Source organism: Homo sapiens, chromosome 9 (assembly GCF_000001405.40).
Source record: "Homo sapiens chromosome 9, GRCh38.p14 Primary Assembly".
In the NCBI taxonomy this organism is placed as follows: Eukaryota; Metazoa; Chordata; class Mammalia; order Primates; family Hominidae; genus Homo; species Homo sapiens.
This window is the reverse complement of record NC_000009.12, coordinates 88,608,200-88,752,378: the sequence shown is the minus strand read 5'-3', so window position 1 is coordinate 88,752,378 and position 144,179 is coordinate 88,608,200. Positions and strand designations below refer to the sequence as shown.

The 144,179-nt window shown below is 42.1% G+C and overlaps 2 long non-coding RNA genes and 1 other non-coding gene across 3 annotated transcripts, besides 5 other annotated features; 2 read left to right on the top strand and 1 right to left on the bottom strand.

Annotated features, from left to right (window-relative positions):
* Positions 4,371-4,665: a silencer, noted in NCBI's record as "tiled region #914; HepG2 Repressive non-DNase unmatched - State 22:ReprW, and K562 Repressive DNase unmatched - State 5:Enh". NCBI's record gives its function as "represses a minimal TATA promoter and a strong SV40 promoter by Sharpr-MPRA in HepG2 and K562 cells {active_cell/tissue: HepG2 | K562}" and the evidence as "EXISTENCE:reporter gene assay evidence [ECO:0000049][PMID:27701403]".
* Positions 4,371-5,250: a biological region, named in NCBI's record as "Sharpr-MPRA regulatory region 914".
* Positions 4,562-5,250: an enhancer, noted in NCBI's record as "OCT4-NANOG-H3K27ac-H3K4me1 hESC enhancer chr9:91362044-91362732 (GRCh37/hg19 assembly coordinates)". NCBI's record gives its function as "activates a minimal SCP1, AML or CMV promoter by ChIP-STARR-seq in primed H9 embryonic stem cells {active_cell/tissue: H9 hESC(primed)}" and the evidence as "EXISTENCE:reporter gene assay evidence [ECO:0000049][PMID:30033119]".
* On the top strand, positions 6,474-6,543 carry MIR4289 (microRNA 4289). Its single transcript, NR_036252.1, has one exon. It is a non-coding gene; the product is annotated as a microRNA 4289 (primary transcript).
* Positions 99,351-100,550: an enhancer, noted in NCBI's record as "BRD4-independent group 4 enhancer chr9:91266744-91267943 (GRCh37/hg19 assembly coordinates)". NCBI's record gives its function as "activates an origin of replication core promoter dependent on BRD2, P300/CBP, MED14 and CDK7 cofactors, and independent of BRD4, by STARR-seq in HCT116 cells {active_cell/tissue: HCT116}" and the evidence as "EXISTENCE:reporter gene assay evidence [ECO:0000049][PMID:35650434]".
* LOC105376135 (uncharacterized) lies at positions 99,506-100,530 on the bottom strand. Its single transcript, XR_930098.2, has 2 exons — positions 100,313-100,530; positions 99,506-100,190 (listed from the first exon to the last, which is right to left on the bottom strand). It is a non-coding gene; the product is annotated as an uncharacterized LOC105376135 (long non-coding RNA).
* On the top strand, positions 100,219-125,190 carry LINC02843 (long intergenic non-protein coding RNA 2843). Its single transcript, NR_144626.1, has 4 exons — positions 100,219-100,418; positions 104,719-105,458; positions 124,033-124,122; positions 124,977-125,190. It is a non-coding gene; the product is annotated as a long intergenic non-protein coding RNA 2843 (long non-coding RNA).
* Positions 126,492-127,144: an enhancer, noted in NCBI's record as "H3K27ac-H3K4me1 hESC enhancer chr9:91240150-91240802 (GRCh37/hg19 assembly coordinates)". NCBI's record gives its function as "activates a minimal SCP1, AML or CMV promoter by ChIP-STARR-seq in naive H9 embryonic stem cells {active_cell/tissue: H9 hESC(naive)}" and the evidence as "EXISTENCE:reporter gene assay evidence [ECO:0000049][PMID:30033119]".

The window sequence follows — 144,179 nt, the reverse complement described above, 5'->3', positions numbered from 1 at the left end:
CACCCACTGGTCTCAGGGGTTGCAGCACAGAGTGGAGGCTGTGGCTGTGCAGGTGGAAGTGGAGGCTCGAGGGGCCAGTCCTCGGCCTGTGAGGTGGGGATTCCAGGCTCAGGTCCAGAAGCCTTTGAGAGTTCCACTAAGGAGTCTAAGTGTCTGTAAATAAATAAACACTGCAGAGTTGGGGCCTTCTTTTTGCTGTCTTTCAACCTCTCTTCTCTTGAGAAGGTTCTGGGACAGGAGTGGGAGTTCCAGCAGGAGGAGGTGGGGACACGCCCCCAGCCTCAGCGAGCCCTTCTTCCCTGCTGGTGAGCCGTTTTGGGCTCCCCGCAGGAGCCTCTGGGCCCTCCCTCCCAGTGTGGTGGTCATGGGGATGCTCCTGCCATGCAGATGCCCTGGCTATGTCAAGTGACCCACCACCTAGGGAGCAGCGTACTGTCTCCAGCCCTGTGCCCGTGCCCACCCTGGGCCCAGCCAGACCTGGGCCTCCCGGCCTTCTACCTGGCTCACCCAACCCATCCCCAGGAAGGAGCACAGAGGATGCATGTTCCAGAAAGCTGACCTCGCTGCTCCTTTGTTCCCCCTAATTGCACTAAAATTAGGCAGTTTTATGACTCACCATGTGTCTATGCTGTTTGAGCCTTCAAAGGCCTTCATCATCATCACACAGGCAGCACCTAATACAGATGCTGCATCACCTGCAGCACAAAACATTTCACATTTGCTCACTGGAGTTACTGGAGAAAGGGAGTTTCTAATGAATGACCCAAGCATGGGAATGTGTCCTTCAGCTGTCTGAAAGTTCAGCCTGGGAGCATGTTTCTGAGTGTTGGGGTGCAGGACTTCTCTCTTCTGAATTCTGAAATTCTTATGCCCTAATTTAACCTCAGACTGAATTCTTCTGGTGCAACCACTTTAGAAAGCAGAATACAGTTGGCACCAACAACCTTTTACACAGAGGGCTTTGGTGAGTGGGCAAGCACTCTGGAGAGACCCATCCTGAGTGGACAGGTGGGCCCGAGCCTTCAGGGGCAGCGAGGGCACCTCAAGGTCCCTGGAGACATCTGTTCTGCCCATAGCAGTTGTGGGAGGTTTTTAAAAGTGATACAAAGAGAATATTTTTAATTTCCCTGCTATTTACAGGGAATGTTTCACTTCTATAGGACAGAAAATACACTGCCAGATGAAGTGTTCTTGCCAAGAGAAGACCAGCTGCAAATAATTTGGCCTGGAAAAAAATATATTTTTTAGAAAACATTCTCCCAGCAAAAAATGGCCCTGTGCTCCCCTGTTCTCTGTTCTTCGTGTTTCTCACCCAGCATATGTTCAGGTTGTCATGGTAACCCTGCAGTATCTTTCAGAGGAGTGAGCAGAAGTTGAGTTCAACATGGAGGATTGGTCCATTTGAGTGCAACCTACTGAAATCAATGTGACCTTGGCCTTTTTCATCAACTTAGGCAAGACACATTTCGTTTTTAAATTTTCAAATAAAATCAGGGGTACCTTGGTGGAAGAATAATAGCTGAGAATGCTCTGGATAGGGATAGTGAATGTTTGCTGCCACATTTCCATCCTGGGATTGCTCTGGTTATCTTCTGCTGCATAACAAGCCACCCCAAAAACTCATAGTTTATGATAATGGCAATATTTTTTTCACCACAAATTTGTAACATTGACCGGGACTTGGCAGGAGCAATTTCCCACTGCTTCACACACTTCTGTCTGGGGAAGCTTGATGACTGCTGATGGGATCACCAGTAGGCTAGCTCAGGTGCCTGGTGGGGGACGCTGACTGTCTGCTGGGACCTCAGCTGGGCTCTTGTTCTGGGCACCCATGTGTTGCCGACTACCTCGTATGCTGTGCGCTTCTTCACACAGTGGTGGCTGGGTTCCAAGTGTGAGTGCTCAAAAGTCACATTCTGTCTGTCAGAAGCAAGCCAAACCATATCTAAAAGTTAGATTTCCCCCTTTCAATGAAAGTAGTGCAAAAGGATTTGTGAACGTGCTTCAAAATGACCATGATGCCCATGTCAGATATTGCTAATTAATGATTGAGCCTGGACTCCACTTCAGAATCCTTCCCAACAGTGTTCCCAGTCATCCACTGGCCATTGCTGGAGCTGGCCCTGAAGTTAACGCCCATCTAACACCCTTGTTCTAGGCTAATGGCCCAAGACAGCACAGGACCAGTGCTCTCAGAAACCAAGTTCCTACAAGTCCATAATAAAACCAGATAAATATAAACAGTGTAATAAATTTTTCATAAAGACAACTTTATCCTATTTAAAGATTGTCCATTGTTCTGAGATTATGTACTTCTTACACTTTTGGAGTGTTCAGCTGCCGTTTCTCTTATGAATTGAGGAGATGATAAGGAGCAGTTGTGTTGTTTGAATCTCCTTTTAAAATATTGGTGATCCATGCAATCCAAAAGTCACAATCCCCTGCCCTGGGCCATTTGTTGGTGGTTGAAACTTCACTGTCATAAGCAGTGGAGTGCCACATGGTGCAGACACAAAACTTTGCACATCTCCTCCATGAGTTCACCTCTGAAGGCCCACATGCCACTCTAGAATCACTGCATCTTTTCCCTGCTTGAGTCTCTGGATTGAGCTCGAGTTTTGCTTTTTTTCTCTCTCTCTTTTCTACTTTCTGCCTGGCCATTCTGTAAGCTGCACACTCTTGCTAAGCAATGTGTGTGTGCTCCTGGTGTCATCAGAAGCCCAGTCCTGTGGCAAACACTATCCAGAACTCAGAGCTACACATACCCCTGGGAAATTCCCATGGGCTTGTCAACTCAACAGTGGGGAAACAGGGCCTCGGGACAACCAAGAATCCTGGCCTTTGAGTCAGAGTTGGTCAACATGACTTGGGGAAGATATTAAATGTGGGAACCAAACCAAAATGACATAAGTGGTCTAGCAGTATCTAGATACAAACAACACTGTCTGGGTTTGAAGGAGCCCCTGTGCCCATTGTCTCCTCCCTTGTTAATCAGAGAAATAATTGCCCACTTTACTCCCAGAGATGGGGTCCAAGTTAATGAGGAACTGTAGCAGCTACTTTTAATGCAAATTCTTGGAAACATTAGTAAAGTTGGAAAATATATGGGTCTTCCAGATTATGGAACATAGAAATAGGAAAAGGGAAAAAGGCAAAAGAAAGGAAGAGGAAGAAGGGAAATGAGAAGGTAGAAGACAGACATCCGTGGGGTTACAAGGTACCTTTTACCTAGGGCTGCAGTTTCACTTTAGGAGAAAACAAAAACTGGGCTTTCCTTTGAATGATGTTAAGGAAGTTACCAGCATGGTCCCTCTGTCTCCTCCAGGGAGCAGGGCCTGGCCGAGTCTCATTATACTGCAGATCACTGGTCTTGAGCCCAAGGCTTTACAAGAGAAGCACAAACCCCAACAATTACAAGGGACATTGCTTTCCCATCCTGGTCCCTCCCTACACAACAAGAAGAAAAACAAAACAAGCCCAGATCCTGTAAGCAGGACCCAAAGAAAACATTGTGATGATGGGCTTTCTTCAAGTAAGTGAGCTGACACAAAAGGAAAGGCAGAAAGCTCTTTCCGGCTCTCAGATTTCAAACCACCAGGGAATGTGTGCTGTTCCAGGGCCTCTGAGAAGCCAAAGGCTGGGTTGCACAATCAGCCCTGCTGCCCCAGGCCAAGCATGCTGGACACTGGTCAGTCAGGTGCCTCTCACCTGGACGGTCCAGCCTCCCTCTTTGCCTTCAGCTTCCTCTGGCCACAGGAAGGGCTCAGTGTCAAGGGCAACTTCTTCCTGCTTCGATTCTCAGGAACAGCCATCTGGTATTTGTCCTTCTTGTCTGGCGTCTTTCACTTAGCACACTGTCCTCTGAATTCACCCCTGTTGTCACAAACGGCAGGATGTCCTTCTTTTTTAAGGCTGAATACTACTCCATAGTACAGACATATGCACCAGACTCTAATGAAGTTGACCTCTTAGAAGCAGAAAGTAGAAGGGCAGTTACCAGGGGCTGGGGAGTAGGAAAAAACTGTGTGGATTTTGGTCAAAGGGTACAAATTTCCAGTGATAAGATACTTAAGTTCTGAGGATCCATGAACTGCATGGTAACTATAGTTAATAATACTGTACTGTATGTTGAAAATGTGCTAAGAGAGTAGAACTGAAGTGTCCTCACACACACAAAAATAATGGTAACCATGTGAGGCAGTGGAAGTGCTGATTAGCTTCATCTTGGCCGTCACTTCATGATATGCACATGCATCAAATCATCACATTGTACAATTAACTGTATACAAGCTTTATTTGTCAATTACATCTCAATAAAGCCAGGGGGTGGAGTCGGGAGGGAGGAACTTCTGTCTTGCTCTAGGTTTATGCAGTATCTTGTAAAGACAGCATGAGTCATCATCACTATCTGGCCCAGCCAAGTACTCTGGGGCCCTTTGTGCTGCAAATCGGTTCACACACACCAACCAGTGTCTTCTCATGATGCACAGCTGGAAGTAATTTCTTTTTAAGCTTTAAAAAAATTCAAGACACAGCTTATCCTTGGTGTCCACCCGCAGGTAGTCAGGCCCTGAGAACATGTCACCTGTGGGCAAACGCTAACTTTCCCAAGACCAGGATTAAGTGTTGAGTGGGAGGTGAGGCCTTTGTCCTGCCCCTCTCTCCCTGTGTGGACCGACTGACCAACCCGCCAAAACACTTTGAGAGCCACTAGACATAGTAGCTTACTTCTTCTCATGCAGATATTCCTTGGAGGAGCCTGGTGTATTTATTTTAAGAGTTGCTTTCAGAAACAGAGGACCTCTCTTCTGTTTCACAAAATACATGTCACAGAGAAGAACAAACCCACCCATGGCCAGCCTCTGGCTGTGTAATTGCTACTCTGCACAATAGGAAATGAGTGGCCACGGCACAGGTAGCCCATTTGGGAGTCGCCTAGAGCCCTGTCCCTACAAAGAAATTATAACGTAGCAAAAAACCAGAGGCTCCCTTCCTTGAATATCCAGGCTTAGGCCTAGAGCACGGAAACAAGACCAGTGTAATTACCTCGCATGCATAATCACTGCTGAGACCTGAGAACAGAGGCCGGGCCCTGCCTGGCCTTCGGCTGTCTGGCCATAAGCAAGCAGCCACTGAAACCAGGCAGCTGGGGTGCAGGGTGTTTGTGTGTGTGAAATGGCTCTGCTGCCCCGAAGCAAGGAGCAGGGAGATGGCTTTTCCCTGTGTGGCTTACCTGGGTCAGAATCAACAAGCAGGAGCATAAAACAGAGATCAGACCCCAGGAGGAAATGACAGCCAGGCCCACTTTGTGTGCACGAGTGAGGGTAGGCATGGGGAAGATTCCTGTTTGCTTGTCCCTTTTAAAAAAGCAAAACCGGCACAAGACTGTGGTCAGGAGCTCAGTATACAGGAAGGGGCCGAAGTCTGACAGCCTTCCTCAGAGCCCCGGGTGGCCTGGGGAGGAAGGCATGCTGCCCTGAGACTGCTGTGCAGGGATCCCTGGAATTCTCCTCCAGCATTAGCTGTGGTAGAAGGGACTTTTCTATTTTGTGATTCAATCTTTTAGTTAGATTGCTTGGGGGACTTGATACTAGGAAAATTTTAATGGTTTTACCTAAACAAGGGATAACCTTGTTTTGGAAGCTTATGATATGGAGGAAAGAGTTAACTGTAAAATCGGCAGGCCTGGGGAAAACAAAACCAACCAAGCAGTAGCCAGGGTGGGTGCAGGGCTGTAGCCAGAGCTCCGGGCTGCCCCACGGCACTCCCACTGCGTCAGGGAAGCCTTTTCTGGCCTCCTAGTTAGGAGGCATCTCCTATTACACACTCTTGGAGCATTTTGTAATTCTTCTGAGAGTTTATTACCCTAGCCAATGAATAATTGTGGAATTACTCAATGTTGTCTCCCCCTCTGGAACATGATACAAATGTCAGCTCCATGCCTGACTTGTTTGTTGCGGGATTCCCTGCGCCTAGACTAGTGCTTTGCACATGCAAGGAGCTCATATTCATTGAATAACTGGATGGGAGGGTGGATGGGTGGGTGCATGGATAAGAATGAATGGTTGGATAGGTGGATGGACAGATTGAACAGACAGGCAGGTGGATGGATAGATGGATAGAAAGATGGATGAATATAGATGGAGATAGATGGGTAGATGGATGAATGGGCATGTGGGTAAATGATTGCAGAAATGCATAAATGAATGAGTAGATAGATGAATGGGTGGGTGAAGTGGATGGGTAGATGAATGGATGAGTGGATGGGTGGATGGGTGGATGGATGGATGGATGGAGCCCACAAGGTCATTAAAGCATTTTGTTCTCTAACTTCTGAACTGAACTCCACTGGTTGTCTATAATAAGAGCTTTTACAGAGGGAGGTTGAACACCCAAGCATGTTGGACATGAGTGACAGCAGCTAGCATGGTATCTCTGCCCTAGATGCACTGATGGCAGCAGAGAGCTCTGTCCCTTGGGAGGGCATTGTGCAGGGCTATCAGGCAGTTTCCTGGGCCCTGTCTGCAGAGCCTAAACAGATCACATCTGGCCAGTCTCAACAGGGCCTCCTTACCCTATAAACCATGCATGTATTTATGTAACACTTCAGGCCTGATGGAGACCAGATGTGACCAAATGGTGCTTTATGCGGCCCAGGAATGCTGAAATACCAACATAGACATCTTTTATGGCTGCTCTTGCTCAGCAATCTCTCTTTAAATCTTAGGTTTGAGCCCTGATATACAACCATTAACTTCATTCTTCTGTGAAACAGAAACATCTGGCAACATCTATTTGATTTGTTATCCTTATAAGAGAAATACAACTATGTACAACTTCTATTCTCAGTTAGTGTAGTACAGTAAAAAGAATGTTGATGGGGAGGCAAGAAACCCAGACCCAGCTCCGCCCTGTACCTCCCTTACTGGCTGGCCTTGGGCCAGTTGGTTCTCACCAGGACTCAGTTTTCCATTGGTAATTTCAAGAGCTATCATTTATTAAACACTTCCTGAGTTCTAGGCACCCTACCTTGTGCTCAGTAAAAGCTACAGATCATTGCCACAACTACACCCCTATTCAAATGTACAAATGGATACATAGGCGTGAGTTTCCAATACCCATCATCCTTAGGAGGCAGATCCCAGTCTCAGTCTTCTGACTCCAAAACCACCTCTTCCCATTAAACCAAATGGCGGCTTTCACCTGCAAATAAGGAAGTGCAGCTGAATTGCTATTTTCTGAATTTGTGTTCCTTGGACACTTCTGTTGGGAGCGACTAATAAGTCTTTTGACCCCTCTCCAAAGAATGTGTGTTTAGGGACACTGAGGAAGTGTCCCTGAACACACATTTGGGATTTTGGATGCCCACAGAACATTACAGATGCTACAAGAATTTAAGCCTGTTTACTGTGGGGTTTCCTCATTGGGCCGCTAGAATGCCTTTGTCCCCTGAAACTCCTATTAATATCTTGAGGATCACTGATGCACATTCATACAAAAATGTTGATTGAATAGGTTTCATGCTCCTGGCAGGACAGGCTGTGTCTCTGCACTCAGGGAGCAGCCACCTTACTGACCCAGGTGCAGCTCAGCCCTGATTGCCCCTTCTATACTTTCCTGTTTATACAGAGCTCCTCCCTTCTCCCTCCATGGATGTATTTACAATGTAGAGATGCTGTTAATACTGTCGGCTGCTGCTACTTGAGAAAGCTCACCACACACTTTCCATGGGGATTGGGAATGGAGTTGAGCAGCCCCATTTAGTTTCACCAAGAGTAGTGGGACCTTGTGTACTTGTTTTAAAGTCTCACTCCCTGAAAGGGCCAGAACTGGATTCTGAGTGACATCTACCCAGTGCAATTTCTCCATTGAATAGAAAGAAATGTGCAAAACATTCTAATTATGCTTTTACAACAAGCTTTTTAAGAAAAATTACATTGCAAAGACCCAATCAGTGCAAAACTTGCCCTGAAGTTCCTTACAGTTTAAAATCACCATATCCCCTCTGCCCCTTCAGCTTCCTTCTGCAATTTAGGGTGCTCGTGACGCAGAAGGGTTAGGGGCTGCAGGAGGTCCACGTGCTTTGGCTCTGATCACAGACTGCAGCTGTAGCTTCATCTCTGTCTCTGCTCTACTTAAGGACAGCTGCCCTCAGAATGCCAGGCTGGAACATCTAAATTCTACTAAAATGATCACTCACTCAGAATCAACAGCTAGGAAGAGGCCACAGAGCAGAGCCCTTGTTAATTTGGAACATGCCAAACTGCAAAGATGGTCCATAATGCCCCAGCAGAGCGTGTGAGAGCCCAGCATCGGATTTGATGCCACCTGCCCAAGGCCCAGGCCAGTGCAGCAGCGCTTCCTCAGATGGGTGTGGGCTTCGGAGCCCTGAAACGCTTCCCAGCCCAGAAGCAATAAAGCCCCAGTATGTCCTTTTCTGCAGGCCAGCACCCTGTCCACAATCCCGAGGGATGAGGGATGGCCGCGTCATCTCCCACTAACAGCGAAGCCCAGGGTGTGCAGTTCCACCCCCTTCCTAAGATAGATGTGAATTTAGAAAACCAAGAAGAGAGCCTCTTGCCTCCATGCAGCACTTCTGAAAACAAGCAAAGCATTTCAGGGGAGGAGCAGCAGGCGGCTCTGGAGCTTTGCACAAACCAGCCGGGAAGGCTTTGACTGGAAGGCAAGCAGGGCTACCTTTTGCCATGATGATCTTTAGAGGCCCACGTTTCTTCTTATCCTTTCTTTAAAAACAAAAACAATACTATTATTTCTTAATTGTCTGAACTCAAACAAATTAGAGTCCAGGGCCAGGTGCAGTGGCTCATGCTTATAATCCCAGCACTCTGGGAGGCCGAGGAGGGCAGATCACAAGGTCAGGAGATCGAGACTATCCTGGCTAACATGGTGAAACCCTGTCTCTACTAAAAATATAAAAAATTAGCCAGTTGTGGTGGCGGGTGCCCGTAGTCCCAGCTATTTGGGAGGCTGAGGCAGGAGAATGGTGTGAACCCGGGAGGCGGAGCTTGCAGTGAGCCAAGATCACGCCACTGCACTCCAGCCTGGGCAACAGAGCGAGACTCCGTCTCAAAAAAATAAAAATAAAAATAAAAAATAAGAGGCCAGTTTGCCCAGATAGGATTTTATAAAATGTTTCCTAGCAGTTAAAGAAGTCTATTTGTCTTTAATTTTGTTACTTTCCTCTCGTGACTTCCTGGGGAAAATGTGCAGAAGCAGAAGTGTGCTGCTTGACGGAATTAAACATAAAATTCCAACTCCATCAGATGGGCTTTGGAATCAACCAAGGATGACTTACGGGAGTCTCAAGTTTATCCAAATCCAGTGTGGTTTTTTGTTTGTTTGAGCTTAATTTTTCTCTTATTATAAAAGTTAACCAGGTTATAAAATAAAACCTGGAGAATATGAAAGGTATCAAATACAAGAATAGAAATCACTTGTGATAACCCCATCGTATCTATTTTTTTCTAAAAGAAATCTTGACTGCTTGAAAGAAAACTCAGAATCTCTGTGAAACGCCCAGTCCGAGTCATCTGCAGCATCCAGAGGGTGGGGCTTTAAGTGTTTTTTGGCATTGAAACTGTGTTTCTGGTCATGAAAGAGGAGAGCTGAACAGCATTTTATATGAATTTGATTCCATGCCCAAATTGCTACACTCACCCTCTGTGTCTCCGGAAAACTGCCAGCTTGGTCTCAGCTGAATCGTTAGCAAAAGTTTCACTTAATCCCAGCACCAGGCATGAAGAGCTGCTTGGCACTCCCACCCTTCAGATGTGGGCAGGGAGGCCGGTGTGAGACATTCAGTTCTGCAAGCAGAGTGACCCAGAGGGCCAGACAGTTTGAGACCGGACACTGACCCATAATCAGCCTGAGCAAGGCTTCCAGGGTCAGGCAGTGGGCTCAAGGTAACAGTGGCTCATCTCTGCTCCTGACCCCTCAGAAATCAGGAGAAGCACAAAACCCCTAACTGCAATAAGAATGGACAGCACCTCATCCCTGAAAGACCTTCAGTGATCACCATATTCAAAACTGCAGACTCCCGCCCGGCAGGTGCTTCCCAGCTCCAGCTTCCCCACTACAATCGCCTCCTTGCCCACACGCCTCTACCTCCTCATGAGGTTCTGGCTACCTTGACCTCCACCGGAATGAACGGATGTACCCAGAGAGGCAGGGGCGTGGGCCTGTTTTATTTATGTCTTTATTCTCAGAATCTAGAATACCACCTGGAAAAATAGGTGTCCAATAAATGAGGAATAAACAAATAAATGAATGAAACGCATTATTCTCTTAGAAAAGGACAAAGACAACAGAAATTTCAGGAACGAGAGCAAAAGATCTGCAGATAGTCACAATCCAGAGTTCACCTTCTGGGAGGATAACAAAAGCAATGCATTTGTTTCTGAAAAGGAAGGTTTGTCTTCTAGCGGCACACAGACTCCCACAGAGAAAAGGATGTGATCTTGGCATACCACTTGGCCTGAATCGTGAATAAGATTGACATAAAAATTATGATGCATCCACACTGCACTAATGTATTTTTGTTGTTGTACACATATTTTATTTATAATTATGATAACAAATTTATGTGTGTCTATGTCTTCCACTAGACTGTCAGTACAAGAGGCAGAGATTTCTTTTATATCTTGTGCAAACTCTAATTGCTGGTATGTAAAAGAGTATATAGATAGACACACAAAATACTTTTGAAAAACTAAACACTCGCCTACAACTCAACCGCAAATATCCAATACAGCATCCCAGGTGTCCCACTTATTTGCTTCCTGGGGCTGCCACAACAAAGAACCACACAAGGGGGCGCTAAAACAACAGAAATCTCTTATCCCACAGTTCTGGAGGCTGGAACCCCATGAGCAAGGTGTCAGCAGGGTTGGTTCTGCTAAGGACTGTGAGGAAAAATGGGCTCAGGCCTCACTCCTTGCCTTGCAGGTGGCAGTCTTCTCCCTGTGCCCTCACATGGTCATCCTTCCATGCATGTGTCCTCATCCCCTCTTCTTGACAAGGACACCAGTCATATTGCGTTAGGGTCCACCCTGACAGTCTCATTTTAATCACCTCTTTATCCTATCTCCAACTCCAGTCATATTCTGAGGTACTGGGGTTAGGTGTCCAACAAATGAATTTGTGGGGAAGTCACAATTCACCCATAACCCCCGGCCCCTGCGTAGAGCATCCCCCTCCAACTCTGAAGCTGATGAGGTGTTCACTCCCAACCCATCACTTGCACAGGACGCTTCTAAGGCCATAGGTGGGACCCCCAACAACGTGTTTGCGTGTTCTTGCTTCTGTGAGATTTGAAAAGAGCAGTGTTGTCATGGCAACTGGTTTCCAATGCTCATTCCCACTGCCCTTCACTCACACTGTCCCTCATGTTGGGGGACATCAGAGTGGCCGCAGGCATTTCGAGATCCAGCTAATGGGAAGGTTCAAGGGACATGCTTAATTGGACTGTTGGGGATATTTTCACAGCTTAGTCACTTCCATGTATAAGTAACTTACTGCTAGCCAATCCAGAGGAACGACTTCGTGGAATGGTACCCTGCAGACTGTGCCAGTCCTCTCGTGTCTCAGTGTGAAGGTACTCTTATTTCCTACAGCTCCATACATGTGGGTGGTGGAAGAGAAACATGCTTCAAAGGGCCAGGAGCTAGTCTATAGAAAATTATCTCAGTCTTTACATTTATAAGGAGTAAGCAGTTCTCACTGATGTCTAGGCAAAAGCTAAGTTTTCTGGTCAGGAAAATGCTTAAAGTGCAGTAAATTTAATTATAAACACAACATATTTTTCTCCATTTTGATGAAAGTCACGTGCAATAAAACTTATCAGAACTCCTCTTTTGTCAGGCAAAGCACCATAGCATTACTTTTAAAAGGCACATCTTACCCACCACAGAGTAGCAATTGGCAAATTAGGAATTCTAATGAATCTTGTCCTCAAGAAGTAGACAGTTCCTGATGAAACACGCAAATCACCACCAATGCAGTACAATTCCTCAAGAAGCAAGTATTTCAGAGGTGTGTCAACTTATAAAAATGTTATTTTTATGATACTGTGAAATCCATGGTATTTGTTCAAAAATACATAATTTACTGTGATTTCTTTTCTCATTCTAAGTAACCTTTCTCAGGTGAGTTTGCCTTTATAATGTTATGTCCTGGATCTGCCCCCACCTGGCACATTACAATTCCACATCCTTAGTAACCATGTATTTCAAGGATGTAATGTCCTCCCTACATTTGGGGATCAACCATGTGACTGGGGTCCAGGGAGTGGCAGGAGCTGAGACGGACTGGGGGCAAGAGACCACAGCACAAGGAAGACTCAGCTAGATGTGGCAAGGCCCCTGAACCGAGTGACTTATGCATCCTGAATACCATTTGCACCTTGTGTCCACAGATGGCTCTACCACATACAAAGGGCACATCCCTGGGCTGATCTCATTGTCCTGGGAGCCTCGTTTCTTTATTTCTGGAAAGCAGGCAGTGACTGTAAGTAGCTTCATTGGGTTTGGGTGAAGATTAAGTGAGAACAAAATATGACTGTGCTTTGGAAGCTCACATGTGCATTTGACATAAAGGGTTGTTTTTCCAACTGTGGGGAGGTGTGCAAAAATGTGCATTTTTAAAATGATTATTAGCAAATTTGTTTCTGGGTAGAGCAACAGTGAGAAATTGGGGAAGAGAGAGGAGAGAAATGTCAAGATAGCCAGGAGGGAGGGCCAGTGCTTCAGAGATCTTGGTCCTAGAGCACCCTGGGGTGTGGCCATCAGAAAGGGGTAAGACAAAGAGATTCCAGAGAGAAGCTATCTCTATCTAGACAGGAGGCTGGGTGGCCCCCTGTGCCCCAGGCAATGATATCTGGACGACCCCTAATATGATTAGCTTCTTAAAAGCCCTTTTAAAAATGTGTTCAGCTGGAAAATAAACTCTCTTCCATGGTTAAAAAAGACAGAAAGTCCGACTTTTAACTGGCAGATGGCTCACTTAGATTCCGACAAGGCCCGTTTGAACTCATGCTACTTAGAGATGCATAAATTGTTGTTTTTGTTTTCTCCCATTAACTGCTCAGGATTGCAAAATGAGGGATAGTTAGCAGAAATCATTTCACCGTTAATGAAGCATACATTAAAACATTCCATAATGTAAAAATATATCAAAACATTACACTGTACCCAAATATATACAATTATTATTTGTCAATTAAGTAAGCTTAAAAATGTGAAATAAAAACAGACATTTGGAATTTGGGGGCAGGGGAATAGGATGGGTTAAGTGAAAAAGTGATGCTTTACGTAAGAATCCTAAGTCTGAACTTTGAGAGACTGCACAATGGAAAATGCTGGAAAGTCCCCAGTGCTCTGGATCATGTAGGATAAAACTGGTTTCTGAAATAATTGGGCCCATGTGTTGTTATCAGAGACCTAGATCTTTTATTGACATTCTTTCTGTTAAAAAAAAAATGTGCAGCCTAATACTTGCAAAGGAAATGTGATTGCTCCATTTGCATTTCTGTCCATACCACATGGAAGTCATTTTAAAGTAAGTGGTTTAGAATTAGGGCGGGAAAGGAGTTCCAGCTTTTACATCAGAGGGGGCAACCTCTCTCTGCTGGTGCCGTCCAGCAGTCAGGCTCCTTCCATTGTAAATAAGCCATGCCCTGCTACAGGAGAGTTCTTGAAGTTGAGCCCAAACCAGCGTCGTCTTCATGTCACTCACTCCTTCGATTGAAAAATTATCTGCTGCTTAATCCCAAAAATATCATCACAGGTGCTAAAAGATGAATGAAGAAACATATAAGAGAAAGTTAAAATCACCTGGACAGACCATCAATGGCAAAACCTTCCAACACAGGATGGTTCCCAACAATTGTGGTTGTTTACATTTTTCTAGGAAAGAAAAGAATCGATTTGAGAACTCTCTGGAGAAATTCTTCTAAAGCAGAATCTTGTGTCCAGAGAAACTTTAATTTCTTCTTTAAATGCCCACATTTCAAAGGATTACTTAGGAAAAAAGGTAAAACAAAAAACAACTACAAAAAGGCTTTTTCTGTTATCAAATTTATGAAATCCTAATACACATTAAAAATATTTCAAAAACTTGTTTCCACCCCTTCACTTAAAATATTGTGTATAGGCTGAAGTAGTTAACAAAGGCTATTTTCAGGAATCAAATCCCATCCTGAGTGCTGTACTGGGCGTTGTGAAATGCACAGGAAGCAGCTGTAGACTCCACGCGGTCGCCTGCCTGGTCTGGGAGCATCCATGGGCCAGGGCAGCATACGTGGCATAGGGGCAGGCTCCAAGCCAGCCCCCCGCCTCTGACCTGCCTGCACATCATCTGTGAAATGAGGACACTGCTTAGGGCTTTCGGAGGGTAAATGGGTCAATCCATGGAAAGTTGTCTGGGCAGTACCTGACACAGTAGCAAGTGCTAGCCGCTGACTGCTTTTACCCGTTTCTGTTCAGTTACAGGGAACTGTAAATTATTCAGGGACCCATTCTTGGATTGTACATTAGTCTGGCGACATTTTCAGCATCCTGTTTTGGGCTTTTTAGGTAAGTTTGCTACTTTTTGAAAATATCATCTGGGACAGAGAAAAAAATGAAACTTAATGGAATCCATTTTTCTTCTTTGTAGAAAAAACAAATGGGCCAGGAATGAAGCCTCTCAAAATAAGCCCAGAGTGGTGAGTGGCGTGGTTGGATGGCCCTGCCAGCCATGCAACAGGGTCTGCACTCCATCTGAAGAGCACGGTGGACCCCCTGGAGGATTTCCAGCAGAGGCGTGCTGGCTTTGTGTAGTCAGGGGATGTGGCAGAAAGCCTCCAGGATGGCCCCTGGTGATCTGCAGATCCTGGAATTCATGCCTTTGTGTGATCCTCTCCCTTTAGTGCAGACTAGACTTAGTGACTTGCTTCTGATGAATACAATACAAGCAAAAGAATGGGATGGCCCTTCTGAGATTAGGTTACAAAAGGCCTGTGGCTTCTGTCTTGGCTTCTCTCTCTCACTCTACCCCTTGCTCACTCCAAAGGAAGGGAGCTGCCATGTGGTGAGCTGCCCTGTGTAGAGATCCATGGGTCAAGAAATTGATGTTTCCAGCCAACAGCCAGCCAAGACCTCAGGGCTGCCAACAGCCACGTCAGTGAGCTTGGAAGTGCATCCTATCCGAGTTGAGCCCGCAGATCACTCAGCCCCAGCCAACCCCTTTGCTGCATCCTTGTGAGAGATCCTGAGTCAGGCACCAGTGAAGCCTTGCTCAGATTCCTGATCCACAGACATGGTAAAATGAACGTTTGTTGTTTTAAGCCACTAAGTTTGGAGCTAGTTTGTTATGCAGCACTAGAAAACTAATACAATTACTCTGGCTAGTGTAGATACTACATTGGAGAGAGGAGGTAAGACTGGAAAGAGCTGCAGTAGCTATAACTCTATGAGAAAATTAGTAGCCATAACAGTAAGAGTGTGGACTGGGTGTAGTGGCTCATGTCTAAAATCCCAGCATTTCGGGAGGCTGAGGCAGGTACATTGCTTGAGCCTAGGAGTTCAAGACCAGCCTGGGCAGCAGGCTGAAACACCATCTCTACAAAAACTACAGAAACTAGCCAGACATGGTGGTTAACACCTGTACTCCCAGCTGCTTGGGAGACTGAGGTGGAAGGATCACTTGAGTCCAGAAAGTCAAGGTTGCAGTGAGCTGAGATCGTGCCACTGCACTCCAGCCTGAGTGACAGAGCAAGACCTTGTCTCAGTTAAAAAACAAAACAAAACAAAAAATTCCCACAAGCAAAATAAGCTTTCTTTTGCCATCTTCCATCATTGCCAATGGCATTCATCCAAAGTGAAATTCAATAAAGATTCTTTGGTTGGTTGCACTATGGTACACTCAGGGTAGTATGTGGTTGATTTAATCCAAGCACAGATGTTGGGTATGTAAGAGGAAAGTTGGGCTACATGCCCATCCTTCACTTAGCTTTTCCCGTGTTGAGCAGCACTAAGTTCAAGGCCATACCCCTTGGCTGGAGCTGGAGGGCACTGCTTGTCTGTGAACATCTAAGTGTCAACCTGGGCAGACAGACTGTTCACCACTGTCACATTAGAAGGGATGTTGGAGTGGAAAGAACATTCTAGAGACAGCAAACAAGTAATTCTGGACTCACTCCAGCTCCCAAAGTTCTATAACATAAGAGGTGATCTGGAGGTTAGCCTCAAAATATCTTTTTCTTTACTTTTTAAAAATTAATCTTTTAAATAGAAACGAGATCTTGCTATGTTGCCCAGTTGGGTCTCAAACTCCTGGGCTCAAACAATCCTCCTGCCTCAGCCTCTTGAGTAGATAGGATTACAAGTATGCACCACCCAGCTACTATTATCGCTTCTAAGTTTTTAAAGCAAGTGTAACAAAAGTCAAGAGTGCAGCTGCTGATGTCGGAATTCCTATATTTTTTCCCAGCAGAGTCCAAGCCTGATCCTCTTTGGGGACCTGACTGGTCAGGTTCTGTTTAAGCAGCTTCACCTTCAGAGGAATACAGGGCAGTCCAGTCTCACTTTGGAAAACTTCTCCATGGAGGACATATTCTAGTAGATTTTTTTGAATCCAAGTGATAAACAGAGAAGAGGAAAAGCAAGTAGATTAGTATTTATGAGGGAGGAAGTAGTGCAGGAGATGGCCATGGAAGCCCACTTCTGGCTCCAAGGGTCTGGTTTGTAGCAGCCTGATCCTGCTGATGCCCGATTGGAAAGTTGGACAAAATGCCAAAGGATCTGTCTGAAGACACCTGGTAGCTAGAACTTGGCCAATGTCTCAAGGAAAGAGGAGCACATTGATATGAACCAGTGGGTACCTGACACAAAAGCAACCCACATTGCAAGTGTTCAATCGCCACCTACAGCTACTCTACTAGACAGCAGAGATAGAGCTTCTACAGTTTCCTATATACAATATCTACTATGCAATGAAAACTTTCCAGGCATACAAGAAAGTAGGACCAAAAGAAAAAAAAAATAGGTAATAGAAACAGATCCCGATATGAGAATGATCAAAAATAGATTTTTAAATAACTAAGATTCATATATTCAAGAAATTAGAAGACAAATGTGAATTCAGCAGAAAACTCAAATCAATAAACCAAATGAAAATTCTAGAACTGAAAAATGCGATAACTGAAATTAAGAGCTGAATAGATAGATTTAACAGCAGATTAGTCACAGTCAAATAAAAGATTAGGAAACTGAAAGATTGGCCAATAGAAAAATCCAGAATAAAGAATAGAGAATTTAAAAGGGTATAAAATACCAAAAAAGTATATAAGAAACAAATGTGACATGATGAAGTAGTTTAATATATATACAATTGAAGTGCTACAAGGGAAGGAGAAAGAGATTATGGTGGAAACAATATTTGAAGATTTCTCAAATATCATGAAACCCATAGAAGCAAGAGGTTCAGTGAACCACAAGCAGGGTAAATACAAAGAAAACCATACCTAGAGAACATCATGGTAAAATGCTGGAAATCAACAACAGTGATAAAAACCTTTAGAGCATCCAGAAAAAATTTAAAGGGCATATTAACTTCAAAGGGGCAACAGTAAGACATATACACAGCTGATTTCCCAGCAGAAACAGTAAAAACAGAAGATAATGGCATGACATCTTCACAGTCCTGAAAGGAAATGTCTGTACAGAATAAGCAAGCAGGAGAAGAGAGATCTGAGGCTGTTTACTTCTACAAAAGAAAAATAAACCCCTGGTTGTCTATCAATTACTTATACTGCTTTAATGGGAGTTTTTATTTTTCTGTTTTCACCTTTTTGGATCTTTACTGCCTATTAATTTTTTGTTCTGCTTACGTAACTGAGATAAAGCATTACATGTATTCTAATTCCAAGGAAATAAGTTAATATGTTTTCCTAATGAAGTCTTCAATCTCATTTTTTAAAACTATATTTTATTAGTGGAACTTTCCTCCCATCAAACGCTTACAAATGAATGAGGTCATTGCCTACATTAACTACACATTCCAGTGACTAATTAGAGTGGTATATAGTTTCTTTCCTCCTGCCACACTAAAGTATTTCATTTGCATGGCTAGTGAAATCATTAAGAGTCCCAGAATTTTAATTAAGGCTGTCTGAGTAGGAATCCTGCCTCCACCGCCTACTCACTGTGTGATCTCAGGCAACTTCATGTCTCCAAACCTTGTCCTTTCACAGAGGACAATCATAGCCATTCCTAGGAATTTGTGAGACATATATGAGATTATGCATGTAAAATTCTTGGCACAGTGGAGATTCTGTTTTCTCCAAAAGACATAGGACCCACATGTTTCCAATAAAACTTGGCAATACTAGCAGAAAAAGCAAGTTCTTTTGGCAAACATACACCATCAGTAACGAGCTGACGACACCCATGACAAGGCATGCCCACTGTTACAAGGCCTGCTCCCCTGGGACAGCCGCGCTTTGAACAGGGTCGATGTGTCCCAGACAGCAACAGATGGTTTGTAAAATTGGGAAAGGAAGGGAAGAAAGGTTGTTAAAGCAACCCCACTTTGTGAAATGTCTTCACCCTCAGGGAACACTGAGTAATCCCGGGCACCCCCTGCTTCCTGGGATCTCTAACACCTCCCCACTTCAACCTCTGCAGAGTGAGCATGTCTGTTTGAAAACTGAGCTTCCCCCTCTTCCTGAGTAATCTGGTGCAGTCACATGAAAGTAAAGCCTAGTTCTGGCTTTGGGTTTCTGGTTCTTTCATCCCTTGCCCCATCCCTAAAGCTCCATTTCTTCCCCCACAATCACGAAAAATGAATTAAAGATGAGAGTGGGGAGCAGTGGTGGTGAATTCTTAAGCAATCCTTTCAAGAACTATTCTTGGGGAGAGGGGGTTAAAGGGTTCTCTAAAGTTCATTTTAATTTCCTTGGAATCACTACAGAATCCAGAGAAACATTATATGATTTTTAAAATAATCTTTTTCAGAAACTGATAGGCAACACATACAAGGATTAGATTCAACTTTGTGATTCTAATTTCTCTAAACAGCATGTCATCTGAAATGTGATATGGAAAATCTAAGTTCTAATTTTATTCAACTAGATAATGCATACTTAGGATCTGGCTCTTTCCTTATTATCTTTTCATTGGTGAAGTATTTCCATCTTTTATGGAAGCATAATGCAGAATACAGAAAATATACATATCAAAACTGTGTATGTGTATACAAGTATACCCTTGATGATTTTCTCAATGAAAATTCCATGTAATTCATTAAAATAGTAACCTACCACATTACTGTATCTTCAGGTCCCAGGGCCTGGAAAGCTGAGGGGCATGGGTTTCATTCTGCTAACCCCCTTCCATCTCACCACTGCTTAGCCTCCACCCAAAAGCCTCTACTTTTATCTGTTTTAAGGATTGGGGTTGGGCACTAGATTTTCTTGTGGGAAAAGGAGAGGTTCTCATGTAAAAAAAAATAGTTTTAAAGTTAACAATCTCATCCTGAGATTCAGGGTTCCTTCCTGTTCATAGCTCAGGACGTGGGACGTGCTGTCCCAAGACAAAGATGCTAAGCCAAGACCAGGTGGCAGGTGGGGCTCCAGGGTGAACATAGGGTCCAACATGGGCAAGAGACCTCAATGTGGAAGCAGGGCATGTCCCAGCACCAGATCTATGGGTGAGCCCCTGGTCAAGAGTCAAAAATGGACAAGATACCAGCATTGGAGCAAAGACTTCATTTGTCTGAGTCATTTCCTTCAAGAGTGGTTTGCGTTATGCTTTTGCAAAATGTCCTGGTCTTCTCCAGAACCTGCAGGTTAAATCCATGGAGTTATTCAAATCCAAAGCTCGCCACTCCATTCCAGGCAACAGCTGTGGGAAGTTTCAGCTCCAGGTCTCCGCATCTGATTCAGCCAAATTCCCAGAAATGGTGCGGGTACTTCCCAGGCAACTGGATCCTGTGCCCAGCTCTCCAGAGTAGATGTCATTCTGTTCTCTGTCGTGGAATGCAACTTTACCCTTGCCCTCAATTTCTCCACACTGAATGTCCTCATCTACTGTTCCCTCCATGAACTTAGGGATGTGTTTCTTGGCTCTGAGCCTGTGAAGCACTTCTGTTGTGATGTTATAACCTCTTGAGTGTGTTGTTTCCTCTGTGACTCTTACATATACCTTCCCCCACAGGCCTCCCCACAATTGCAAGAATATGCACTTAGTTGTACTGCTTTTCTATTTTGCTTTCCCATAGCCTTTCCTCTCCCTTGGAGAGTAGTTTTCTCTAATGACATTTGAAGGCATGCTTTCTTTATTCTGTTTTTCAGAAAATAATTCTGCAATTCCTTTGGAGGCTGCCGTCTGAAATGCATTTGTACTGCCCTGTTTTTATCCTTCTGCCTCCTACAGCACATAGAAAATTAATCATTCGATTCCTCCCAGTTGTTTTTTGAGAGACCACAGTCTCCAAACACTAAAATAGGCCCCGTAAGGATAATATAAAGGACACAGGAGATGAGATGTGGTCCTTGCCCTTGAGTAAATGGTAAGAGAGCTGGAAGAACTCTGTTGATCAATACCGGATACAGCCAGGATGCAGCTCAGTATTAAATCATTCCTTCAGGCTGGGCTCAGTGGCTCATGTCTGTAATCCCAGCACTTTGGGAGGCCAAGGTGGGTGGATCACCTGAGGCCAAGAGTTTGAGACCAGCCTGGCCAACATGGTGAAACCCCATCTCTACTAAAAATACAAAAAAATTAGCCAGGCATAATGGCGAGTGCCTGTAATCCCAGCTACACGGGAGACTGAGGCACGAGAATTGCTTGAACCCAGGAGGCGGAGGTTACAGTGAACTGAGATCACACCACTGCACTCCAGCCTGGGCGACAGAGCGAGACTGTCTTGAAGTAAATAAACAAACAAACAAACAATCATTCCTTCAGTTCCCAGAGCCCTTGAGTAGCATCTATGGAAGAATGCTTTCTGCAGCTCCTACTTTTTAAAAAAGGAGTTTTCACCACTTTTCCAGTAACTTTGAACCATTACCTCAACAGTCTGAACCATAACAGAGTCTCAAGTAAATGTTTTGGACAAACAAATGGGTGGGTGGATAGATAGATGGATGAATGGATACTCATCCATAAATACATGGATAGGTAGACGGATGGATGCATGGATGGGTGGATTGATAGGTGGATGGATGAGTGGATGGATGAATGGGTGGATGGATGAATGGATGGATGGACGGGTGGATGGGTAGGTGGATGGATGGATGGATGGATGGATGGATGGATGGATGGATGAATGGATGGGTGGAAGGATGGGTGGATGATGGGTGGATGGATGAATGGACAGGTGGATGGGTAGATGGATGGGTGGATGGGTGGTTGGATGGATGAGTGGATGGATGAATGGGTGGATGGATGGGTGGACAGATGGATGGATGAATGGATGCATGGATGGGTGGAAGGATGGGTGGATGGCTGAATGGACAGGTTGATGGATAGATGGATGGGTGGATGGATAGGTTGATGGATGAGTGGATTGATGAATGGGTGGATGGATTGGTGGATGGATGCATGAATGGATGCATGAATGGGTGGAAGGATGAGTAAATGGATGGGTGGATGGATGAATGGACAGGTGGATGGGTAGATGGATGGATGGATGAATTGATGCATGGATGGGTGGAAGGATGGGTGGATGGATGGGTGGCTGAATGAGTGGATGGATGAATGGGTAGATGTAGATGGATGCGTGGATGGATGGATGGATGGATGAATAGATGCATGGATAGGTGGAAGGATGGGTGGGTGGATGAGTGGATGGATGAATGAACAGGTGGATGGATGGATAGATGGATGGATGGATGGATGGATGGATGGATGCATGGATAGGTGGAAGGATGGGTGGATGGATGAGTAGATGGATGAATGGACAGGTGGGTGGATGGATGGATGGATGGATGGATGCATGGATGGGTAGATGCATGGGTGGATGGATGGATGGATGGGTTGGTGAGTTGGTGGGTGGATGGATGGACATATGGACAGGTGGATGGATATATGAGCTACTTTACTTGATGTTGGATATCCTACTTAAGAGACAGCTTGGTGCAGTAGCCTAGTGTGGCTGTGTAAATATGAAGAAGTTATTTAACCTTTGTTTCTTTTTTAACTCATTTGTGAAACAGAGACAGAACAGGTCCATGATCTCTTATATGCAATCCTTGTGGATTTGTTAGGGATTCAGACATTGTCAGATTTCAAAGGGGTGATGTAATTTATATATACCTCCAGCTGGGTCTGAGGCAGCACCACAAAACAAGAATACTGACTATTTTTATTGAGTAGTGTAAATAGTAACTTAATGGGCTAAAAAGAGACTGTAACCATCCTAAAGTCTTCTCAGTTTGGTTTTGCCACCAAATGAGATATGACCAACTTTTTAGTTTCCAGAGCATTTTGGATCTTAGCATTGAATGTAAGGAAATGTGAATTTGTCTTCTCTACATTTTAGAGCTTGTTTGGGGATTCCCGTAAGATTATAAGCATATATTGGTTGACTTGTTTATTCTCTACTTTCCCCACAGTATTAACTATAACCATCATAAAAGTGAGGGATGTGTTAGAAAAATTCTATGCCTACACCTGAGCAGGTGTTCAACGAAGGCAAGTGGTATGAAGCGTGGAGTGAGGGATGAAGTATCCTGACCCCTGCACTTCCCTCCCCAGTGCGCTGCTACTGCAGGCCTATGCTCTGAGCTCAGCAGCACATCAGTTTTTATATTCCTGAACCACTGCAGCACGTACCCCCATGGGCCACTTCCTTCTTCTGGAAGCACTCCCATTCCTTCCTTGCTTTCCACAGCATGACATCTTTTTGGTTTTTCTTCTTCATCTCAGTCTTCTCTTAGATTTCCTCTTCCTCCTTCTTGTCCCATAAATGTCAGTACTTTATAGATTTCCTCCCTCAGTCACCTCTCTTTGAGCTTGTGGAGAACTCTCTGCTGGTTACCTTGCCTGCTCTCTGGCTTTATTTATTGTTGCATACACTTAAGATTTTCAACCCAAATCTGTCCTTGAGCGAGGACTCTCATGAGCTTCAGGCTCAAGTGTGCATCACTTCTAGAATGTCTGAAAGCACCCTAATTCTAACATGCCCAAAAGAATTCACCTCATTTTGCCCAAACCTGATTCTCAACCTGTGCTCTCTTATCAATGAATGCACCATCATTCACCCAGGCCAGAACCTGGGAGGCATCTCTTCCTCTTTCCCTAAATGAGATCCATCCTCAATTCTCCAGCAATGCTGTGTTTATCCATCTCTCATTACATCTCTACTGTTCCTTTTACCTCCCTCATTCAGGTTCCTATCATAGCTTCTTTGATTTTCTGAAGCTGTTCTCAAGAGGTGATTCAGGGACCCCTAGGGATCTATCTCCAAGGTCCTTGCAGGCATCTACAACATCATATCATGCATGAATAAAACCCATTCAAAGTTCAAGAGAGATTAATGGTTTTCAATGTACAGAATTTAAGTGTACTGATATCGTTTCAGATTCCCCTTTGCAACTAACATTTAAGAAACTACCATCTGTTGAATATTGGTGTGGTATCAAAGAATAATATGCACAATTATCTGAAAAGACCATTAAAATATTTCTCCATTTTCCAAGTATACATCTGCATAAGTCTGGATTTTCTTTGCGTACTTAAACTAAAAAGCACTCACAGCAGACTGACAGTGAAAGCAAATGAGACTCTATCAGGCTTCCATTAGACTATACTTTAAAGAGATTTGCAAAAATGTAAAGCAATGGTATCCTATTATCCTAGATTTTTGGTTTTTGAAATAGAGTTCTGTTTTATAAAAAAATGTCAAGTTAACATGTAATGGTTTAATTAATGTTATTTTTAATGAGTTAAATACTTTTTAAATTTTCTGTTTCAATTTCTAATTTGGCAAATATTGGTAGGTACAACCACAAAACAAAAACTCTTTAGTATCCTCAATACTTTGTGTGTGTAAAGGAGCCCTAAGACCAAAATGTTTGAGAAACTTTCTTTGATTTACCAGAACAGCCTTGTGACCAGTCTCCTTCACCCCTGTTGAGCCCACCCTGCAGCCAAAGTGACTCTCCTGCAGGGCAATGTCATTAAACAACAACCGCTAATAAAACCCTTGAGAGGGTTCCCACTGCCCTGAGGATAGACAACAGGCAGGGTCCTCTACAACCCTGCAAACTTCCCTCTCTTCCTTCTCAATCCCCAGCCATGGGCCTTTGCACATATGTTCACTACCTCTAGAATGTTCTTTTCATTCTACCATCCCTTCTGTTTTCTGCAGAATAGGATCTATCATAAGGCCAGCTCCCTTAATGATGGTGGGATGCGTGTCAGCAAACCAGGGTATCACTTCCTTCTCATGCCAGATGGTTCAGTCTTTCTTCTCATATATTGCACAAAAGACCAGGGTTTCCCTCAGAAAGGAGTACATCGGTAGACCACCTACCACTGATGATCAATAGCTTTGATCCTCAAAAGTCCACAATAGATGACTCTCTTTTTATTAAATTAAATTTTATTTAAAACATAAAAATTAAATTACATTAAATTTTATTAAATCATCTCTCAAAATGTTTTCAAACATTTTGGTCTATCATCCACTGTACTTCCCTATCATAACACTTATCATATGAATAACCTGAAATTGCTCCTGTAATTATCTTTCTTTCATTTGATGCTAAGGATATGAGGTTGGGAACTGTGTCTGCCCTGTTTAATGCTATATGTCCAATACCTAGTGTAATGAAGGCTTTGCATAGACTAAACCAAAAATAAAATTCTAAGGCCCCCCTAACCATCGGAATCAAGCCCTCCTCTCAGCCAGGGTATTCCAAAGTTAACCTGAAAACTGGTTTAGGCCATGACGGGAAGGCAGGGTCAAACATGCCTCATTATGCCCTCCTTCCTCTTGGAATTCAGGAAAAGCCAACCAGCATTCACATCAACACAGACCTTAAGACTGTTAAGAAACATTTAGAATCTGTTCTCTCTGATAGCTGCTACCTGGAGGTTTCATGTGCATGATAAAACTTTGGTCTCCACAATCCCTTACTGTAACCCAGACACTCCTCTCTATTGATAATAATTCTTTCAACCAATTGCCAATCAGAAATTCTTTATATCATCTACCCAAAACCTGGAAGCCCTCTCCCTCTTAAAGTTGTCCCACCTTTTTGGACCGAACCAATGTATATCTCACATGTATTTGATTGCTGTCTCATGTCTCCCTAAAATGTATAATACTAGGCTGTGTCCCAACCACCTTGGGCACATGCTCTCAGGATCTCTTGAGGTCTGTGTGACAGGCCATTAGTCACTTATATTTGGCTCAGAATAAATGTCTTCAAATATTTTACAGTTTGACTCTTTTTGTCAACAATAGGTAGGTACATAATAAATGTTTATTGGTTAAAGAAAAGTAGATGAGGGAAAGCGAGACAAAATTGGGTCCTAGCAGAAATCAGAAGAATATCTGGAGAGAAAACAAAGGGGCATTTTTCTAATCTTAGAGAGGAGATTGAGGCCCTGCTCTGACTTTTCAGGTAGCGTTGCCGTGATTATTACTGAATATTGAAATACTTTATATCTTACCTGGAAGGTTTTACAGGAGGCACAATTTAAAAGTTAAATTTGATTCAGAAATTTATATTGATCTGGTTAAAACCATTTATTTTAAGAGTTTTTTAAGTTATAAAATTGCCTAGTAGATGTTTTTGAATTATCTTTAAACATTATTATCTGGAGAATTTTGATAAGCACAAGAGTATAATCCTGATTTTTACATATGACCCTTTCTTCATACTATATCCCTATAATTACTTTAGATTTCAGACACCCTTTATTTTATATCACCTGGAGACCATTTGCAGTTGCCTTAAACATGTAGATGAACATTCTACGTGCATATAAGGAAAAAACAGGCTTCTTTTTAAAACTGCAGGTCAATTCCCTGCCAATTTAGAAAGAATCAAGCCTGAATACTTAAAGGTACAGCTCCAGCCATGTGAATTTTAGATGAGGGAGAAAAAAAATCTCTATTTTTCTTGAAGATTTTAAATTATTATTTGGGCTTGTGTTTCTCAAGTTAAAAAACAAAACAGTGTTTACTATTCAGGTCCTGTTATCACTCTTCTACTCAAAAAAGAAAAGGAAGAAAAGAAGAAATCAAAAGGCAGCTCTGGATTAACAAAGTCATGAAAAGGCTTCCAGATAAAAATCTCAGTTTCAAAAAGTGATTTAATATCTTCATAAAATGGACATAGAAATGCCTCTGAAATTGGGTTGTATGTGACATATTTCATAAAGTTTACTGATCCAAGACTCAATTAAATCTAAAAGGTCAGAACTGCCACCAAGCCCTCTCTGTGCTGCTCAGCTGAGCCTCCCTCACCAAAGGGACCCCTAAGATTTGGGCTCCTTGATCAGCCCCACACATAACTACTGAGCCCAACTGCATGTTCCCTAGAAAGCCATGCCTGGGCTGAGCCTTTGATGACCGGGCTTCTTACAAAGCCCCATCTAGACATTGACAAGGCGACTCGTTTCTGTCCAGTGTGAATCTGGGATGGTCTTGCAATAATAATATAAAAATTTGGCCAGTGTATTACCAAGTATTTTATTTTTTGTATTCTGATGCTTTGACATCTTGGGAGCTGCTGGCCCTGGAGGAACTGTTCTCCCCACCCCAGCCCCAAGAACCAGCTAATTCCTAGAGGGAGTAAAGGACCCCTGTGAGTACACCTTTCATATGTAAAACAACCAACCCAGAGCCCACACCCCACTGCCCCCTCTATGGGGCTCTCATACTCTGGGCCACTATCCCCTTACCCCAATCACCCCAGGGCAGGTACCAGACAACCAGGGAGAGTCCCTCCACCCCAGAGCCCACTGAAATGATTCATACTAGCCAATCCCAAGCCTGCTTACCCTGCCTCACCAGTCCCTTCCCACAAAAACAAAACAAAACAAAATAAAGGCTCTTGCCCACAGTACCCTCGATTCCTCTGCCTATGGCCTATCTTGGTATTTCCATATATACCTCGTGGCATGGTGTGGGCTCTCTTCTTGGGAACTGTGAGAAACTATCTTTTCAATGGCAGTCGTATTCTTACCTGTTGGCGTTACTATGCCTCAAATTTTCTCCCACTGCGCTATATTTCAAAACAGCCAGGGAAGGCCAGGCGCGGTGGCTCACGCCTGTAATCCCAGCTCTTTGGGAGGCCGAGGCAGGCGGATCACGAGGTCAGGAGATCGAGACCATCCTGGCTAACACGGTGAAACCCCGTCTCTACTAAAAATACAAAAAATTAGCCAGGCGTGGTGGTGGATGTGTGGCTGTGGTCCCAGCTACTCGGGAGGCTGAGGCAGGAGAATGGCGTGAACCCGGGAGGCGGAGCTTGCAGTGAGCCGAGATCAGCCACTGCACTCCAGCCTGGGCGACAGAGCAAGACTCCGTCTCAAAAAAAAAAAAAAAAAAAAAAACAGCCAGGGAAATAAATTTTCTTTCAACATGTATTAATACATAGAAGGAGTTAAGATGAAGGGAGTTGCCCAATAAGGAAGCTCTGTCCTTTAAGCCCAGGGCAAGAAGGGTCTGGACAGAGCATTTCTGGCTTGATTCCATGGGACCCTCCCCTGGCCGTCTCTGCTGGCTCACACAGCATCCAGTTGCTCAAGGTTCCCTCTGTCTGAACACTTCTCCCTGCAGTCCCAGTGACTGAAGCACTCGGATCTTCTTTTGGGCGGTCTTGAAGTTGATGATAATCTCCATCTGCCTGAGTTAGGAAAACATTTTCTGATGAAGGACTTGGCAGGAACGTGCTTGTGCCTGTCAAAGCTAGTGAGCCCTGAGCTGATGAGGAAAATAAGTGCTGATATGTGACTGAGGACTGTTCTCACATCCCAGACAGTTCGTGTGGACTCCCAGAAATAACTGATTACATTTATTCTTGCTTTAGGACAAAGAACATGGGAAATATTCTTTTTTTAATTTGCCAAGTGGCTGATATATTTTTCCTCACCCCGGCTTTATTGAGGTATAATTAACAAATAGAAATATATTGAAATCAGCATGTTGAAGAGATGTGGGCACTCCAATGTTCATTGCGGCATTATTCACAATCGATAAGATATGGAAGCAGCCCAGGTGTCCACCATCAGATGGATGGATAAGGAATGTGTGATCTATATACTCAAGGGAGTACTGTTTAGCCTTTAAAAAGATGGAAATCTTGTTATTTGAGACAACATGATAAACCTGGAGTACATTATGCAGCATGAAATAAGCCAGGCACAGAAAGGCAAGTATTGCATGATATCACTTATATGTGGAATCTAAAAAAGTTGAACTCATAGAAGTGGAAATAGAATGTGGTTACCAAAAGCTGGGGGAGAGGAGTGTATGAAGAAATGAGAGATGTTGATCAAAAGGTACAAAGTTTCAGTTAAATAAGGAGGAATAAGTGTTAGTGACCTATTGCACAGAATGGTGACTATATTTACAATGCATTATATATTTTAAAATTGCCAAGAGAGTAGATTTAAAATATTTTCACCACAAAAATGAAAAGCATGTGATGAATTTGTTAATGAGCCTGAATTAATCATTCCACATTGTAAACATATATCAAAATATCACTTTGTGCCCCATAAATATATAGAACTATTATGTCAATTAAAAATAAAATTTTAAAAATTAATATTAGAAATTACATATATTTACACGATGTTTTTAATATATGTATATATAATGAAATTATCAAATCAAGAAAATTAACATATACATCACTTTATATACTTTTTTTTGGGGGTGGTGAAAACATTGAAGACCTACTGTCTTAGTCAATTTCAAATATACAATGAAGCATTATTAACCATTGTCACCAAACTGTACAGTAAATCTCCAGAACTTATTTATCCTCCATAACTGAAAGTTGTACCCTTTGACCAAGATCTCCCCATCCCTCACAAAACACCCAGCCTCTGGTAACTACCATTCAACTCTGCTTCTGTAACTGAAATGCAGCTTAGTTGCTTGCTGCATTTAGAGTCCAGTTAAAAAAAGTAAGATCTGATACCTAAAAAAGTGAATTTCTTCCGAAGCTAGCTTGGGGAAGAGGCACAGATGTCCTACTGTACTGCTTCACCTTTGGAGCAGAAAGCGGGCACTTTTATAAGGTGGCGGGGTGGGGAATGAGCAAGGGCAGGGTTCCCCCTGTTAGGTTGGTGCCTTGTCTATCTACAGTTGAGTTGGCACCTTCCTGGGCAGATGTAAGTTGTAAAAGTGGCCAAGCAGGCATGCTTTCCATATGCCCTCTAGTGGATCAAAGTTCTGAGGCAACCCCCTACAAGTGAAAGTTCCATGGGGTATGCTTTGGTCTGCAAATCAACTGTCAACTCTCCAGGAGAGATCCATCTTGGAGTGCATAGTTAGATGAACTTGCCCTGTAAGGAATGTCTGGTGAGGGGGGAGGTGAAAGGTTACATTTGCATTTCTGAAGGGCTAGGTAGGAAATAGGGAGCCAGGGAAGTGAGAAAAAAAGTGATAGAGGGAAAAAAAAATAAACCACCTCTTAAAAAAATGGGGGTACTCCCTTACACTCCTCTGAGTTGGACTTTCTTAGATTCCACAGATGAGTAAGATCATGTGGCATGTATCTTTCTATGCCTGGCTTATTTCATTTTGCGTAATGTCCTCCAGGTTCATCTATATTGTCCCAAATGATAATATTTCATTTTCTTAGGCTGAATAGTATTCCATTGTGTATATGATACTATATTTTCTTTATCCATTAATGAAAAATGTTCTGTGATTATGTCATATTGTACTGTGTTGTGTTGTACTATCCTACTTGCCATGGACCTTCATATCTCCCTACTTTCTGTTTGCAATAAAATTAATCTAGGCTCTCAGGAAGGACCTAAGCGTGTGTGTGTATTGGCTTTGTTTTGCACAACCTTCCACATCTTGTGGAAATAAGGAGTCATAACAGGAAAATCCCTCTTAATGCTGTGCCCTCAATATTTGTCAATGAAGATTCCATTACTCTGTTTAGCATGTGTTAGAAATGGTGTTAGAGCCAGAGCTCCACAGAGTGGGAATGTAGGACTCCTTTATTGTACCTTGTCAATCCTGTGATGTAGGACTTTGTTGTAGGTGGAAATATGAAGTCAGCTAGATGGCCTGGGGCCCAGTCCTGGCTCTATCCTGTCAGAGGCATTTAAACCAGAGCAACTCCATCTTGAATACAGGCTGGGTACAATAAGGCTGAGACCTACTGGGCTGCATTTCCAGGAGGTTAAGGCATTCTTAGTCATAGGATGAGATAGGAGGTCAGCACAAGATACAGGTCACAAAGACCTTGCTGATAAAACAGCTTGCAGTAAAGAAGTCAGACAAAACCCACCAAAACCAAGATGGTGGCCAGAGTGACCTCCGGTCATCCTCACTGCTCATTATACACTAATTATAATGCATTAGCATGTTAAGAAACACTCCCACCAGTGCCATGGCAGTTTACAAATACCATGAAAAAGGGAGGAAGTTACCCTATATGGTCTAAAAGGGGGAGGAACCCTCAGTACTGGGAATTTTCCACTCCTTAATCAGAAAACTCATGAATAGTCCACCCCTTGTTTAGCATATAATCAAGAAGTAATGGTAAGTTAAGCAGCTTGAGTAGCTCATGCCACTGCTCTGCCTATGGGGTAATCATTCTTTATTTCTTTACTTTCTTAATAAACTTGATTTCACTTTACTCTATGGACTCACCCTGAATTCTTTCTTGCATGAGATTCAAGAACCCTCTCTTGGGGTCTGGATAGGGGCCCCTTTTTGGTAACAACCTTGTACTACAAAAAAGGAACAGTGCTGTTAAGTCCCCATTGGAGGCAGGATTTTGGGATGTTATTCCATTTCTGCAAGCATAATAAAATATATGCATTGGCCTTTGTTCCTGGCTCCTGGCACATAGCTCCTAAAACCCACAGAGTCTCCTGAGTGATGAGTGTCTTTTATATGCTGATGTAAGATGACTGGTGGGTGTGGCCCCGGATAGCTTCAGGATAGGGGTCCGGTTGCCAGAAAAAACAACCCTGGAATTAGAGGGTTAGAACTTTCAGTCCCACCCACTCTGGGGGAGGAGAGTGGGGCTGGAAATTGAGTTCAGCCACCAATGGCCAACGACTTAATCAACCATGCCTATGTAACAAAACCTCTACAAAACCCCTTAATGATGGGGCTCAGAGAAATTATGGGTTGGTAAATGCTCAATGTGCTGGGAGATGAGGTGCCTTGGAGAGGGCACGAAAGTACCATGTTCCTTACTCCCCATACCTTGCCCTATGCATCTCTTTCATCTGGCCATTCTTTTTTTTTCTTTTCCTTTTTCTTTTTTTTTTTTTTTTGAGGGAGTCCCACTCTGTTGCCCAGGCTGGACTGCAGCGGTGTGATCTCGGCTCTCGCAACCTCCGCCTCACAGGTTCAAGCGATTCTCCTGTCTCAGCCTCCTGAGTAGCTGAAATTACAGGCACACACCACCATGACCGGCTACTTTTTCTGTATTTTTAGTAGAAATGGGGTTTCATCATGTTGGCCAGGCTGGTCTCGAACTCCTGACCTCAGGTGATCTGCCCACCTCAGCCTCCCAAAGTGCTGGGATTTCAGGCATGAGCCACTGCCCGAGGCCCCATCTGGCCATTCTTAAGTTGTATCCTTTATAATAAGCTGGTAAACATAAGTAAACTGTTTTCCTGAGTTCTGTGAGTTATTCTGCAAATTCTCAAACCAGGTGGTGGGGGGAGGGAGGATATCAAGGGAACCCCTGAATCTGTAGCCAGCTAAGCAGAAGTGTGGATAATCTGAGCACTCCACTGTGGCTGGCATCCAAAGTAGGGGCAGTCTTGTGGGTCTGAGCCCTTTACCTTTGGGTCTGCAATAACTCTAGGAGTTAGTGACAGGATGAGATAAATTGTAGGACACCCAGTTGGTGTCCATAGAGTTGGGGGAGTAATATTGAAAAAGATACAACTACTTGAGGTCAGGGAAAAAACATGAAAATTTCAAACTTAAATCAACCCTTCAGGTTAACTATTATATTACAAATTTGTAGATGAAGAAATTGAAGCAAAGAGACTAAGAAGTTGCCAAAGTTACAAAGCTAATAAGCACCTAAACAAGGATTTGGACTTGGGTATATTTGAATCCAAAGCCTTCCTTGTTCTCCTCACAAACCAGGCAGCCCTCATATTAGCAGGTGATGCTGGGCAATTACCCAAACATTTCCAACAGCTCTACTTTAACAAGCATGGAAGGAGCGTGGGTTTGGTCACTTACCTCCTCTGAAGTCTAAACCTGCTTCCTAAGGAGGTCATGAGTGTCAGGTAAGACTGGGAAATCATTTTGTAAAGTGTAAGTCCGTGTCCACTTGTAAAGTATGTTTATTATAATCGTATTATTTTTGTTATAAAATTTATCAGCATCAGTTTCTCATTATACACCCATGGTAGACTTCCACACTGCTTCTACACCACCAGCAAGGGAGCCCAACAGAGTTCCTTGGTTTCAAGGTTGTAATTTGCAAAGAATCATCTGTCTGTGGCATGCCTCTGGTCAGGTAGAGACCAGTACTGATGTCCTTTAATTACATATGTTAGAAACCACAGCTAATTCAGGACAAGCTAAAACATTTGAAATAAATACCAGATTGGCAGAGCACTAGATGGTATACCAACCAGCGCCACGTTACATAAAACAACCAAATAAAGACAAAATAGAAAACAAAGCAAGATGTTTAATGTCCCCCTTTTCTCAAATACTGGATTCTGACATGACTGTTCTGATTCCATTCAAAGAAAAAGTCAATTCCATATGATGGGAATTCCATATACATTATCAATCAATGTCATTAAAACTTCTGGAAATCATTTGGACATTGTTCATATCCATTGATATTTAAATCCCACAAAGACACAGAGACTGGGGGAAAATGTTGGAAGCGCAGGATAAAAATTTATCTAACACAGGGGTGAATGAATGAACAAGTAAATAGATGCAGACCTTCTCTGACTTAACCGCAGGGAGGTCTGCATGTGGAAACTCAACCAAGAAGGTGATAACAGGAATTTCTCCTTACTTTAATAAGAATATCTCAGTTTAGTGTGTGGCCTGTCTTCCTTTAACTAAATATTGGTGTTTAACTGGTTCTACTTCGTTTGCTGTGCTATTCAATGCATTGAAAAAAGGCACTAATCATGTATCCTTCAAACTACAGTGTTGATTTTTACCAGAATATGTATTGCTATGTTTCAAAATCCCGTATTTGGACAGAAGGTTCTCTGTCACTTACATGCAATGGAGAATATGTTATTGAATGATGTTTTTGCACTGCATTTGTTACAATCCCATCTTCATGACTCTAACTTGTAGAAGGAGAAAACATTACATTTATCAAGAGGCTTCTCTATGCCACAATCTCCATTGACACTCATCAATTAAATAATGTGTGGATCCAATTAGTCAGACAAGCAACATTCTTTACTGAGGACTAGTTAAGTGCTGGGGACACAAAGATGAATAAGACATAGTCCCTGACATCAGATGACTCTGACCAGTAGGAGAAGATAGGCATGTTTTTAAAAGAGAGATACCAAAAAAGGGCCCAAAAATACTACAGAAGATTCTATTATTCTAATCATAAAATTATGTTCACAAGACTAGGAAGTTAAAAAGTAGAACAAGCGGGGTTTATATTAGAAGAATTGAAGAGACTCACAAAGAGGTATCTGCACATTTATTTTCGTCGCAGTATTATTCACGATAGCCAAGGTATGGAGGCAACCTAAATGTCCATTGTCAAATGAATGGATGAAGAAAATGTGGTATAGGAAGTAAATTATGAACCTTGAGGACGTTATGCTAAGTGAAATAAGTGGTTACAAAAAGACAAATACTGTATTACCCCACTTATGCTAGGGATCTAAAATAGTCAAACTCATGGAGATAGAAAGTAGAATGATGGTTGCCAGGGGTTAAGGGAAAATGAAGAGTTGTTTAATGAATATAGAGTTTCATTTTTGCAAGATGAAAAAGTTCTAGTGATCTATTGTACAATGATGTGCTGTAGTTAGCAACACTGTATTATACACTTTAAAATGATTATGAGGTTAAATTTAGGTAATGTGTTTTTTGCCACAAAAAAACAAAGCAGGACAAGATCAGAAATAACTTCACAAAGGTTGGGTCCATCACTGAATGTTCCCAGGAACATCATGAGGAGGATGATACTGTCCCATTTTACAGCTAAGGGAGTTGAAGACTGAATTTCAGGTCCATGTGACATGGAAGAGTGTGATTTTCCATGACCACCCCCTCCATGTCTCTTCTGTACGATACTAAATCCATATAATGCATCTTAAAATTTTTTCACGAGGCAAATCAGAAAGGATAAAATTTCTAATGTGCTCTTTTGCTTCCACAAACCAAAAATGAACCAAATCAATAATCAAAAACTAGGGGGAAAATATACTAAACATTTATTTTTGTTTTCTTGTATTTATTTACTTGCTACTTGCCTGCTAATGGAAATGACTAACTTTTAAAAATAAAACTATGAGCTTTTAAAGCTGTAAAGTGAAAACTGTTTTCTTGCCAAATAATGATTTCAAGCAAATGGAGCTCATTTACTGAATGGAGGCTCCCAGAATATTTTTATTGAATACAACCAAAAATGACAAAGTCACACACACACTGTTTGCCTCCTCAGTAGATAAGAGAGTACAGGATTCTTAAAACACTGAAAAAGGGTCTAAAATATCACTTAATAAAGACATATGTATCTTCTCTTTTAAAGCAGTATTTGGAATATTTGTTCATTATAATTTTGTTTGAAATGTGAACATCAACTTAATATGCCAGAGAAACATACTACCCTTGCCCTCTAAAGTGGAAATATGAATTCTCAAATATCTATAAATAAGACATATAGTAAATAATTTGTAGCTGTATTTGTAGATGAATTTATAGATGTATTATTAGATTATAGCCATTGCTATTATTGATTGTCGAATAAATCAGAGTAGAGGCAGACTATTCATGTGGTGGAATAATGTGAATGGTTCTCAACCCCCAGGGGACATTTTTGGTTGTCATGACCTGAGAGTGCTACTAGCAATGAGTGGGTAAAGGTCAGGGATGCTGGTAAGTATCCTACAGTGCACAGGACAGCCCTTCACAATAAATGACTATTTGGTCCAAAACGCCACAAGTGCTGAGACAGAGAAACCCTATATTATGCCAATTCTTTAATTGCTCTCTGTCCTACCCACTATGTCTCAGATCAATAGAAAAAATAGGCAATGTCATTCCCTTCCAGGGAATATGCTTTCAGGAAGCATACTGCTCATGGCTGGGAAATGCTTGTTTTCAACTGTGGTATTTTTATAGGAATGACACACAATTCATCCAAAAGGAGACAGAATGATAAACTGCAGGCAAAGAGGAGACCAAGTTCTTTTCAGAACTCTACACTGGCATTTAAATCATATCAAAAAGACTGTAACAACTGGGAACTGGACCAAGATGGCACATTTTTCAATTTGCTACCAGATCCAGGAAGAGAATTGGGTCCAAATGAGTCCTCAAAAATGAGTTCCTTATAAGTAAACATTTTATTTAGTTTGATTTATCCCATTAAAGGTTTCACTTCATATACAGCATAACATGATTCAATTAAAATTACAAAAAAAAATCAGCCCACAAAACGATCAGTAGGGAGGGAAATAGCAGGAAGTCAGACAAAGAAGTAAAATATACTGTATAAATTTATGCAACCAGCCAGGTATGGTGACTCATGCCTCTAATCACAGCACTTTTGGAGGCTGAGGCAGGCAGATCATGAGGTCAGGAGTTCGAGACCAGCCTGGCCAGCATGGTGAAACCCTGTCTCTACTAAAAATACAAAAGTTAGGCAGGCATGGTGGCATGTGCCTGTAGTCCCAGCTACTCTTATGGCTGAGGCAGGAGAATTGCTTGAACCCGGGAGGCAGAGGTTGCAGTGAGCCAAGATTGTGCCACTGCACTCCAGCCTGGGTGACAAAGTAAGACTCCATCTCAAAAAAATAAATAAATAAATAATTAAATTTATGCAACCAAGAGTAACCCCCATGAAATCAAACTAGCTAACTAGGGCTCCTTTAACTCATTGGCCCTCACATGTACATGGGACAACTTCTTCATGTGGTTACCCAGTTGTCTCTGAGACATTTCATGACATTCATTGATCATAGATTTGTTTGTCCACTTGTTTTATTACTTTTATGCTATTATATCATGAACATTTGAGACACTTAGTGTGTGCTTTGCTGATCTGTTGCTATGAATCACAGTACCCTGAAGTTTGTCAGTTTAAAATATGCACACATATTATCTCACAGTTTCTTTGGAGGAGAAATCTGGGTATGACTTATTTAGGTCCTCAGCTTCAGTCTCTTGTAAGGCTGCAATCAAGTGGAAACTGGGTCTGCAGTCTCATCAGAAGGCTCAACTGGGAAATGATCTGCATCCAAGATAACTCACATGGCTGTTGGCAAAATAATGCTTCTTGAAGGCTGTTATTCCAAGGTCCTCTGTTTCTCTCTGGCTGCCGACCAGAGGATACCCACAGTTCCTTGACAGGGCCTCTTCATCAGGGTAAATATGCAAAAAAGCCAGAGAGAGAATTCCAGTCACTTGTCAATAAGCTTGAGAAAAGTATTCAATTTCAAAGATTGGCAGAGAGATAATGGGCATTATAGAACTAAAGAACAACTCCCTGTGAAACCAGTGCTTTGTGCAACCATAGCTCTATGAGAGATTCTGCATTAGATGCTGGAGATAAAACAGGATATAAGACTATGGGTTTGGGTCTCAAAGATCTCACACTCTGCTAGGTGGGAAAACATGTAGACCTGGAAGAGAAATACATATAAGAAAATGTATGCTCAAGGCAGATTGTCTTGAAGAGGGGATATTATTAAATAACCAACCAGAGGCAACTGAAAGTATTGAACAAAGCTTGAAGGCCAGCCTCAGATAAATAGAAAGAAAGGAATGTACAAAGAGTGTGAACAAGTGATCACACACACACACACACACACAAAGTGTTTAACATGTTTGGGGACTAATAAGAAAATCAAAGGGCTTCTGTGGGGGACACATGAGATAAAATAAAAGAATCTAGCAACGAAAGTGGTTAAGATAGAGGACTCTGGGGGCCACAGTACCCAGTTTCAAAGTCTAGCTCTTCCTCCTTGATACCAGGCAAGTTATTTCACCATACTGTGCCTTATCGTCCTGCTGTAAGTGGAATGACAATAGTACCTGTCTTTTTTTTTTTTTTTTGAGATAGAGTCTCACTCTATTGTCCAGGATGGAGTGCAGTGATGTGGTTTCAGCTCACTGCAACTCCTGCCTCCTGGGTTCAGGTGATTCCCATGCCTCAGCCTTCTGAGTAGCTGGGATTATAGGTATTCACCACCAGGCCCAGCTAACTTTTGTATTTTTAGTAGAGATGGGGTTTCAACATGTTGGCCAGGCAGGTCTCAAACTCCTGACCTCAAGTGATCCACCCACTTCAGCCTCCCATAGTGCTGGGATTACAGGCATGAGCCACTGTGCCCAGCCAGTACCTGTCTTGGGGTAGGAGCACACACGTACTAGGGACTCTGGACATCAGTTATCTTTCCTACTATGATGATTAATATCATTGCTACTTGTTCTTATTCTGCAGATAATCAGACACTACAGGAGAACACAAGGAGCGGGGATAAAAGGCATGGAGTGACCATTTAGGGCAATTATGTCCTGAGTCTGTGTCCATGGTGACCAGCACAGGGAGAGGGTAGAGGCACTGGTCCAGGCAAGGGTTGATGGGACCAGCCCTTGCAGAGTCACAGTGAGGACACAGGGAGGACCCAGAAATGTAGGCCAGGCCAAAAGAGACCTGGGGGGCTTGGAGGCAAGTCTGGATACCTGGACATGAGGGTTGAGGGCAAGGCAGGACTTAGGGATTGTCTACAACAGCCAATGGTGACATTTTTAAAAGGAGTTTGTAAATCTTTTCAACACCTAGTTCCTTCTCCTGTCTGTAGAGAGTGCTCAGTAAATGCTGACGATTCAAAGTAAACTTAAATGCATTCCAGCCATCCTGTGGCCCCGTCTCAGCAGAAGGTAGCATTTTAAACATCAATTCAGTCCCATCAAAAATTTTTAAAGGTTCAACATTTTACTACAACCTATTAAGATTTCCAAAAAGAAAGTGTTGTCATAGTACACAAAAAAACACCTCTTTAAAATTCCACATCTCTCTCATTTGAAATGTCTCTCTCACACCCGGATTTCCCCAGACATTTCGTCCTTTCTCTTCCAAGCTCCCCAAACACATACAAATCCAGCTTACACAGGCCCCTGTTTCTCCCTCCTCCCTCCTTGGTTTTTTAACTTTTCTGTTTTTGTTTGAGGTTGGCGTTTTGGTTGTTTTGTTTTGTTTTGTTTTGTTTTGTTTTGTGTTATTTGGGGATTTTTCCCCATTGTTCTGTTCCAACATTCCCTGGATTCTATCGGAAAAAAATTAAACAGTAAGGCCAGCCATCTGACCCAGAAATCTTTCTTTTCTCACTCTCCCTATCCCACCACCTGCCTTGCACCCACCCTTGTAGTGGGGATGGTGATAACAGGGGCCACAGACCCCTACAAATTGGTGTCTTTTCTTTTCTCCTCATTACAGAAGTAACCCCTGATTCTTATCTCACCTAAATTGCTGAGCCTAAAACAAAATCCAGTCCAATCCAAATACCTGTATTTACTTAACCTCAAATGGAAACTACCAAGAAAAAAAAAATCTCCAATCACCTTGTGATCATTTTTAACTATAGCCAAATCCATGACAGAAAACTCAGCTTCATGTTTCCTAACTCTCTGATTGCCACTCACATTGGAATTTTCCTAACTGGAAAGGTGAGGTGTAAACAGTAGGGAGACTGGGGTTTATGTCCAAACCACTGGGCAGGGTACAAGAAGGGAAATGACTTCTCAATCTGCACAGTTGCCTGTGGGTGTGCTCACACACATGCACATACCATATGCATCACACACACCCCAAACACACAGGCACATACCACATACCATACCCACATACCAATATACACACATATATATGCATATGCATGCATGCACACACACCCATATACCCACACAAATGCATGTACCTTTCCCTCTTCATCTGTGCCAATTCTGTGTGTTGAGGTTTTGGCAACTAAATAATCAATATGGATTTTTTTTTAGCTACACACAAATTACCAAAAGAGTGCTTGAGCAGACCCCCATTAGCCATATAGAGATTTCCAAATTGCCTTTGCCCCCAACCATGTTCTGTAGACTCCAGTTGTTTGCTATGAATACTGATCAGCTTTCATCTCGTAGAGATTTTACCTCAAAAGTTGGGTACCTGGACCCCATCAAAGCACATCACATGGCTCCCCTTTTCTGTGGACATGGCCAAAACTGAGCATCCAGCCTCAGCAGTTGTGGTCAAAGCTCTATATTCAACTCCTTGTCACTTCCAGCCCATGCAAACTATGCTTGAACAACGTTGGGAGTTACAAAGTTCAGGTTCAAAATTCTTTGGCAAACAGATACTGAACTATCAATTAGGCCTGCCTTCATTTCTCCTAGCTGCTCACCCACTTGTCCTCATTTTACTGCAACAGAATTGAGCTGCAAGTACAGTGATAATGAGATCTTCAAAATTATGAATATGAGATATGGCCTTCTTGAATATATTGAATAAATATAGTGATTTTGCAGACAGGACTTGCTTTTATGTGATCTACTTGTAAATGAGAAAATATTTAAAACACACTGAACTATAATGGACATCCATACACTCACAACCCAAACTTCATAAATTTTGTCATACTTGCTACGTATCTTTCACAGTTGATGTTCCATTTGTGCTCAAACTCATCCATTTGCCTCTGTCTCTTTTCTTCTTCCCACAACGTGCCAGAAGGAGGGCCTTGCCCTCTTCTTCTTCCTAGTTGGAACCTCTCATACATGGATCTTTGTGATCTACTCCACCAAATTTATCTCTTGATATAGTCAGTAAATTTTCAAAATCCTTTTTTTCTCAAAAATAGTTAGCTCTGGACCCATTATCTGGATGTGAAGTCAAAATCATCTTCACCACCATTACTATGATAATCACAACCATCATTCCCATCATCATCATCACCACCATCATCCTTGCCATTATTGCCACCATCATCATCACCACCATCATCCTTGCCATTATTGCCACCATCATCATCACCACCATCATCACCTATCATCATAACTATTATCACCATGATCACCACCATCATCACCATCATTGCCACCACCACCACCACCACCATCATCATCACCATCATCACCACCATCATCACCATCACCATCACTATCATCACCTACAGTCTCAACTGAGCCATGTCTTAGTCTAGCTCATCACTGCCTGTCTCCAGCACACTGAATCCCATTGTTCTGAAGGGTGGGAAATTTCAGAGCAAAAACTTACACAAGATAAGTCCAAAAATCTTCTCTTAAATATTATCTCTGTTACATGCCCAAGTACTCCAGCCCCCACAACAGTTGACATCCCAAACCACACACACACTCAATTAACTACTGTAAGTCATCCAAAAACATCCTGAAACATCCCAAGTCATCCTGAAACATCTTCTTAAACAAGAAATTCAAGAGAAGACATGCTTTATGCACCCCCATCCCATCTTCAATGATGTACTGGAGCCAGCTCATATGAGTTGGTGAGAGCCAATTTTTAATTTGCCAGGAATTTTAGAAGCTGGTTGACATTGAGTTGCTAGCTTGAAATCAGCTATTGTGAGAATAGTTACACCACAGAAATTGGCAGGTACTGCAAATCAGGGCTCCTCCACCTGCCCTCCCAGGGTTGTTAAACATTGACCAGAAAAACCTTTGTCTTCCTCCAAGAAATAAGGTGTAGGGAGAGAGGAACTGCATTTTAATACTTAAATAAAAGCTTAGAAAACTGATTTTAAAAATCAGCCAGGGTCCTGCAATATTTCCTCTCAGTTTTTTGTTCCCAGGCAAATATGTTCTCTATTTAACCATCATAGCATATCCATAATTTTAATTTTTTCATATCATGTTATAGACATTTTTCCTGTTGTTATACAGCTTTTGTTACTATCATTCTAATGCCAGTTCCTCTACTTGTACATTTTCGTTCCCATGAACTTTTTAGAACTTACAGCATTTTTTTTTTTTGAGACAGATTTTCGTTCTTGTTGCCCAGGCTGGAGTGCAGTGGTGCAACCTCAGCTCACTGCAACGTCCGCCTCCCTGGTTCAAGGGATTTTCCTGCCTCAGCCTCCAGAGTAGCTGGGATTAAAGGTGCCCACCACCACGCCCAGCTAATTTTTTGAATTTTTAGTAGAGATGGGATTTCACCATTTTGGTCAGGCTGGTCTCAAACTCCTGACCTCAGCTGATCTTCTTCTTTTTAAATTTTACAAATGATACATTAGCAGATTCTTGTAACATGACTCAAACAATCCAGAAGCCTACAGACTCACAGCTACTCTGTCCTCCACTGCCTACACCACCCCTAGCTGTCTCCACCCTGGTGGTGGCCCTTCCCTCCACACCCTGTACTCCCTTACACACATGCTGACATACCTATATATTTCACCAAAGACATTTTGGGGAAAATTTACATAAATAGAAGAAATACAAAGAATATTGCAAGGCATTTTGCGTAACAATGTGGGAAAAAAAAAAACCTCTGCTTTTTCCTTGTAGTTGAGTTTTTTTTAATACCACTGTATTATATGCCATATAGGAAGGTGTCCAAATCTATTTAAGCTTCTCCTTTACTGGAGACTCTGAAAAGTGGAATTGATGTGTTCAAGGTCAAAACATTTTTTATTTGCAACATACCGCCAAAACAATTCAGAAAAAAAGCTAAGCAGCATATAGATGCCTCTTTCCCCACATAATTTGCAAATGTTTGAATATAATGAAATGTTTTAAAATTTCCCAATCGCATGAGCAAATTACTGAGTATAGTGTGGCTTTAATTTGCATTTTATAATTAGAAATAAAGTAGATCATATTTTCATATTTGTCCTTTATATTATTTTTGTGAATATCTTTGTTTTATTCTTCACCTATTTTTTATTTAATTGTTTTACCTTTTATTATTGGTTTATAGGAGCACTTTTCTTTTACCAATATTTTATCTTTTAAATATGTTGCAGATATTTTCTACCAATCTATTACTTGTCTTTTAACTTCGCTTATCTCCTATTTTGCTATATGTAAGTTCTAACTTTTTTTCCTTTTTTTTTTTCTTTTTTTTTTCAGACATGGGCTCTCTCTGTGGCCCAGGCTAGAGTGCAGTGGTGTAATCTCCGCTCACTGCAACCTCTGCCTCCCTGGCTCAAGTGATTCTCTTGCCTCAGCCTCCCAAGTAGCTGGGACCACAGGTGTGTGCCACCACGCCTGGCTAATTTCTGTATTTTTGGTTTTTTGTTTTTTGGTTTTTGTTTTTTTTTTTTTTTAGAGATGGGGTTTCACCATGTTGCCCAGGCTGGTCTCAAACTCCTGACCTCAAAAGATCTGCCTGCTTTGGCCTCCCAAAGTGCTGGGATTGCAGGTGTGAGCCACCATGCCTGGCCATCTAAATTTTCATGCGACCAAATCCAACAATCTTTCTTTTTATTATTTCTTAGTTCTAGCTGTGGATTTATTTGTAAACTCCATTGTCAGTGACTTCACACATGCACACACACAATGATGGCTAATTTTGGGTGTCAGTTTGGCTGGATTGAGGAGGGCTTGGACGTCTGGTGAAGCATTGTTCGAGGGTGTTTCCTGGAGAGATTGACATGTCAGTCAGTGGACTTGGAGAGGAAAACCCACACAATGTGGGCGAGCACCATCCAGGACATGGCAGCTGGGAGAAGTGGGTATTCAGCTTGCTTTGCTGTCTGTTTGTCTCTGTCTGTCTGTCTGTCTCTCTCTCTCTCTCTCTGTCTCTCCCTCTCTCACCCTTGGGGGCTTTCTGGCTTTCGGCCTCTAACTGATGGCTACAGCACCTGCTTCCCTGGTTCGGAGACTTCCAAGCTGAGCCATGCTACTGTTTTTGCTGCTCCAGTTCTGCAGATTGCAGATGGCCTATTGTGGGACCTCTCCACCTCTGTGATCCTCTGAGCCAATACCCCGAATAATAAATTTCCCCTTGTATCTCCTATTGGTTCTATTTCTCTGGAGAACCCAGATGAATACACACATACACACACACACACACTTTTTTTTTCATTTTAAGTTCTGGGATACATGTGCAGAACGTGCAGGTTTGTTACATAGGAATACATGTGCCATGGTGGTTTGCTGCACCTATCAACCTGTCATCCAGGTTTTAAGCCCTGCATGCATTAGGTATTTGTCCCAGTGCTCTCCCTCCCCTTGCCCCCCACCTCCTAATAAGCCCTAATGTATGATGTTCCCCTCCCTGTGTCCAGGTGTTCTCATTGTTCAACTCACACTTATGAATTAGAACATGTGGTGTTTGGTTTTCTCTTCCTGGGTTAGTTTGCTGAGGATGATGGCTTCCAGCTTCATCCATGTCCCTGCAAAGGGCATGAACTCATTCTTTTTTATGGCTGCATAGTATTCCATGGTGTATATGTGCCACATTTTCTTTATCCAGTCTATCATTGATGGGCATTTGGGTTGGTTCCAAGTCTTTGCTATTGTAAGTAGATGCACACATTATTTTTATCTCTAATGCAGATGTTTCTGTTCCAGCAGCCATTCTTGGCTGCTCTCCTCTAGGCAGTGACTCGGGGATCTGAGCTCTTTCTCTGCCATCCCAGAGGTGTTCCCCCTGGCCATGGGAGACAGACAGAGCAGGCAACACTACTTAGAAGTCAGTGAGAGCTGTGCCAGGCAGGGTACATATCCCTTTCCCCTACTTTCCACCAGGCAGAACTCACTCACATATTCTCACCCAGACACAGGGAAGGGTAGGAGATGCCGTCTTCCTGTGTGCCTGTAGAAATGGGGCATCATTTGATGAAGATGTAGCAGTCTCTGCCACAGCTTCTGGCTTTGTGTCTTGCTTCAGAAATCCTTCCCCAGCTGCAAAGGGTGAAAATGTTTCTCTCTTCTGTATTCCTCTCTGCTGTTTACAGTTGATGTTCTCTAAATCCACCTGGAATTTATTTTTGAGACTATAGTAAGAGTCTCAATGGATAATTATTTATTCCAAAACCTCTTCTTACTATTTTGATACACCTCGTGATCAAACAAAATTGCATACACACATATATAAATGGTTCTGTTTATGAACTCTTCTCTATTTCATTTATCTATCTATCCTTGCTGAATCAATACCACGCTGTTTTAATGTCTGGCTTTGTAGTATGTGCTCATATAACAAACTCCGTTCCTTTATCTTTCTCAGAATTTTCTTGGCTATTCATATACAGTTGCTTTTCTACATCTGCATTGTTATTTAAATATTCCATTGTATGGATATACAATAATTTATTGACCACTAGAATTTACAACCTTTTTATTGCTATGAACTTCTTTGTATCTAAAACTTTGTTCATATCCATATTTATTTCCCCGGAGTAATTTCTGGAAGTGGAACTGCTGGGTCAAAGAATATAAACATATTTAAGGTTTTGGGTATGGGCTACCAAGTTGTGCTTTAAAATGATTATACCAAACATTTTACCACCAGCAATATAGGATATGGCTCTTTTCTCCACGTGGTTCTCAGTTCCGAGTATTATGATCTTTAAGTAATATTTAATAAGCGAAATATTTTATTTTAATATGAATTTATTTGATTTCAAGTAAGGTTAGCTTTATGTTACTGGATGTTTTTCTTTCTGGCATAAATTGCTTATTTATGTCTTTATTGCAAACGATCATTAATTATAAATAATTTGATGTAAAAAAAAATTGTGGCTTTTGTGACTCATCATCCAAGAGCAACAGCTTTGTCCTATGGTCCTATAATGGAAGGCTGCCCATGTCACTAATATGAAAATTTTTGGAGTATCTCAACCTCCTGGGCCACTCTCTTTTAGATAAATTAATTAGGGGAAGATTCTGCTACACAAAACATTGGGCTGGCGCAGTGCCAACCTTCAGGAGCTTCCCCCAACAGGGACCTTTGATTGTTGGTTGTGAACTGTCCCCGGCCCCACACCAACCCTGCAGTGGCCAGCCCATCCTGCCTCCACAGCGCAGCGAGGTGCCATGCCGGCACCGCACACCCTCTGCAGATGTCCTGTCCCCTGCTAGGCCCTCGCAAGCTGACAGTGTTAACGCAGAGGCCTGCTTAGCGCGGAATGTGGCCACTCCCCGCAGACAGTGGCAGGAGGGCCTTGAGAAGCCTTTTGAAGGCTCTACTCCCTTTGCGTTCCAGCCTCAGGTGAGCGTCCACCACACACAAGGCGGAGGCTCTCCGGACCTCCCCGACAACTGATGCGTTAACTTGGTACTAAATGCCACTGAACTGGAAAGTGTCAGAGGCCATGCAGGGAGCCTCCCACACAGCGCCCCTCAGTGCAGGGACTGGAGCTGCACGCCAACGCAGTGAGGGAGGGACACACCCGGCGCCTTTGTCCCTTTGAGTCGGCCGAGTGGGCAGCGGAGGTGGGCAGAATGGAGGTCATGTGAAGGCTGAGTAAACAGATGTGATTCCTCACCCGGAAAACTCTCCAGGGCAGCCACTGACCCACTTAGGACTGCCCTTTGTCCAGTCGTGGTGCACATTCTGAAAAGGCCTGTTGTCGAATTCTTCTGCTATTTTGCAATGTCAACAGACATGAAGCTCTGAAGTGGCAAATGAGGCACGGCTCTGACAAAGCCTCTCTCATCCCCTGAGAGGCCAAGCGAGTCAGACGCACTTGGGGAGGTGAAGGGCCCCAGAGCGCTGGCGCGACCTGCCTGGTGCCAGGCATGAGATGAGCCGGGAGTCAAATGTTCCCACCTCCCTCGCAAACGGACCAGCCGCACCCCAACGGGGAGGCATCATCGCAGCAAAGGGCTAGTCTTTTTCTGCTAGGAAGAACTTAACAAAACCCAGTGAGGCTAGCACTCTGTCCTGCATCCCGTAAGGCTGCCAGACTTAACAAATAAGTAGACACCACACCCAGTTAAATTGTTAAGTTCAAATTTAAACAACAAATCATTTTTTCAGTGTATATCCCTCCTATGCGTATTTTTTTTAGTATAGTGATTATTTGTGCTAAAAACTCACCAGATTGATTAATATATGTGAAGGGCCTGGCAGAAGGGTTGGTGGAGCAAGATGCTTGATAACTTGTAGTTTCAATGATCAGAGATTACAATTTCCAGGAAAAACTCCCCCTTAGTCAGGAGCAAGTCTCAAAGGTCCTCAAGAGGCCATTTGGGGGCCGGACGCGTTGGCTCACGCCAGTAATCCCAGCACTTTGGGAGGCCAAGGCAGGCAGATCACCTGAGGTTGGGAGTTCGAGACCAGCCTGACCAACATGGAGAAACCCCGTCTTTACCAAAAATACAAAAAACTAGCCAGGTGTGGTGGTGCATGCCTGTAATCTCAGCTACTTGGGAGGCTGAGGTAGGAGCATAGCTTGAACCCGGGAGGCGGAGGTTGCGGTGAGCCAAGATCATGCCATTGCACTCCAGCCTGGGCAACAAGAGTGAAACTCCGTCTCAAAAAAAAAAAAAAAAGAGAGACCATCTGGGGCCAACTTCACTGGAAGCTCTGATCTTTGATTTAACAGCGCCTGTCTTTGAGGTCAACATTTTGAGATCCCTAATTCAGTAAGCTGTCATATCATTGCACTTATGTGATGCACAGATTAATAAGAGTGGATACATAAATCCCAAGGCCATAGATACCAGTTTAAAAAGAACTTTTTTGAAACCACTGTAAAGGACATGAAAAAATTTCCAAGTGCAGCTATTAATGACAAATGTCAGCGAATACATTTGAAACAATGATTTTTCATTATGTCACACAATATTACACATGCATATTACTTTTGCCACCATACTGACCACTAAAATGGCCAACCCTGTGGATTTTTCTGTTTATCCATTTTGCACAAGGCCTCAAATGGCTACCAGCATCTATGTGAACTCCCAGCTCCAAGACCCACCACCAGACACCCTGTTACAAATCCTAAGAGAAGGGGTTGGAGTGACTTCACTTGTCCTTCTCAGCACTGCCACATGCATCTTGGGCCTCTGACCAGCTCACCCATGGGCCCCCAGCGTGGTCAAATCCACTACCATATCAGGCAGTGAGGAGGGACAGTTGTTCTGAGAAGACACCCCAAAAAAACCTCCTATAGTCCAATCAATCAATTGCAAAATTACAAAATAAAGACACAACAACTGCAGCTTACACTTCAAGTACTGGCCAGGGCGATTTCATCAACAGTAAACTCAGAGGAGCCATCCACGAGCTGGGCTGATAAAGCTGCACGTTGGGATCATGGGAGGTGCCTGCTCCCAAGACCGGTTACCCCAGAAGCCCCAGGTTGGCCCCCAGGGCTGATTCTGATGGCCGCCATATTGCAATCCACTGATCTGGCCACAAGAGGTGAATGTCCCTCTGCGCTTGATGAAGTTCACACCTCTTGTAGTACCTGTTCAGTTCTAGGAACCCAGAGAGGGACAAGGAGGTCTTGAGCACCATGCCACATGGACACATTTGTAGAAACCGGAGATGTTGGCCTCCAGGGAGGGAAAGGGAGATACAGTTGCTGGGTTCAACTATTTAAATGGCTGCCATGCAGAACCATCATTCTGTTTATAGATTTCCAAGCGGCAGAGCCTCTTGTCACCCAAGGGTGACAGCTACAAAAGAAAAGATTGTATTTTAAATTAAGGACTATTTAAAAAGTAGACTGAATAGTCACCAGACAAGGCCCAGAACAAATAACATTTCAGGGCTCCTTCCCAGATATTCTGAGGTTCTGATTTAATTCCCACCTATTCTTTGAATACAATATTTTTTAAAACACCAACCTATTCCCCACCTCTCTAAACTAATACTACACTTAGCATCCCAGTCACTCATTCTGGCATTTTTCACATCCTATCCTGGATGTTTGCTCACTTGCAGCACATCCAGGCTCTGTGATGGGCACAGGAACACACTGAGGTGCTGCCACTGGCCCTGCCTGGTCCCCAGCCAGGTGCAAACCATTTCTTATTCTTCCTTACCTTACAATGCCACTTGCAGTGCTAATCACTGTTTTTTTGTTTGTTTGTTTTTTGTTTTTGAGACAGAATCCTTCTCTGTCACTCAGGCTGGAGTGCAGCAGAGCAATCTCAGCTCACTTCAACTTCCACCTTCCAGATTCAAGCGATTCTTGTGCCTCAGCCTCCCAAGTGGCTGGATTACAGGCATGCACCACCACATCCAGCTAATTTTTTGTATTTTCAGTAGAGGTCAGGTCTTGCTATGTTGGCCAGGGTGGTCTCAGACTCCTGGCCTCAAGTGATCCTCTTGCCTCAGCCTCCTAAAGTGCTGGGATTACAGGTGTGAACCACCATGCCTGGCCTGCTGATCACTCTTTCTATCATCGGTATTCACTTAACCAAATAAAATTTTCTGCAGAATTAATTTTCTCATGTGAATTCAGTGTTTAATAATAATTAAATGGGAAAATGACTGTGTCAAACTCACCTTCCTGCTTTATTATAATATCTATTAATGAATTACAGTGTGTACACCTAGTTCTGAACCATTCTTTTTTCTTGTATCTGAAAAAGTAAATTTCTTTTTTGGCTTGAGTTTTTCAATTCAAAAATCGAAGCTCCAGTTAAGAGAAAATTTCAGCTTCAAACAAAGTGCTGATGTCCTGGGCAGCTGACCTGGGCCTGGGGGCCTCACCTCCCAGTGGTCTAGTGGACTTCAGGTGATGCTAAATTCTGCCAGCTCTGGCTTTTCTATTTCAGCCATCAAGGCTTCAGCCCTTGCTCTTCCTCACTCAGTGGCTGGGCTGTATTTGTGGCTTAATGACCCACTCCGAAGTCCATTTCTGGGTTATGCCTTTTGTCTACATTCTGGCTTCCAGCCTAGAGGTAAATAAACTCTATTACCTACTTCGCAGTCAAAATGAACATTTTCTGTGGGTTCTGCTCCCCTGGGCTGCTCATTCCACTCACCAGAATTGTGACTTCATATGGGTCTTCTTTTTATTAACATCCTGAGCCAACAGACCTAAATAATGTCAGTGATAAAATACTCCCATAAAAATCTTTTGTCCATTTAACATATTTATTATGCAGCCTTTTACCGAAAGTTGACTTATGGAAGCACTAATGAATACAACAAGTCAGGTTTTCTTCATCATGCCCCCCAAACCCCTTCCTCCATGCTCTAGCAGTGGTCAAGGGCCCAGTGTGTGGTGCCCAGGGAGCATATATCCATTAGACGCCTGTGACACCCTCCAGTTCTGCAGCCAACACGAACAGTGTGTGAGATGGAAAGCTCTCCTTCTAAGCACGCATTACCTTCCCCTTTCATCTTTGATCCTAACGTAGCAGCAATTTCTTTCCATTAAGGGGACATTTCTGGTCCCTTCTGGAAACGCATTTCTGTAATGAATATCACTCAGGTGCTAGTTCACTCCACACTAAGGACATTGCTATTCTTCTGCTTCTGGAGAAATCTCATGCTGTTCTGTATATAAAATATCACCTATTCTTCAGATATAGCCCCACAGAGGGAGAAGAAGCAATGACAGTTCAAGCAGAAAGAAGGAAGAAGCTTCTCTCAAGCAGAAAAAAGACTTTTTCTTTTCCTCACTGCATGATCAGAGCAGGCTGTCTGGGCAAGCTGTACCAGGCCACACAGGGACCTAGATAAGAGAACCGCCTATCCCAGCAGCACTAAATCACACAGTTTCTGCTTTGAGTTGGCCTTCATTTTAGACACAACAACTGGATAGCTTTATGGAGATGTCATTGATCAAATCTGAGAAACCCAATACTTATCCAAGTAAGGAGACATGAGAAAAAGTAAGGAGGGCAGAGGAGCCAGCACTTCTCAGCTGAATTGGGAAGGGTTCTTAGAGGCAGACAGATGCTAACTTCAGCAATGTACTGGAAGACTAGTAGGCAACTCATGGAATTGAGGGGAGATCAGGAGAGCCAGGCTCAGAAGCAGAACAGGAGCAGAAAGGGGTGGGTAGCTGAGGGCACAAGCAGTGAGAGGAGTCTCCTGTCTCCAGGAGGAATCACTGCCACCACCACAGTCTCCCCCCACCCCCAGGCCACCCTCCTGCCTCAGCCACCTCCCCCAGGAACGGTCTCTAAGTTACCCAGCATCTTTGCATCATTAATAAAGAACCCCTGGTGGGGGCTTCCAGCTGCCCTGGCCTAGATTTTTAACCCCACGCCAGCTTTCAGGAGGCAGGTGAGAGAGAATCTGGCTCCCCTTTAGCTTGCAGAGACAGAGAGAGTGAGTGAGAATTGATGCCTTCAGGAAATGGCCAAGCTCCATCCAGTATTTACCAATGCCACCAGGTGACAAGTGCTTGTGCATACTCCCAACTTTAACAAAAAATGAATTAGAGGATGCTGGAATCTCAATCAGCAGCCAAGGCTGTATGGTTAATTAGGATTTGTATTATTTTTATATTACTGCATAACATACTTCTACAAAGTTGGTGGTTTAACACACTCACTTATGGCAAGGCACAGTGGCTCACATCTGTAATCCCAGCATTTTGGGAGGCTGAGGCTGGAAGATAACTTGAGCTCAGGAGTTCAAGATCAGTCTGGTTAACATGGTGAAACCCCATTTCTATTAAAAATACAAAAATTAGCCGGGCATGGTGGCACATGCCTATAGTCCCAGCTACTCAGATGGCTGAGATGGGAAAATCACTTGAACCCAGGAGGTGGAGGTTGCAGCAAGCAGAGATCATGCCACTGCACTCCAACCTGAGCGATAGAGTGAGACCCTGTCTCAAAAAATAAATAAATAAATAAATAAAAAGAAAACACTCATTTACTATGTCACAGTTTCTGTTGGTCAGGGGTCTGGGTAAAGCTTGGCTGGAATCTCTGCATAGGGACTCACAAGATTGCAGTCAAAGGACTAGCCAGGGCTGGGTCCCACACAAGGCTTGGGGTCCTCCTCCAAGCTCTCGTGGTTGTTGGCAGAATTAAGTTCCTTGAAGCAATAGAAACACCTTGAAGCTGCGATGGTTCTGGTGTGCTTCAAATGCCATGGGGCTGCCCTGTGATTCCCTATGGGATGGCCAGAGACTCCACACAGGACCCTAAGCCACGTGGACATGCAATGTCTCCAAGGCCCATGGCAGAGCCATGGCTATGCTTCCCTGTCCAGCTGGAGAGCCTGCTGTGTCTCTGAGCTTCACCCACAGCTGCCAGCCTCCTGGTGAACCCACAGACATACCCAAACTTTGTGCCTGTTGCCGCTGCATTTTTAAACATTTTTTTGTAGAGACAAGATCTCACTATGTGCCCAGGCTGATCTTGAACTCCTCCTGACCTCAAGCCATCCTCCTGCCTCAGCCACCCCAAGCACTGGGATTTCAGGTGTGAGCCATCACACTTGGCCTGCCACTGCATTTTAAAGAAGCCAAACCAGAATCATATTTCCTTCTTAGCAATGGGGGTGCGAGGACAAGTAAAATGTCCTTCCCTTTGGAGAGGATGTGCTGCCATTACCCTCAGCCAAGTTCACACATGTGCCAAGCTTTTTACTGTTTTATCAGTCAAGGTTCTCCAGAGATACAGAACCAGTAGGGTATCTAGATCTACATCTGCATTTGTATCTGTATCTGTGTCTAACCTATATCTAATCTATTTCTACATCTATGTCTGTATCTGTATCTACATCTGTATTTCTAATCTATTTCTATATCTTTGTCTGTATCTGTATCTACATCTGTATATCTATTTCTATATCTGTGTCTGTATCTGTATCTACATCTGTATATCTAATCTATTTCTATATCTATGTCTGTATCTATATCTACATCTGATATCTAATTTATTTCTATATCTCTATCTGTATCTAGAGAGGTTTTAAGGAAATGGCTCGCATGATTGTGGAGGCTGGCAAGCCTGGCAACTCTAAGACAGAGCTGGACACTCAGCTAAGAGTTGATGTTGCAGTCCTGAGTTTGATCAAGGCTGGAAAGTCAGGCAAGATTTCTGTGTTGCAGTCAGCTTCCCACTGATTGGATGAGGCCCACCCACACTATGGGGAGGGTACCCTATTTTAATTAACATCAACTGATTGTAAACGTTAATGCCATCCACAAAGTACCCTCACAACAACATCTAGACTGGTGTTTGACCAAACAACTGGGTACCATAGCCTAGCCAGGTCGACACATAAAATCAGCCATCTCACTGTCTTGTGATATTTCTCCTCCCTCCTCCTTAAGACACTTGCTGATTTCTGAACCCTTAGCACAGGTTTATACACCTATTACCAAGATATCCCCTGTGTAAACCAGCATTGTCACACAGTATATTTGGTAAATGAGTGTTCCAGCTTTCTGAGCCCCAAAGAGTGGCTCAGAACAATACAATCACACACTATTATTACCTCTCCTCATTCTGTGGCTTGACTGAGCTTAGCCGGACAGTTCTCACCAAGGTCTCTCATGTGGTTACAGTCAGACGGTAGCAACGGAGAGACATCTTCAAGAAGCCTTTGAGGTTTCCTCATTCATATGTCTGGCTCCTGGGCTTGAAAGACTCAAACTTCTGGAAGCTGCCACTGGTGAGGCCTCTCACCCATTCATCTATGTATTCCTGTCACCCAGCAGCCCCAGCATAGCTGGACTTCTTACAGGACAGCTGGAGGTCCCTAGAGCAAATGTCCCAAGAGAAACAGGCACAGCTGTGTGGGCTCAGCTCACCAAGCCTCAGAAGTCACAGAGCATCACGAAGGCCCACCCAGGTTCAAGGCGAGACCACATGGAAATGCAGTCGTGTTAAAACTACCACAGAACGCTTTCTCCCGTGTGATTTGACTCTGAAATGCACCCACCCAAGGATTGAGCATAATTGTAGATCTGTCCTCTTTCAGGGTAATTCTCTCCGGCCAGGACATGACAGCATCTTCAAAAAGAAACATAGGGAGTGTATGCGTGCAAGTGGCTGGGTTCAGGTGCTCTGAGGCTTCCCATCCCCCCCATATCTCCCTACTCCAGCATTCAATGCCTCTATCCCCCAGCTCGGCAAGCCACTGGATCCAACTCTACTTCTGATTCTTGGCCACTATCACCCTGTGGGAAGAAGAAGAGATTCTATTAACACACACCTTCGGAAGACCTTGGTTTGGGGACATATGTTGGGATTTGAACTTCTTTTTCTTCCATTTATCCAAGTGCCTGTAAAAGTAATCATTCTACCCTTAAAGACCTAGAAGGCTTCAATGGCTAATATGCTATATTCTGTCTTATAATGGCAGCAAATGAGCTGCAAAAACATTGACTTTACTGAGCACTTCAGTCCAAGTGACCACAAGCAAAAATGTAAGATGTAATTTTCTGTTTAGCCATTGAATTCTATTTTGGTTTTCTATCACTGTGTATAAAACCACCCCAAAACTTAGTGGCTTAAAAACAATCGTGTGTGTTTCTTATAGTGGTTTGACCTCTGTTGGTTTTGCTCAGGGTCACTCATGTGGCTAAATTGAGCTGAGGATGGGCTGGGCTGAAAGGTCTTGGGGCTGGGGGCTGGGGACTGGGGTGGCTGGGGCACCTCAGCTCCCCTTTACAGGACTCTCTCTCCAAACCTTCCTTGAATCCCTAGAATGGTTCCCAAGCCCTGTTTTATGTTTTAATGGCTCTCTGTATTTCTTCTTTGTTGTACTCATTACAGTTGTGATTTAAAGCTTAGAGTTATTTGTCTAACAGCAGTCCTCCCTACTGAAGTGTAAACTCTGCAAGGACAGGAAGTATGTCTTGTTCAGAATTGCATTCTCAGCACTTGGCACAGTGCATCTCACACTCCCACATAGCAGGGCTGCACATGGTATAGACACAGAATGAATGAAGTCATAAATGCAAGGGAGACATTAGACTCAAATCCTGGTTCACGCATTTAGTAGCTGTGCAGCTTAAAAATCAGTTTCCATCTGCAAAACAGGAAATATAGAAACTCTGTCTCTGGGTTGCAGTGATGATGGAAGCAGAAAACACACACAAGTATGGAGCACGTGCCGTTCGTGAGAAGTGCATGGGCAGCCAGTCAGCCTGGGTGTAACCATGTGGTGTGGTGTTTAATTCAGGGCCACCGGGCACGTCATGGCACCTTAAAGGCAACCGAATCCTTCTGAGAAATTTCATCTCTTTCAGGGAAACTCAGAGGAAAGGGGAAGGAAGACGGGGTGACTTTGAAAAGCAGTGGTTGGGAATAAGTGGATTCATCACAGAGTTGATGTTTGATGCAGGGGTAACCAAGAACCCACACAGACAGTGAACATCAACCTATGGCTGTCGCAAGAGGCTGCTCACGGGAACCAGGTCCAAGATCCCCACAGGCCTCGCAAGGGGTGGAGAAAATGGACACGCTCCCGAGCATGCTGGTGGACGTGGAAATTGGTGCAGACTCTTTGGAGGACAACTTAACACTGCCGCTCAGAAACTGTCACATCCCCAACCCGCAGGTGACCTCGAGGAGCTCACTCCTCACCTCGCCGACGAAGCACCGACTTGACAAGTTCTGATCTCATGACGCTGACCCTCTCAGTGGGAAAGGGCAGTGAACAAGTAACTAAAAACGATAACTGCAGATGGTGGTAAGACTGTTCTGAGAGTAAAGCAGGTGTAACGTAGAGAAAGGGGTGGAGGGTACGGGGCCAGCTCTCCACAGCTCTAACGATTGAGGGGACGGGATGTCTCCCACATGGGGACGGCACAGACAATGAGGGGCACAGAGGTAAAGGACAGTGAGAACAACATTCAAAAGAAGGAGGGCACGTCCACCAGGCCAGAGGATTTGGATTTCATACTAAGTGCATGGAGGGGCTTCAGTAGAAAAATGGTCCCTTTTAAATGATGCCCCGCCACTGGGTGGGAGGCAGCCACGGGGCTTTGAAGTAGAAGCAAGGAGACGATGGTGACCTAAGTGGGCCAGAATAGGTATAGCCCATTTTTTTTCCTGGTTCTATTCTTACAATTTTTCCACCATGAACACATATTCATTCTGTAACGAGAAAAAAATAAATGTTATAAAATAACATCACAGCCCTAGGGTTGCCCCCTCTTCCCTGCGGGCCAAGGACCCATCCTGCTCATTTATTGCCCCTCAGAGCCAGAGTTAAGGCAGGCGGAGTCTGTGACCAGCAGGTGGGGGATGCCCAGGGGTGAGGCTGACAGGCAGCAAAGAGGGAACCCAGCAGCCATGACAGCTTGGTCACCCAACAGGCCCCTCTCGCTCCCATCTCCTGAAGTTTGCGATGTGGGCACTGCCGACACCGTGAGGGGAGCCTGGGAAATGCCAAAGAGGCGTGAACCTTGAAACCCTCCCGTGTTTCTGAATGTCCTGTGCAGGCGGACTCCCTTAGCCTCTGCTCTGAGTTGCAGACATGGCCAGGTGGAAAGTGCCAGGTAAACTCTGGTGCTGATCACTGGGGAAGCAGCGTCCTGAGTGGTTTGGTTGGTGGGAAGCACTGCACACCCACATAGCTCTACCCAGCTCCATTCTTAAATTTGGAAGGAGGTTTGATGGGATTCGCCTTCCAGAAGTACCTGCATATCTTGGTTGACAAGTGTGTCCGAGGGAAGCACTAATTCAATATGTTTTAGAGTCTCTTAGAAGCCTACTTGTTCTCCTCCTATTTTTTTCCCCATGAAGACCCTCAAAACTATCCGAAAGAAACCCCAGGTTTGTTCTTGCTGCTTTGTAAGGGTGGTAATGCGTTTGCATCTGGAGGAAGCTGTGTGGGCTTCAAGGCCCACACACACAGGGGTCCATGACTGGACCACCAGCCCAGCTACAGAGAAGGCCATGCCAAAGTGAGACATGCTCAGTCTGGAAGATGACGCCCAGGGACTGAGGCCATCAGTCCAGGGTTCTCCAATTGGCTTTAAGAATAGTTCTGCTCCATAGCCTGCAAAGTAAGCTCCAGGAAACTAAACCCTATTTCTGCATTGATTTCTATGATAAAATCAGACATTTTTTTCCCATGGAAAACAGCTTTAGCTACAAGTTATAATTAAAAATTAGACTTCAAGTGTTGCTATTTTAGAAGAAAAATGATAATTTTCCCAAGAAACTAACCAAAACTAAATCACAAAGCGCACACTCTGCATTAAAAGTTTAGGAACCCTGTCAGAAGTTACATCCCCTTGGGTAAAACTTGTAGGAGGGTAGATATTCTCCATTTCAATACCCTAAACGTCTAGCTATTTCTTTGGAAAGAGTTCATCTTTTAAGTATGAATCTTTTCATTGCTTCACAAAAATATTTTATGGCTTTTGTTTGCTATCCTCAAAGTTTTGTCATGCCAGTGGTCTCTCTTTTTCTATTAAAATAATTATTTCAATGGTTTATTTTTTGTAAGTGTAGGTATTTGCACAAAATCAAGTTTTTAAATCCAGGTTAGAAGAAATGTTAAGGTAATTTAGTTTTATCTTCTACCATTGGAAGGAAGTCCCTTAGCAAAGACCCTGGCGGACAGTGACCAGCCTCCACCTGGACGTGTTCTCAGAAAGGCATGCAAGGGGGTCCTGACCGGCCCCACGTTGTCATGGGGCTGTCCCTCGAGAGAGCTTTTCTCACCTGGACTGGACGATGCCTGCCTCCCAGACAGGAGCCTCCCCACCTGCCATGATGCAGGACAAGAGCAACCTGTGCCTATGACATCTCTCACTCTGCAGAGGCCCTTGAAAGTCTGCACGGCGTGGGTGAGTGAGCCCTTAAGAGCAAAAGGAAGGACAGGCCTGAAATGAGAGCTCTCCTCTCTACAGGACACATCCCCAGCTCCTCCATTAGATCCTCATGACTTCCCAAGCCCTTCCCTCTTCTCATTCAGTATTCTGGATCCATGGGGCTCTATGGTGCCCAGAGCAACCACGATCCTCCAAGGAAGATGGAGCAGGGCAGAGTTCAGGGGGATGTTGCACATTCTACTGGGGACAGAAAAGGCTGATGTTGGTAAAAATCAAGTGGAGGGAAAGGCAAGCAGAGATGCTGCCTGGACGAACCCGTACAGGTTCCCAGGTTCTGGGCAAGTTCCAGGAAGCCTGCGACACGTCTGCTTCCTCACTACACTGTCTTCGTTGGCTGGGAAATGGATGCTGCAGATATTCAAATCAAGGGGAATATTTAGAATACTCTGTCAAGGACAGACAGATGGTACAGAGAAGCCTTCACTCCTGAATAATGACAATTTCCCCTGCTCCGTGCGGGACGTGGTCTGCGCTCTAAAGCCCCTACCGCAGAGTCTGCTGCTTCCTGAAACCAGCTGGGAGAAGCGGCTGTGCTTTGCTATTTCTGGTCACTTCTCATCCCATGGTTATTACTCATCCCCAGGGAATAGGCTGAATCTTCCTGTTACCACTGCTTGCCATGGACAGTGCGAACTTCTCTTGATTTCACTTGTTTTTTTTTTTTTGGTGGGGGGGTGTTTGTTTTTGGTTTTGTTTCCCAGCCTTATTGAGGTATAATTGCCAGATAAAAATTGTATATATTTAAGGCATACAATGTGATGATTTGATATACACATACATTGTGAAATGATCATAATACAATTAATGAACACATCTATCACCTCACACAATTATCATGGTGTGTGCGCACAGGGGGCAGTGAGGATACTTAAGATCTAATCTCTTAGCAAATTTCAAATATACAATATAGTATTGCTAACTATATTACCATGCTGTACATTAGATCCTCAGAACTTATTCATCTTACAACTACAAGTTTGTACAATTTGACCAACATCGCCCCATTTCCCCCAGCCCCCAGCCTCTAGCAACCACCATTCTTCTCTCTGCTTCTATAAATTTAACTTTTTAAGATTTTCCTTGTAAGTGAGATCATATGGTATTTGTCTTTCTGTGTCTGGCTTATTTTACTTAGCATAATGTCCTCCATGTTCATCTGTGTTGTTACAAATTTCAGGATCTCCTTCTATTTTTATGGCTTAAAAATATTTCATTGTACATATATGACACATTTTCTTTATCCATTCATCTGTTGACAGATACTTAGGTTGGTTCCATATCTTGGCTATTGTGAATAATTCTGCAATAAAAGAAAAACAATCCTAACATTCAAATGGAAGCACAAAAGACCCCAAATAGCCAAAGCAATCTTAAGAAAAAAGAACAAAACTAAAGTCATCACCTATCTGATTTCAAACTATATTACAAAGCTATAGTAATCAAATCAGCAAGGTACTGTTAAAACAGACACATAGACCAATGGAACAATAAAAACAGACATATAGACCAATGGAACCAAACTGAATGCCCAGAAACAAACCCACCCATATAAGGTCAACTACTCTTGGACAAAGATGCCAGGAATACAATCGAGAAAAGATAGTCTCTTCAATAAATAGTGCTGGGAAAACTGTTTATTCACATAAAAAAAGAATAAAATTGTACCTTTACCTTACATCATATACAAAAATTAACTCAAAATGGATTGAGTATTTAAATGTAAAACCTGAAACTGTAAAACTCCTAGAAGAAAACAGGGAAAAAGCTCCTTTAGATTGGTCTTGGTAATGATTTTTTGGACATACAACAAAAGCATCAGCAATATAAGCAAAAATAGCTTTTGTTAATTGACGACAAGTTTTCTCTCTAGAAGCAGACTTCTTAACTAGCTTTTGGTCTGTTTTACTAGTCTTCACAGCTGAATTCTCCTCTTTGCAAACCTTTAAGTTTTTTTAAAAAACTATATTTCTGGTTGGCTTGAGTTGGGTATGGAGGGGCTCTGCTGGGAGGCAGCAGGGAGAACTGTTTCCCCTGAGCCACCCACCAGCTGATGTCAGGAGTTTGGACACTCACACAGGGAAAGGATGTATGTTCTGTCCAGCAGAGTCACCATGCCCTGCACAGCCACACACCAGACCAGCAACACGGCATCATCCAGGAACTTGTTACACATGCAGATGATCCAGCCCAGCCTACACCTGCTGTGGCAGAGCCCCTGGCTGTAGCCAAGCAGGGGGGTTCTCCTGTCTCAGGTTTGAGAACCACAGCCCCAGGCAAGTGCTTTCTGGCTGCATAGTTTCACCACCTTTGCTTGAATGAACATGCTTTCAGAGGCCAAATCAGGGTGACAGTCTCAGTTATTTCTGGCAGGCAATCCCCGGCTCTGATATAAAGCAGTCTAGAATTTCTCCTTTTCCTCAGGGGTACTGCTAACCTCACTGCACCTGCCACCCTTCCTGGGTATGTGAGCAGAAGAAATGGGGCTTCGATGGAGAGGGCAGCATTTTCCCCTCCTCTCTGGTCAATATACTCAGAGCCCTCCATGTTTGTTCATGTAGTTTCACTTCTGAACTTTAGGAAATCTTGCTTCCAATCTTTAGATACATCATAACTGACGAGTTGGCCAAATGTTAGTGAAAAACAACAACAACAAAAACATATGAAGTGATTATTTGAAAGGAAGGCTGATCTATAAACCTAATAAAAAATGAAGGCCTCTCAAAAAAGAAATAAAACATTGTCTTCTTTTGCTGTTTTTTTCCTCATGCAAAGCAGCAACAAAATGTTTCTATCACTTGTATTCTTCCTTACTCTAAAAATAAGTGAAGAGGCTTGAGGAAATATATTCATCATAATGGGAGAGACCCAAAGATAGAGAAATCAGGAAGACAGGAAAATGAAAGTCCAAGGCAAGGAGGCAGCAGGGAAGGTGAAGTTCTGAGTGGCCTGGTGGGTGGGTGACCTGGGTGGCCTGCCTTTGGTCACCAAGTAGACACACATGGATTCTGAACTGACTACTGGCCAAGGAAAACCAACTAATTACAAGCATTATAGAGTCCACAAGGCAAACCAACCTGATCTTTAAAAGAAGAGCAACTTTGCCAAAGATGAGAATCAATTACCCCCAGTTGAAGTCAGAACCCCAAGTTCAGGGGCTGCCACCCCAACATTACCTGTGATGGACACTCACATCTGTTCAGCCTGTGCACACTTACTCTCCTATCTGCCACCCCAGTGGTGCTTCCCAACACAACACAGCTGCTCAGCTATGACTCAGAACGTAAGACTGCTTTATGGATGATGACTTATTTTTTGCTATAATGACTTTTTTCACCTTAAAACATATTAAATTAATACATGAAAGGTTTTGACTTCACAGTTTCCAGCAAAGACACAACACATGCACCAATTTTTGCTGACATTAGTGTCCAATCAGAAAATATCACGTGAAACCAGTTTGGGTGGTGGGGCCTTGATGGTTGAACCCAAACATTTTGCTTTGCATGTGAGCACCAGGGGCCAGGGCCAAGGGGCGGAGTTCCCATGACCCCTTCATTTGTTGGGTGCTCCATGCTATCTCCACCTGTTTTTAAGCACTCTGGGTGCACGCTTTATTTTGCCTTGTTTTTCTGTGCTACCATCTTGCTATTTTTTTTTTAAGTAAAAGCAAGTTTATTAAGAAAGTAAAGGAATAAAACAGTGGCTACTCACTCCATAGACGGAGAAGCCCTGAGGTTGCTCATTTTCATGGTTATTTCTTGATTATATGCTAAAAAATAGGTGGGGGGTGGATTATTCATGTCTCCCCTTTTTAGACCACATAGGGTAACTTCCTGATGTGGCCATGGCATTTGTAAACTGTCGTGGTGTTGTTGGGAGCGTAGCAGTGAGGACAACCAGAGGTCACTCTCGTCACCATTTTGATTTTAGTGGACTTTAGCCAGCTTCTTGACTGCAATCTGTTATATCAGCAAGGTCTTTATATCTTTTATCTTGTGCTGACCTAGCTCATCCTGTGATGGAATGCCTAACCATCTGGGAATGTAGCCCAGTAGGCCTTAGCCTTATTTTACCCAGCCCCTATTCAAGATGGAATTGCTCTGGTTCAATGGAAGATTAATAAGTGTTCAATTTAAGAAAATGTTGAGTAAGCTTATTCTGCATTCCTACACAAAGAGTATAACAGCAATATATTCCACAACAAAGAAAAATAAAGTAAAATTATTCCAAGTAAACTAAATTAGAAGGCTTTCCATGAACTGAACAATTGTTGGAACAAAGCAGATACAGGGTTGCTAGCTGATTACGATGTGCCCAGAATTAGAATATTGATCCAGATTTTTACATTACCCAATCCTCTTGTTTCTTCTGAGCTGGAGTTATAGATCACTGGTTGGTTCACAAGAACAAACAGGGTTAGTCTAAATTGCAGGGAAAAAAAAACTTAAAAATAACTGATGAGGGCCAGGCACAGTTGCTCATGCCTATAATCCCAGCAGTTTGGGAGGCCGAGGCAGGTGGATCATCTGAGGTCAGGTGTTCGAGACTAGCCTGGCCAACATGGTGAAACCCTGTCTCTACTAAAAATACAAAAAAAGTTAGCCATGCATAGTGGCACACACCTGTAGTCTCAGCTACTCAGGAGTTGCTGAGGTAGGAGAATTGCTTGAACCTGGGAGGTGGAGCTCGCAATGAGCTGAGATTGTGCCACTGCACTCCAGCCTGGGAGACAGAGGGAGACTCTGTCTCGAAAAAACAAAAACAGAAAAACAAAAACAAAAATAAAATCTGATGAGACTAGAATCTAATAAGAGGTGTACACAGTTTTTGAAACACAATATTTCTCTCTCCATTTTCTCATTTTTACTAAAGACAAATTATGATATGACCGATTTGCTTTATTATACTTGGCCTGATTATTTGCATAAAATACAGCAAGAATAATTTTTCACATAAGCTCTTTCTAAATTGGCTTTGATGGAACTCTGTTCCATAGAAGGAATCTTAGATAAAACTTTTTTTTAAGCTGAGCCCAGCCCTGTTTATACCCTCAAATACCTATAAGTTGGGTAAATTCCTCTCCTCTTGAGGTCCCAAGATAACGTGGAGCTCTTGGACCTGTCAAAAAAATGGCATTCTTTACTTACTACAAGTCAGAAACCCTGTATAGGGACTGTTGTAGACAAAATATGAGGCCAGTTTTCCCAAGGGACTTTTATTGGCTTTACAAGTTAAGTCTGATTCCTTAAAGGAAAGTATACCATTCCAGTAAAAGCCTTGGTAAAATAACGAGTTTCTTCAATTGTGTCCTGTTAGAAAAGAAAGCAGATTCTTACTGCACTTATGCAAATAACTATATCGCCATAAGTTAAGAATATTCACAGTTTCCAAATTCCAGAGAAATCAAGTAGAGAAAAACAAATATTGTCCAGATTTTGTTCACAGAAGTACACTTTACTCAATTGTTCAGCTACAAATAGCTTGAAAGAAAAGTTTCCTTCCTTATCTCTGAAAAACAAAATAGGATCAGAAATGTTTTAGGCAAAAGGTTAACAAAGATTACGTCAGGCTTTTATTAGTTTAGTCCATGCAGTTAACTCCTGTTCTACTTGACATTCGTGAACATTGCAGCACTCCATGAAAGTTCGGAAAGTGTTTTTCCTCTATTCCAATGTCACAATCTCCAAAGTTATCAGAAACCTGCATTTAAGAACACCTGTTAGAGTTTTAGAGTTGATTATAAAACCACCTTTTGAAGAGGACCAAAACAGACAACAAATGCCTGTGAATGACAAAATGTTTTAGGGCAGTCATAATGGAACTATCCAACATTAATGCCTGCTCATAAACCTTCTATAACCCTTGAAAATTTCTTCATTAAAGAGAAGATCAGTTCTTTAAGAAAAACCTGTTGTACTTTCATTCCAATATTCAATTTATGGAAAAACTGAATACCCCTTTAACTTTAGCCAACACATTCACACATAGAATTTCTTTTCACAAGTTTAATTTTTCCTAACTTTCCTACGAATGTTTCATAACTTGCTCAAACTTTCAGCTTTACCCTATTTGACTTAAAACAATCCTTTAACCTTTTACTCTAGGCCAAAATATATTCTACTTTCCTTACATGTCTTACATGTAAAACTGTTTCTTCAGTAGTCTCAACTACATGTTACAATGTTAACTCTTAGCAACTTTTACTTTTGGTGAAAATTTGGTTAGTAAGTGATGGTAATTATGTCCCAGGTGTGAAGCCTAGGACATCAGACAGAAGTACAGATAAGGGCTGACTCTTTCCAGCATAGCTAAGGGGCAAGGCTCTCCACATGTCCCTAGGCCTTATCTAGAATCTAATGCTCCAAAGTCAGCCAATTGAATAATTTTCAAAAGTCAAAGAAGCAGTTTGTGACCTTAAAGTGTTTAGTAAACTTAATATCTGATCTGTCTCATTTCAACCAAATGTTTATATTTTTTAAGATAGCTTTATTTAACCGATAATCTTTAAAACTGCCTCTATTTCCTCAAGATTACTAAAGTCTCATGAACTGAAAGGCATTACACTTTTTACTTTTCTCACAAAAATATTTGATTTTAGCTCTTATTGTTTTTAAACCAATTAATCAAAGCTCTTTCATTTCACACACACAACACATGTAAATACACAGACAGACAGAAAATGAGGGACTCATTCCCTAAGCCAGGAATGGAATCCTGAACCTAGACTGCCATTGTTATGGTGGAGACCAATAGAAAATACTGCCACATGGTTACAAGGTCAAGCTCCCAAGGACATAGAACAAGACAGCAGGAGAAGCTCATCCAGTTTGTTTTCAGGAACCTGCAGCAAAGTTTATAACTGACCAGTTTACTAGACCACCTTTAACACTGGGCTTATAGGTTCCTAGGCCCATGTTCTATCCTCTTTATGACACAACAATACAGAAAGACACACAGAGCACATCAGATTCACTATATGTTAAGACTAGCCTCACAAATCCTTTTTTTTTTCATTAATCAAAACTTACAGAGGGGATAAACAGTAATTTTTATCATTAATTCAACCAGTTTGCACAGAAAGAGAGAGGGAGAGGCCAGAAGTCTGGCTGGTAAGAAATTCTTACCCTTTGGCCACCGTGCCAGGCTTCTGGGATCCCTTTCCCTGAGCAGCCCTGGTGACCCAGCTAGCTGCACCACAGCCCTGGGGGCCAAGCCACAACACAAAGAAAAATGATCGTTTTCCATTCTGGTGAGAACAAAATACATGCAACAAAACAGACACTAGCTGCCCTGCTTAGCACCCAATATCAAACTGCTACTGCTCAAACTTGTACTCCACTGGGCCCCGTCGTCGTTAATCCAAACTCCGACCAGAAATTTCAACATGTGGTCTCTGGGCAAGATGGTCCCCCTGAGTAATAGAAAAGATAAGAAAGGGAATGGAGAGAGAGAAAAGCATTGCCTGTGGCAGAGTGGGAAGGCAAAGCGTTCAGGGAGGCCAGGGAAAAACCCATCCATTGCAGCAACACAGAATCGAAAGTTCAGGTGGCCATTTGTCAGCCTTGAGGGGATCTTTTCTAGTAGTTCCATCAGCTCTCAAGTTTCCCCTTTTGGGGAGAAAAAAGCTCCCCATGTCCCATGATCCTGTAAATGCCTAGTCCCATCACCTACAGCCATCAGCAAAGAGTCTAAGGTAGATTATTCCAAAGAGAATATGTGTTAACATCCCATAGGGCCAAACTCATTCTTAGCTGAGAGGGACTTTACTGAGAGGGACCTCTAACCCCCTAAATCTTAGGAATCATTCTAACCTTCCTAAGGTGGGCCTCAAACCCAAATTCAGTCAAGCATCCTTGCCTTTTATTAAGAGGGGCCTTTCACCCACTCTGTCTTAGGAGAGGCTGTAACTACCCTAAGTTGGGCCTCTAACCCAATCTCATCCTTTACCAGGATAAGTGCACCCCACTTACCCGAAGTTGGCCAATTGAACCCACAAGCCCACACAAACCCACAAGACTGGAGAGAACCGCAGGGCAAATTAAAATTTTAAAAATCTTCTGTTACATCCGTTTACATTCAAAACCTTTTAGAAGGAAGTTAGCTCTTTGAAAATAAAAATTAAAAAACTTAGTCAATAAAGAAACAAACTGGCTGGGTGAGGTGGCTCACGCCTGTAACCCCAGCACCTTGGGAGGCCGAGGCAGGCAGATCACGAGATCAGGAGTTTGAGACCAGCCTGACCAACATGGTGAAACCCCGTCCGTACTAAAAATACAAAAATTAGCCTGGGGTGGTGGCACGCACCTGTAATCCCAGCTACTCAGGAGGCTGAAGCAGGAGAATCACTTGAACCCAGGAGGTAGAGGTTGCAGTGAGCTGAGATCGCGCCACTGCACTCCAGCCTGGGTGACAGAGTGACACTCCATCTCCAAAAAAAAAAAAAAACAAAACAAAACCAAAAAAAAAGAAACAAGCTAAAGATGCAGATGATTTTCCTTTGGGTAAGGGACCTCTTCAGTATTGTCCCTTTGGTGGTGTGCCAAGAAGATGTTACCAGACCCCACCACTTACCCAAAGTTAGCCTTTGGGTGATGGGGGACAGGGGTGTTCCCCAGTATTGTCCCTTCCATGGTCACCAGGAAGATGTTACTGGAAAGGGATCTCAATCCAAACCCCAAGAGAGGATTCTTGGATCTCTTGCAAGACAGAATTCAGGGCAAGTCCATACAGCAAAGTGAAAGCAAGTTTATTAAGAAAGTAAAGGAATAAAAGAATGAAAGAATGGATAAGGAAGTGAGAGGTGACAGCATGCTGGCAGCCCTCGCTGGCTCTTGGTGCCTCCTCGGCCTCAGTGCTCTAGGTGCGCTTGAGGAGCCCTTCAGCCCACGGCTGCACTGTAGGAGCCCTTCTCCGGGCTGGCTGGGGCTGGTGCTGGCTCCCTCTGCTTGCGGGTAGGTGTGGAGGGAGAGGGGTGGGTGGGAACCTGGGCTGCGAAGTGCGGCCCTCACGGGCCAGCGCGAGTTCCAGGTAGGCGTGGGCTGGGTCACCCTGCACTCAGAGCAGCCCGCCGGCGCCACTAGCCCCGGGCAGTGAAGGGCTTAGCACCCGAGCCAGCAGCTGCAGAGGGTGCACTGGGTGCCCTAGCAGTGCTGGCCTGCCAGCGCTGCGCTCAAATTCTCACTGGGCCGCAGCTGCCTCCCCGCGGGGCAGGGCTCCGGACCTGCAGCCTGCCATGCCCGAGCCTCCCCGCTGCTGTGGGCTCACCAGAGCCTCCCCGACAAGTGCTACCCCCTGTTCCGTGGTGTCATGTCCCATCGACTGCCCAAGGGCTGAGGAGTGCAGGCACACTGCACAGGACTGGCAGGCAGCTCCACCTGCGGCCTGGTGAGGGATCCACTAGGTGAAACCAGCTGGGCTCCTGAGTCTGGTGGGGACTTGGAGAACCTTTACGTCTAGCTAAGGAATTGTAAATACACCAATTGGCACTCTGTGTCTACCTCAAGGTTTGTAAACACATCAATCAGCACCCTGTATCTAGCTCAAGGTTTGTAAATGCACCAATCAGTGCTCTGTGTCTAGCTTATCTAGTGGGGACTTGGAGAACTTTTGGGTCTAGCTCAGGGATTGTAAACGCACTAATCAGCAACCTGTCAAAACGGACCAATCAGCTCTCTGTAAAACAGACCAATCATCTCTCTATAAAATGGACCAATCAGCAGGATGTGGGTGGGGCCATATAAGGGAATAAAAGCACGCTGCCCTAAGCCGGCAGTGGCAACGCACTTGGCTCCTTTCCAGACTGTGGAAGTGTTGTTTTTTTGCTGTTTGCAATACATATTGCTGCTGCTCACTTTTTGGGTCCGCACTGCCTTTATGAGCTGTAACATTCACTGCAAAGGTCTGCAGCTTCACTCCTGAGGCCAGCGAGACCACGAACCCACCGGGACGAATGAACAACTCCAGACCCACCACCTTAAGAGCTGTAACACTCACTGCGAAGGTCTGCAGCTTCACTGCTGAAGCCAGCGAGACCACAAACCCACCAGAAGGAAGAAACTCCGAACATGTCCGAACATCAGAAGGAACAAACTCCAGACACACCATCTTTAAGAACTGTAACACTCAGCGCGAGGGTCCGCAGCTTCATTCTTGAAGTCAGTGAGACGAAGAATTCACCAATTCCGGACACAGAAGGACAAACATACCAGGAGATCCTCCCACATCATCCAGCTCCACCCCCACCCCTGCGGGTCTTAGCTTTCTCCTTCATCCAGAACCATGAAGCTTCATTAAGCTGTATATTTTGTACAGACTCTATTATTTGCTTTCAAAGGATTGCCTATTGCTTTTATAAACTTGTTTTCATTGTTCAATTGACCTATTTTTCTATCTGAAAATTGTTCGATCACTTGGGTGGGATGGAACGCTTCAAAAGTCTCCCCATTAACATTCATGGAAATATTTTTCATTGAACAACTTTCCTTTAGTGTTAGCATTTTCAGCAGTGACTTTACGTGGTTCAGCAAGAGCTAGGTGTGCCTGTCTGCCCTGGATTTTTCTCTGGTTTTCCTTTTCCTGGCATAAATTTGCCAAATGTCTGGTCTAGGGGACAAAAAGCCAACCACGCCCATCTACAGGCTATTTTCAAGCAGCCTGGTAGAACTTACACATTTACCACCAAGGTTGCTGACCAAACTATTTGGTTTTCATTTTGAAATTCCATCAATATTGCATATAAAACTAATCTTGCTGTGCTACTCACAGGCACTGTTTATGGGTTATAAAAATGGAAAACTATTAACTAATACATCTTTCACAGCATAATAATAGTGAGACTGATAGAAAGGACTCATCAGTGACAGGCTGAGTGAATACCCCGCAGCCAGCTCAGTGATCTGTGGGTGTCCTGAAATCCAGTTCTCTGCTTTGTGGAGAAGGCAGAACTGGCTCAAGAAAACACATTTGCACAACCGTGGTTGATGTCTCAGTCAGCTCAGGCGGCCAAAGCAAAGCACCACAGGGTGCCTTAGACAACAGAAACGCGTTATCTCACAGCGCTGGAGGCTGGAAGTCTGAGACAGGGTGGCAGCAGGGTTGGCTCCTCTGAGGCCTCTCTCCTTGGCTTGCAGGCAGCTTCTCCCTGCGTCCCCACATGGTCATCCCTCTGTGTGTGTCTGTGACCTTATCTCCTCTCCTTATAGGACGCTAGTCCTGCTGGATTAGGGTCACCCATAAAACCTGTCTCTTTTTTTTTTTTTTTTTTTTTGAGACAGAGTCTCACTCTGTTGCCTAGGCTGGAGTGCAGTGGCACAATGTCTGCTCACCGCAACCTCCACCTCCCAGGTTCAAACAATTCTCCTGCCTCAGCCTCCCAAGTAGCTGGGATTACAGGTGTGTGTCACCACACCTGGCTAATTTTTTGTATTTTTAGTAGAGACAGGATTTCGCCATGTTGGCCAGGCTGGTCTCGTATTCCTGACCTTAGGTGATCCGCCCGCCTCGGCCTCCCAAACTACTGGGATTATAGGCATGAGCCACTGCACCCAGCCACAACCTCATAACCTCATTTTAACTTAATCACCTCCATAAAGACCCCATCTCCATTCTGAGGCACTGGTGCCTAGGGCTTCAATTTATTTTGGGGAGATACAGTTCATCCTATAGTAGATGGCATCTGTCAATCTGGAGAAGCTGGCGCTAAAAGATGTCAAAGAGTGGCAGTTTACAGAGTAATATATTTGAGCCTCAAAGAACAGAGCACCACTGACTCCTGGGGCCCCGGCGCCGCGGGAGGAGAGGCTCTGCGGCCTTTCCCATCTGCAGCTTCTCTGATGGCTCCAGAGACAGTGCAGAGAGCCAGCGACTCTCAGAGAGCAAGGCTGGGGCCGCATGGCCTCAAGCCGTGTGTGTGGCCCCTCGGCCTCAGTCTCAGCCTATAGACTATAGATTGAGGGAGGCAGCACCTTTTTGTAGATGCAGAGAGGAGATAAAAGTGTTTCTCTTCCTCTTCCATGAGTCCACCTTTAACTTGTTTCCTTATTTACTTTTTTATTATTATTTTCAAAGAACTAACCTCCTACCAAAAGGTTTTGAATGAAAACTGATGTAACAGAAGTTTTTTAAATTTAAATTTGCCCTGTGGTTCTCTCCAGTCTTGTGGGTTTGTATTGTTACGTTGTTTTCAAACCTTGTTCCAAATAAGCGTTTGGCCTGGATCGGTTGCTCTTGCAGGACAGCACCTTCTGGGGGAACTGGAAGGGGCAGGAGCAGGCAGCAGGAGGGGAGGTGCTGTACATTTAGGGTTGTGCCTCTTCACGACAGTTTCCCACTCCCCGAAGCCAGCACCCTCATCCACTAGGGCCCCAGACATCACTGACCCCCACCTCATTTGGTGCTGGAGTGGCTTCCCAGATTCTCAGCCAGCCTGTGGACACCCTGGCTTGCCTTTGTCAGTAATGCTGTTCTGTGTCAGGAAACCGTACTGTGATTCCCTTCCCACGCTGTACTGTGGATCATGTGAAATGTTCCCAACCCAGGCTCATAAATCAGCCGGGAGCACAAACACACAACAGTGCCCTGGCTTCGTCTTCACCTCCAGGGGCATTGCTGTGAAGAGGCCTCTACTGGGAAAGCTCCGATGCACGGCACCCACAGCCGTGAGAATCCCCCGATGTCCACTGAGGGGGCAGGAGCGGGGCATTCCCGGCCGCCACACAGTGACCTCCTCAGAAGGGCCACCAAGCCTGGACAGAGGTGAGTAAGAGGCAGGATGACTATCCTAGCTTCCAAGCGCTTGCATTTCAAAATTGATTCAAAGATACCATGCCCAGCCAGGCGCGGTGGCTCATGCCTGTAATCCCAGCACTTTGGGAGGCGGAGGGGGGCTGATCACGAGGTCAGGAGTTTGAAACCAGCCTGGCCAACATAGTGAAACCCCGTCTCTACTAAAAATAAAAAAAATTAGCTGGGCATGGTGGTGGGCACCTGTAATTCCAGCTACGTGGGAGGCTGAGGCAGGAGAATCGCTTGAACCCAGGTGGCGAAGGTTGCAGTGAGCCGAGATCGCGCCACTGCACTCCAGCCTGGGCTACAGTGCGAGAATGTGTCTCAAAAAAAAAAAAAAAAAAGATACCATGCCCAGCCTCCCAGCACTGTAACCAAGTCCGTCCCCATCAACAAGGCACCCCAGCCCTGGCCTCAGTTTCCCCAACTGTAAAATGGAGATTCTAAGCACGTCTACCTTCCCTCTCTTTCTCCTTGATTTATGGTGAAAGTAAAATAAAAATATACATCTTATTTTATTACTGATACCTTCAGTGGCTCTCTGAGAGATGAAAAATTATTTGTCATGCACTCACGCAGGCAGACACCACAGCCAGCAGGCACTGGGCATCCCCATTTGTTTACTCGCCACACTGACCACCTTCTCTCACCCCCACCCCAGGGAGAACTTGTCTCCAAGTTGGGCAGTGATCAGCAACACATCGTTTCTGGTTGGACCCAGGAGGTAAGCAGCATTTTGTTTAACAGGAAGACAAGACCTGTCTCTACAAGGGAATGTGCATTATGAAATCCTCAGAGCAAAGCCGCTTGCTCACCTGTCACAGACACACCAAGACAGGGTTTCTGCTCAAAGTCCAAAGATTACACGCCATATGCAATCGTGAAGAGCAGGAGAGCTGTGTTCAACTCCACCACTCAGAGGACAGGGCTGACAGGAGGCTTGTCCCTGCCATCTGTCGAAATGTCCTGACGCCCTTATGTCTCTCACTACCAACGCCAACGGCAAAGGAAACTCTCAAGACAACATGGAAAGAACCTACCTCTCTTTGCAAACTGGCCTCTCGATTCTGCTGAAAGAGAGAAAGCCATGGTGTTTCACCCTCACCAAGCCTCTTTGGAGGCTGAGAGAAAGAGAAAAGGCCTGCTTTAGGGAAAGGCCACGTGTCAAGACCACATCACTGCATTAATGCAGGTAACTGAGGGGAACTGGCCCTCATGAAACAATGCCCTGTGAAGCAACATTGGTGCCAAGTGATGTCTTTCTGCTGGTCTTTTATAGCAAGCCAACCTCTCCCACTTAGGCTGCAGTTTGGACTTGGCTCACTAAGGACCGATCCTCTTCCCAACTCCATATCTTTTGTCTAATGAAAGATGACCTTTTTTAAAGTGAATCTTCCCATACTTTATCACACCCGCCCACAACTTAAGATTCTAGGTTTATGTGTTAAAAGAAAAATAGCACTACACGGATTGGCATGTTCCCAACTTGTCTCCAGATGGCACATACAGAGTCTGGGCCCACTTGCCGGATGAGGGAAGGGGTGGGAAAGGTGAATGAACCTGCAATCCTGTGTGTGGGAGCCATATCCAGGAGGTGGCTCTGTTTTTTACCCCCCTGGAGTAGATCCAGATCATTTCATGATGTCTAGAATTTGTTTTAAAATATTTCAGAAGAAAGGGAAGGCATAAAGCAAGTGTGGCAAAATCGTGATAACTTCTGAGTCCTGAGTGGGAGTGTGTCGGTTTGGGTTCCCCGAAGCCAGCTCTGACACAGGAATTGGGAGGTGACCCAGAAACACATGAGGGAGACAGGAAGTGAGTCAGGGGAGGAAAGAAAGCAAAATGTAGGGGTTTAAGGAATGGACATCTGAACACTCTAAGAGACTGCAGGACCTCCAAGAGCCATTCCTCGAGGGCAAAGAGGCAGGGGTCTTTGTTAGCCAATTCTGCCCCTCTGGCCAGCTGATGGCAGCCCCTGGGGTGTCTGGCCAGCCTTGCGCTCAGGCTGTTTCACAGCAGGGCAGGACCATCAGCACCCAAGGGAACTGTGCTGGGACCTGCCAAGACCAAGGGCGTGGGCTGGGCACAGTGGCCTCTGCTACAGCAGGAATACCTGCATTCATTGTGTCATCCTTTCTACTTCTGTATATAACTGAAACTTCTCCACACGGATGGGGAACTGAAGCAGGAGCTACAGGAACAACACACATTTCCCCCAGGGAATGAATTAGCAATGGTAGGAGGCAGGGGTTGAATTCAAACCAGCTTGCTGCGCTGAGTCAAGTCCCAAGCTGCTTTTTTCAGATTGTTGCTGCCCTTCCCACATCAGCTGAGGTTTTCTCGCTTATCATATATTCTCTTTTAAACAGAAACAAATGTTTCAGAAGCTTCCCCATCATCCCAGCAGCTGGATTGATCGGAACCCATGCCACCTCCCAATCCAGTAAAGACACACGTGGCGAGCGTCCACTAAGTGCCTCTGTTGGTGGCTGTGGAATGATGTGGGTTTCACGGTGTTGCCCTGAGACAGCAATATTCTAGTTGAGAAAACAAGAAATGCTCCAAGGAAGCCTTAAAGGGACAACAAAATGATCATAGAATTGTTAGAGATCATTTACTTCAACTCATTTTATTTGTGAGAAAACACAGCAAAGATTCTCTCCTGGACCAAACTCTACCCAGGCTCTGCTGAACTCTTTTCCAACTAGGCCTGACTTTTGGACTCTCATGCTTTTCTCTGCATTGTCTGATTTTAGCAAGAATCTTGCTAAATTGGTATTGTCAGAAACCCCACCCTTGATATCTGATCACTCTCAGTATCTGGGTTCCCCATCCCCCGCTACTCCCCCGGTGGTGTCTGGTCACCCTGGCCTGCATTCAGCAAAAGGCCTGTTAGCCAGAATCCCCCACACCTGAGATTTCCTCTTAGTAATTTTCCATCCACTGATTACTCCCCTCCCCACCTCGCCCCTTGGCTGTAGACTCCCACTTTCCCTTGTATTTGGAGTTGGGCCCAATCTCTCTTCCCACTGCAAGACCCCATTGCAGTGGACCTTACACTATTGTGCTGGTTAAAGCCTATCTGTGCTTTAGCAAGTAAGTGAATAATTTTTTTTCTTTGACAACACAGACCCAATTATTTGCCAAGAGTGAAGCTGGGTTGTGGTAGGGCCTGCTCTAGGGCCTGCATTCCATAGGCTTTCTCCAAGCCTGGGTGCAGGCATGAGTAGTGATACAGGGAAAGATGCAAGTTAGCTACAGGTGAGAATAAACCAGGTGCTTTAGGCCACTCTTGAATGTTTTCTTTTGTCTTGGTATAGCAGAATTCTGGAATGGAGGGCATGGGGTGACCTATAAGCCATGGTGAGAAGACCAAACCAGGTGGGGTGACAATTCCAGGCCAAGGGCAGGGCCCCACTGACCTCCCCACCCCACATCAACCCCTATTCCACCTCCTCTTCCCTGATCTTACAGCACAGCTGCCCTGCCATGGGTCCTTTTGGGGTGCCGGTAGTAAACACCCTAGCTGACTTAAAGGGTCCAAAGTATTCATGAGGGACTCCCTGGGAAGCATACGATCCTGTTCTTACAATTTCCCCCGCCTCGTGAGCTCCTCAGGGTCATTCACTCATTCATTCATTCATTCACTCAATCAATCAATCACTTACTCCCTCACTTCCCCCAGTCACTGCAGTGTAGCCAAGACTGAGTCAGAAGGACCCCAGTGAGTCCTGCCTTGCTCTGCCCAGCCACCAAAGACCAAGGCCCCACACAAACCAGGGCTGCCTGGCATGCTTGCTAGCCCCTGCTGCCAGGTTTCCTGGGAAGAAGACGGCTCCACAGCAACCAGGGAGGCCCCGTTCTTGCACTGAGACTGTGCCTGCCCGGTGGAATCAGTTGCCTGAGATACATTTTTAACAATCAAATTATGTTCTGACTGGAGAAAGACTTGGAATTTGAATGAATTCTCTAGGGAGCTGTTATCTACCAAAAACTGTTTAAAATATAAAAGCACCCTTCATTTTCGTATCCTTTGTAAAAGTCCAACTTTGCGAAATATGCTTTGCTTAGAGCAGGGCGCACCACCCAACAGCTCCCATCCATTTTCCTCTGTAGGTGAATTATTTCGAGTCCTTAGAGAAGCAAATCATTTTTACTCCAAGAGCTTGACTTGCATAGATTCTGACTGAAGTCTTGCTTTGAGTAATGCTCACCAGCAAACCTCTTTGTCTTTCCTGAATGCCTGTCACATTTATCTAAGTTAAAATCCTTACTTAATCATAGTTGTCAGTGATGGCAGAATGGCAGAGGCATTAAAGGTTAGACATTAAATTACTCATAAACATCTGATAGCCACCACACAATCCCACTCCCCTGCACCCCACACTTTAAATGGGGTTGCTACTTACCAAGATGGAACCTTAAAATACAGATGGAGGGAAATGCTTACAATAAGGGCAAGAGAAACATGTTCAGTGTTTTTTATGTAAAGATTACATACTAATTCAGAAAAATCTATTCCCCTAATTGTAAAATTGTTCCCAATCATTAGTTCACCTCAAGATATCCCTACATAACCCATTGCTGATGTGTGAAAAAAAAAACCAGACACTCAAAAATCCCAGAACAAAGGGTGTCATTAGTCCCATGGTCCTCATTGACCCCATGATTCTCACTGTCCCCATGGTCCTCACAATCTCCATGGTCCTCACAGTCCCCATGATCATGACCATCCCTATTGTCCTCACTGCCCCCATGTTCCTCACAATCCCCAAGTTCCTCACAATCCCCATGGTCCTCACTGTCCCCATGATCCTCACTGTCCCCATGGTCCTCAATGTCCCCATGATCCTCACTGTCCCCATGGTCCCCAATGTCCCCATGATCCTCACTGTCCCCATGGTCCCCAATGTCCCAATGATCCTCACTGTCCCCATGGTCCTCAATGTCCCCATGATCTTCACTGTCCCCATGGTCCCCAATGTCCCAATGATCCTCACTGTCCCCATGGTCCCCAATGTCCCAATGATCCTCACTGTCCCCATGGTCCTCACAATCCCCATGTTCCTCACAGTCCCCATGATCCTCACTGTCCCCATGGTCCTGTCACCATGGTCCTCACAATCCCCATGTTCCTCACTGTCCCCATGTTCCTCACTGTTCCCATGGTCCTCACAGTCCACATGGTCCTCACTGTCCCTATGGTCCTCACTGTCCCCATGATCCTCACTGGCCCCATGATCCTCACTGTCCCCATGGTCTTCACAGTCCCCTTGGCCCTTACCATGCCTACGGCCCTCACTGGCCCCCTTGCTCTTTTGCTTCACACACAGCTTCAAACCTAGGTTCCACTGCCTTTTTTTGGACGCCACCACTTCTGGGAACCTGGCATGTGTAGGAGGCCTCTCTGGCTCCACATTCACCACTGGAGTGGAGAATTCCACCTTGGCTTCATGCAGACTCTACTCATGATAAAATCTCAGGATGCAATTCTTGACTAGGTCTCCATGATTCCCCATGAAGATGGGGTAGATGATGATTCAGGGTATACAACATATGTTCAAAGAGTGTTACCTTGAAAAAGAGCGCAACGTGATTAGTCATCAGGAAAATGCAACTAAAACCAACATGAAGTATCACTACACACCACCAGAATGTCTAAAAATAAAAGATAGACTGTACCAAGTGTTGGTAAGGATGTAGAGCTCTCAGAATCCTCAAACATCACTAGTGGAAGTGTAAAATAGCTCAATAACTTTGAGAAAAGTTCTGGCGGCTTTATATAAAATCAAACATAATTCCACCCTATGACACAGCAATTTCAATTCTAGATATAAACCCAACATATATGAAAAACATATATCCACCAAAATATTTACACAAGAACATTTATAGCAGCTGTATTTATAATAGACAAAACAACCCAGATATTCATCAATAGGAAAAAAAAAAAGCAAACTATGGTATATTCATACAAGGAAATGTTTGTCAGCTGCAAAATGGAACAAACAAGGGATACACGCAGTAACATGCATGAATCTAAAGACGATTGTGCTGAAGGAAAGAAGCCAGACTCAAAAGAGTGCATTCTTTATCATTCCATATTTATGCATTTCCGGAACAAACAAAAATAATCTGTGGAGGAAAATAAATCAGATTAGCAGTTGGTTGTGTTGGAATGAAACACAGGTTGGAAATGAACATGGGAGACTTTTGGGCGATGTAAATGCCCTATTGATGAAGTTCGGGTTACACGGGTAGATGCATTTGTCAAAACTCATTGGATGGTATACTTTAGATTGGAGCATTTTGTTGAAAGAAATTTTCCTCCAAAAAAGAGCTATAAATAAATATTAAATTCTGATTAATGAGGTATATGCTGAAGTACTTAGTGAGAAGGGTATTAATATCTGCAGAAATTAATTAATTTCTAAGAAATTACTATTTCTGCTCTGAAATGCAGCAAAGAAGAAAATGGATTAATGGATGAGTAGGGGGATCCATGAATGGATAGATAACAGAAGTGAGTGTAATAAATGTTAATAGAATCTGGGTTGTGTGGACATTTACTATATAATTTCCAAAGTTCTTTTTTTTTTTTTTTTGAGATGGAGTCTTGCACTGTTGCCCAGGCTGGAGTGCAGTGGCATGATCTTGGCTCACTGCAAGCTCCGCCTCCCAGATTCACGCCATTCTCCTGCCTCAGCCTCCCGCGTAGCTGGGACTACAGGCGTCTGCCACCACGCCTGGCTAATTTTTTGTATTTTTAGTAGAGAGGGGGTTTCACCATGTTAACCAGGATGGTCTCGATCTCCTGACCTCGTGATCCACTCGCCCCGGCCTCCCAAAGTGCTGGGATTACAGGCGTGAGCCACCACTCCCAGCCTCCAAAGTTTTTATAGTTTGAAACTTTTTATAATGAAATGTTTGATGGTGAAGAAAACAGGTAGAAAGTTGAAAATGCCTCCTGATTTATGGCTCCTGATTAGTTATTGATTTCTCTCTTTATGCTTTGTCTGCTCAGATGGCTCTGGGAAGGTATAAGGAAAGTCCTTTCACAGAGGAATGGGGAGAGAGGTTGGACAGGAAAAGTAGGGAGACAGACAAAAAGACAGGAGGCAGATGGCAATGGTCCTGGGGAGGGTATCAGTCAGGGTCCAACCAGAAAAGCAGAACCAGTCGGAGGCACATACTAAGAGAATTATCACAAGGAACTGACTTACATGATTATGGGGCTGGCTAGGCAAGTTTCAAATCCATCTGGAAGCATTGTGGAAGGCCAAGCTGGAATGGGCATGGGTGGAGGCTGCTGTCCACGGGCAGAATTTCTTCCTCCTCAGGGAAGCCTTCACTCTGCCCTTGAGGCCTTCTGACTGATTGAACCAGGCCCACCCAGATCATCTACGATAATCTCCCTTACTTAAATTAGCCGATGATGAACTTTAATCATATCTGCATAATACTTTCACAGCAACACCTAGGCCAGTGTTCGATTAGGTAATTGGGGGCTGTGGCCAGTTAAGATGACACAGAAATCTGACCATCATGGGAGGTTAAGGGGAAGCTGTGGTCCAAGGGCTTTTGTCTCTATTTCCAATTAAGACTATCAAAGGTGACAGCACACTGAACATCAGAGGAAAACCATGGCCTGGGTTGGTGCCCCGAGTCTCCCTCAGTAGTCCTGCAAGAGGAGAGGCAGCGGAATCTTCCAGGCACCCTCAGAGTAAGGTGGACAGAGCTGATACAGGTATGTGAAATAGGCTCTGCTGGATGCACAATGGCACAGCCCTTTAGAAAGCGATTTGGTGACATAAGGAAAACATTGAGCCTCAGAAGTTCCTGCCTCTGACTGACAGCTTTCTGCACAAAGGTTTTGACTACACCATTATTTCCAGTAGCAAAAAATCAGTGGCATCCTGATGACCTGCCACAGAAGATAGTTTAGGAACTAGGATATACATCTGAAGCATCTTATACATCTATAAGCAAGAAGAAAAACAAGGGTCATGATGTCCATGTTACAACATAAAAAAAAAAAAACTTAAAAGATGGTACACCCCATTTTCTATTGTATGAGTGTTTTCATACTAATATAAATACAAATGTGTGTATATATGTGTGTATGTGTCATATATACACACACACAAATATATACATAACATCCTTTCCATTTTCACAAGAACAATACTGAAAGAATGTCCCATAAAGTGCTAAAAGTTATATTTGGAAGGAGATTTGAGAGACGACTGTCTATTTTCCAAATATTCTGAGAGGTGGTTGTTACTGCTTTTACAATATGGGAAAGAAATTATGAGCCTGCCTGGCTCATTATGGCTGCTTGTGGTTTCAATGCCTATGGGATTGCTGAAACCAAGCTTCAGCTGAGACCCCTGAATCCAAATTGCTTTTTAAATTAAGTGGCAGGAAACTTGGAATGCATATTTTGTCTCAAATTTGGTTAATAGGAACCAGATGCAAAGCTTCACCCAAACTTCGTTGTTTAGTGTTCTGGTACCCATTTACCCATTTGCTTGCTGAGCTAAAATCATTTTATTCATCTGCATCTTTTTGTGTGTTAATGCCTTGGATACATTAGTAAGATATGCCTACGATATGTTCTTTCCATGTAGTGAAAATGAACTTGCAAACATTAACGTGGGAATACAAGAAGTGTCTATTATTTTCCCAAAAAGCAAATGAAATCTGAGTCAGAATCTGCATCCCACTCAGTTGATGAAAATTCAACCTCCAGCATTATAGGAACCTCCTCCCAGCTCTACACGGTCCTGGGGCCCTAATGCCGAGTAGAATATTCTGAAAGCTTTTTCATTTTTCTGTCCACACTCCTGACTGCTGGGATGCTCTCCTTCCCAGCCAGGATAGGCCATGGGGTGAAGCGACATCCTCCCAAGTTGGTGAGGAGCTGGGCCTTCCCCAAGATGGCTTCTCCCACACAACCTGGCTTCTCTGGTCTCAGGAAATGGCGCCTCCTGCAGTGAGAGCTGCCGCTTCTGTCCCTGGAAACCCATCCCTCCGCCTGCAGCCTCCTGGGGTGTTTGCCAGGGAGAGCCTGGTAAACAATCTCCTCAAGTCTGGTGTGGAACATACACGCATACTACGCACCACATATACACATATATACCATACCACACACACACCATATATACCCCCACACACACCCCATACACCACACACAGACCACACACTACACACACTGCACCACACGCACACACCATACACACCCCACACCCCACACACAATAAACACAGACCAAACACTGGACACTTCACACCACACACACATGCCATACACACCCACGCACACACCACACACCACACACAGTACACACAATACACCACACCACACACATACACTATACATACCCCCCACACCCCCCATACACCACACACAATACACACAGATCACACACTACACGCACCACACACTACACACCATACATACCCGCCACACATCCCACACACCACACACACTACACTCACCACACCACACACATACACTATACATATCCCACACACACCCATACACCACACACAATACACAAACCAAACGCTGCACACACCACACCACACACACATCATACACATCCCACACACAATACACACACCACACCACACACATACAATATAAATACCCCACACACCCCATACACCACACACAATATACACAGACCACACACTGCATACACCACACACATACACACCATATGTACCCCACACACCACACACACCAGACGACACACACATACACTATACATAACCCCCACACACCTCATACACCACACACGATAAGCACAGACTACACACTACATACACCACACACATAAACACCATACATACCCCCACACACCCCACACACCACATACAGACCACACAGTACACACACCGCACAAATACACACCATACATACCCCACACACACCAAACAATACACACAGATAATACACTACACACACCACACCACACACACGATACATATCCCCACACACCCCATTCACAATACACACAACCCATATCCACAACACAAACACACTAAACACACCCCACACACCACAGACAGACCACACACTACACACACTGCACACATACACACCATACATACCCCCACACACCACACAATACACACAGATAATACACTACACACACCACACCACACACACCATACATATCCCCACACACCCCATTCACAATACACACAACCCATATCCACAACACAAACACACTAAACACACCCCACACACCACATACAGACCACACACTACACACACTACACCACTCACACACATACACACCATACATACCCACCACACACCCCACACATCACATACAGACCACACACTACACACACACCACACCACAGACACAACATGCATACCCCCACGCATCCCATACAGCACACACAATAAACACAACACATATCCACAACACAAACACACTACACACACGAAACACACCCCCTACACACTCCATACACCACACACAATACAGGGACCACACACTAATACACACCACACATACACACCATAGATATAGCCTACACACCCTATACACCACACACAATAAACACAGCACATATCCACAACACATACAATGCACACACTACACACATACACACACCATGCACACAAACTATAGACACACCACACCACATACACCATACATACATTCCATACATCCTAACACCACACACAATACAAACATGTCCACAACATAAACACACAATCCACAACACACACCCAACACATGATCTCACACAAATATCACACACACTACACACACCACACACGCACCATACACACACACAACACACACATTCATACACACATACACCATACACCCACACACACTACACACACTGTACACACACACACCACATACACCATAAAGACAGAGCAGATTTGCAACTCACTTAAGTCTTGATAAGGGCCCTGCAGCAAGGCCTTGAGGATGGAATAGCATAACTGTGAGCCCAAAGCAAACACCATTTGTTAATCCACTATCCCACCATGCTCAAGAGTCATTTTTTCTCACTGCCAACTTGCTCCATATGCAATGTAGTCACCTTTAGTTAACACTAATAAAGCACGTAGGTAATCCTGCTGGTGATTAGCTGTTGAAGAGTGAGGCGCTCTCTCTAAGTCTCAGTGTCTCACCGTAGTTCACCTCCCAAGAATTATGATGAGAGTTAAATGAGACAAGGCAGGGATGGTGCTGTCTAGTGCCTGGCCCATAGTATGTGCTCAATAAATGTTAACCTCAGAAAACAGCCACACAACTCAGCACTAAACAGTAAGTCCCACTGCATGCCCATGAACAATCTTAAACTAGGAAAGGACATGCTGAGAAAGTCGATATTTTTTGACCAAAATCATTCAAAGAGCTAACAGACAATTCGTAGAAGAAATGCAAAGATATGGTAGTGATCAAATAACATAAATTAAAGCAATAAGATCATTTTTCTTTGACTAGACTGACAAGGATGTAGAAGAGTAGAAGTATCTGGTGTTGATAAGAGTGAGGGGAAGGCCTTGAAAACTGGCACAAGACAAGGATGCCCTCTGTCACCACTTCTATTCAATACAATATTGGAAGTTCTGGCTAGGGCAATCAGGCAAGAGAAAGAAATAAATGATATTCAAATAGGAAGAGAGGAAGTCAATTTATCTTTGCTTGCAGAAGACATGATCCTATGTCTAGAAAACTCCGTTGTCTCAGCCCAAAAGCTTCTTAAGATGATATGCAACTTCAGCAGTCTCAGCATACAAAATTAATATGCAAAAGTTGCTAGCATTCCTATACACCAACAACATGAAAGCAGAGATCCAAATCATGAATGCACTCCCATTCACAAATTGCCACAAAAAGAATAAAATGCACTGGAATACAGCTAACAAGGGAAGTGAGGGACCTCTTCAAGGAGAACTACAAGCCACTGTTTAAAGAAATCAGAGAAGACACAAACAAATGGAAAAACATTCCATGCTCACGAATAGGAAGAATCAGTATTGTGAAAATGGCCACACTGCCCAAAGTAATTTATAGATTCAATGTGATTCCTATTAAACTACCATTGACATTCTTCACAGAATTAGAAAAACTATTTTTAAATGCATATGGAACCAAAAAAGAGCCTGCGTAGCCAAGACAATCCTAAGCAAAAGGAACAAAGCTAGAGGCATCATACTACCCAACTTCAAACTATACTACAAGGCTACCGTAATCAAAACAGCATGGTACTGATACAAGAACAGACACATAGACCAATGGAACAGAATTGAGAACTCAGAATTAAGACTACACACCTGCAAACATCTGCTCTTCAACAAACCTGACAAAAACAAGCAATGGGGAAAGCATTCCCTATTTAATAAACAGTGCTGAGAGAACTGGCTAGCCATATGCAGAAAACTGAAGCTGGACCCCTTCCTTACACCACATACAAAAATTAACTCAAGATGGATTAAAGACCTAAATGTAAAACCCAAAACTATAAAAACCCTAGAAGAAAATCTAGGCAATACCATTCAGAACACAGGCATGGGCAAAGATTTCATAACTAAAATGCCAAAAGCAATTGCAACAAAAGCAAAAATTGACAAATGGGATCTAATTAAACTAAAAAGCTTGTGCACAGCAAAAGAAACTATCATCAGAGTGAACAGACAACCTACAGAATGGGAGAAAAATTTTGCAATCTATCCAGCTGACAATTGTCTAATATCCAGAATCTACAAGGAACTTAAAAAAATTTACAAGCAAAAACAAACAATCCCATTTAAAAAGTGGGCAAAGGGCATGAACAGATACTTCTCAAAAGAAGACATACATGCAGGCAACAAACATATGCAAAAAAGCTCAACATCACTGATCATTAGAGAAATGCAAATCAAAACCACAATGAGATACTGTCTCACACCTGTCCGAATGGCTATTATTAAAAGCAAAGTCTCAGGATACAAAATCAATATACAAAAATCACAAGCATTCTTATACACCAATAACAGACAGAGAGTCAAATCATGAGTGAACTCCCATTCACAATTGCTTCAAAGAGAATAAAATACCTAGGAATCCAACTTACAAGGGATGTGAAGGACCTCTTCAAGGAGAACTACAAACCACTGCTCAATGAAATAAAAGAGTATACAAAGAAATGGAAGAACATTCCATGCTTATGGGTAGGAAGAATCAATATTGTGAAAATGGCCATACTGACCAAGGTAATTTATAGATTCAATGCCATCCCCATCAAGCTATCAATGACTTTCTTCACAGAATTGGAAAAAACTACTTTAAAGTTCATATGGAACCAAAAAAGAGCCCACATTGCCAAGTCAATACTAAGCCAAAAGAACAAAGCTGGAGGCATCACACTACCTGACTTCAAAGTACGCTACAAGGCTACAGTAACCAAAACAGCATGGTACTGCTACCAAAACAGAGATATAGACCAATGGAACAAAACAGAGCCCTCAGAAATAATGCCACATATCTACAACTATCTGATCTTTGACAAACCTGACAAAAACAAGAAATGGGGAAAGGATTCCCTATTTAATAAATGGTGCTGGGAAAACTAGCTAGCCATATCTAGAAAGCTGAAACTGGATCCCTTCCTTACACCTTATACAAAAATTAATTCAACATGGATTAAAGACTTAAATGTTAGACCTAAAACCATAAAAACCCTAGAAGAAAACCTAGGCAATACCATTCAGGACATAGGCATGGGCAAGGACTTCATGTCTAAAACACCAAAAGCAATGGCAACAAAAGCCAAAATTGACAAACGGGATCTAATTAAACTAAAGAGCTTCTACACAGCAGAAGAAACTACCATCAGAGTGAACAGGCAACCTAGAGAATGGGAGAAAATTTTTGCAATCTACTCATCTGGCAAAAGGCTAATATCCAGAATCTGCAATGAACTCAAACAAATTTACAAGAAAAAAACAACCCCATCAACAAGTGGGCGAAGGATATGAACAGACACTTCTCAAAAGGAGACATTTATGCAGCCAAAAGACATGAAAAAATGCTCATCATCACTGGTCATCAGAGAAATGCAAATCAAAACCACAATGAGATACCCCATCTCACACCAGTTAGAATGGCGATCATTAAAAAGTCAGGAAACAACAGGTGCTGGAGAGGATGTGGAGAAATAGGAACACTTTTACACTGTTGGTGGGACTGTAAACTAGTTCAACCATTGTGGAAGTCAGTGTGGCAATTCCTCAGGGATCTAGAACTAGAAATACCATTTGACCCAGCAATCCCATTACTGGGTATATACCCAAAGGATTATAAATCATGCTGCTATAAAGACATGTGCACACATATGTTTATTGCAGCACTATTCACAATAGCAAAGACTTGGAACCAACCCAAATGCCCAACAATGACAGAGTGGATTAAGAAAATTGGCACATATACACCATGGAATACTATGCCGCCATAAAAAATGATGAGTTCATGTCCTTTGTAGGGACATAGATGAAGCTGGAAACCATCATTCTCAGCAAACTATTGCAAGGACAAAAAACCAAACACCGCATGTTCTCACTCATAGGTGGAATTGAACAATGAGAACACATGGACACAGGAAGGGGAACATCACACACCGGGCCTGTTGTGGGGTGGTGGGAGGGTGGAGGGATAGCATTAGGAGATATACCTAATGTAAATGACGAGTTAATGGGTGCAGCACACCAACATGGCACATGTATACATATGTAACAAACCTGCATGTTGTGCACATGTACCCTAAAACTTAAAGTGTAATAAAAAAAAAAGTCAAGAAACAGCAGATGCTAGAGAGGTTGTAGAGAAAAAAGAATCCTTTTACACTGCTGGTGGGATTGTAAATAAGTTCAACCATTGTGAAAGACAGTGTGGCGATTTCTCAAAGACCTAGGAGCAGAAATACCATTTGATCCAACAATCCCATTACTGGGTATATACCCAAAGGAATATAAATTATTCTGTTATAAATATACATGCACACATATATTCATTGTAGCACTATTCATAATAGCAAAGACATGGAATCAACCTAAATGCCTGTAAATGATAGACTGAATAAAGAAAATGTAGTATATATACACCATGGAATGCTATGCAGCCACAAAAAGGAGTGAGATCATGTCCTTTGTAGGGACATGGATGGAGTTGGAAGCCGTTATCCTTAGCAAACTAATGCAGGAACAGAAAACCAAACACTGCATGTTCTCACTTATAAGTGGGAGCTGAATGATGAGAACACAGGGACATATAGGAGGAACAAAACACACTGGAGCCTGTCAGAGGGGGCGTGGGGTAAGGAGAGCATCAGGAAGAATAGCTAAGGGATGCTGGGCTTAATAGCTAGGTGATGAGATGATCTGTGCAGCAAACCACCACGGCACACACTTACCTATGTAACAAACCTACACATCCTGCACTTCCTGCACTTGTACCCCTGAACTTAAAATAAAAATTGAACGAAAAGAGTGAGGGAAAGGATTGGAGCATAAATTGAAACAACCTTTTAGAGAGTAATTAGCAGTGATTTAACTCCGGGAATTTATAGTTCAGAAACATATGCACACGTCCTCCAGGCTATAGACAGGAAGCCATTAATTGTTTATAAAGGCAAAATATGGAGACAACTTCAATTCCATCCCTAAAGACTCTATTTAATAAATAATTATTGAGTCATTCTGTGCAATGTCTGCAAATCTAAAGAATGACAGAAATACACGTGGAAGAATGACCATATATAGTTGAGGTATTTTTTTAAATGAGTTGAAAAATAATATACAGAGTTTCCGTTTTGTAAAATATAAGCAAAACACATGCTTGTGTACACATGAGAAGGCGTTTGCATATGTGTACATGTACCTATAATTTGCATATGCCAGGAGCAATTCTGGGAGGAAACACAACTGCTCATAATGGTTACTCTAGAGATGTGGAAATCAGAGAAGGGAAATGCAGGAAGAGTTTTTCTCCAAATGTGGGCACTCTGTGGCAGGTACCCTCATGCCCCCAACAGCTCCTGGGGCCAGTCATCTGTGCATACTGGTATAGTCCATGTACTAAATGGCTTTGTGGAGTGCACCCAGCCCAAGCGTGCCATAGACCAGGAGTGCTGGGGAATGCACATCTAGAAGCGACTGCCAACCAGACAGATGGAGGGTGGTATGTAAATACCTCAACTCCCCAGCTCCTTGGGGCACACAACTCAGGGGTATTTATACCAGCTCCTGGAGCTCCCTTGCGAACTAAGCTAAGCTCTAGTTGCCCTCCTTGGTGTTTTGCTTGGTAACTCACCTATATGGGCTTCCTCACTTCCCTGTCTCACTTCCCTACTGCACCACCAACATCTCTTGGGATCACCGTCTGGTATGGTTTGAACGTGTGTCCCCATCCAAATCTCATGTTGAATTGTAATCCCCAGGATTGGAGGTGGGGCCTCATAGGAACTGATTGGATCAGAAGGGCAGAGTTCTCATGACTGGTTGAGCATCAGTCTCCCTTGGTACTGTGTGGTGAGTGAGTTATCATGAGATCTGGCTATTTAAAAGTGTGTGGTACCTCCCCCCTCTCTCTCTCCCTCCTGCTTCAGCCATGTGAGGTGCTGGCTGCCCCTTTGCCTTCTGCCATGATTGTAAACTCCCTCAGAAGCAGATGCCATCATGCTTCCTACACAGCCTGTGAAACCATGAACCAATTAAACCTTTTTTCTTTAAAAATTACCCAGTCTCGAGTGTTTCTTTATAGCAATGTGAGAATGGACTTATACACATTCTAAGCAAACTGCTTGCCTCAAGTCTCCTCCTAGGGGAACCTAAACTAAGACGACTTTTCATTGTCTCAATTGTTATAATAATCTTCACTGCTTTTATTTTGTTTTCTCTTCTTTGCTAAGATACATAGAGCTGCCTAAACCATGTCCCCTCGTTCATGGCACATGCTTGCTGATGGCTCCTGCAAGACTCCTCTTTGGTTTACTTGACCTCATTACTTTTCCCCTTCATCTCTCACAACCAGGTCCATTTCTGTTCTCTAATACAGCAGTCTCCAACCTTTCTGGCACCAGGGACCGGTTTTGTGGAAGACCATTTTCCCACAAATGGGATGGGTGGGGGTAATGGTTTTAGGATGATTCAAGTGCATTACATTTATTGTAGACTTTATTTCTATTATTATTACATTGTAATATATAATTAAATAATTTTACAACTCACCATAATGTAGAATCAGTGGGAGCCCTGAGCTTGTTTTCCTGCATCTAAATGGTCCCATCTGGGGGTTATGGGAGCCAGTGAAAGATTATCAGGCGTTAGATTCCCATAAGGAGCATGCAACCTAGATCCCTCACATGCACAGTTCACAGTAGGGTTCACGCTCCTGTGAGAATTTAATGCCACCACTGATCTAACAGGAGGCGGAGCTCAGGCAGTAATGCAAGCCATGGAAGTAGCTATAAATACAGAAGAAGCTTCACTCGCCTGCCAGCCGCTCACCTCCTGCTGTGCGGCCCAGTCCCTAACAGGACACAGACCGTTAGCATTCCGTGGCATGAGGGCTGAGGACCCATAGTCTAATACACACTTTTGCTATTGTATTTTAAGATGTTCTCACAGTTCATCATCATGCTTTTTGGATGGATGCAGTTTCTTAACAAAGATGCATAGTGTTATTTTCATGTCATGTCCTCACATTGTCTCTGAGCTTTAGTGGTTGACACAGAGAAGTTAGCTGTTGGTAGAAGCACTGCTCCTCTGCAAGTGTTCTGCCTTGGCCCTGAGCACTTTTAGGAGACTTCAGTTCTGTTATATTGTGCCTGGGTGTGGACGTCTTTTTGTATAACTATCACCTGGGATTTGTTGGGAAAGACTGGTGTGTTTCATCAGTTTGGGAATATTCTCAGGCATCAGCTCTTCAAATATTTCTTCTGCCCCAATTTCCCACTCCTCTCCACTGGGACCCTAACTGGCCAGTAAGATGAATCTATTATTTCCTTCACTTCTCCTTTCTCTTCCACACTGCACTCTAGATCATTGTTTCTGGCCTATCTTACCATTTACTCAGTCTCCTTTCCACCCTGGCCAATCTTCTGTCAAGAAGACATAAGTTTCTTCAACTAAATTTTTTTTCAGATTATTTTAGATGTAGGAGCTGTGGTGAGAAATGATACAGAGAGGTCTTGTGTGCTCTTTGCCCAGCTTCCCCCAGTGGCAACATCTTGCATAACTATAGTACAATATCGTAACTATGGGATTAACACAGATACACTCCATGATCATATTCAGATCACCCCAGTTACTAGTACTCATTTGTGTGCATGCACATATGTTTATTTCTGTGCAATTTTATCACATGCATACATTCCTGTATCCACCATCACAGTTGAGATACTGAACTTTTCCATAACCACAAGAATCTCTCATTTTGCCCTTTTATAACTACTGACTGGCAACCCGCAACACCATGTTATCATTTCTCTGAGATAAATCCCCAAAAGTGCTGGGTCATGTGGTAATTTTATGTATCATTTTATAAGAAGCTGCCAAGCTGGTTGCCAAAGTCACTGTATCATTTCATGTTCTCGCAGTAATGTACAAATGATGCAATTTCTCCGCTAGCAGTTGATCTTTCTTGTCATTATTATTTATCTTAGCCATTCTGATAAGTGTCTAGTGATATCTCACTGTGCTATTAATTTGTATTTATATTCCCCTAGTGACTAGTGATGTTTAACATTTTCTTGTGCTTATTTGCCATCCATATATTCTCTTCAATAAAGTGTTTATTATTAAGTGTCTGTTACCCATTTTGTAATTTGAATGTTTTTTTACTGTTGACTTTTGAGAGTTCTTTATATATTATATTATATTATAGATAGTAGAATGATCCAGACACTATATAGTTGGCAAATATTTTCTACTAGTCTGTAGATGATCTGTACATCCTCCTAACAAGATATTACACGAAGCAAGTTTTTTTTTATTTTGGTAAGGTTCAATTTGGCAATTTTTCCTAATATGAATTATGCTTTCAGTGTCAAGTCTAAGAACTTTTTGCCAAGACCTAGATCCCAAAGGTTTTTTATGCTTTTTCCTAAAAGTTTTTTTAATAGTTTGCATTTGCATCCAAGATCCATTTTAAGTTAATTTTTATATAAGATGTAAAGTTTAAGTCAAGGTTCTCTCTTTTCTGGCCAATAGCTAAGTAATTGTTCTAGTATCTTTTTTTTTTTCTTTTTTTGAGACAAAGTCTTGCCCTGTCACCCAGGCTGGAGTGCAGTGGAGCATGGCTCATGGCAGCCTAAACTTCCCCAGGCTCACTTAATCCTCCCGCCTCAGCCTCCCAAGTAGCTGGGACTACAGATACACACCACCACACCCAGCTAATTTTTGTGTTTTTTGTAGAGACAGGGTTTTACTGTGTTGCCCAGGCTGGAGTTCCAGCATCTTTTTTGAAAGTTTACCCTTCCTTCATTGAATTGCTTTTGTACATTGATCAAAAATAAGTTTGCCATGTGTGCATGGGCCTATTTCTGGGTTCTCTGTTCTGTCCCATTGAGCAATGTTTCTACTCATCTGTCAGTTCTACACTGTCTTCATCGCTGTGGCTATAGAGGAAGACTTAATATTGGCTACAGTGATTCCTCTCATTTTACCTTTTTTGAAGGGTGTTTTAGCCATTCTAAGGTCTGTGCCTTTCCATATAAATTTTAGAATAAACTTTTTTATGTCTATCAAAAATAATCTTGCTGGGGCTTTGATAGGAATTGATCAATTTGTTAATAATTTATATCTTTAATGTTTATTTCACTTTCTGTTTCCAATAAGTTTTTCTTATTATTGCTTTATAGCACCCTGTTTTTCTGAATGAACAAAGTATTTTCTATTATCTTTCTAAGTACAGTTTTGTAAATGCATATTTTGTCAAGGTATAATATACACACAAAAAGTACACAAATCCTGAGTGTACAGCTCAGTGAATTTTCAAATGAAATGCACAATGGAACCAGCACCCTAATCACGAGACAAGACCATCACCCCAGAGCAGCCCCATACCTCTCCCAGTCCCCATCAGTGCCCTCCAAGGGGAGCTAATACCCTGCCTCCTAAACCTATCGGTAAGCTTTGACTTTTAAAAATTTCATATCAATGGGATCATGCAGTTCATACACTTTTGCATTTCTTTCCCTCAAAATAATTTGAGAGATAGATCTATATTTTTCTTCTCAGGGTTAAATATTCTTTTGTATGAAATGGAAATTTCTATTGTTGATGGACTTTGGAGTTGTTTCCAATTTGGGCTATTATGAATAGTGCTGCCATGAAACAGGTATATGCCTCTTAGTAAACATATTTACACACTAATACACCTGGGAGTGAAATAGCATGGTCAGAAGATATGTATATTTCAGCCTTAGGAGATTCTGCTGAAGGCTTTCCAGAGTGGATAAACCAACTTAAACTTGTGCCAGCTCCATGTCCCCACCATGTGGTACTGTTTATCACTTTCATTGGAGCCCATGTGGTAGGTGTGTAGTAGTATTACACTGAGATCTTGATTTTCAGTTTCCCCGGCTAACAAAGTTGAGAAATTTTCATATTTTTATTATTGATTTGAACGCTTTACTTATCGAACTTCCTGTTCAACTGTTTTGACCATCTTTCTATCTCATTGCCTTTTTCCTACTGAGTTCTTTACATATTCTGGATAGAGTCGCTTGTCATATACGTGTGTATTTATACACACACACACACACACACATCACACATCACAGAGCAAACACCTCTCCTGCGCTCTGACTTGTCTTTCCACAAATCATCTTTTGATTAAAAGACATAAAAGACATTCTTAATTGTATATAATCCAATTTTTCTTATACTCTTAAGTATTTTCATTGTATTTCCCTTAATTGTCTTTTATTGTTCTTGTATAACACTCTTGTTGAGATATAAGTCACATACATGCAAATCACCCATTTAAGGTGTACAATTCAATGGGTTTTAGTATGTTCAGTTAGACAACCATCATCACAATCAATTTCTGAAAAATTTCAGCATCCCAAAAAGAAAGCACATACCTGTCATTGTCCCCCAACACCTATCCCCTCAGCCCTAGGCAACTACTAATTTTTCTTTCTCTATAGATTTACCCATTCCCCTTTCTTTTTTCTTTTCTTTTCTTTTTTTTTTTTTTTTTTTTTGGTAGAAGGATGGGGGAGGTGGATCTTTCTTGTTCACATTGGAGGTTTTCCTCAAATGTTTGATGTTTTTATTGCTGTCATTTATGTTTGAGGGAGTCACTAAAAGATTTATGAGAAGTGCTGTATGTGCACCTCACTGTAACAAAACAAGGCAGCATTTTCTTTGAGGTCTCCCAACCAATATCTGTAGCTCCTTTGTCTAAGTGCCCTCATGTGCAAAGCCTCTGTATTTCAACATCTCAAGAATAAATCTCTGGGATCCTAGAGGGCAGGAGACATACAGACACCTGCTGCAGGGGGTGGTGGAGAAAGGGACCCAGGGAACACAGCTGCTTCACAGAGACTTCCCAGGTTTCATGCTGTGTTCAGGCTCACACTCAACCCCACCTGCCAGAGTACCTGCTGTCTTCCATTTGGAGCTTTCAGCGATTCTTCAAGGCAAATGTGCTCACTCTTCATCAATATCACCCCCTGCAGGCACTGGATGCTCATTTCATCTTCTCTGTTAGGTCAGCTACATCCTCCACCCAATTTACATCTTCCAAAATGTTGGTGTCTTTTATCTGCATTTTCTTTTCTTTTGTTCTCTTTGTTCTTGTAGGTAGATCTTGTTTACTTATTTACTCATTCATTTATTTGTTCATTTTAGTAAAGATTTAAACGTAAAACTATACATTTATGTGATCTTAGTAGGTTTTCGAAAAGGAGAGATGGTTAAATGCATTGCAAATAGAGATCTTTTTATTAGTCAACTATTACATTTTTACTACTTTGATTATAATAGATTAATCCGAATTGAATTAATTGGATTTTTCTCACAGTTAGTGAGAATGACATCTTGTCTTATTAGAGTGCTCCTTCTGTAAATTAACCTAATGATATCCTTTGCTGATTTCTCTGTTTCTTGTCTTTTATCCTTGTTGATGTATGAATACTTCATGTATTCTAAATGTTAATCATCTTACTGATTTAGACACTACAAACACCTACCAGTGTTCTTTCTGTTAACGTCATGGAACAGATTTCATGTTCTTCGTGGAAGAAAAATTTTCTAATTTTGATACAGTAAAATTTATTAAATTTTGGCCTTACTCTTCATGCTTTCAGGGCCTTGTTTAAAACACCATCTCACAATCCAAGATTGCTGAAATATTTTATTTTTTCTTTCATTTACTTTACAGTCTTACCTTTTGCATTTAGGTCTATACCCATATTGCTCAAATATGGCACAATATCAGGATGCAGCTTTATTTTACTCAGTTTAGAAAGCCAATTTTTCCATCAACATTTGCTGGATAATCTACCTTTTCTTGTAAAGCTGTGATGTCACCTCATATGTAAAAGATATACATGAACCCTTGGAACTATTATTGGGCCCTCCATTCAGTTTCACTGGTCTCTTTGCATGATCCTTTCTTTGTACCACACTGTTGTTTGGGGGTTTGTTTTATTACTATGTCTTTGTGATATGTCTAAACATTGCGTAAGGTGTTTCTTAACCCACCCCCTTGGCTCTTTGCTCAAAATGGAGAATCTCTATTTCTCCAAATAAATTTTAGAATCACTTTTTTTTTTAAGACAGAGTCTAACTCTGTCACCCAGGCTGGAGTGCAATGGCACGATCTCAGCTCACTGCAACCTCCACCTCCCGGGTTCAAGCGATTCTCCTCCCTCAGCCTCCCTAGTAGCTGGGATTACAGGCCCATGCCACCATACCCAGCTAATTTTTGTATTTTTAGTACAGACAGAGTTTCACTATGTTGGCCAGGCTGGTCTTCAACTCCTGACTTCAAGTGATCCACCTGCCTTAGCCTCCCAAAGTGCTGGGATTACAGGCCTGTCATGCGTATTCTGAAGGGAATTCCCAGAAAGGATTCCAGCAGTGCTGTGAGCCATGCTAGCAACTTTGACAGGTGAGCTCAGCCTCCTAGAGAGCCATCTGAAGGATGGGCATTCATGGGCATGTGCAGGCTTGAGGATGCTTATTAGCAATCACTCATTTCTGTACGGGAACAGCCATGAAGAATATTATCCCAAATATCCCCCTCCTATACTAACACAATAATGGAAAAAGCACATCAGTGCAAAATTATTTAGAATTTATTTCCATAATTGGTAAGCCAAATCAAACTGATAATCTAGAATAAAAAGTTGAATTATTCTCTTGATCCCAACGTTCTTTCTTTGTTGAACACTTCTATTCCCTGGAGAAAACACCACAAATTGCATCTTTAAAGAAGTATGCTTACATTTACCTTTTAAACCTATATATGTAAACCTTTCAAAAGTACCAATTTAAAAACATGTTGTAATAACATGTTCTCAAAAAAAGTTGAATTATTAAAGTTACCTACAAAAAACTCAACCTTCTGTGTTGTATAACCCACCTGGAAGCTATCTTTCAGCGCCCCAACTGAACTTTCCCTAACTGCTTAGCCTCCCTCATGTGTGGGTTACTGTCAGCAAGAGGGTTTTATGTAAAAAGGACATCAGGGCTACTCCACACTCATCCCATTTTCCCTGCTCACACACTGAGGTTGGCCGCCCAGGTCAAAAGGCCAACCTCCCGTTTGTCTTGACTGAACACAGTGAAGCTCCTCCCTTACTGCTTTGAACTGACTTGCACGGTTGGCCTCCTGCCATATCCACCAAATGGAACCGAGAGAACATAAACTCTTGACAAGCAAATCTCCTTTTGGATGGCATGACATTGGGAGCTGGCCAGAAATGATTCTTTAATTTGTGTGTCATGTTTTTTGCCATTGAAAACCCAGGTTTTGAGCAATAACTAAGTCCCTAGAGCGTATGACAGAATCGTTTATTATCTCCAGGCCTGAGAAGTGATTCCAAGATCACTAATGAACATGTGCCTTTCTCTGAACTTCTGGAAAAACAATAAGTATGTGGAAATGTAACTATGCTCCTGACGTGTGAGGTTAACACAGCAGCCTGACTATTTTCTCACTAATTTTAAAGGCACCTAAAGAAAAAAAACCAAAAGGGACAGATGCTTCATTGAGGATGTTTTCAGACTAGTTCATCTATAACTGAATCAGTTCCCTGGGTTCAGATGCCAGCAGGCCCTAATAATGTTAACGAGGCCAGTGGCTTCAGGATAATGATGCTGACATGATTCTCCCAGGCTGTGCCTCTTGGGTGGCCAGGAGCTTGGAGGCTGAAGCATTTCCTGAAACTTTTGACCCCAAGCCTTTACGTTCACTGTGCACAAACACTCCTTGTGGGTCCCATGTTCCTGTTTACTTTTCTACATTGGAATCCCTTTCAATCTGATTGGTATTAACTTAAATACTTGAAGAATGGTGTTTGAGAAGCAATGAATTTTCTAAAAACTGCAAAGGAATAAAAATACTTGTCTTGAGAGAAAGGAATTGACATTCTTTTCTCAAAAACTTTCCTCATTTCTACTAGGTGCTATTGGTTGTGTGTGTGTATACACACATCTACACCCAACCAATAACATGTATATACATATATACACAGGCACATATACATACATATAAACACACACATACATATGTGTAAATAATTTACAAACTTTGGATTTATATTAACAACTCCATGCTTCAGGTCACCACCAGTGATAATTGTCTGCGGACAGACATGGGACTAGGCAAGGTGTCAGAGCTTTGGTGTAATCTGGGCGTTTGTATTGGTATTTTTGGGTTTATGTTCATTTTTGCATTGTTAGCTAACAGGCCTACCTCAGAACTAGAAATGTGTTCATGCATCACACAGTGCCCAGAACCTGGTCAGTGCCTACTGGATGATGGATGAGATGGTCCATACATTCAGTATTTTCTAAGCTAATTGTCTCTTTTGCTCATTTCTGTAGCCCAACAAGAAGATAAGCCGAATTCATACTGAATCATTTTATTGTTGTTTTGAAACGGGATCTCGTTATATTGGCCAGGCAGGTCTCAAACTCCTGGGTTCAAACAACCCTCCCACCTCAGCCTCCTGAGTAGCTGAGATTATAGGCATGTGCTACCATGCCTGGTTCATACTGAATTATTCATATAAAAATTATTTAACATGTCTGTTATTTCACCTTGCTTTTACTGATGACATGCATGTTTTTAAAAACCTAGTGCCATAATTTTTTCCTTTGGTTTATTGAAGCTACTTGTTCATTGGTTTGTAGATATTGTTATGAGTATATTTGGAAAACAAATAACAGGAAAAAGCAAGTAGCACTTGGTGGAAATTTTTTTAAAGGGTGAGTGTTGTACTAGGGTCTCTCTCTATAGCCTCTTGTTTAATCCCCACTATAACTCTGTGAGGAAATTAGTAGCCATAATAGTAAGACTATGGGCCAGACATGGTGGCTCATGCCCATAATCCCAGCACTTCAGGAGGCCAAGATGGATGGATTGCTTGAACCCAAGAGTTTGAGACCAGCCTAGGCAATATGGTGAAACCCTGTCTCTACCAAAAAATACAAAAATTAGCTAAGCATGGTGGCAGACGCCTGTAATCCCAGCTACTCAGGAGGCTGAGGTGGGAGGATCCCTTGAGCCCAGCAGGCCAAGACTGTGGTAAGCTGAGATCTGCACTCCAACCTGGGCAACAGAGTGAGACCCTGTCTCAAAAAAAAAAAAGTGTGAAGGCATTTTCCCCATCAGCCTTATGTGATGGCATCACTTTTTCACTATGGAAAGTGAACTTAAACCTATTCCGAGTGCACACTACATCTCTAGAGAAGAGCAAATCCTAAGGTGACTAGTGGGAGGTGTGGTTTTAAAAGATGAAAAGTCCTAAATTCATTCTTCTTCGATTTTATTCCATTATGCATTTCATTTTAAGAAATTATAAACTCCTAAAGGCAAATGAGTGTTTTGTGATGTTGTAATATTACTGAGAAATTCAACCATAGTACCAATAAAAGAAATCCAAATACCACCAAAACTCTCTTTTCCACCATTGGATTGGGGATGTCCGAGTCTGACCACAGTCCCTCAGTGCTGACAAAGGTCTTGGAGACTCCATCCTTGCTGCTCTGTGGGAGTGCTCACCACATAGCAGTTGAGGACGGCAGTCTGATCATGGGTGGCAGCATCTTAATGGGCATTCTTTGTTTTCTTTTTTTAAATTATTATTATTTTATTTTATTTTTCCAAAAGTTATTGAGGCACAGGTGGTATTTGGTTACGTGAATAAGTTCTTTAGTGGTGATTTGTGAGATCTTGGTGCACACATCACCCAAGTAGCATACACTGCACCATATATGTTGTCTTTTATCCCTCGCCCCCTCTCCCACCTTTCTCTCCAAATCCCCAAAGTCCATTATATTATTCTGATGTCTTTGCATCCTCATATCTTAGCTCCCATGTATAGGTGAGAAAATGCAATGTTTGGTTTTCCATTCAATAGGCATCAATTCTGATCCAGAGGGCCACTTCTAGTTTATTCTAAAAAGATGATCAGGCAAGTCAGAAAAAAAAAAAAGTAGTTTTCATTGCAGCCATTGTTTTATAATAATCTTTAAAATTAAGGAAAGCTACATCTCAAAACTATCAACTTTTTTCGAAATTCAGTTCCACCTTGTTGATCTAACCCAGTGTCATCCCTCACCCAATATGTTCACAAGGGCTCTCTCACGCTTGCCTCCAGAAACCGCTACCTGTCTTCCTCACTAACGGGAAAGTTCAAGTTCCTTGAAAGACCAACAAGGCCAAACCCTTGTTTGGTAAGCTGAGATCTGCACTCCAACCTGGGCAACAGAGTGAGACTGCCCCCTCCAGTGCTGGGCTTTGGCCATGCTGACCTTTCCTCTGTTCCAAGAAACAAGCCAAGGTCCTAGCACTATAGCACTCCTTCTCTCTGGAAGGCTCCTTCCCTCCCATTCCTAACCAACACTACCCTCCTTTAGGGCTTCTGTGATTGCCACCTGCCCCAGATCGCTCTAGTTCCCTGTGCATCATGGCTTCATGCCACCTCGTCTTGCACCTGCAAAGCACTTACACATTTCATGAAGCCAGGGACCATGTCTCTTTCTTTGGTATCTCTATCCTTCACTTTCTTATTTTTATAAATTTAAGGGGTACAAGTGAAGCTTTGTTATGTGGCTATATTGCATAGTGATAAAATCCAGGCTTTTAGTGAAACCATCCCCTGAATAGTGTAGATCATGCCCATTGAGTAATTTCTTATTCCTCACTCTCCTCACCCTCCCACCCTTCCCAGTTCCAATGCCTATTATTCCACACTCTGTGTCCACGTGTACACTTTATTTAGCTCCCACTTATGTGAGAATATGTGGTATTTGACTTTCTGTTTCTGATCTGTTTCACTTAACATAACAGCCTCCAGTTCCATCCTTGTTGCTGCAAAACATGATTTTCTTCTTTCTTATAGCTAAGTAGTATTCCTACATATATATATACACATTTTTTTTATCCAATCATCCATTGATGGACACTTAGAATGATTCCATATCTTTGTGATTAGATGCTCAGAAATACTTGTTGAAACATGGCTAAATCATACATACCAGGCTCCTTCTTTATTTCTCTCTCTCTCTCTCTCTCTCTCTCACCTCTGCCACTTTTAGCAACAGCTGCATTCCAAGCAGGAAGACGGAGGTACAGGTTGAGTGTGTATCCCTCGCCCAAAATGTTTGGGACCAGAAGTGCTCTGAATTTTGATTGTTTTCAAGTTTTGAAATATATGTATTACACTTACTGGTTCAGCATCCCTAACACAAAAATCTGAAATGCTCCAATGAGCATCTCTTTGAGCATCACATCAGCACTCAAAGCGTTTTGAATTTTGGAGCATTTTGGATTTCGGATTTTCTCACTAGGCATGCTCAGCCTGTATCAGAAGAGGCTCAGCCAAAGCCACTTCCCTGCCTTAAACTGAGCTCCATGGCCATTCTCAGCTATGAGGGCTTGATAAAGATTAAGTTTTATTTATCTTTGCAGCCCCTACAGCAAGTAAAGATGAGCAAAAAGAGGTTAAACTCAGAACTAAAATGTCTAGAGCCACCTCCATCTACCCCACTGCAATGAAAACACAAGGACATAAGCATTTACTGCAGTATTGTTCCCAGTGGCAAAAAGCTGGAACTCAAATAAACGCCTAATGACAGAGGAATGATGAAAGAAATTCTGGCTCATACACACCACAACCTATTACACAGCCACTGAAAAGAATGAATTAGAGCCACATTGATGACTCTGGGAGATTTCCATGAGCAATTACAGAGTAAATGAAACCAAATGCAGAAAAAAAAAGTCTGTTTTATTATCCCATTTCTAACAAAAATGAAGAAAAGCACTCTCTAACATCTGTGCACATACATGCAGGTAAGCGCGAGTGAGCTGAAAATTATAGGCCACATACTGTTATCATGAGTTACCTGTGCAGAAGGCAGAGAGAAAGTTTGGGAAAGGAAAGAGAAGAAGAAGAGCAAAGAACAAAAAGAAAATTTTTGAAAAGAAATGTTATAATATGATCCATTAATGTATTAACTTAAAGATATATGTGTGTTCATATGCACGAAGAGAAAACTTTATATGTTGTCTCTTCTTTTCTGTCTCTTAAATCAGGCTTGCAAGACTTTGGCAATTTCCCACTTGTTTTGAATCCTCAGAAAATATCGTATCTCCAGAAAGTAAACAAAAATTGACCAGATAGCATTCCCTTAATGCAGTTCCAGTGACTGTTCTGGATAAGAAAACAACACTTCTACATTCAAACCCCCAATTGCCATTTGAATCTCATCAAATGAAATTTTAGTTTTTCTTTCTAGCTTATGTTTTTCCCTGGAGAAACAAGTCTATAAATGTTTAAAACTGGCACTACTTCTCATAGTGAATAAAATATTGTTGTGTAGAAAACTGGCTCCAGGAAATTAAAAATCAATATACTTTGAGAACTAAAATAGGATGGAAAAGTTGCTTTGTCCAGATTGCAATGGCCAGGCAATGCAAAACAAAAGAATTGCTATTATAAAATGAGAATTACAAGAGAGCATTTTTCAGCTTTGTATGAGAAATGCAATTGACCGAGTGAAAAAAATTAACCCTGTTTGTGTTTCATTCAAGTGGCCATCTCTGCAACTTACTGCTAATTTGCCTTCTTTGAATTTACCATTCCTGGTGGCAAAATCATTTGCTCAGAATTGTTCTAGTATTGCCCAGTCATACTTTTCTAATTAAGATTCCTTGCTGAATGTTCTAACTTTGACCTCATTTCAAAGTTACTTTCATTTTAAAGCTTGACTCAAGATCTTCAATTCTTATATCTTAAAAATCTTAAATGTTTTCTGTTTCTGTTATTAACTATACTAGGTTAGGGATATTTAAAATAACAGCTGATAATATGGTTTTTAAAAATTGTGAGAATGATTGCTAATGTCTGGCTCTCACTTTATTAAGAGGACATGGGAGCCTTTGAAAGATGGCTTGCCTGTCTACCTAGGGCTGACCCCCAGGTCCAGATTTGAGAGTCTGGGCTGGCTGACTGCTGGGTGGCTTTGGTAGAAGCTGGCTTGTCTTCTGGTTCCATTTTTCTCTCCACCCCAGTATCTTGGGTTACTCTGGAAAACTATGCGATGCCCATGTGCGCACCCAGTTAAAGGGCATTCGAGTCTTTGCCCGTAGAAATTTCATAAATAGAATATGTAATGAGCCATGCATGTCTTATCGCTAAGGAATCCAGGGGAATCTGAAACTTGGATGACAAAGTCTCTTATGGGTCTTTCCTTCTCACACCACTTGATACAGCACGACTATCTTGAAGTCAGCCAGCGGCCTGCAGAGGCGGTCTTTCCATCTGTTTCAGAAAACCCGGTGGCTTGTGCAACCTGGGAAACTTGCCCACAGCCATCCCACGTGGTGAGTCAGCTCTCTGGCTCCATTATCTACTGTCTCTTCCCAGATGTGACTCCCTGTTTAGGAGCAAGCAAAGTTATGGGGACCCAGGGGAGAAGCAGACACTCACCTAATGCACAATCCTGCTGAGAATTTACCCAAACCCAAGGAGGTGGAGATGGAGTAGAGCTTGAGTCCTTTCCACGACTGTTAACTGAAGATTTCTGTTGTGACATCACATAGAATTTTGACTAGCATTCACCAAGGATGAACTGAAAGCAGGATCTGTCTCACCATACACTGAGAACTGTAGAATATGCAAGGCACATGGAACTTATTTTCTTACGTATAAAAGCGTGTATATGCTCCTTATACATCTGTCCTAATGCTTTCCAACAGTCCTCACTCTAAGCCTCACCAAGACCCAGATGAGGAAACAAAGGCACAGAGGGGTGAGTCACTTGACCAAGTCACAGCACTGGAAAGGAACAGAGTTTCTGTGTTTCCTTCTCCAAGAGAAGCACTCTTGGCTATAGTGCTTCTGATTAACCAGTGATTCCCATACAGTGGTCCCTGGGCCAGCAGCATCAAAATCACCCAGGAACTTGATAGAGGTGAAAAGTCACTGAATAAGACTTACTGAATCAGAAACTCTGGGGAATGTGGCCCAGAAATATTTGTTTGAACAAGCTTGTCAGGTGATTCTCATGCACACTACAGTTTGAGGAATATTGAACTAGGCCTTTGGAATGAGGTTTTTCATTACTGAGTGTTTTAGGGGAATTCTTGGGCAAATATCAGAAGAGATTCACTAGGAGTCATTTCTGGGTACAAGTTAATAAATAGGTTTCCTTTCTGAGGTACTACATGCAATAGTCAGAACTGTAAGAAAGTATATTTATGAACATATCAATAAAAAATGTATTCACTCTGTGAAAATAATATTCCCCTTAGAAAAGCGTTCACATGAACTTGGTGATTGATCTCATAGGGTGCAGTCGGGAGGGGTCAAGAGTCACCCCACATCTTGTATCTCAGGTCAGCCCACTTCTTTCCATCTCTGCTCCCATCCTGGCCCCAACTATGCTCATCTCTCACTCAGAAATCTACAGTGGCTTCCTAACTCGACACCCCTTCTATTCTGAAGCTCATTCAAGCTGTTCTTCACATTGAAGCCAGAGTGATTTTTCTGCAAATCTGAGCTTAAGTAAAGCCCTTAAAGAATTACTATTGTTCACAGGATACAGAACAAAATGCCTAACAAAGCCCCTGAGTCAGTGGGACATGGTCTGCCCATCCCTTTACCCCAAGAGACATAGAATGCAATTCTCCATTTCACTGCTTGCTCCTAGTCACCCCAGCAATCTTTTATTTTCTTAAAAACACATAGCCTTTTATGCCTCAGCTACTTTCACGTTTGTCCCTCTTCTTTAAATGTTTTTCCCCTCATTTCACTGTTTAAGCCATATATACCCTTCAAAATTCAGTTCAAACCTCACTTCAAGAAAACCTTTATGTTTTCACCAGAGAGCTTACAGTGTTTGGCATCCCATCAAATATTATCAGGCATGAAAGGAAGGAAAAAAAGCCCCGTAATGGGCCGGGTGCAGTGTCTCACGCCTGTAATCCCAGCACTTTGGGAGGCCAAGGCGGGTGGATCACGAGGTCAGGAGATCAACACCATCCTGGCTAACATGGTGAAACCCCATCTCAACTAAAAATACAAAAAATTGGCCGGGAGTGGTGGCGGGCACCTGTAGTCGCAGCTACTCGGGAGGCTGAGGCAGGAGAATGGCGTGAACCTGGGAGGCAGAGCTTGCAGTGAGCCGAGATGATGCTGCCGCACTCCAGCCTGGGCGACAGAGAGAGACTCTGTCTCAAAAAAAAAAAAAGAAAAAAAAAAAAAGAAAAAAAAAAAAAAGCCCCGCAATGAAGAGAAAAATCAACAAATTGAAACAGTCCCAGAATGGGCACAGATGTCAGAATTAGCACACAAGGACATTAAAACATTGTTATAACTGTATTCCAGAAGTTCAAAAACTTAACTAGACACATGAAAGATATTTTTTAAAAAACACCCAAATTGATGGGATGTGGTGGCTCACACTTGCAATCCCAGAACTTTGGGAGGCCAAGACAAGAGGATCGCTTTAGCCCAGGAGTTTGAGGCTGCAATGAGCTATGATAGCTCCACTGTACTCCAGCCTGAGGGACACAGTGAGACCCTGTCTCTTAAAAAAGATTTTAAAAAAAGATCCAAACTGAACTTTAAGTGAACTGGAAGACATAACAATAGAAACTATTCAAAATGAAAAAGACAAAAAGAATTTAAAAGAAAAACACAAAATAGCAACACTGAGTGGCAGGACAGTTTTATGTGACATTCATATCTCGTGTGCAAAGGGCTCCTTAAGCATATTTGATCTATGGCTTTATAATTTTATCAAATTTGGAGATTTTTCAGTCATGATTTCTTCAAATATTTTTTCTGCCCTTCCCGCAACCTCTCTCCTTTACAGACTCTAGTTACACACATATTATAAGAAATATTGAAAGAAGTCTTCTAGGCAGAAGGAAAATGAAATGAAAACCAGATGAATATGAATGAACTGTACCAGAAATGATAACTATTAAATACATTGGTAAATATATATACTTTAGAATTTAAATCTTTTGAAAATATAATTGTTTAATCAAGAGTAATACCAATGTACTATGGAGTTCGTAACATACATAAAAGTGAATGTATGACAACAAAACCATAAAGACTATATAGGTGGAAAAGGGCAAATAGAAGTATATTATTTAAGCTTCTTATACTGTCAGTGAACCTGTATAATATGACTTGAAGGTAGACTATATTAAGTTAAATATTTTAAACCCTATAACAACTAGTAAAAGAACAAAACAAGGAGTTACAGCTAAAATCCAACAAAGAAGATAAAATGGAATCATAAAAATTTTCAATTAACTTTTAAAAAGGCAAAAATAGAGGAAAAGGGTAACACAGAATAAACGTTACAAATAGAAAGCAAATAGCAGGAGGAGATACTTAGACCTAACCACAGCAATAATCATATTAAGTATAAACGGTTTAAACACCACAATAAAAAGTCAGAGATTGTCATATTGAATCAAAAAAACAAGACCTAATAAACACAAGAAATTCTCTTTAAATATAAATAGACAAACTGATTAAAATTAAAATGTTCAACAACGATACACTGTGCTAACCCTTCTCAAAAAAAGACTGGATGGCCGGGGGCAGTGCTCACACCTGTAAACCCAGCAATTTGGGAAGCCAAGGCAGGCGGACGACTTGAGGTCAGGTGTTCAAGACCAGACTGGCCAATGTGGTGAAACCCCATCTCTACTAAAAATACAAAAATTAGCCAGGCATGGTGATGAGTGCCTGTAATCCCAGCTACTCAGGAGGCTGAGGCAGGAGAATCACTTGAACCTGGGAGGCAGAGGCTGCAGTGAGCCAAGATGACGCCACTGCACCCCAGCCTGGGTGACAGAGGGAGACTCTGTCTCAAAAAAAAAAAAAGACTGAAGTGGCTATATTAATATCAGACAAAGTTGATTTCAGATTAAAGAATATTTCCAGTGATAAAGAAGGAATTGGAAATGACTTTATACACTCTTGTATTATTTGAAAAAAATCAAATAATACAACGTGTAGCCTATTTGTGCATTTGAACATGTACCTATTTAGTAATTTAAACATTCAACACACTTTTCTTTAGGCTACTCCCTATACCTAGCACTGTTTAGGTATTGAAAAAAAAGGGGGGGGCGGATAAAGAAGTTGGACACAGCCCCAGACCTAGGGGAGCACAATCTGTTAGGGAGACAAGACACTAACTTTTTTTTAAGCTAATAAAAGATGTGTCAGATGTTAATTGAAAAATGGAAGTTCAGAGAAAAGAATATTTCTGGCACCATAGCAATTAGGGAAAGTTTCTAGAAGAGAGCTAAACCCCAAGAGTATGCACAGATAAAGAGAAAGAGGGAGGAAGAAAAGCATTTTATAATAATTGGAAAAATTTTAATTTATGTGGCTGGGTAGGTTTTCACTTTGCTTTTTTCCTCCTACTCGAGCAGAGGGACCATTTTGGTCTCATTGCTTCCAGGCTTTCTGGCTTTTGTGGAGAGTGGTTTGGGTGGATGCAGGGGAGCTGCTCTGGTGAAGGAGCCATGGCTGTGCAGGCCTTCCAGCAACCTACAGAGAAATAGCAAAGCCCTGGCCGCATGGAAGCCTGCCTGTCTTGCCATCCTTGGAAAGACTGGTGTGCCTGAATGCGGGGCATAAAACAACACATGTTTTTACACCCCATCCCAGGACAATGACTAAGACCAAGACCAAGTTATTACCTGTGTATAGAGATGACAAAGATCAACTGGGCACCAACCACCACCTTGAGAGTGGGTCACTACACAAGCCCCACAAATTTCACCCACCTCCACAGTGAGGGGACCCCAAAAGAGATGGAACTACCCTGCTCCACCAGCTCAGGGGAATGAGGCCTGAAGTAGATACTAAGTTGAATTACAGGTGATTTTTTAAAAACCTACACATCTGAGTTTGGGGGCTGAGATTTGTGTTCATAATACATATCAGCAGCTCAATAGTTAGAATCATTTTCTGATAATAAGATGATTACTCTTTCTTCTTTCTTAGGTACATTGAAGGAGGTCAGTTTGGAAAACCACAGTGTAGACACTTATTCTCTCTCCTTTGTGTTTCAGATAAACTCAGAGCAGGAAGACAGCAAGGAATAGCAGTGAAAAGCATGGTGCTTAATCCAACCCCTTACTCACTGCTGAGACCTGGAAATGTGTTCATCAGCTACAAAACAGGAGAGATGATAACTCATTATGTATATGTGATGATAAACAGAGACAATATATTGAAGAGCTTATATGAGTGGCAGACACGGGACATGCTTCCCTGTGGCTGGCCAGCGTGTCATCTTCTCCATGTGTCCAGAGAAAAGCTTTGCAAATCAACCTCTCGATGAATGATGACGGCACCAGTGAAATCAGGGGAGGCAGAAAATCATGTTAGTTTGGTTTATAATGCAAGAAGTTACAGAACACAGAGTGCTCAAAACTAAGAATGTGCTAGTTGTATAACAGGGTCCTTCTTGGGACTCAGCCAGGATTCAAACTATAAAGGAAAATCGGGTGAGCAGGTGGGATAGTCAAGTGATTCTATTTGCATGAATAATTTTGTGAGATGATACCTTCTTGTCCAGGAACATTGAGCAGTGCTCGTGCTGGGTGGATTGTGATGTGGAAACCCTGGGAGATGTCACGTCTGACATCAACTTTCTCCCAGGTGACAGCTGCACCCTCTAAAGGCTTCTCAAATGACAGAGCTCAATGAATATAGAAGGGAAAAGTATGAGGATGACCTATGAGCACAGGGTGGACAGTCTCTGCGGTGGGCAGGCATTAGCAAAGGAGAGACCTTCTGTATTATGCAGGTATGTGCAAGAACCAAAGAAAATAACTGTCATGAGAATTCTGACCTCATTAATACCCACAGACTAGAGACACCAGGAATCTAAGCTTGCAAAAGCATAAGGGAACATAAGGGTTGTGTTCTCTTGCCCTTGGGGCACAGCTTTTCACCACATTTTGTACTAATTTAACCATGATGCAGATCGAAGAGCCCCAGTGATTTCCCAATAAAATGCTCCAGTTGTATAAATTTGCTTGACCTTCAGTAGATGCTCATTCCCTATGGTCCACATCTACTGCAGGCTCACATTCTGGACAGGGAGAATCCTCCGCGTGACTGAAGCAAGAGGTCCCACATGATTTGCTTTTCGCCTGGCATGGAGGCACTGTTTGCCCTGGTGACCAAGGGCACATAGCCCTGTCTTTCCTCTGGCGGCCATTGGATTCATACTCTGTTCTGAGATAACTTTGTATTAATCAAGACCTCCTAACATGTCTCTCTCTCTCTCTCTTTTTTTTTTTTTTTTTTTTTTTGAGACGGAGTCTCGCTCTGTCGCCCAGGCTGAGTGCAGTGGCACAATCGCGGCTCAGGGCAAGCTCCGCCTCCTGGGTTCACCCCATTCTCCTGCCCCAGCCTCCCAAATAGCTAGGACTACAGGCGCCCGCCACCATGCCCGGCTAATTTTTTGTATTTTTAGTGGAGACGGGGTTTCACCGTGTTAGCCAGGATGGTTTCGATCTCCCGACCTCGTGATCCGCCCACCTCGGCCTCCCGAAGTGCTGGGATTACAGGCGTGAGCCACCACGCCCGGCCACATGTCTCTTTTTTGAAAATGACAAGCATGCTGTGATGAGGTTCTCAAGATCTGATCACAGCTTTCTCTCAACAACGCACCAGGATGTAGCGGTGCTCAGCTCTGCCTTCTTCTGTCCTGGCTTGGGTGCTGTGTTGAGACAGACACAGCAGCAAGCGAGCAAACCTCTTGCAGTCCTGTAGCCTTCCCCCTTTTCTTCTTCTCTGTCTGTCCCATCCCCTTCTCTTTTCTTTCCCCTCATCTCCATTCTTTTCTTCCTTTCGTTCCTGTCACTGTTTTCTTCTTTGCTTTTGTTCTGTTTCCAGCTTTCAAAACACATTTATAAAGAGAGCTTCCTCTGAGCCAAAAGTAACAAAACTGTTTCACATTCTTTATCTGGTAGCAGGCTGCTGTCTAAAGGGCATTGTAAACACTTCCCAGACTTTCCCTCAATAAGGGGACTGCCTGATTCTCAGTTACAGAATGTCATTAGCTCTAATGCGTGCTGGTTTCCCTGCTAGAAAATAGCAACTAACATAAATTATAAAATATTAAAATTAATACCAATAAACTGTCTTGTATTTGCAACATGAATGAATTGGGCTATCATCTCATAATTTTCAAGGACACAAAAAGCAAAAATAACATGCCTGATTAAATGATGTTTTCCAATAATTTATTAATTTAAAAGTCACGTAGGCAGGCAGAAAGACTACGTTTCCCAGCCTCCTTTGCAGTTAGGTTGAGACCATGTGACTGAGTTCCGGTTGATGGGAAATAGGTGAAAATTACATACTTCCAGGTGTGGGTTTTTTTGTTTGTTTGTTTGATTTTTGGGGGTTTTTTGGGTTTTGTTTGTTTGTTTTTGACAGAGCCTTGCTCTGTTGCCCAGGCTGGAGGCTGGAGTGTAGTGGCATGATCTCGGCTCACTATAACCTCCACCTCCCGGGTTCAAGCAATTCTCCTGCCTCAACATCCCAAGTAGCTTAGACTGCAGGCACACACCACCATGCCTGGCTAATTTTTGTATTTTTAGTAGAGGCGGGGTTTCACCATGTTGGCCAGCTGCTCTCGAACTCCTGACCTCAGGTGATCTGCCTGCCTCAGCTTCCTAAAGTGCTGGGATTATGGGCATGAGCCACTATGCCCAGCCCAAGGGTGGTCTTTAAAACATCTCTCAAAGGCTTTTTTTACTCCATGCTACAAGATGGAGGAGGATTGCCCAATCCATAGTGCATTGTGTGCCAAACAATATATAATTTTTAATTGTGTTAATATCCTGAGATTTCAGGGTTTGTTGTTTGCAAAACAGTATAACTTATCCTGACTCATACAATGGAAAATTATAATTTAAGCATCTACTAAAGCTAATAAAAGTCTTAGAATAAAACAAAGAAATAAATCTTCATAATCTTGGATTTGGCACTTGATTCCTAGATATGACACCAAAAAGCAACAGCAAAAAATAGATAAATTAGACTTCATCAAAATTAAAAACTTTTGTGCATCAGTGCTTATTATCAGGAAAGTGAAAAGACAACCTACAGACCAGGAGAAAATATGTTCAAATCAGATAATAAGATTTTAATATCTAGATTTCATTTACATTCGTTTTGTTTTTTCTCGCTATTTACTGATTGAAGAAATTGGACCTTTGAGGACCAGCTGGGACTTGGGAATATAGAAAGAGGTCCTTCAACTCAACAACAAAAAGACAAACAACCCAATCAAAGAATTGTCAAAGGACTTGAATAGTCAACACTCCAAAGAAGATATATAAATGGCCAGTAAGCACCTGAAGAGATGCTCAACATCACTAATTATTAGGAAAATGAAAATCAAAACCACAATGAGATATCAATTCATACAGGTTAGGATGACTAAGGGAAAAAAATCACAAATGTTGTCAAGAATGTGAAGAAATCAGAATGCTAGGATATTGTGGGTGGGAATGTAAGATGGTGCAGCACTATGGAAAACAGTTTGGTGGTTCTTCAAAAAGCTAAATGGAATTACCATATGACTCAGCAATTCTACACCTAGGTATACATCCAAAAAATCTGAAAACAAGGACTCAAAGAGATACTTCTACGCCAGTGTTCATTGCAGCACTATTCACGACAGCCGAAAGGGGCAAACAACCCAAGTGCCCGTCAACAGATGAGTGGATAAATGAAGTGTTGTTTATGCCTACAGTGGGATATTTATTACTCAGCCATAAAAAGGAATGAAGCTCTGACACATGCAACAACATGGATGAGGCTTGAAAACATTATGCTAAGTGAAATCAGCCAGACACAAAAGAACAAATACTGTAGATTCCACTTATATGAAATGTCCAGAAAAGGACAATTCCTGAAAACAAAAAGTTAAGTTAAAGGTTGCTAGGGGCTGGGGGAGGAGAAATAGAAAATTATTACTTAATGAGTAGAGTTTCTGTTTGGGATGATGAAACAACCATAAATAAATAGTGGTGATGGTGCACAAGATTATGAAAGTAATTAATGACACTAATTGTATACTTAAAATGGCTTAAATGGTAAATTGTATACAATATTACATATAGAGAGAGAAAGAGAGAGAGAGATTACTGTTCTAAAAAATGGGGGGAAAGTCTATCACTTAAATTTAAATTTGAAGTAGCAGTTTGGATTCATGATGTATTTAATCTTTATATTTTATTTTTCTATTTCCTTGCTCTGTCTACTGAAAAGGCCAAATGACAAAAATCAACACAACAGCAATAAGCATCCTAGCCTAGTACCTAAGTTGTCTCTAACTACCATTTCCTCAGGAAAAAAAAACTAAGAACCCTTAAAGAGAGGTGCATTTCAAGATCTGAGCAGGAAATATATAGGACAATCCTGGAATATCTTGTTATAGAAAGAGAAAAGCCTCTTATGAGGTCCACTGGAACCATGCGAAATGAGTTCAGGAGGCACCTTGTTAATCTCCCATTTACCAAGGATGGTACCATTTGAACATCAGTAAAAATAACTGCAACAATTTGAAGTACATAAAATATGTTTATTCCCATGAGTCCATAATAATACTTTAAAAAAAATTTCTTTGCCACACTTAAAGGATGCTAAGAAGCCAACTCATTATTCTGAAAACTAGAAAATAAAAAAGAATCAAACATTTTAATCCTGCTTTTCCTATACAAATGAGATGTCAAAATAACAAAATGTCTGTGAGGAAACTTTCTCTTTATAGAATTATTCCAGCTTTAAAAATGAAAATGAAAATAAAGAAGAGGAGAAGGAGAACTTGGAGGAGGAGAAGGAGAAGAAGGAGGAGAGGGAGGGGGAGAAGGAGAAGGGGAAGAGGAAGGGGAAGAGGAAGAGGAAGAAGAAGAAGAGGACGAAGAAGAATAAGAAGAGGAGGAGGACAAGGAGAGGAGAAGGAGGAAGAGGAAGAAGAAGATGAAGAAGAAGTATTGATAGGACAGACACAAACAAATGGCTGAATGGTGGCACCATTTCCTGAGGGGGGGCACACTAAGGCAAGAAGCAAGGCAGAGGGAAGGCATGAGTTCTGTTAAGGATTACATTCATCTGCTCCAGTTGTCATAACAAAGGACCACAGATGGGCTGTGGGTGGAGTTGCTGACACAGCAGAAATCTACTGTCTCACAGTCTTGAAGGCTGGATGTCCAAGATCAAGGTGTTGGCAGGGTTGGTTTCTCTAAGGCCTCTCTCCTTGGCTTGCAGATTGCTGTCTTCTCCCTGTATGCTCACATGGTCATCCCTCTGTGTGTGTCTGTGACCTCATCTCCTCTGCCTATAACACATCAGTCAGGTTGGATTAGAGTCCACTGGAAGGATCTCATTTTACCTTAATCACTTCTTTAAAGACCCTGTCTCCAAATACATCACATTCTGAATTACTGAGTGTTAGGACTTCAAAATATGAATTTTTTTGGTTGGGGGGATGCAATTCAGCCACCACAAAGACATGCTTCCTTTAAGATCCAAGTGGAAATGTTTATCAGGCCATTGTACCGTGAAGCCTAGGGCACAGAAGAGAGTACTGTGTTGGGAGTGGACAGAGAGCCTGAGAGGGAAACTGATTGAGAGGTGCAGGTGGCTGTAGGAAACCCCAACCAAGGACAAGCTGGGTTGGGGGTGGTGAGTCAGAACACCCAGATCATGACGCCTGCTCAATGCCATTCTCCAGCAACAGGAAGGAAGGCTCCTCAGAGAAATGCCTGGTCCCAGGTCTGGAGCAGGGAACACAGAAGATGAGCCTGGAGGTCACACCACCCCAGAAATTAAGGAAATGTTAGAAGAGGATGGAGACACAGCAAGAGGACCCAGGAGCCAGCTGAAAAAGGCATCCACTGGTCAAATTTGGAATAATTTGAACTAAATAGTGATAATGAGGGATTGTAACCTATATCATAGACAAGGAATCCATGCACCCACACAGATATGAGCAAATAAATATGGGAGAAGGGCCAGCTCTTCCTCGCAGTGGAATGCCGACTCATATATGCAAAAGGAGTGACAGAATTAGAAAACCACTTGGCACCCACAACTGTAATGACTGTTTTAGGCAAAAATCATCAAAAGATGCTAAAATCAATTGGCAAAAGTGTGATAGGGAGCAGGATATTTGCATAGTCTCAAAGTATCACCTCCCAAGATTCTCATTAATGACAAAGGGGAAAATAGGAACCTGGCAGTGAAGAAACCTGTGACACTGTGTTCACCAAGTAACTGTCACTACCATCACCAGCAATGGGACAAATTGCTACCACGTTCCTCCTGATCTGACACAACACCACTTCTGTTGTATCTCTGCCAAAAATGCATGAACTGTATGCCCACACACACATCACAAACACACATCGCACACGTGCGCACACACACACACACACACGTTCTGCAGAAACATCAGGCAAACCCATTTAGAGGGATATTCAACTAAATAATGAACACCACTCTTCACAAACGTCAAGGCCATGGAAGATTAAAAAAAGACTAAGGGACTATTCCAGATTAGAGGATACCAAGGAGACAGGACAACAAAAAGCAATGTGGGATGCTGGATCAGAAAAATAACATTAGTGGGACACCCAGAAAAATTGGAATAAGGTCTGTAGATTAGATAATAGAACTGTATCGATGTTAATTTCCTGCTTTGATAGTTGCACTATAGTTATAAAAGAGAATACCCTTGGATTTTGTAAATGCACAGTGAAGTGCTCCAATAAGAGAACCAAATGTCTGCAATTTATTCTTAAATACTTAAAAAAAAACTATAAACTATACACATACACAAGTGTGCACACACACACATGCATACACAGTGCTAGGGGTGAGAATCACATACTCAGTAACATTGTACTATTTTTTGCAATTTCTTGTAAGTCCAAAATTATTTCAAAAAGAGAAATTGTTAAAAGGAAAGAAACAACAATAGCAATAACAAAACGGAGTGGGATGTGTAGAAGTACCCAGTGAGCTCCTGTGTTGCTCTGGTTCTCAACCTGAAACAGCTTATCATGTGCAGGCAGCTGTAATGAAACAATTAATTCAAACAAAATTCTTCTTGTCATTAAAGGCAGGCATCTGGTGGACCTTCTTCTTGGATTGTGATTCAAAAGCCCAAACCATTCCTCACTGGTCTGAAAAGTGAGTCAATTGCCAAAGCCTCCCGAGCCTGGATGTGGGAGGGTTCTACTTCTAGAGAGGTGATTTCCTTTCCTTTCAAAGCAGCTGGCTAATGACCACATGCCCCTCTAGGCATGAAGAGAGGGGAGCAACTGGCCAACTAGGAACCATAACACAGTTTCCCATCTCCTCATATCCTTGGTCCCATTCGATCAATCCAAGTAGTTTCCAGCCCTGTGAACATGGCCAGGATAGCCCAGAAACCAAGTTCACTTTTTTGGGCAAAGAGCTGAAAAGAGTTTCTAAAGGTGAATTGCCAGGTCACCTTCCTCCTCCTCTCTCCTCCAGCTGCTTAGAGGAGTAGAAGTTAAAAGCTGGTTAAATAACTAATATAAAAAAAAATTTGGAGAATCACACAGGTTCTCTCACAAGAGGACTTCACATCGCATGGTCCAACTCTGATTTGCTAGATGAAGAAGCCAGAAGCCCATTTAAGCAAAACAGTTTGTTCAAAGTTATGCTGGTCAGGACAGGCCAAGACAAGAGATCGTATCGGGGCCATAGGGCACACAGAGGACACCTGACCCAGATTGGGGACCATTAGAGAAAAGCCTCTGGAGAAAGAAAACAGTGAGGCAGAATCCTAAGGAATTCAACAGAGGCAGCAGACACATTTTCCAAGGAGACGGATTCACAGCCCAGAGCTGGGAGAGCAAGGCAGGGTGTGGGACACAAGCAGCAGCCCCCTGCATGTGGCCTGTGGGCAGATGAACTTGCAAGGAGCCACAGAGTCCACGGCCCAGGAAGGAGTTGGGGTTCGATCCAGAGGGCATGGGGAGCCTTAGAGGAGTTCAAGCCAGAACTTTCATTCTCACATTCTGGTCTGCGATCCAGGCAGGGTATGGCATTGTTGCTTCTCCGTCCCTCTACCTGGGGCTTAGAGTTCTTGATAAGAGCTCTAGACCAAGAGGGAGGTCTGCAGAAGAGAGACTGGGATGAGCTCTGAACCCTGAACTGGTCAGTCTCTCTCACTCCTGGAGTCTTCTGTCCCCGTCTGGTGTGCCCTTCCAATGGCTGGGCCTTGAGTGGCCACTCCTGTGGTGTCAGCTTCCAAATGCTGGTTATTTATCACATACATCACACACACCCTCCATACAGTGCACACATACACACACCTGATAACCAAGATGAGTGACTAAGGCAAAGGTCTCAATCACCAAGGTTTATTAAGCCAGCTTTAGGGTGCATCTGGAAAAAAAAATTAGCCACAGACACATCCCTGGATGTTTTTCCAAAGAGGTTTTCAGGAGACTTAGTATTTATACATTTCCTTAAATTGAGGGATGGCAGACAGAAAGAGGGGCAGGTAGATAGTAAAGCAAATGGTTACATTCCTGTTACACTTTAGTTAGTGCCCAGTTAATCTACATTTCACATAAGAGAAGCTGAATGTTTAAAGGAAAAAAAGGGTGTAAAGGACAAGTTAATTATGCAGCCATCTCTGGGTAGGAGGGAGGAGTCTTTATTCTACACCTGGGAAGATAAGCTTGTAATTGACACTATCAGTATGGAATGAACAGACTTTAGTTTTAGGAGCCAGACTTAGATTGTACACCTAAAATTACAATTGGCATGTCCTTGTTTATGGGAGGCCAGCAAAAAATTTACTCCTGAATGATCTGTGGGGCAGCCCATGGTAGATCCCTGAGGCCTCCTACCTGTCCATGGGGACCTGGCTGGTGCACAATGCTACAGCTATTCATTTGGAAGCTGGTGTTGCATGGCTCAGCCTCCCGGCTCAAGTTTGGGAGTCCTGGTATTTTTTTATTTTCCTTTACATACCATACACACTAGGCACACTATACACACACCACACATACATCACACACACACACACAGACAAACACACATATGTTCTCAGTCACATACTTGCTCTTTGTCTTCCTCTTTCTTACTATGCCTCTTCCCCTCTCCCTACTAGTTTCCTGAGAACTTCGTCTTCATTGCTAAAGGGGGGTGCTTACAGAGGGGTAGACTGAGGTTGCTTCTGCTCCCCTGTCTGGCCCCTCTTTCCTGACCAACTCCTGCTCTCTGAGCCCAGCACCATTTTGAGGCTGAGTGCCCAGTGCTGCCATGCTGCCAGCCAAGAGCTGGGGTGGGCAAGGGTCTCGCCTTCTCCTGGCTGAGAATGAATATGCCCAACATCCCAAACCTGCCCTCACCCTGTGCCCTTTACCAACACATAGGGACTCAAAGCCACTTTGTCTCTGGGCACCTTACTCCTACCTGCAGGGAGATTTTCATAAGCTGATGACCGTGGAGCAATACTGGAGTCACTCCCAGCCCAAATCACCACACAGAGATGCAAGCCAGCTCCTTCTCTCACACAAGGGAAATTTCAACTCATTGAGACACTCAAAATGGATACCCTGGGCTTATCAAAACTTTGATGCATACTCAATTTTGTTTAAAAGTCATACGTACAGATATGCATGCATGTATATACTGTATACATAGATAGGGTTTGGAAAAGTTATTGGAAGAACATAGACTAAAACATGTTTGAACAGTAGTAGGTATACAAGTGATTTTTTAATGCCCTGTTTTATTCAATTTTGGTACAATAAATATGCAACAGTTTTAGAATCAGAAAAGACATGAAATAAAAATTGCCCATCAGACTAGAACAAGTAGAAGAAAGAATTTTAGGGCTTGAAAACAAGGCTTTAGGATTAACCCAACCAGAAAAGACAAAGAAAAAAAGAATCAAAATAAATAAAGTCATCAGGAAATATGGAATTTTGTAAAACAGCCAACTCTAAGAATAATTGGTGTTCCTGAGGGAGAAAAGAAGTCTAAAAGTTTGGAGAACTTGTTTGAGGGAATAATTGAGGAAAACTTCCCTGGTCTTAGATACTTCCTTGGTCTTAGAGATCTAGATATCCAAATACACGAAGCTTAAAGAACTCCTGGGAAATGCATTGCAAAAAGATCATCACCAAGGCACATAGTCATCAGGTTATCTAAAGTCAACATGAAGGAAATAATTTTAAAAGCTGTGAGACAAAAGCATCAGGTAACCTATAAGGGAAAACCTATCAGTCTAATGGCAGATTTCTCAGCAGAAGCCTTACAAGCCAGAAGAGACCCAGGACATATCTTTAGCCTTCTTAAACAAAATGATTGTCAGCCAAGAATTGTGTATTCAACAAAACTAAGCTTCATAAATGAGGGAGAGATGAATTCTTTTTCAGACAAACAAATGCTGGGGGAATTCGCCACTAACAAACCAATACTACAAGAAATGCTGAAAGGAGTTCTAAACCTTGAAACAAAGCTCAATGTGAACTAAGATAGAACCTCCTTAAAGCATAAATTTCAAAGGGCCTATAAGACAAAAACACAATGAACAAACAAAGTATTTAGGCAACAACTAACAAGATAAATAGAACAGTACCTTATATCTCAGTATTAAAGTTGAATGTAAGTGGCCTAAATGTCCCGCTTAAAAGATACAGAATGGCACAATGGACAAAAAAAAATCACCAACCAAATATCTGCTGACTTCAAGAGACTCACCTAACACACAAGCATTCCTATAAACTTAAGATAAAAGGGTGGAAAAAGATATTTCATGCAAATGTAAACTAAAAGCAAGCAAGAGTAGCTATTCTCATATCAGACTAAGTAGACTTTAAAGCAACAACAATAAAAAAAGAAAAGAAAGACAAAGAAGGGCATTATATAATGATAAAAGGATTAGTCCAACAGGAAGATATTACAATCCTAAATTTGTATGCATTCAACACAGGTGCTCCCAGATTTACAAGGCAATTACTACTAGACCTAAGAAGTAAGATAGACAGCAACACAATAATAGTGGGGGACCTCGATACTCCACTGATAGCACTAGACAGATCATCAAGACAGAGGGCCAATAAAGAAACAATGGACTTAAACTATACCCTAGAACAAATGGACTTAACAGATATTTACAGAACATTCTACCAAACAACTGCAGAATATACATTCTTCTAATCAGCACATGAAACATTCTCCAAGATAGACCATATGATAGACCACAAAACAAGTCTCAATAAATTTAAGAAAGTAGAAATCATATAAAGTATCTTCTCAGACCACAGTAGAATAAAACTGGAAATCAACTCCAAAGGGAACCCTCAAAACTATGCAAATACATGGAAATTAAATAATCTGCTCTTGAGTAATTTTTCAGCTAACAATGAAATCAAGATGGAAATGTAAAAATTATTTGAAATAAATGATAATAGTGACACAACTTACCAAAACCTATGGGATACAGCAAAAGTGGTGCTAAGAAAAAAGTTTATAGCTTTCAATGCCGACATCAAAACATCTGAAAGAGCACAAATAGACAATCTAAGGTTATACAATAAGGAACTACAGAAACAAGAACAAACTAAACCCAAACCCAGGAGAAAAAAAGAAATAACAAAGATAAGAGCAGAACTAAATGAAATTGAAAGAAAACAACAACAACAAAAACAAAAACAACACAATGGCTGGGTGCAGTAGTTCACGCCTGTAATCTCAGCACTTTGGGAAGCCAAAGCAGTCAGATCACTTGAGGTCAGGAGTTTGAGAAGAGCTTGGCCAGCATGGTGAAACTCATCTCCAAAAGAATATAAAATAATATTGTATTTTTTTGTAAAAATACAAAAATTATCCAGGCATGGTGGTGCACACCTGTCATCTCAGCTACTTGGGAGGCTGACAGGAGAATCACTTGAACCAGGGAGGCAGAGGTTGCAGTGAGTCGAGGTCATGCCACTGCACTCCAGCCTGTGTGACAGATGGAGACTCTGTCTCACAAAAAGAAAAAAATACAAAAGAGAAATGAAACGAAAAGCTGTTTCTTTATAAAGATAAACAAAATTGATAGACCTTTAGCAGGATTAACCAAGAAAAGAAGAGAAAAGAGTCAAATAAGCTCAATTAGAAAGAAACTGGAGATATTACAACCAATACCACAGAAATACAAAAGATGATTCAAAGGTACTATGAACAGCTTTATGCACACACACTACAAAATCTAGAGAAAATGGATAAATTCCTGGAAATATGCAAACCTCCTAGATTAAGTCAGGAATACATATAAATGCTGAACAGACCAATAACCAGCAGCAATATTGAATCAGTAATTTTTTAAATGCCAACAAAAAAGTTCAGGACCAGATGGATTCACAGCTGAATTCTGTCAGACATTCAAAGAATAATTGGTACAAATTCTACTGAAACTATTCCAAAAGATAAAGAGAATCTTCCCTAAATCATTTTATGAAGCCAGTATCACTCCAATACCAAAACCAGGAAAAAAATAACAAAAAAAGAAAACTACAGACCAATATCCCCAATGAATATAGATGTAAAAATCATCAACAAAATACTAGCTAACTGAATCCAACACCATATCAAACAGATAATACATCATGATCAAGTGGGTTTCATACCAGAGATGCAGGGATGGTTTAACATACACAAGTCAATAAATGTGATACATCACATAAACAGAAATTTTTTTAAAAAACCATATGATCATCTCAATATGCAGAGAAAGCATTTGATGAAATCCAGTAACTCTTTATGATTAAAAAAAAAATCTTAACAAAATAGACATAGAAGGGACTTACCTCAAAGTAATAAAAGCCATACAAGACAAACCCACAGCCAACATTATACTGAATAGGGAAAAGTTGAAAGCATTCCCCCTGAGAACAAGAGCAAGACAAGAATGCCCACTTTCACCACTTATATTCAACATAATACTGGAAGTCCTAGCCAGAGCAATTAGACAAGAGAAAGACAAGACAATCAAACAAGAAAATCAGACAAGAGAAACTATTGCTGCTTGTTGATTATATGATTGTATACCTAGAAAACCCTAAAGACTCACCCTGAAAGTTCTTTAGATTTGATAAATGAATTCAATAAAGTCTCAAGATACAAAATCAATGTACACAAATCAGTAGCACTGCTATACACCAACAATGACCATGCTGAGAGTCAAATCAAGAACTCAATCCCTTTTACAACAGCTGCCAAAAAAAAAAGAGTAAAATATGTAGAAATATACTTAACCAAGAAGGTGAAAGATCTCTACAAGGAAAACTACAAAACATTGATGAAATAAATCATAGAGGACCCAAATGGAAACACATCCCATGCTCATGGATGGGAAGAATCAATATTGTGAAAATGACCATACTGCCAAAAGCAATCTACACATTCAATGCAATTCCCATAAAATGCCATTGTCATTCTTCATAGAACTAGAAAACAATACTAAAATTCATACATGAACAAGAAAAGAACCTGCATAACCAAAGCAATACTAAGCAAAAGGAAAAAATCTGGAGGCATCACATTACCCAATGTCAAATTATACTACAAAGCTATAGTTACCTAAACAGCATGGTACTGGTATAAAAATAGGCATGTCAGCCAATGGAACAAAATAGAGAACCTATAAATAAAGCCAAATACTTAGAGCTAGCTGATCTTCAACAAGCATATAAAAACATAAATTGGGGAAAACATACCCTATTCAACAAACGGTGCTGGGAAAACTGGCAAGCCACATGTAGAAGAATGAAACTGAATCCCATCTCTCACCTTACACAAAAATCAACTCAAGATGGATCAAAAACTTAAATCTAAACCTGAAATTATAAAAATTCTAGAAGATAACATTGGAAAAATTCTTTTAGACATTGGCTTAGGCAAATAATTCATGACTAAGACCCCAAAAGCAAATACAACAAAATCAAAAATAAATAGTTGGAACCTAATTAGACTTAAAAGCTTTAGCACAGCAAAGGAAATAATCAACAGAGTAAACAGACAACCCACAGGGTGGGATAAAATATTCACTAACTATGCATCCAACAAAGGATTAATATCCAGAATCTACAAGGAACTCAAACCAGTAAGGAAAAAGCAAACCCATTAAAAAATGGGCAAAGGACATGAATAGACGATTCTCAAAAGAAGATATACAAACCGCCAACAAACATATGAAAAAGTGCTCAACCAGGAAGAAATTGATAGCCAGAAGAGACCAATAATGAGCTCTGAAATTAAATCAGCAATAAATAGCCTACCAACAACAACAAAAAAAAACACCAGGACCTAATGAATTCATAGCCAAACTCTACCAGATGTACAAAGAAGAGCTGGTACCATTCCTACGGAAACTATTCCAAAAAATTGAGGAGGAGAAACTTCTCCCCAACTCATTCTATGAGGCCAGGATCATCTTGATACCAAAACCTGGCAGAGACACACACAAAAAGGAAAACTTCGGGCCAATATCCTTGATGAACATTGATGCAAAAGGTCTCAACAAAATGCTTGCAAACTGAATCCAGTAGCATATCAAAAAGTTAATCCAGGCTAAGCGCAGTAGCTCAGTCTCTACTAAAAACACAAAAACAAAATTAGCCAGGCATGGTGGCGGGCACCTGTAGTCCCAGTTACTCGGGAGGCTGAGGCAGGAGAATGGCATGAACCCGGGAGGCAGAGCTCTCAGTGAGCAGAGATCACGCCACTGCACTCCAGCCTGAGCAACAAAGCGAGACTCCATCTCAAAAAAAAAAAAGAAATTAGCTGGACGTGGTCAGGGGTACCTCTAATCCCAGCTACTCAGGAGGCTGAGGCAGGAGAATTGCTTGAACCCAGGAGGTGGAGGTTGCAGTGAGCCGAGATCATGCCACTGCACTCCAGCCTGGGTGACAGAGCGAGACTCTATCTCAAAAAAAAAAAAAAAAAAAAAGGTAATCCACCATGATCAAGTAGGCTCCATCCCCAGGATGAGAAGTTGGTTCAACATACTCAAATCAATGAATGTGATTAATCACATAAACAGAACTAAAGACAAAAACCACATGATTATCTCAATAGATGCAGAAGAAAAGGCTTTTGACAAAATTCAACACCCCTTCCTGTTAAAAACACTCGATAAACTAAGTATTGAAGGAAGATACCCCAAAATGGTAAGAGCCATCTATTACAAACCCACAGCCAACATTATATTGAATGGGCAAAAGCTGGAAGAATTCCCCTTGAAAAGTGGCACAAGACAAGGATTTCCTTGCCCTCTCTCACCACTTCTATTCAAAATAGTATTGGAAGTCCTAGCCAGAGCAATCAGGCAAGGGAAAGAAATCAAGGGCATAAAATAGGAAGAGAGGAAGTCAAACTACCTCTGTTTGCAAACGACATGATTTTATACCTAGAAAACCCCATAGTTTCAGCTCCAAAAGTACCTCCAGCTGATAAACAACCTCAGCAAAGTTGCAGGATACATAATCAATATAAAAATCACCAGCATTCCTATACACCAACAACAGCCAAATCAGAAAAGCCATCCCATTCACAACTGCCACAAAAAGAATAAAATACTTAGGAATACAGCTAACCAGGGAGGTGAAAGATCCTCTGCAAAGAGAATTACAAAACATTACTCAAAGAAATCAGAGAAGATACAAACAAATGGAAAAAAATTCCGTGCTCATGGATAGGAAGAATCAGTATCATTAAAATGGCTATACTGTCCAAAGCAAATTATAGATTCAATGCTATTCCTATAAAACTACCAATTACATTCTTCACAGAACAGGAAAAAAACTATTTTTAAATTCACATGAAACCAAAAAAGAGCCCAAATAGTCAATGCAATCCTAAGCAAGAGGAACAAAGCTAGAGGCATCACATCACCTGACTTCAAACTATATTACAAGGCTACAGTAACCAGAATAGCATAGTACTGGTGAAAATGCAGGCACATAAACCAAAGGAACAGAATAGAGAGCTCAAAAATAAGGTCGCATATGTACGACCATCTGATCTTTGACAAAAATGACAAAAGCAAGCAATGGGGAAAAGACTCCCCATTCAATAAATGGTGCTGGGATAACTGGCTAGCCATATGCAGAAGATTGATACTGGACCCTGACATCATATACAAAAATTAACTCAACATGGATTAAAGACTTAAATGTAAAACCCAAAACCATAAAAACCCTGGAAGACAACCTAGGCAATACCATCCTGGACACAGGAAAATTGACAAATGGTATCTAATTAAACTTAAGCGCTCCTGAACAGCAAAAAAAATTATCAACAGAGTAAACAGACAACTTACAGAATGGGAGAAAATATTTGCAAACTAAGCATCTGACAAAGTCTAATATCCAGCATCTATAAGGAACTTAAACAAATTTATGAGAGAAAAACAACCCCATTAAAAAGTGGGCAAAGGACATGAACAGATGCTTCTCAAAAGAAGACATACATGCAGCCAACAAGCATATTTAAAAAGCTCAGCATAACTGATCATTAGAGAAATGCAAATCAAAACCACAACGATATACCATCTCACACCAGTCTGAATGGCTACGATTAAAAAGTCAAAAAATAACACAGGCTGGTGAGGTTGCAGAGAAAGGAACACTTACACACTGTCAGTGAAAGTGTAAATTAGTTCAACCATTGCGGAAGGCATTATGGCAATTCCTCAAAGAGCTAAAAGCAGAACTACAATTCGACCTGGCAATCCCATTACTGAGTATATACCCAGAGGAATATAAATCCTTCTACCATAAAGACACATGTACACAAATGTTCATTGCAGCACTATTCACAATAGCAAAGACATGGAATCAACCTAAATGTCCATCAATGACAGATTGGTTACAGAAAATGTGGTACATATACAACATGGAATACTACGCAGCCATAAAAAAGAATGAGACTATGTCTTTTGTGGGAACGTGGATGGAGCTGGAGGCTATTATCCTTAGCAAACTAATGCAGAAACAGAAAACTAAATACTGTATATTCTCACTTACAAGTGGGAGCTAAATGATAAGAACTTATGTACACAAAGAAGGAAATAACAGACACTGGGTTATACTTGAAGAGGGAGCATGAGAGGAGGGAGAGGAGCAGAAATATAACATTGGGTGCTTGGCTTAATACCTGGATGAGGAAATAATATGTACAAAAACCCCGGTGACACATGTTTACCTATGTAGCAAACCTTCACATGTACCCCCAAACCTAAAATAAAAGTTTAAAAAATAATAATAAATTGTAAAATAGTCATAAAATAAAAAACCGAAAGAAGAGCATAACTACTGCTATTTGCAACAGCTTGAATGAATGTCGTGAACATATTAAGTAAAAATACTCGACAATAAATAAAAAAGAAAAAGTGCTTGACACCACTAATCATCTGGGAAATGATTATTTAAACCACCTTACTCCTGCAATAATTGCCATAAGTAAAAAGTCAAAAATGTGGTGAAAAGGGAACACTTTTACACTACTGCTGGAGATGTAAGTTAATACAACCACTCTGGAAAACAGTATGGAGATTACTTAAAGAAATAAAAGTAGAGCTACCATTCCATCCAGAAATCCCACTACTGGGTATCTACCCAGAGGAAAAGAAGTCATTATATGAAAAAGACACTTGCACACGCATGGTTATAGCAACAAAATTTGCAATTGCAAAGATATGGAACCAACCTAAGTGCCCATCGACAAACAAGTAGATGAAGAAAATGTGGTATATACATAGCAAGGAATACTTCTCAGCCATACAAAGGAATGAAATAATGTCTTTTGCAGCAACTTAGATGGAGCTGGAGGCCATTATTCTAAGTGAAGTAACTCAAGAATGGAAAACCAAACATCAAATTTCCTGCTTATAAGTGGGAGCTAAGCTATGAGGACCCAAAGACACAAGAATGATATAATGGACTTTGAGGACTCAGCGGGGAAGGCTGGAAGGGGGTAAGGGGTAAAAGACTATATACTGGGTACAGTGTACACTGCTCAGGTGACAGGTGCCCTAAAATCTCAGAAATCACCACCAAATAACATATCCTTGTAACCAAGAACCACCTGTACCCCAAAAACTATTGAAATAAAATTGTTTTTAATGGCTCATCATTTTAATTTAATTTAAAAGAAAATCATGTTGCATTTTTAAAGTTTATTTTCAGGAAAACATTGACCATGACTTTATCTTCATTCCATGAAGGTTCAATGAGAGGGTAATGATTATAAAAATAGTGGCTATGTCCAAACAATATCTGGATGATTGGTATCACGAGCTGGTACTTTTCCAAAATATTTCTGAAAACTGGGCTAAGGCCCACGGCTTGATGAAAACAAAAAAATGTTGATCTTTTAGGGACTTTAATTCCAAATAAGGGCTTTGATTTATAATAAGGATATTGCAAAAATTTATATTATCTTGAACAGCAGTTAGCTTCTCAATGAATATGTTCATATTTTCTAGGAGAAAAGAGTTTTGCCTTATAATCAACTTTAAAACAAATACTTCTTGAAAGAAACCTGCAAAAATATTTTGAGTCACATGAAAACCTCAATAATAAACAGGCAAATGGTACAATAATGTGGTTTACATTCTCCTGGTAAACATGCTAGGGATGGGCCAAGGGCACTGAAAATGTGTAAATATTCACAATGAGCTCATTCCTCCCACCAAGAATTCTTGGACCACTGTCTACAACTTCAGGAAATGCATGGAAACTGATTCCTGAGGCTGGCAAAACTGCTTCTAAGGTCAACCTCTTCAGAGTCCATACACATAACTCCAGAGCATCTTCCTTAGCAGCAAATGGGCTCTGGGGTCTGCAGACAGATGCTTGCACCAGTGACATTCTGTTTCTTCTTTCTTCCTGTCCCTGTTCTTTCTCTAGCCCTCTCTCTTTCCAATTCTTTTGTCTCTTACTATTAGTATCTTCAGAGACAAAATATTGCCATGATATTCTTGCAATGATAGGGACAAATACCTGCACTAGTCAAATAATGGAGCCATTAGCATATTGCTTGGACTTATATTATCCAGATCATTGCCTCGGGAATTCACTTGCAGACAGCCATAGGCTTTACAGCTCAGAGGTTTAGAGCCACAACTTCCAAGTTGTAGTTTTTTCCCCAGTGCTTCACCAAAATTAGAGAACAATGCATTTTTCTCCAGTAAAGTGGTTCTCAAAGTATGGTCCAGGGACTCTGGGGGTCTCCAAGATCCTTTCAAGAGATTCATGAAGTCAAAACTATTTTCATGATAACACTAAGACATTATTTGTCTCATCCTCTTATGAGTCTAGAGTGGAATTTTCCAGAGGCTACATGATGAGTGACGTCACGACAGATTGAGTACAGAGCCAACTATGAGAATCCAGCTGCCTTCTATTAAGGTAGGCATTAAAAATATTTTAAAAATGTAAAACAATGCCATTCTTCTCCCTAAATAGCCTTTATTTTGGAAAATGTAGTTATTTTTATGAAAATATTTTATTTATATTAACATGTAATGGTTTGTTATTATTTTTAAATAAATTAATGTTAATTTTTAGATTTATTTGTTTTAATTTCTAAAAGGATATATATCAATAGCTATGATCCACATAAACAAAAGCCATTTGGGATCCTCAATTATTTTTAAGAATGTCAAAGAGGCATGACACCAGAAAAATTGATTACTGCTTTTCTAGTACAATTTAAAACAAACAATTTCATTAAATGGGCTTATTTTATTTTGGCCTTGTCTGATAGAATCTCTTTGGGGCTAGATGTGGCAGCTTTGTAAGGTGTCCAGTTGGCCAGGCTGAACCACATTCCCACTGTTGCCTTTCTCGTGTGTTTCTGGCCAGAGGGAGCCAAAGAAAGGCTCTAGTGCAGTATTTGAAGCAGAGACATGAAGCAGCCACCATCTTGTAACTCACCTTATAATATCTGCTTCCAAGAAATAGCCACTTCAAGGCATTCACATGCCCTTGGCATTCACTCCTCATCTGCGGATGCACCTCCTTGGTGTGAGGAACAGCCAGGCCTCCTGCTGCTCCACCTTCCCCCCAATCCTCCTTCAGCTTCTCTGACTGCTGGGCCAGCTGTGTGTGATGAAAGACCTGGCTTCTCCAGGACATGCAGACCATCAAGGGCAGAGAGAACACAAGAAAGAGTCTGAGTTTCTATCTGTTCTCCCGGGCTCCAGCTGATGCATTTCAGCTCCTTCTTGCTCTCCCCATTTCATATTCATCTTATTTTCCAGGTACCCTTTCTGTGGATACCTTCAAGTTCCAGCACCAAATATGAAGGCGACTGCCATCACCAGCTCCCACCCCTACATGAGGTCAAATCCCTGGATGGCATATAACACACTAGAGCAATTAAGAGGATCTAACTAAAGGTGGGGAAGGAAAAATGTGTGTACAGAGACAGGAAGTCATGGACACAGTTATATTGAAAGATACAATGACCTCCTCCTCCTCCTCATTGTGATATTATCACGCCTTTCCACACTTGGGCTTCTGAGATTGTTACACTGGAAGTCTGCCCTAACTACAGGGTCACATGTAGAACTGCGTCCACAAAGAGGCAGATTGATTGTGGGATGGTTTCTTTTTTTTTTTTTTTTAATTTATTTTTTTATTGATAATTCTTGGGTGTTTCTCACAGAGGGGGATTTGGCAGGGTCATGGGACAATAGTGGAGGGAAGGTCAGCAGATAAACAAGTGAACAAAGGTCTCTGGTTTTCCTAGGCAGAGGACCCTGCGGCCTTCCGCAGTGTTTGTGTCCCTGATTACTTGAGATTAGGGATTGGTGATGACTCTTAACGAGCATGCTGCCTTCAAGCATCTGTTTAACAAAGCACATCTTGCACCGCCCTTAATCCATTTAACCCTGAGTGGACACAGCACATGTTTCAGAGAGCACAGGGTTGGGGGTAAGGTCACAGATCAACAGGATCCCAAGGCAGAGGAATTTTTCTTAGTGCAGAACAAAATGAAAAGTCTCCCATGTCTACTTCTTTCTACACAGACACGGCAACCATCCGATTTCTCAATCTTTTCCCCACCTTTCCTGCCTTTCTATTCCACAAAGCCGCCATTGTCATCCTGGCCCGTTCTCAATGAGCTGTTGGGCACACCTCCCAGACGGGGTGGTGGCCGGGCAGAGGGGCTCCTCACTTCCCAGTAGGGGCGGCCGGGCAGAGGCGCCCCTCACCTCCCGGACGGGGCGGCTGGCCGGGCGGGGGGGCTGACCCCCCACCTCCCTCCCAGATGGGGCGGCTGGCCGGGCGGGGGGTTGACCCCCCCCCCACCTCCCTCCCGGACGGGGTGGCTGCCGGGCGGAGATGCTCCTCACTTCCCAGATGGGGTGGCTGCCGGGCGGAGAGGCTCCTCACTTCTCAGACGGGGTGGTTGCCAGGCAGAGGGTCTCCTCACTTCTCAGACGGGGCGGCCAGGCAGAGACGCTCCTCACCTCCCAGACGGGGTCTCGGCCAGGCAGAGGCGCTCCTCACATCCCAGATGGGGCGGCGGGGCAGAGGCGCTCCCCACATCTCAGACGATGGGCGGCCAGGCAGAGACGCTCCTCACTTCCTAGATGTGATGGCGGCTGGGAAGAGGCGCTCCTCACTTCCTAGATGGGATGGCGGCCGGGCGGAGACGCTCCTCACTTTCCAGACTGGGCAGCCAGGCAGAGGGGCTCCTCACATCCCAGACGATGGGCGGCCAGGCAGAGACACTCCTCACTTCCCAGACGGGGTGGCGGCCGGGCAGAGGCTGCAATCTCGGCACTTTGGGAGGCCAAGGCAGGCGGCTGGGAGGTGTAGGTTGTAGTGAGCCGAGATCACGCCACTGCACTCCAGCCTGGGCACCATTGAGCACTGAGTGAACGAGACTCCGTCTGCAATCCCGGCACCTCGGGAGGCTGAGGTTGGCGGGATCACTCACGGTTAGGGGCTGGAGACCGGCCCGGCCAACACAGCGAAACCCCGTCTCCACCAAAACCAGTCAGGCGTGGCGGCGCGTGCCTGCAATGGCAGGCACTCGGCAGGCTGAGGCAGGAGAATCAGGCAGGGAGGTTGCAGTGAGCCGAAATGGCAGCAGTACAGTCCAGCTTCGGCTCCGCATGAGAGGGAGACCGTGGGGAGAGGGAGACAGAGGGAGAGGGAGAGGGAGAGGGAGAGGGAGAGACCGGATCCGATTGTGGGATGGTTTCATGGGCATATATTTATCTCCAAATTCATCAGATTGTATACATTAATTAAATACAGTTTTTGTGCTACAATTATACCTCAATAAAGTGAGAGCTTTTTTCAAAAGAGAGGGGAAGAAGGCTGGGCTCATTTGAAACAATGGCTCAGGCTGTCACACCTGGAAGCACATTTGTTATCAGGCCAAGGAAGTTGGAGAAAAGACCTTCATGGCATCATTCTGGCCATCTGTGTAAGACAAACAGCCAGCCTCCTAGCTGGGGATAAATGGCAAGTGTGCCTGCATACATTCCGCTTCCCTGTCATTCTTCCCTTTAATTTCAGTTTGTTTTTCAAGTATTTGTTGAATTCCATGCCCTCCATGTGACCAGCACTGGGTTGGATTCCATGGGCAAATACATATATTTTTGTACTTGGGGTATTCGTTAGTTACCTATTGCTGCATAACAAATTACCTCCAAAACTTAGCAACTAAAAGAAACAATTATCTATTAACTCACAAAGTTCCTGACAGTCAAAAATCTTGGAGTGGTTTATTTGGGTCTTTCTGACTCAGGCTGTCTTATGAGGTTTCAGTCAAGTTGTTGGCCAGGACTGCAGTTATCTGAAGGCTTGACTAGGGCTGGAAGATCTGCTTCCAAGAAACAGCCACTTCAAGTCATTCACATGCCATTGGTAAGAGGCCTCAGTTTCTCATTATGTTGACTCCCCCATAGGTAATATGGTTGGCGTGTGCATGCCCTCCAAATCTCATGTTGAAATGTGATCCCCGATGTTGGAGGTGGACCTGGTGAAAGGTGTTTGGGTCATGGAGGTGGATCCCTCATGAATGGCTTAGTGCCCTCCTTGCAGTAATGAGTAAGTTCTCACTCAATTTCACATAAGATGTGGTCACTTCAAAGAGCCAGGCAGCTCTCTCCTCCCTTTCTCTTGCTCCCTCTCTCAACATGTGACACGCTGCTCCCTCTTCACATTCCACCATCATTAGAAGCTTGCTGAGGCCCTCACCAGAAGCAGATGCCAACACCATGTTTCCTGTACATCCTGCAGAATCATGAGCCAAAATAAACCTCTTTTCTTTATAAATTACCCAGCTTCTGGTATTTCTTTATAGCAACACAAGTGGACTAACACAGAAAATTGTTACCGAGGAGTGGGATGTTGCTATAAAGATACTTGAAGATGTGGAAGCAGCTTTGAAGCTGGGTAACAGACAGACACTAGAAGAGTTTGGAGGGCTCAGAAGAAGACAGGAAGACAAGAGAAAGTTTGGAACTTCTTAGAGACTGGTTAACTGGTTGTGATCAAGGTACTGATAGAAATATAGACAGTGTTTTTCCAACAAGAAACTATAAGAACAAACAAAATTAAAAAAAAAAAAGAAATATAGATAGTGAAGGCCAAGCTGATAAGGTCCCAGACAAAAATGAAGAAGTTACTGGGAGCTAGAGCAAAGGTCACCCTTATTGTACCCTAGCAAAGAGCTTTGCTTCATTGTGTCCATGTCCTACAGTTTTATGAAAGGTTGAACTTAAGAGTGATGACTTAGCATATCTGGCAGAAGAAATTTCTAAGCAGCAAAGCATTCAAGATTTGCCCTAGCTTCTTCTAACAATCTAAGATAAGATATGGAAGCAGAGGAAAAACTGAAGTTGGAACTTGTCATTATAAGGGAAGCATAGTGTAAAAATTTGGAAAATCTGCAGCCTGGCTATGTGGTAGAGAAGAAAAGAGCATTTTCAGGGGAAGAATCCAAGCAGGCTAAGGAACAACCACTTTTTAGAGAGACTAACGTAGCTGCAAGAGAACCAAGTGCTAATAGTCAAGACAACAGAAAAAAGTGCTTGAAGGCATTTCAGAATCTCTGAGGCAGACCCTCCCATCACAGACCTAGAGGCCCAGGAGGAAAGAATAGTTTCCGGGGCCAGGCCCAGGGCTCCGTTGCCCTGCTCCCAGAATCCTGGTAGTTCCATCAACAGCCTCAGTGAAAAGGACCACAGATACAGTTCAGGCCACAACTCCAAATGGCACAAGCCATAAACCTTGGTGGCTTCCACATGGTGTTAAGCCTGCAGATGTGCAGAATGCAGAAGTGAAGGAGGCTTGGAAGCTTCCTCCTAGATTTCAGAGGATGTATTGGAAAGCCTGAGTGCCCAGGCAGATGCCTGCAACAGGGGTGGATACCCCACAGAGAGACTCTACTGAAGAAGTGCTGAAGGGAAATATGGGGTTGGAGCCCCCACACAGAGTCTCCACCACCAGGACACTGGTTAGTGGAGCTGTGAGAAAGCAGCCACTGCCCTCCAGACCGGAAAATGGTACAGCCATCAGCAGCTTACACCCAGAGCCTAGAAAAGCTCCAGGCATTCAACTCCAACCCATGAGAGCAGCCAGAGGGGTTGCACCCTGCAAAATCACAGTGGCAGAACTACTAGGGCCTTGGGAACCCACACCTTGCACCACTGTGCCCAGCATGTTGGACGTGGTGTCAAGGAAGATTATGTTGGAGCTTTAAGGTTTAATGTCTCTCCTGCTGGGTTTCAGACTTGTGTGGGTCATGTTGCCCCTTTCTTTTGGCCAATTTTTTTCCTTTTGGAATGGAAATCTTCACCCAATACCTGTTCCATCATTGTATCTTGTAAGTAAATAACTTGTTTTTATAATTTTACAGGCTCATAGGTAGAAAAAAACTTGCCTTGAGTCCCTGATGAGACTTAGGACTTTGAACTTGAGACTGTTGAGTTAATGCTGGAATAAGTTAAGACTTTGGGGGACTATTGAGAAGGGATTATTGTTTTCTGCCATGTGAGAGAACATGAGATTTGGAGGGCTGGGGGCAGAATGATATGGTTTGTCCCCTCCAAATCCTCCCATGTTGAAATGTGATCCCCAGTGTTGAAGGTGGGCCTAGTGGGAGGGTTTGAATCTTGGGGTTGGATCCCTCATGAATGGCTTAGTGTCCTCCTCACAGTAATGAGTGAGTTCTCACTCTGATTTCACACAAGATCTGGTTGTTTAAAAGAGTGTGGCACCCTTTTTGTCTCTTGCTCCATCTCTCATCATGTGACACGTTGCCCCCCGCCTTCACTTTCTGCTATAATCAGAAGCTCCCTGAGGCCCTCACCAAAAGTAGATGCTGGCACCATGCTTCCTGTACAGCCTGCAGAACCATGAGCTACATAAACATCTTTTCTTTATAAATTACCCAGCCTCTGGTTTTCTTTATAGCAATGCAAGTAGACTAACATGATAGACTTTTAATGAAATGGCAGCTGGCTTCTCCCAGAGCAAGTGATCAGAAAGAGAGAGAGAAAAAAAAAAACAAGACAGAAGCAGCAGAGTCTTTTATAGCCTAGAATAAAAAGTGATATGTCATCACTCCTGCCATATTCTATTGGTCACACAGAACAATCCAGAAAGTAACCCACAGGGGCATGAATCTTTGGAGGTGGGAATCTTGGGAGGTTGGGAACCACCATGGAGGCTGTCTACCATCAGGAACTCATCATCTTATGACCCAGGAAAAGATAGAACAATGAACACGTAATCCTCAAGCAGCCAAATTAATTCATCTTTATTCATTGGTTCATTTTATTTTCATGGAAAAAATTAATGTGATGTCAGCAAGGAGGTATTATTTCTTTTATGTGGATGAGAAAAATGAAGCAAAAACAATCTTTTACTTGCCCAGAGTAACCAGGTAATGATGCAGCTGAGACCAGATCTTGAACGTTTAGTTGACTGGGTTTTCCCCCTCTGCTTTTCCATTACAGAGTGAGGCAATGAGGGTTCAGAATGAAGTTCCCCATAGGATGGAATAAAGAATGACTTGCAGGCAAGAGATAAAGAGAGGGTTTCTGCCATTTCAGGAGAATTTCCTACATGATCCTCCTCCATGATTTTCAGATTAGTAGTTTTCAAATAAAGCCCTTTCTCTCTATCCTGAACAAGGTGTCCTGCTGCTAAAATTAAATTATGCCAATTTCTTACCAAGTACTCATACATATACAATATGGATAAAATTTTCTTTATTTTAAGTTTTTCTCTCCTAAATTTTTCTTAAATTTAGAAGCTTGGTACCAATTATCCACTGAGAACTGGTAGAAAACAAAATGAATAAAGAACAAATGACTAGTAGAAAAAAACCTACACAGACAATATGTTCAGTTAATACTTTGTGGCATTTTGAATGTATTTTCACATGCACTTAAGATTATTTCACATTATGCAAATATATTTTCATAATTATTCCTAACTTGTGTGTCTCATTAAATGAATTGATATTTCCAATGTCTTACCAAGGCATACTGTGACCCTTATCTGGAGGTTAGCTTCCTGAACAAAATCAATAGCACTGAAGATGAGATTCATTCTAATTCACCATCTCTTCTGGTCATTATAATTCTGATCTTTGTCTTCCATAAAAATATATATTGGAGGAAAACAATTTTTAATGTTCTGCCCTGGAAAATACAGACTAGGAAAATATCTTCCTAGTGGCACCCAGTCAGCTTAATTTTCTGGGGCCACTATGCTCTCCTCTTAGTGAGACATCTAAGAGGAAGAAGAGTCTTCCCTCATACCTGGAAATTCTTTCTCTTCCCCTCTGATAGCGTGCGCAAACTTGACGTTAGCAATGCCTATGGTGCTATTCACCTCTCCAGGGTAGGAATCCTTCATCCATAGCCTCCCACAGTACCTTGTCATAGAGAAGTGGTAAATAATTTTCTGTTGAATGAATGACTGGCTCAGAAGTCTCAGAAGACCTAATTCAGTTCCCAGGGCTTTCTCATCACAGCTTTCCTCAGCCAAGGATCCACAGGAGAATTAACCTACAGGCAAGTTGCAGAATGCAAGGTAATAATTTTTTTTAAAAGTTAATTGCTTTCTTACATAGCAACAATGAACACTGAAATTGAATATTAAAAACACAATATTGTTTTTATTATCATCAAAAAGTGAAGTCCTTGGGTATAAATCTGTAATGGAAATGGCACAGCAAAGGTTGCCATGTTTAGGCATTAGAAATAGAACACCACACTCAAATTGCTCAAGCCAGTGGCCAGAGATAAAAACTTATAGGTATCTCTCCTGCCTAGCAGCCTGGGCTCTCTGTTTTTTCTGCTGCTTCCTTTAAGCAGATGAGCCTTCAATCTGAATTTGTGCCTTCCATCTGAAGAACCAAGGGCTACCCCAGGCTGGGTTTTCCATGGGAAACTGAGGAGAACACAAGGTTGGGCTCGCAGCACCAAAGCAATAGTCAGGTAGGCATAAATTGGACAAGGTCAAACAAGAACCACAAGGTCATCTGCTAAGGTAAACAAGTTTCCTGTGTGAGGGACACTGTTCATAGGTCAGAAAATGAGGCATTAGGCTGTCTACCAGGTAAAATAAGTATCGCATGAAAGGCACACTATAAACACCCCCATCTACTACCCTTCATTTCTTGTTAGGGTAGAGTTACTAGCCACTGTGGTACTGGAACACCAATTTAGCTAGGGGCTTTCAAAACAAAACCTAACAAAATATGTACAAGACCTATATGAATTGCACAAAAACTACAAAACTATGATGAAAGTCAAAGAATACCTAAATAAATGGAGAGATATTTCATGTACATAAATAGAAAGATTTAATATTGTCAAAATGTCAGTTCTTCCCAACTGATCTATAGATTCAACATAATCCCAATTACAATCTCAGCAAGCTATTGTGTGGATAATAACAATAAGACTCTAAAGTTTATATGGAGGGGCAAGAGACCCAGAATAGCCAAGACAATATTATAAAACAGCAAAGCTGAAGGACACAAACTAATTTCAAGACTTACTATAAAGCTAAAGTAATAAAAACAATATGGTATTGGCAGAAGAAGAAATAAATAGATCAGTGGAACAGAATCCAGATCCCAGAAACAGACCCACGTAAATACAGTCATCTGATCTTTAACAAAGGAGCAAAAACATTTCAGTGAAGAAAGGATAGTGTTTTCAACAAATTAGGTTGAAACAATAGGACATTCACAGGAAAAATAAGGATCCAGACATAGGCCTTACACTTTTTACAAAAATTAACTCAAAATGGATCATAGGCCTAATTGTAAAATGCTAAATTATAAAATTCCTAGAAGGTAATATAGAAGAAAACCTAAGTGTCCTTGGATTTAGTGTTTAGATGCCACACCAAAGACACAATCCATGAAAGAGAACATTGATAAGTTGGACTTCAGTAAAATCAAAAATATAAGCTTTGCAAAAGATCATGACAATAAAAAAAATCACAGACTAGAAAAAACATTTGCAAAACATATATCTGTTAAAGGACTGGTATCCAAAGTATACAAAGGCCTCTTAAACTCAATAATGAGACAATAAACAACCCAACTGAAAATTAGGCCACAGATCTGAACAGACACTTCACTGAAGAAGATACACAGATAGCAAATAAGCATATGAAAATATGTCCAACATTATATGTCATTAAGGAAGTTTTTAAAAAGCAATTAAGGCCAGTCGCAGTGGCTCACGCCTGTAATCCCAGCACTTTGGGAGCCTGAGGCGGGCGGATCACAAAGTCAGGAGTTTGAGACCTGCCTGACCAACATGGTGAAACCCCGTCTCTACTAAAAATACAAAAATTAGCCGGGCATGGTGGCATGCACCTGTAATCCCAGCTACTCAGGAGGCTGTGGCAGGGGAATCTCTTGAACCCAGGAGGCGGAGGTTGCAGTGAGCCGAGATCACCCCATTGCACTCCAGCCTGGGCGACAGAGTGAGACTCTGTCTCAAAAAAAAAAAAAAAAAAAAGCAATTAAAACAATGAGATACTATACTACTGCATATCTATTAGAATGGCTAAAAGTAAAAACACTGAAGGTGTTAGTGACATCAGTAAGATGTCAGAATAGGAAGTTTTCAGCTTTATTTCCCATCACACGAAGTCCAACTAGCAACTACTCACAGACAGGAACACCTTTGTGACAATCCCGGAGCCTAGGGGTGAGGCTGAGACACTCCACCTAATTGTGGGGTCCAACCATTGGCATCACCTTGCCAGGGACCACAGCCTGCAACCCCACAACCAGCGGCAATTGTGAAGCCCAGTTAGTGGCACCACACAACCAAGAAGCCCAGCCAGCAACCTGCCTGAACTCAGAGCCCAGCCAGCAGCCTTGCCTGACTACAAGCCCTGCTAGCAGACCCACCTGACTTCAGAGTCCATCCAGCAGCCACCCAAGCTCAGAGTACAGACAGTGGTCCTGCCCAGCTAGAGAATTAACAGCAAGCCCCACCTGCCCAGTGACACTACCAACTGGTCTGTCCAGACCCCAGGTTGGACCAAATGGTTAAGGTATATCCCTACCAAAGTGAATTTGTAAAGGCCAGACAAGGCAAGCACTTCCACAAATGCACAGAAACAAACACAAGAATATGAAAATTGGAAAGAGTCAGGGAATATGACACCATCAAAGGAAACTAATAAAGCTCCAATACCTGAAAGGGATGGAGATCTATAGACAGTCTAACAAATAATTCAGAATAATCCTCTTAGGAAAGTTTGATGAACTACAGGAAAACATAAATAGATAGCTAAACAATATTCAGAAAAACAACACATGAACAAAATGAGTAGTTCAACAAAGAAACAAAAGACAACATAAATTTTTTTAAATCCCAAATAGAAATCCCGCAGATTAGGAATGCAATGACTGAACTGAAAAGGTCAATAGAGAACTTCAACAGCAGACTCAATCAAGCACAATAAAGAATCAGAAGACAAGAAGATAGGTCATTTGAAATGATCTGATCAGAGGGCAAAAGGAAAAAAAACAAAAAGCAGTGAAGAAAGCCTACAAGATTTATGGGACACAACCAAGAGAAACAAATTTGCATTATAGAAATTCCAGGAGAAGATGGAGAGAGAAAAGGACAGAATGTGTTTTTAAAAATAATGACTGGCCAGTTGCAGTGGCTCACACCTGTAATCCCAGCACTTTGGGAGGCCAAGGCAGGAGGATCACTTGAGGTCAGGTGTTCAAGACCAGCCTGGTGAAACCCCATTTCTACTAAAAATACAAAAATTAGCCAGGCATGGTGGTGCTCACCTGTAGTCCCAGCTACTTGGGAGGCTGAGGCAGGAGAACCGCTTGAATCTGAAAGGCAGAGGTTGCAGTGAGCCGAGATTATGCAATTGCACTCCAGCCTGGGTGACAGAGTGAGACTCTGTCTCAAAAATAAATAAATAAATAAATAAATAAGGCCAAAACCATATCCAGAAAATTGAAACTGGATCCCTTCCTTACACATTATACAAAAATTAACTCAAGATGGATTAAAGACTTAAATTTAAAACCCAAAACTATAAAAATCCTAGAAGAAAATTTGAGCAATACTATTCAGGACATAGGCATGGGCAAAGATTTTATGATGAAATCACCAAAAGCAATTGCAACAAAAGCAAAAATTGACAAATGGGATCTAATTAAACTAAAGAGCTTCTGCATAGCAAGTGAAACTATCATCACAGTGAACAGACAACCTACGGAGTGGGAAAAAAATGTGTGCAATCTATCCATCTGAAAAAGGTTTACTATCCAGAATCTATGAGGAGCTTAATCAAATTTACAAGAAAAAAACAAACAACCCAATTAAAAAGTGGGCAAAGAATATGAACAGATACTTCTCAAAAGAAGACATTTATGCAGTCAACAAACATATGAAAACAGCTCAACATCACTGATCATCAGAGAAATGCAAATGAAAAGCACAGTGAGATACCATCTCATGTCAGTCAGAATGGTAATTATTAAAAAGTCAAGAAACAATAGATGCTGGCAAGGCTGTGGAGAAATAGGAACACTTTTATGCTGTTGGTGGGAATGTAAATTAGTTCAACCATTGTGGAAGACAGTGTGGTGATTCCTCAAGAATCTACAGGCCAGACACGGTGGCTCATGCCTGTAATCCCAGCACTTTGGGAGGCCAATGCAGGTGGATCACAAGTTCAGGAGATTGAGACCATCCTGACTAACACAGTGAAACCCCATCCCTACTAAAAATACAAAAAAAATTAGCCAGGCGTGGTGTTGGGCGCCTGTGGTCCCAGCTACTTGGGAGGCTGAGGCAGGAGAATGGCATGAACCCAGGAGGCAGAGCTTGCAGTGAGCCGAGATCGCGCCACTGCACTCTAGCCTGGGCAACAGAGTGAGACTCCGTCTCAAAAAAAAAAAAAAGAATCTAGAACCAGAAATACCATTTGACCCAGCTGTCTCATCACTGGATACATACCCAAAGTGATATAAATCATTCTACTATAAATACACATGCACACGTGTGCTTACTGCAGCACTAGTTAATAGCAAAGACATGGAGCCAACCCAAATGTCCACCAGTGATAGACTGAATAAAGAAAATGTGGTGCATATACACCATGGAATACTATGCAGCCATAAAAAGGAATGAGATCATGTCCTTTGCAGGGACATGGATGAAGCTGGAAGCCCTCATCCTCAGCAAACTAACACAGGAACAGAAAACCGAACACCACATGTTCTTATAAGTGGGAGTTGAACAATGAGAACACTTGGACACAGGGAGAGGAACGACACACACTGGGGCCTATCAGGGGCTGGGGGACAAGGGGAGGGAGAGCATTGGGACAAATACCTAATGCATGTGGGGCTTAAAACCTAGATGACAGGTTGAAAGGTGCAGCAAACCACCATGGCACATGAAAACCTATGTAACAAACCTACACATTCTGCACATGTATCCCAGAAATTAAACTGTTTAAGAAAAGAAAGAAAAATAACTCAACATCACTGATCATTAGAGAAATGCAAATCAAAACCACAGTGAGATACCATCTCACACCAGTCAGAATGATGATTATTAAAAAGTCAGGAAACAACAGATGCTGTGAGGTTGTGGAGAAATAGGAGCACTTTTACACTGTTGGTGGGACTGCAAATTAGTTCAACCATTGTGAAAGACAGTGTGATGATTCCTCAAAGATTTGGAACCAGAAATACCATTTGACCCAGCAACCCCATTACTGGGTATATACCAAAAGGAATATAAATAATTCTATTATAAAGATACATGCACATGTATGTTCATTGCAGCACTATTCATAATAGCTAAGACATGGAATCAACCCACATGCCCATCAGTGATAGCTGGATAAAGAAAATGTGGTACATATACACCATGGAATACTATCCAGCCATAAAAAAGAATGAGATCATGTCCTTTGCAGGGACATCGATGAAGTTGGAAGCCATTATCCTCAGCAAACTAATGCAGGAACACAAAACCAAACACTGCATGTTCTCACTTATAAGTGGGAGCTGAACAATGAGAATACATGGACACAGGGAGGGGAAGAACATTTACTGGGGCCCGTTGGGGGAGGGCAGGGGTGGGAGAGCATTAGGGAAAAGAGCTGATGCATGCTGGGCTTAATACCTAGGTGATGGGTTGAAAGGTGCAGCAAACCACCATGGCACATGTTTATCTATGTAACAAACTTCTATATCCTACACAAGTACCCCAGAACTTAATTAAAAAAATAAAAAATTTACAAAGTGTTAATTGGACCAAAAAAATGGCTGAAAACTTCTAAAATTTGAGAAGAAAAATGAACATCCACACTCATGAGGCCCAAAAGTCTCCAAATAGGTTGAGCTCAAAAAGCGTACGCCAAGACACATTATAATTAAGTTGTCAAAAGTCAAAGACAAAGAGAAACTTAAAAGCAGCAAGAGAGAAGCAACTCATTACATACATGTGAGACCCCTTAAGACTACCAGTAGATTTTCTTAACAGAAACCTTCTAGGCCAGGAGGAAGTTGGATGATATATTCAAAATAGTGAAAGAAAAAATACTGTGAACCAAGAATACTATACCTGGAAAAGCTATTCTTCAGAAATAAAAGATATAAAGAATTTCCCAAACAAATAAAAACTGAAAGAGTTTATCACCACCAGAACTGCCGTATAAGAAACACTAAAGAAAATTTTTCAAGCTGAAATAAAAGAACAGTAATTAACAACATAAAAACATATGAATGTATAAAACTCACTATAAAAGTAAATATATAATCAATGTCAGAATTCCCTAGTATTGTAATAATGATGCATAAATCACTTTTACTTCTGGTATAAAAGTTAAAAAACAAACATATTAAAAATAACTGTAACTACAATAATTTGTTATTGGATACACAATGTAAAAAGATATAAATTGTAACATCAGTAAGCTAAAATGTGAGGGGGAGAAGTAAAAGTATAAATTTTTGTATGCAATCACAGTTAAGTTGTTATCAGTTTAAAATAGCATAGTGATTATAGTTAACAATATTTTTTCCTATAATAAAAATTTGCTAAGAGAATAGATCTTAAATGTCCTACTACACAGAAATGTTCTACAACCTCTGGAAAAAAGATAACTAGGTGAGGTAAAAGATTAACTTAATTATGATAAACATTTCATAATATATGTATATCAAATCACAATGTTGTACTCCTTAAATTTATACAATTTTACTTGTCAATTATACCTCAGTGAAACTGGTGAAAAAAACAAACGCTGGAAAGGATGTGTTGCAATGAACAACAGAAAGTCTCATTTATTGCTCATGAGAATGCAAAATGGTACAGTTACTTTGAAAGACAGATTGGCAGTTTTATACAAAACTAAACATACTCTTACCATATGATTCAGTAGTCACATTTTTTGGTATTTACCCAAATGAATTGAAAAATGTCTACACAGAAAGTGCTTCACAAACATGTATAGCAGCTTTATTTGTAATTGCCAAAAGTTGGAAGCAACAAAGATGTCCTTCAATAGGTGAATAAACTGCAGCATATCCATACAGTGGAATGTTATTTAACAATAAAATGGAATAAGCTGTCGAGCCATGAAAAGAGATGGAGGAATCTTAAATACAAATTATATAGCCAGCTCTGTTCTTTAATCAGGAGATAGAAATATAGTCTCAGAAAAGCAATGCACCAATTATTAAGTGAAAAAAATCAATCTGAAACAGCTACAGACTGTATGATTTCAACTATATGACATTCAGCAAAACTGCATAAACTGTAAAAAAATCTGTGGTGGTAAGGGCTTTGGGGAGAAAGACAGGGATAAATAGAGTGCAGGGTATTTTAAGGCAGTGAAACCTATTCTGGATGTGAATCTTTATATTCACCATTACAATGGTGAATCTTTATATTCACCATTACAGTATCATATATGATACTGTAATGGTGAATATAAAGTATTGTATATTTGTCAAAATCCATAGAATATGCAACACAAAGAATGAGCCCTAATGTAAACTGAACTACTGACTTTAGTTAATAATAATGTGTATCAATATTACTCATCAATTGTGACAAATGTACCACAGTAATCCAAAATGTTAATAATAGGGGATTCTAAGGGTGAAGGAGTGAGGGGGTAAATAGAAAAATCTCTGTATTTTCCACTCAATTTGCCTGTAAACCTAAAACTTCTTAAAAAGTAAATTCTATTTTTTAATAAAAGAGAAATTAAAACATTCTAATATACAAAAACTGAGTTTGTCACTAGCAGACCTGTCCTACAAGAAATTCTGAAAGAGTCCTAAGGCTGAAATAAAATGACACTAAACAGTAAGTTAAATATTATGAAGAAATAAAGAACACCAGTAAAAGTAACTACATAGATAATATGAGAGACAGTGTTAATGTAGTTCTTGTTTGTAACCCCTGTTTCTCCTATATAATTTAAAAGACAATTGCATAAAGCAGTAATTATAAATATATGTTGTTGAGCATGCAATGTATAAAGGCATAATTTGTGAGAATATTATAAAAGGAGAGGAAATGGAGCCGTATAAGAGCTAAGTTTTGGTATACTATTGAAAATTAAGTTGTTATTAATCTGAATAAATTATTATAAATTAAAATGTTAATTGTAATTTCCAAGGTAACCACTAACAAAATAAATTTTAAAACATTGTAAAAGAAGTGACAAGGGAATAAAATGGTACACAAGAAAATACCTATTTAACAAAAAAAAGAAATAATGAAGGAAATGAGGAAGAAAAAAAGATGTAAGATATAGAAAACCAATAGCAAAATGGCAGAAGTCTTCCCTTATCAGTAATTATATTAAGTACAAATGGATTAAACTATCCAATTAAATGGCATAGGCTGGCAGAATGATTTTTTTTTTTTTTTGAGATGGAGTCTCGCTCTGTTGCCCAGGCTGGAGTGCAGTGGTGCAGACTTGGCTCACTGCAACTTCTGCCTCCTGGGTTCAAGTCTTTCTCCTGCCTCAGCCTGCTGGGTGTCTGGGATTACAGGTGCACACCACCGGACCTGGCAAATTTTTGTATTTTTAGTAGAGACAGGGTTTCACCATTTTGGTCAGGCTGGTCTCGAACTCCTGACCTCGTGATCCATCTGCCTCGGCCTCCCAAAGTGCTGGGATTACAGGTGTGAGCCACAGCACCCAGCCAGAATGGATTATTTTTAAAACGTGGTTCAATTATATTCTGTCTACAAGAATTCACTTTAGATTTAAAGACATAAGTAGGTTGAAAGGAAAATGTTGAAAAAACATTCTATGCAAGTAGTTATCAAAGGAGAGCTGGAATGGCTATACTCATATCAAACAAAATAGACTTCAATATAAAAATTGTTAAAGAGACAAAAAGGGCATTATATAATTATTAATATAAAAGGGTCAATTCATTAATAAAGTATAACACTTATAAACATATATTCACCTAAATGCAGAGCTCCACAATACACAAAGAAAAAATTGACACAATTGAAGGCCAAATAATAGAGTTTAACAATAATAGTTGAAGACTTTAATACCAATTTTCAATGATGTCTAGAAAAACTAGATAGAAAATCAAAAAGAAAATAGAAAACTTGAGCAACACTATAAGCCAATGAAATCCAGCAGACATCTGTAGAACACTCCACCCAACAACAGGTGAATACACATTCTTCTCAAGTGAACTATTTTCCAGAATGGACCATACATTAGTCCAGAAAAACAAATCTCAACAAATATAAAAATATAAAAATTATGCCAAGTATATTCTCCAACAATGGAATGAAATTAGAAAGCATTAATAGAAGAAAATTCACAAAGAGTGGAAATTAAACACTCCTAAATAACTGATGAGTCAAAGAGGACATCACAGGGGAAACTAAAACATATTTTCAGGTGAATTAAAACAAAAACACAGCATACCAAAACACTGCTCAAAGAAATCAGAGGTGACACAAGCAAATGGAAAAACATGCTGTGCTCATCAATAGGAAGAATCAATATCATTAAAATGGCCGTACTGTCCAAAGTAATTTACAGATTCAATACCATTCCTATCAAACTACCATGATATTCTTCACAGAAGTAGAAAAAACTATTTTAAAATTCATATAGAACCAAAAAAGAGCCTGAATAGCTCTTTAAGTCAATCCTTAAAAAAAAAAAAAAAAAAAAAGACCAAAGCAGGAGGCATCACGTTACCTGACTTCATTTTTCCTTTTCCTATTTTTTGGGATGGGGGGTTTGGGGGGTGGGGACAGAATCTTACTCTGTCACCCAGGCTGGAGTACAGTGGAGTGATCTCGTTTCACTGCAGCCTCCGCCTCCAGGGTTCAAGCGATTCTCCTGCCTCAACCTCTGGAGTAGCTGGGGTTACAGGCATGCATCACCACGCCGAGTTAATTTTTGTATTTTTACTGGAGACAGAGTTTCACCATGTTGGCCAGGCTGTTCTGGAACTCCTGACCACAGGTGATCTGCCGGCCTCAGCTTCCCAAAGTGTTCAATTACAGGCGTGAGCCACCGCGCCCGGCTACGTTACCTGACTTCAAAGGCTACAGTGACCAAAACAACATGGTACTGGTACAAAAATAGATATATGGACCAATGGAACAGAATAGAGAGCCCAGAAATAATGCTGGTTGCCTACAACCATGTGATCTTCAACAAGGCCAACAAAAATGAGCAATGGGGAAAGGATTTTCTATTCAATAAATGGTGCTGGGATAACTAGCTAGCCATATGCAGAAAATTGAAACTGGACCCCTTCCTTAAACCATATACAAAAATTAACTTAAGATTGATTAAAGACTTAATGTAAAACCCGAAACTATAAAAACCCTGGAAGAAAATCTAGGCAATGCCATTCTGGACACAGGACCTGGCAAAGATTTCATGACAAAGACATCAAAAGCAATTACAAAGAAACCAAAAACTGACAAATGGGACCTAATCAAACTAAAGAGCTTCTGCACAGCAAAAGAAACTATCAACCGAGTAAATAGACAACCTACAGAATGAGAGAAAATATCTGCAAACTATGCATCTAAAAAAGGTTTCATATCCAGAATCCATAAGGAACTTAAACAAATTTACAAGCAAAAAACAAACAATACCATTAAAAAGTGGGCAAAGAAGATGAACAGACTCTTTTCACAAAAAGACATGTATGCAGCCAGCATGCATATGAAAAAATGCTCAACATCACTAATCATTAGAGAAATGCAAATCAAAACCACAGCGAGATATCATCTCACACCAGACAGAATAGCCATTATTAAAAAGCCAAAAAATAACAGACGTTGGTGAAGTTGCAGAGTAAAGGGAACACTTAAACACTGCTGGTGGAAGTGTAAACTAGTTCAGTCATTGTGGAAAGCAGTGTGGCAATTTCTCAAAGAACTGAAAACAGAATTACCATTCAACCCAGCAATCGTATTGTTGGATATATATCGAAAGGAATACAATTTGTTCTGCCATAGTGACACAGGCACACATATGTTTACCGCAGCACTGTTCACAACGAAGACATGGAATCAACCTAAATGCCCATCAACAGTAGACTGAATAAAGAAAAGTGGTACATATATACCATGGGATCCTACACAGCCATAAAAAAGAATGAGATTATGCCCTTTGCAACAACATAAATTGAGCTGGAGATCATCATCATAAGCAAACTAATGCAGAAACAGAAAACCAAATAGTGTATATTCTCATTTATAAGTGGGAGCTAACCAATGAGAACACAAGGATACAAAGAAGAGAACAACTGGACACCAGGGCTTACTTGAGGGTGGAGGGTGGAAGGAGGAAGAGGATCAAGAAAAAATGCCTATTGAGTATTATACTTATTACCTGAGTGACTAAATAATCTGTACACCAAACCCCCATGACACACAGTTTACCTATATAACAATCCTGCACATATACCCCTAAACCTAAAATAAAAGTTTTTTTAAAAAACTATAGAAAAAGAAGAGCAAACTAAACCTAAGCAAGAAGAAGGAAAAAAATAAACATTAGAGGAGAGATAAATGAAGTAGAGAATAGAATGACAATGGAAAAAATTAATAAAACATAACATAGTTATTTGAAAAGATCAACAATGTTGAGAAAACTTTGGCTAGACTAACCAAGAAAAAAGAAAAAGAGTAGACTTAAACTATTAAAATCAGGAACAAAGGAGATGTTGCTAACGATATAGAGAAATTAAAAGCATTGTAAAACAATACCGTGAACAATTGTATGCCAACAAATTAGACAATTTAGATGAAATGGACAATTTCTGGAGACACACAAGCTACCAAAATTGACTCAGGAAGAAACAGACAATCTGAATAGACCTATAACAAATAAAGAGATTGAGTCAACCCTCCAAAAGCTTCCAATAAAGAAAACCCCAGGACCAGATGGTGAATTCTACCAAATTTTTAAGAATTAGTAGAAATGCTTCTTAGACTCTTCCAAAAAAATAGAATTGAGAAAACTTCCTAACTCACTCCATGAGGTCGGCATTACCATGATACCAAAACCAGATAAAGACATCACAAGAAAACTATAAACCAAAGTCTCTTATGAATGTAGATGCCAAAACACTCAACAAAATACTAGCAAACTGAAGACTGGGCACAGTGGCTCACACCTGTAATCCCAGCACTTTGGGAGGCCAATGCAGGCATATCACTTGAAGCCAGGAGGTCGAGACCAGCCTGACCAACATGGTGAAACATCATCACTACTAAAAATACAAAAATTAGCCTGGTGTGGTGGCACATGCCTGTAATCCCAGCTACTCGGGAGGCTGAGACATGAGAATCTCTTGAACCTGGGAGGCAGAGGTTGCAATGAGCCAAGACGGCACCATTGCACTCTAGCCTGGGTGACAGAGTGAGACTGCATTCTACCCCGCCAAA